At 40.0% G+C, this 115,900-nt stretch overlaps 7 protein-coding genes, 1 long non-coding RNA gene and 1 pseudogene across 10 annotated transcripts; 7 read left to right on the top strand and 2 right to left on the bottom strand.

Annotated features, from left to right (window-relative positions):
- Positions 1-2,665: 2,665 nt before the first annotated feature.
- On the top strand, positions 2,666-5,591 carry LOC119489350 (osteoclast stimulatory transmembrane protein). Its single transcript, XM_037771659.1, has 3 exons — positions 2,666-2,703; positions 3,681-4,683; positions 4,771-5,591. Exons 1-3 carry the CDS (start codon positions 2,666-2,668, stop codon positions 5,122-5,124), a joined length of 1,395 nt encoding a protein of 464 aa, XP_037627587.1. The 3' UTR covers positions 5,125-5,591.
- A 5,003-nt stretch (positions 5,592-10,594) lies between these two features.
- Positions 10,595-12,732, top strand: LOC119489351 (thyrotropin-releasing hormone receptor). The gene is made up of 2 exons (XM_037771660.1): positions 10,595-11,399; positions 12,227-12,732. The coding sequence occupies exons 1-2, from the start codon at positions 10,623-10,625 to the stop codon at positions 12,620-12,622; spliced, it is 1,173 nt and encodes a 390-aa protein (XP_037627588.1). The 5' UTR covers positions 10,595-10,622; the 3' UTR covers positions 12,623-12,732.
- Positions 12,733-18,082: 5,350 nt separating this feature from the next.
- On the top strand, positions 18,083-19,309 carry LOC119490620 (annotated as a pseudogene).
- A 12,363-nt stretch (positions 19,310-31,672) lies between these two features.
- pip4k2ca (phosphatidylinositol-5-phosphate 4-kinase, type II, gamma a) lies at positions 31,673-48,153 on the top strand. Its single transcript, XM_037772608.1, has 10 exons — positions 31,673-32,395; positions 34,958-35,055; positions 35,913-36,009; positions 36,157-36,306; positions 41,766-41,912; positions 43,138-43,176; positions 43,282-43,395; positions 44,202-44,466; positions 45,099-45,202; positions 45,390-48,153. The coding sequence occupies exons 1-10, from the start codon at positions 32,237-32,239 to the stop codon at positions 45,468-45,470; spliced, it is 1,254 nt and encodes a 417-aa protein (XP_037628536.1). The 5' UTR covers positions 31,673-32,236; the 3' UTR covers positions 45,471-48,153.
- Positions 48,154-49,738: 1,585 nt separating this feature from the next.
- Positions 49,739-54,149, top strand: gpr182 (G protein-coupled receptor 182). The gene is made up of 2 exons (XM_037774134.1): positions 49,739-51,811; positions 52,565-54,149. Exon 2 carries the CDS (start codon positions 52,568-52,570, stop codon positions 53,654-53,656), a length of 1,089 nt encoding a protein of 362 aa, XP_037630062.1. The 5' UTR covers positions 49,739-51,811; positions 52,565-52,567; the 3' UTR covers positions 53,657-54,149.
- Positions 54,150-56,464: 2,315 nt separating this feature from the next.
- On the bottom strand, positions 56,465-65,505 carry LOC119490519 (zinc finger and BTB domain-containing protein 39). 3 transcript variants are annotated; one of them, XM_037773968.1, is made up of 4 exons: positions 65,349-65,505; positions 59,971-61,221; positions 59,531-59,890; positions 56,465-58,484 (listed from the first exon to the last, which is right to left on the bottom strand). In XM_037773968.1, the coding sequence occupies exons 2-4, from the start codon at positions 61,186-61,188 to the stop codon at positions 57,516-57,518; spliced, it is 2,547 nt and encodes an 848-aa protein (XP_037629896.1). In that variant the 5' UTR covers positions 61,189-61,221; positions 65,349-65,505; the 3' UTR covers positions 56,465-57,515. The 3 variants fall into 3 exon arrangements, with proteins under 3 accessions (XP_037629896.1, XP_037629895.1, XP_037629897.1); XM_037773967.1 differs by lacking the exon at positions 65,349-65,505 and adding an exon at positions 62,989-63,242; XM_037773969.1 differs by lacking the exon at positions 65,349-65,505 and adding an exon at positions 61,434-61,739.
- Positions 65,506-69,340: 3,835 nt separating this feature from the next.
- Positions 69,341-94,173, bottom strand: agap2 (ArfGAP with GTPase domain, ankyrin repeat and PH domain 2). Its single transcript, XM_037773966.1, is given in 20 exon segments — positions 69,341-70,680; positions 72,562-72,841; positions 73,469-73,691; positions 74,070-74,160; positions 75,419-75,570; positions 75,878-75,937; positions 76,411-76,545; positions 76,670-76,795; positions 77,939-78,119; positions 79,238-79,342; positions 79,660-79,734; positions 79,880-80,032; positions 81,693-81,811; positions 81,952-82,086; positions 83,771-83,906; positions 84,001-84,086; positions 85,691-85,778; positions 87,662-87,720; positions 91,338-91,578; positions 91,580-94,173. Coding segments are annotated over 20 exon segments (3,540 nt in total). The 5' UTR covers positions 92,468-94,173; the 3' UTR covers positions 69,341-70,473.
- On the top strand, positions 82,102-97,504 carry LOC119490523. The gene is made up of 3 exons (XR_005207425.1): positions 82,102-82,598; positions 83,737-83,945; positions 96,607-97,504. It is a non-coding gene; the product is annotated as an uncharacterized LOC119490523 (long non-coding RNA).
- A 5,799-nt stretch (positions 97,505-103,303) lies between these two features.
- tspan31 (tetraspanin 31) lies at positions 103,304-110,112 on the top strand. Its single transcript, XM_037773972.1, has 6 exons — positions 103,304-103,532; positions 105,736-105,903; positions 106,067-106,147; positions 106,253-106,393; positions 106,803-106,913; positions 108,285-110,112. Exons 1-6 carry the CDS (start codon positions 103,470-103,472, stop codon positions 108,357-108,359), a joined length of 639 nt encoding a protein of 212 aa, XP_037629900.1. The 5' UTR covers positions 103,304-103,469; the 3' UTR covers positions 108,360-110,112.
- The last annotated feature ends 5,788 nt before the right edge of the window (positions 110,113-115,900 follow it).

The following is a 115,900-nucleotide window of genomic DNA, read 5'->3' as shown; positions in this document are numbered from 1 at the left end:
AGACTGCAGCTGTTTGCATTGATGCTAGGCTGACCTCTGCTGGAAGAATGAGAGAGACATCTGTGAATGATTCTTTGAAAAAATATATATATATATTTGGTTAAAATCACTGAGAGATCATGTTACCTGTTTATGTATTATATCACGCATGTTAAAAGCCATAGCACATAAACAATATATCAAATCTTTTCTACGTTAGAGTATGAATCTGACTAATGAATGTGTAAATTTTGTTACAATGTGATTTGCATATATAGCTGCTGTTACAAATAAATTCTTTGAGTTTGTATTATGATCATTTAGTTGCAAGTGGTCTCTGTATTTTCCTGTTATGAGCAGGTTTATTGGTAAGAGAAGGACTTTGTTATCAGAATATTTGCAACAGCTAAATTGTATTTTAGTTTAAATACAAAATGTAACCCTCAGGTTTTGATTAGCTGTGGCTGCAGGTTTAACACATATTTTTACACATTTTCACCTCTGCGCACTCAAAGAGAGCCAGAGAGAGCACACAATTGTAAACTCCCCACATTGTTTGGTTGGTGTAGTAAACTGTCTGAAATCACGAGGCCCGACAACAATGGTTAACTTGTGCGAGGCTGTGGTGGTTACTGAGTGTTAGCAGGGTCAGAGCAAAAGGTCCCGTGGTGTTTGAATGCAAAACTATAAAATACTCAACCAAAAGCCACAGACCAGGACAGAATGTACCCAACTGTCTGCACAACCTTTGATTTGAACCAATGCTGATTTCTATCCAAAGACAGATTAGAAATATCTTGATATTCAGTTACTCCTAATCAATGTGTTCTTATTTCAAACATATCCTGATACATTTTCACCTCTGTACATGACTAAGATCTATGTGTGTTTGTGTGTGTTGTGGAGAGAGTGTATAGTGACCTGGGAGGCTCATTTTTCTGCCCTCACTATGAGTATCGGTGCATGGCTAACTGTGAAATTAGAATCATTGTCCCTCATGCCAGGAAGAAATAAGTAGGCCGAACACCAGTATATAATTTCCTGTCGTATAGGACAGCATCGACCTCAGGGGGTTAAGTTCAATGCCTAACCTTAACCATGAGGTCAATGCCTAACCTTAACCATTCAAAGTCAATGCCTAACCTTAACCATTGGAGGTCAATGCCTTACCTTAACCATGAGGTCAACGCCTAACCTTAACCATGAGGTCAATGCCTAACCTTAACCATAAGGTCAACGCCTAACCTTAACCATGAGGTCAATGCCTAACCTTACCTATTTAAGGTCAGTATCTAACCTTAACTATTCCAGGTCAATGCCTAACCTTAACTATTCCAGGTCAATGCCTAACCTTAACTATTCCAGGTCAATGCCTAACCTTAACTATTCCAGGTCAATGCCTAACCTTAACCATGAGGTCAACGCCTAACCTTAACTATGAGGTCAACGCCTAACCTTAACCATGAGGTCAATGCCTAACCTTAACCATGAGGTCAACGCCTAACCTTAACCATGAGGTCAACGCCTAACCTTAACCATGAGGTCAATGCCTAACCTTAACTATTCCAGGTCAATGCCTAACCTTAACTATTCCAGGTCAATGCCTAACCTTAACCATGAGGTCAACGCCTAACCTTAACCATGAGGTCAACGCCTAACCTTAACCATGAGGTCAATGCCTAACCTTAACCATGAGGTCAACGCCTAACCTTAACCATGAGGTCAACGCCTAACCTTAACCATGAGGTCAATGCCTAACCTTAACCATGAGGTCAACGCCTAACCTTAACCATGAGGTCAACGCCTAACCTTAACCATGAGGTCAATGCCTAATCTTAACCATTTGAGGTCAATGCCTAATCTTAACTATTCAAGGTCAATGCTTAACCTTAACCATCTCACGAGAGTTTCGCAATTTGCGTGTTACCTTCTAGCCACAGCCCTGTATATGGTTGCTACTAGGTTGATCTGCCATAGAACTCTGCCTGGTTGCTACTTGCAACAGAACACCCAACAGAAACCAACTGCTGGTGGCAGAACAAACGTTAATTCATTAATTCAATTGTTTTATTGATTTCAATCCTGATACAACCACAACCTAATACAACCACAAAAAACCTGAGGCAACAGCTCTTTTCTCAGTTAGTTAATTAGGTGGAAAATGTACATCACTCTACAGTTTTATACTCATGTGACAAACTGGAGGAAAGGGTATAGGCCCACAACATGCAACAGGAAACAGTCCAGTAATGTGATTGCATTCAGCCAAACAGCTTTACCTTCCACCTTTCAGCAGATGAGTGTAAAAAAAGCCATTTTTGAGTCGATTATAATTTATGATCACGTCAACATAACACAGTGTCTGCGTTGACTGAAACAAACACTACAAATTGCAATACATTTCCAAATGATGTCACTCTGAGAGTGTGACCTGTGTCACATTGTGTGTGTGTGTGTGTGCGTGTGTGTGTGTGTGATTACATCATGCCTCTCCATATGATCTTGTATGGTCATGTATGGTTTACATGGAGAGCAGTTGTCACTTCATTTCCCGCGAGGGAACTTGTAAGCGACCCACAAATATCAACATGACAGTGACTGTTCAGAGAAGTTCCTCTTTTAACCCTCACAGTCCTCCAGCACTTCCCAATCCTGTTTTCCTTAAACTCGTATTGTCACAGTGAGAATGAAGATCATCACAGAGAATATTGTCATGCCTGTCAGGTAAGAACTGTTATCTATTTTAAATTGAACCTTTTCTTTAATTGAGATGTAATACAATAAAATGATCTATCTATCTATCTATCTATCTATCTATCTATCTATCTATCTATCTATTTATCTCTCTATCTATCTATCTATCTATCTATCTATTTATCTCTCTATCTATCTATCTATCTATCTATCTATCTATCTATTTATCTCTCTATCTATCTATCTATCTATCTATCTATCTATCTATTTATCTATCTATCTATCTATTTATCTATCTATCTATCTATCTATCTATCTATCTATCTATTCCTATAATGGCATAAGGCCTTGACGTTTCTTTATTCTTAAATGTATCCATTATACCATTATAGGCCTACATCATTCATAATTGCAGTATTTTTTCTGTAAAATTAAAAACTGTAATTTAAAAAAATATTCAGGTAAATTTCTCATAGTTTCACATTATTGTTGTGGTTTACAGTGATCAGATGCGTGTGGAAGATGATCTATTGCAGAGTTGATCTGCCTCTGAAATGTTTTCATTTTGTGAAGTTGAGGTTGACGGGGTCTGAGGACACAGAGGGTGTCATATTCTGCACAGATTCAGGCAAATTTGGGATTTGTGAAATTGGGCTATATAAATAAAATTGAGTTGACATTTTGGGAAATCATTTTATTTGCTTTCTTGATGAGAATAACATGAGAAAAAAGTCCATTTGTTGTTTTACAGGGAAGAAACTGCATTGAAATGCTGGGCAGATGGACTGTTGTTTGTCAATAAATAGGCCTAGTTAGCCTACAACACATAACTGAACTTTCTAGTAATTCATACGGTAAACAAATTGAAAAAATTACAAGTTATAGATTTATGGAGGGTTATGAGTCAGACTATTTATTGGCCACTCTCGGCAAGAGAGCAAATACTGTATTTCCCAAAATGTCAAACTTTTCCTCAACTTTGTTCAGGTTGGGTTTTCTCTCCTCAGGAACAGAGCTGGATCTGTCAGACAGACTTTAAAATCTGTCCTGCCTTACCTGTGGGACGTTTACTCTGCACCCGCACCCACCGCCGGCAGAGACGTCCTGTCTCTACTGTCTCTCTGTTTCACGCTCGCCATCGTCACTGGCGGCCTGCTTCACCACTGGCTGTCAAAGACTCTCAAGTACAACCATGAAGCATCCATTCCGACCGCCTGCATCTACAGCGTGGCCGTGTTTTTGGTCTCGTTCCTGTGTCACCCTCTGCGCTGCGTGCTGACCATGACTCTGCCCACCGTCTGCACCAAACAGGGACGCAAACTCCTCATCACCGCTTCTGTCATGATCCTAGTTTTGAACGTCATCCCTAATATTACAGTGAACGTGGGGGCGGTCGCTCGCATCCTGAAGTGCACCGCTGAGGGTTTCACAAAGACTTTGTTAAACATATCCGAACCTCTGAACGAAGCAAAGCGAGACCTTGTTGAGGAAGCCATCAAAGTGAAGAGGGAAGATTTGAGCATTGTCACCAACTTGAGAAAGTTAGATCATTTCACACATGTTGATGTGTCAGAAGTCAAAAGCAGGTTTACTAAGATGATAGGGCAGATAGAGGTCAACTTCTCACAAGCCAGGAACCTGCTAAAAGAATTCAAGCTGATGTCAAACCGGATCCTCGCTGCTATTTTTGTCGCTTTGCTAATCTTTGAATCTGCTCGCTACTTGAAATCTTATCTGGCATCAGTTCAGTTTGATAACGGCTACATCTCCAAAGAGATCCTGCAAAAAGGGGCTCAAGCTGCTAAAAATAAAACTCATCCCACAAGCTGCAAAATAACAAGTCAGGAATGTACTTCCTGTTTCATATCACTGGTTGTGGTAACGTTATATTTCATTGCCATGGCTTTAATTGTAGCTCTGGATCATGTTGTGTATCATATAGTTCAGGCAATTTTGCCTTGGATACTGGATTTTCCACCAACAACTGCCAGCATAAGTGTCAATTACAAGGTAAGACGTTACTGCAGCTCCTATTATTGCATTGCAGTATTTACTTTGTCACTTTTTTATTAACTTCTTTTTAAAATCTCCTGATAGGTTAAGTGGTTCCCCCCTGCCTTTTGTATCATCCCACGATCCTGTTACACACGGGAGCTCACAAACTTCCACAGGGATTACAAGTGGACTTTCAACCCCGAGCCGTCGCTCTGTGATGTGACAACTTCAGCCCCGAACCTGGGAGTCACACTCCTGCTGGGATGTCTCTGGCTGTTGAGCTACTCGCTGGTGTTCCTCGAGGTTTACGCCAGACGGCTGCGCAGGAAAATCTCTGCATCCTTTTTCAGAGAGCAGGAAGAGAGGAGGATGTCTTACTTGATGAAGAAAGTAGAGCTGAAGCAGAATAGAAAAGAGCAAGAAGAGACTCTTGATGTTGAGGTTGTCCGTGGGTGAATGTTCACTGGACAATGCAGTGCTTGTCTAATTTTTCTGATGACGTTTTTAGCCATGATGGCAGCGTGAATGTATGGATAGTGATGTCGGCCTGTCGGTCAATCCTTTTGGTCCAGACTGAAATATTTCAATAACTATTAGATGGATTGTACGGAAGCCCTAAACGAACACGATTCAAACATTTTTTTAATATCATTATCTAAAGATCACGAGTTAATTATGTCGTTAACTTGAGAAAACAAGCTTTGTTATCTCGAGATAACAACATAATTAACTCGTTATCACCAGAAAACAAAAGGTCATTTTCTTTTATGACTTATAATGTTTGGGTCAAACCAGCCAACGGCAAATGCATTCAGACAGCCCAGATCGAGCTGAAAGCATGGATGTATACATCCTGACAGTGATGGACTTGATGGTGAAGTTAGTTGAAAATGTATCTTGTGATCTTGAGACAAAAAAAAAAAGTTTTAATGTCCATTCAGGGCTTCCATAGGATTGCGATGAAATTTTCTAAAGACATATTTTAGTCCCCAGAGGATGAAGCCTATTGACTTTGGCATAAACTGTATAAATAGATGGATGATGCATTTCCACTTCCTCCCACTGTACAAAAGTGAAGCCAAAATATCGGTCACCCCCTTTTTATAGTATCAAATAACTAATTAAAACCAAAGTTATCAGATAAATGAACACATGAACATAGGGCAGCGTGATAAGAACTACCTAAAATGACAGAAACCATCTTCGGGAAAAATGTATTTGACGTGTACTTTGACTTGAACCTAAGTACAGCCTCACAGAGTGTGGCTGTTAACTCTGAGTCTTCTTACCTACAGTACAGTTTTTCCTTCAGGTTTGTAGAACAAAGATAGAGCATCCTGTGTTACGACACCTTTTCCTGTGCAGGCGTTTCACCACTCTGCAGGCGCTCACACTCAAACGTAATGTGGTTTTTATAGATGTACCACCACACCATCTCAATTTGCATCCAGCGTGTTTGTTTAACACCTTGTTTTTTTCACACAAATGCCACAGAGCTCATGTTTTACTGTATATTATACTGTACTGTATGTGCAGTGTTGTTTTTCATCTTGTGTGGTTCAGTATATAACAGTGTTATTCCTTTCCTTTTTTTTTACCCCTCAGCCCCACTAGATGCCACTATGGTACTTTAGACAGACGAGGACAGAGACTAATCCAGTACCTTCTGTCAGGAAATGAGCAGCAATAGATTGGATCTTACAATTTTTTCAATATTTTATTGGCCCGGATGACTTTAACAGATTAAATGAATCTGTTTCATGTCCACATCCAATAATTCGCTGGCCTATTTTAATCAGTGTGCCCTTACTAAAAAAAAAAAAAAATCACTTCCTTTCCTCTGAAAGCGTCTTTGCATTTTATCAGTACACTCGTGCTTAAAACTCCCATGAGCCTTCCGCAGTTTATTTTAAGACACCCTCCTAGAATAATAATAGAATACCTCTTTATCATCTATTTTTAATTCTGACTTTTCGTCCACTTCATGATTATCTCAAAACCCAGTAGCTTGTGTAAAGACGATGCACAGAAATGATAAATAATTTATTTATTTTCTGTTATCATGAATTCTCGCGTCAGTGTGTTGCTTATTAGGCTACAGTATGCGTGTGACACCTCCGGGCTTCTTATTGTTGTTGGAACTGCAGTGAACTGAAAGATGGAGATGAATTATTGTTAAATCTGCAATCCCAACCGACTCTACTGTCTTTCAGACACTGTAGCAGGTTCAGTTTAAGAGCTAGCTGTGAAGCTACAGATATCATATGAAACTAGTAAAAAACTAAGGAATCTATTGGTAACAACCATGTCATGTTAACTCCAAAATTGACCTCTGACCTCAAGATATGTGAATGAAAATGGGTTCTATGGGTACCCACAAGTCTCCCCTTTACAGACATGCCCACTTTATGATAATCACATGCAGTTTGGGGCAAAAACCATGCAGTTTATTGCGTGCAGTATAAAAGTGTTGTTTTTCCTGTTATTTCTGCATGCTAGGGTCCCTTAACAGGCTTTGAATTACATAAATTGGGTATCACGTTAAAGCTGAGACTCTTGTGGATCCAATGAGACCAATTTTATTCATGATGTTGACATGTGATGGCGTTAGTCCCCAAGTAACCATTTCATTGTAGTGAGACCATTTTTTTTTTAATTGACCTCACTTAATAAAATTACCTGTTGTGACCTCTAGCATAATCACAGCCTCATGAAACTTTACAGTCACAAACTATAGACCTAGAGCATTTAGAGGAGGTATGGCTTTCCTAGGTAGATCGACAATAAGGGGTTTTCTGAATAATTTCCGGAACAGAAGAGCTCGCCATCTTATCGCAGAAAAATTAAATTCGTGCATTAACCTAAAAATGTCAAATGTTTTTGTAACCAAATCCCAGCATGGCTTTTTCTATGGTGTTCCTCAAGGTCTTGGTGTCTTAATGTGGTATTTTTAGAGGGATTATTGATCATTTTTATCAATTCACGAATGGTAAAATATCATTAAATTTAGCACCAAATCTCTGTAACAAATGGTATCAACCCAAAAATTGCTGCAAGAAGAGACATAATAGAGCATGCGAATGGCCATCATATACTTCGATCATCATGTCTTTCATAATTTATTTTAAATAATTAATAAATTAATTAATTCATGTTTATTTCTGATTTATGACTAGAACAACTTGACACACAGCGCTGAGCTGCATCTCCAATTAATCTTGAGGTTCCTGCAGCTTTCAGATGATGTACATCACTTTTATGAGACAACTACTGCTGACCTGCTATCTCCCCCTAAAAAAAGACAAAAAACTGGTCTATTGTGTGTCTCAGAGGGTTAAAATGTGAATAAAATGTAGCTCTTATCATCCAATCTTCACGTTTTCTTTCTCTTTTAGTAGATTTAAGGTTGGACAAAATCAACTTTTATACTGTTTGACCAATATCACACTGTATATACTTGGTATCAGCTTGTTCCAGCTCTTCATTGAAGCTACAGTATATAATGTTTACACTGAGTGTAATATTAAAACTATTCTAGATATCTTTCACTTCATATACATTACCCTAAAACTCAGCCTAGTATGTTTGGTACCTCTGGAAACATTGGGATCTCAACTGGAACTTAAAATAAAAAAATGTTTCGATTCACAGCATGGAGACGAGCACACTAGTCATACCATTTATTCAGACACAGTATAGGACTTATGGATGGACTTCTTAGCATGCAGCGGTTCAATCAAACAATTACCTGGACAGAAACTCACGGCAGGATTTTTTTCTCGTCTTCTGTGAAGCTGTTATCTATTCATTAGAGGAAGTCTGGCGGACTGAGCGCTCTGCTCACTGAAAACTCTTTGAAATAATGAAAATGCAAGCATCTGCCATGCATTAGCATTCATACTTTCAGTCCTGTCCACAGTAAGAGCTTTAAAGAGCTTTCCGAGCTCAGAGTGGTTTGTTGGAATCTATTTTCATAGCTCTGAGAAAGATTTTTGTGGATGATCGGTTTTGATGTTACTTAATGTTTTCAGCTAGGAGCAGGTTTTAACAGTATCAGTATCTACCACACAAGCAGAGTGCCAGAGGCTGTGGAAGCATCACAGGAATAACAAAACTCTTAATCTTATGGTGCGTGTTCCTGATACTTTTTGAATTCTACACTCCTGAACCAGAGATTCCAAAAGTGTAAATTTGCCTTTTCAAGGATAATGAAGTGTTAACTAAATTATATCTGCTAGCGGCTAAAAAAAGGTCTACTTAGTAATTAGTGCCATTTCTATTCAATGGCCAATCACTGGGCTGAATTGCAGGCTAGCTCCTCTGCTCTTTCAATAATTACAGGGTTTATGGTCACAGCCTTGGTCATTGACATGATGTGGGGAGGTGGAATTGATTTTTAAGTTGGTGGCTGTACATGGCAGTGTGTTGCAGTGTGGATGTAATGGTGTGTGATGTGAAAGAGAGGGAGGGGTGCACTGGGAAGCATAGGGAGGAAGAGCAGGAGAGAGAGAAAGAGGGAGACGTATGTGGACGAGCGACTCTGGAGAAAGAATACTCATTCATTGTTTCTTGGTTGATGCACCTGAGTGCTGAGTGAGAGCTGTCTTCTGCAAATGATGGTAAGCTGCCAACTTCTCTTAAAAAGATTTGCTATTTATGTATTTACTATCCCAAATTTTTATTTTCCTAGCAACTGTGAATGTTTTAGCAATTTATTTCTGCTTTGTTTCCTTGGTTAAGGGGATGTAAAGGAGGATGGATATGTATTTGATTATTTTTGCTGTAGGGAGGGTAGTCTGACTTTTCTGTAGGGTAATGGGGAACTGTATTTATTTTTTATTCTTTTCTTCTTTTTTTTATGATCAAATAGTCGCACATTATGGCTTTAGTGTGCACAATGGGTCATTAAGGTGCACTTTATCATCCACAGAGGACACCAAGGGCTTAACATTTCCCTTCACAGTCAATCAGCTATAGGAATAATATGTCAGTTATAAAAAAAACAGAATACACATCTTTATAGATGTTAGTGATTAAATGCTATCCCCACCACCACCTTCTCTTTATTCTGCATCATAACAGAAGGTTAAATATAATGATGACCTTTATTAAGATTCCAGTTTGACCTTTTTATTTAGTAGCTCTTTGTTCTGGATTAAAGAGTAGTTGGAATATTCATAATTTTGTTATATTTGCCACAAGGTTGGAAATTGCGGATTCCTGTAATTTCATTAATATATTAAACCTGCAATAACAGATTTTTTTTTGCCACTTGGGGACAGCGGAAACAAGCTGTGAACACAAAAATTATAAACTTTTGAGTTGATCTGGTGAATTTGTTAGCAAACAGTTGCTTATTTACACATTAAGCTGTTACGGAACAACATTGTCATTCATTTGCGCCAAATTCACACCAACAAGCTGCTATGCAATGTCTATGAAAAGCTGCGGCGACCGCTCTTGAGCTCAGCGAGCTGCGGCCAAAATAAAAGTGCGGCCAAAATAAAAGTTGGGAAAAGTTTCATTTTTAACGGCGAAGTGCGTCCACAGACAATCTGCATCCAATCAATAAACAGATCCTGTGACTCCTGTAACATGTTGACCTATTGTTACAAAGAATTTCTTCTTGCTTGAAACCCATGAACACCTCCTGGCCGCAGAAAAATGCAGACTGGTGTGAATTTGACATTAAAGTCGTGTTTCTGTCCACCTGATGAATTAAGTCCAATATTCACTGTCTCTTAGCTCTGTTTTTGGTCTCTACCATCTCTGGAGGGAATATCTGTCTCTTTAGCTGCTAAATGCTCCACTAAGCTATATGTTTACCAGCTAGTTGCTGGTAGTGTAGCCTAAAATATGTTTTTAGAGTTTTTTTTGCTGTCCCTATTTACTGTTTCTCCCTGTGTCTGTCTTAAGGATTCTTGTTTTGTGCCTCTGGAGATCAACTGAAGACAATGGAGAACAACACAACCATCTTTCAGGATGTCACTCAGGTTATGAATCTGACAGAAATACCTCTGAACCCTGTTGAAGAGCAGGTCATAACAATATTTTTGACAATGCTCATCTGTGTAGTTGGGATTGCTGGGAACATCATGGTAGTGCTGGTGGTACTGCGTACCAAGCACATGGTGACCCCGACTAACTGCTACCTCGTCAGTCTGGCTGTCGCAGACCTCATCGTTCTCCTGGCTGCAGGGCTGCCTAATATCTCTGACGTTATATCCTTCTGGATATACGGATACACGGGATGCTTGTGTATAACCTATCTTCAGTACCTGGGCATCAACGTTTCATCCTGCTCCATCACAGCCTTCACCATCGAGCGATACATCGCTATTTGTCACTCCATAAAGGCACAATTCATATGCACCGTTTCCAGGGCCAAGAGGATCATAGCTGCCGTCTGGATCTTCACCTCGCTCTACTGCATTATGTGGTTCTTCTTAGTGGACACAGATGAAACCGTCTACACCAATGGAGTGGTCGTCACTTGTGGCTACCGCGTCTCCAGGAGCTTCTACATGCCGATCTATTTCCTGGACTTCACTTTGTTCTATGTGATACCCCTCATCGTGGCCACTGTGCTGTACGGGCTCATCGCCAGGATTTTGTTCATGAGCCCTCTACCCTCGCATCTGAACGATAGAGCCGGAGGAGGGTCGGTTCACCAGGGTCGCTCCAGCAGCACCAACAAGCCAAACAAGGGTGCAGTCTTCGCAAGGAAACAGGTGAAACAGAATTTAGAGAACCTTTATAAGAAAGTATTGAAATCTTATCAATAATTTCTGATTAAGTCTCTGTTTTAGCCAGACATCAATGTAAATGTGGTAGATGTGAAAAATATCATTTGGGTCAGGATTTCCCAAATCTTGATTGTTTTCTCAAGTGTATAAATTTTCATCATGGTCAAAATTGAACAACTATTGGATGGTCTGTACAGACATTCATGGTTCTCAGAGGATGAATCCCACTGACTTTGGTGATCCCTTGACATTTCCTCTAGCGCCACCATGAGGTCGACATTTGTGGTTTTGAGTGAAATGTCTCGACAATTATTAGATGGATTACCATGAAATTTGGTTCAGACATTCATGGCCAGGATGAACTGTAATAACTTTGGTGATCCTCTGACTTTTCATCTAGCACCATCATGACGTCCAATACTTTGGTTTACAACCAAATACCTGCAAAACTAAAGATATTCTCATCAGGTGCATCCGTATTTTAGGTTCAGTGCTAACTAGCAAAAAAAACCGCTAAACTAAGACGGTGAACATGGTAAACATTATACCTCACCACAGTCACTCCTGGCACACTTTCTCGGTGCGTTTACTGTTGCCGCTGATGGGTTTAAATTGTAGTAAATGGAACGCCCTGTGTGTTTCATACTGACACTCAAGGGTGCCTTGTGCGTCGGTAGCATACACTGACTGCCGCGACAAAGCCCTCGGTATTTGGCGCCCTGGGAATGAACTCTTCTTAATTATTGCCACATATTTACATCTGTCTTGTTCCTTGTTTCCTTGCTCCTCTGCCTCTTTCTCTGCATCAACAGATAACAAAGATGTTGGCTGTGGTGGTCGTCCTGTTCGCCTTGCTCTGGATGCCCTACCGAACACTGGTGGTGGTCAACTCCTTCATCGACCCGCCTTACCACAACACCTGGTTCCTGCTCTTCTGCCGTATGTGCATCTACACCAACAGTGCCATCAACCCCATCATTTACAACCTCATGTCTCAGAAGTTTCGCGTAGCGTTCAAAAAGCTCTGCAAGTGCAACTGGCGGCACAAGGAGAAGGCGGCAGAGTACAATGTGCCGATGTATTACAGCGTGATGAAGGATTCGTCCCATGAGAGCAACGAGTTGGTCACGGAGCAGGAGGAAGTGAGTCAAGCCAACAAGAGGGGCACTGAAACGGATGATGAAGCAAGCACTTTCAGCATTTCTTAATGATGAGTTTGCTGGCTTCATTAGGATTAGGAAATGATTTGTGAAAATATTACATTTTAATGTTGAGATTGCTGTTATTTCCACCTGTTATAAAAGAAATATTTATTGCTTCTGAGGTCTGTAGATATTGTTCTTGTTTGCAGTGACACGTGTAATTTTTGTTGTAGTAGTTGTGGTACTTTTGCACTAGTATTGTGTTGTAAACACAGTATGTGAGACCAGGCTTTAGTGAACTTCACACTGCTTAGTGGGACATAATGTGCGTCATCATGTGCGTGACCATTACACAAAAAATGTGGTTCTTTGAAACGTTTTGGAAATATTGTACTCACCATTTTAGTGCACATAAAAAAAAGGTTTTAAAAAAAATAATGGGTAAAGATGGACATTTTATGTGACATGGGACACGAATGCTGTGGGCGCATGATTTGAATTTTGCCTTGAGACAATGTCAGTTATGTTAACTAGTTTTGACTAGTAGCGGTACACATTATGTGCAACACTGAACTAATCAAATTATCAGCATAATGTGTCTCTTGATAACAGCACTTGTGCTTTTCGTGGTTACACTCTAAGGCTGGAGTGTACTCAGATACCACACTCTTCAACAGCACTGATGAATACTCAGTATAGATTTTTCTTTTTCATATTTATACATTTAACCTATTTCAACACGACAAAATTAACAGAACAGACAACAACAACAACAGAGAGAGAGAGTTTTAACTGTGCTGTATGTTTCTGACTGTGACCATTTGTGCATCATATCACATACCTACATCTACCAAATTATTTTTGTAGGTTATTTAATCAAAAAAGTTTAATTGATGAACGTCATTAAGGCAGAGCTGAAGAACCATATTTCTATGAATAAATAATTAAAATATTAATCAGAATATAAATGGCCATAATATTTTTTAACCACGCTAGCAGCACAACTTGAAATACTGGAAATACTTCACTAACTGTTGGATTGTAGGACTGATATTCATGGTTCCCAGATGATTAATCCTGATTTTGGTATCCTGGTAATCTGACTTTTCCTGTAGCGCCACCATGAGGTTGACATTTGTGTTTTTTGAGTGAAATGTAATGAAGGTAAAAATGAAATGTCTCAACAACTATTGGCTGGATTGCCATCAAATTTGGTTCAGACATTCATGTTCCTCTCTTGATGAATTGGAATCACTGTCCCACCGTCTTGCTGAAGGAAACGTGTAATTATGAGAGTTTATTGTGAGTTTATTTTCTGCAATAATCCAAAACCCAATGGGAAAATCCCATTGGCTTTTTGACGAAGGAACCAGTGCGATGCTAACTTCCTGGTTGGCCTACAAAAATACGTCATCACTGGAGCAGTCTATTGAGAGCTTTAGGATGATATGGTTTTAATTTGGATGTATGGCCATGCTCCACCTGGACATGTGTTTTCACATGTAACCTGATAAGATGTGCTCTCAGTCCTGTGTGGGCGTGTACAGACTGAGCTTGATTGGCATGTCCTTCACTCTTCCGTTTGCTACATGTGTTATGATAGGAATGAGGACGTTGTTTGGCGATATTGTGTAATAGACCCAATTTATACAGCAGATATTTTGACTTGCGAAAGCAGGAAAAGCACAGGTGGAATTAATAACATTAATGACGGCTGCATGCCATTTAGGTGAGCCAGCTCTGGTAATGTGCATGCTCACAAACTGACATAGCTTGCTCGGACACTGCATGGACATGCATTGTTAATGTGATTATTTACACCTGTAGGCTACTTTTCCTGCCTTTGACAAGCCAAAATGTCTGCTGTGAAAATGGTCTATTCCCAGAATAGCTCCATCTAATTTCACTGGAGGTGTAATTAGCCAGAGTAATTGAGAACACCTGTATGGGTATGCAGTGCTTTTAGTGTTAATGGTGCCTTCAATGGGGTCGTGTTTGCTGTGGTAGTGTTTACTTAGACTCTTGTCGTATTCACTCCCTCGTAAGTGGAAAGTTTCTGAAAGTGTTCACGAGTTGTAACGTGTTTGTTGATGTCAGAAATGGCGGAGGCCATGGAAGTTATTTTTTCCGGTGCATTATAAGTGAATTTTATAATAGGTCTGAGGAAAACGTTGATATTCCCAACGGCCTCATCTTTTTCCTCTGTCATTACTTTGCATTTCCTGCATTATGTTACCCACTAACTTGCTAAATTGTTAGTCTCTGTGGCTTCTAGACGCCGACAGTAACATTAATATTGCCGTTGCTTAGCAGCAGTGTTCATCAAGAGTTTCATTTCAAGGCACCAAAAGTCTTTAAGTCTCAGTAGCAAGAATTTTTTTCTTCATATACTAACTAAACTCCTATTTTAGTCATTGAAATTGAAAAACGAAATAAAGACAATCCCTCGGCCCATCCACTGAGATTATTTCTGATTCCAGAGGAACTGTGCATTTTTTTGGAAAAGTTTGTATCATTAGATTTCCAGTCTGCCTTTCTGGGAGACAGGAGGTAGCCTAGTAACCATGGATGGCTCTGATTAACAAATCAGTTCCAATTAAACACATCGGCCAAGTCCGAGAATGAAAATGAAGCTGTCTTTAAAGTTGTCTTTTTGACGTGGAACAAATCTGACAGCGAGTGCATTATGGGAAAAATGTTGTGATGTTAATTGTTGCCAACAAGTTAGCTGTCTCTGTCGTTGTATTGCTGTCGTTTTCATCATCGCTGCATGTCTCTGCATCTCAACACAGCCAACTCTCCAGACCCATGTATAAATCCCTTTCACCCTCTCTTTAATATATGTATCTATTCTGTATATTGTTTGGTCTTGTGTTTTTAACATGTTTTGTAAAGAGCCTTTGTAGTTTCATGTGGATTAACGAATCCTTTTACAACCCTAATAAATGTATACATTCTCTTTATTCATGAGCGTTGTGTGTGCCGAATTAAAATCAATATTGACGGTATCCATGCAGTATTTCCTTTAGAAAATGTAGATTTACATAAACTGAATTGGAACTAGCTCTAGCACTCCTGAATCGAGGATAACAGATGGATTTCAAGGACACACTTGTACTTCTCTTTTGTTTTGATTTGCATTTATTAGGGTGTTTGAACACATCACACCTTTGTTTGCTTGTTTGTCCATTTTCCTGTTGCAGCTCTAAACTATAAAAAGTATACTCATTAAGACCTTTTGGCACCTGTAGAGTGAGGTTACCGTGTTTTCTAACACGGGAGCCATGTTTTCTGTCACGTTGAGAGTATTCTATGAAGCATTTAAGTCCCTCTGGATATTGTGCAGGCTGTATTGTGCTGATAAATTCCATATAAGGAGTTTTTTATGATGAAAGAGAGGCCACAAAGGTTTGGAGGAAGAAAGACTATAGGGAAGGCAGAAATACACAGAGACCTACAGCAAAAATGTTGCTTTGAGTGGCTCCAGCAGCCACTTATGCATTTTTTCTTTTCAGCTCTTAGATGTGACAACATACTGTAGATTAATAATATATTGTGTTTTTGGGGTCTTGTTTTGTTTGGTTGTATGTCAGATAGAAGAACCAAAGGCCTGTTTGTGCTTGCTGACTATTATTCTTTACTGATTTCTATGTCAGTCCTACATTTTGTCCAAAATTCAATATCTTTTCTGCAGACTTACATCAGAAAACTTCCTGGAAACTTAACTTTTTCCAGGCATTTAAAGTCACACCTTCCTTTGCTTGGTGCATCAGTTTTGGCAGAAACCCAAACTCAAATGTCCAGACGGACACTAAAGATGTGATAATGCCGGCCACTTTTCTGCAGAGATACGACTTCTTTTAAAGCAACAACTTTGACAGATAGTGAAAGGTTGTCCCATTTAGTCATGTTGTTTGACAGGCAGCTCTGCTTGGTAATGGCACTTCTAAACAGGGACTTGTCAGATCGTAGATTTATTCCGTCTCCTGCAGAAAATAACCAGCAAGGTGATGTCTGACGGTGTTCCCCTTCATGCCACAATAATAATTCAACGATTCATAAACAGTTCAGAGTGACAATCAAAGATTTTTTGGGGGGTTATTTTCCCCAAAGCTTGCAGTGAAAAGACTTTCCAGCACAAACAGCAGGGAATCAGATATCTGAAATCATGTTTTTTTTTCTAATTACTGCTGAACGTGTATCACAGATGAATCTTAAAAAGCAGCTATTTCACACTGAGCTTTATTTAAAGATCATGAATAAATCATACGATGAGTAACAGCTAATGTATTTTAATCCTGTTTTGTTAATAGAGAACAAAAAGAGCAGTTCTTCTGTGAGAATGAATCATTTATCCGCTGCATCTGCGAGAGCTCCTGTCTTATTAGTATCAACACAATCAAAGGGAAGCCAGAGTCTTTGAGTTGTTTCAGGAAGCCCATTACGCAGCATGCAGAGACTTTATTGTTTCTTGTCCATTAATCCTCACGTGTTTGAATGAATCGGTCTAATCTAAAGGCTCCTTCACTGAAACTACGTAATGCAGGGAGCACGACTTTGTTAAAATGAAGGGAAGCAGTTGATTTTTTTTTAGCATATCTAATATCTTTCCTGTACTCTCAAAGCAAAAGTTAATGTAGAAGTAGGTGTTAATCTGTTGAATATGCGTAATTAGTGTAATTAACATTTTTTATTATTTATTGGGTTTTTTTGTTTTTTTTTACTGAATATTCCTTTAAAATGTGAAAAGCCGGAGTGAGCTTGGTCTCATTCTTTGTCTGATAGTTACAAAAATATCATATATGACCCCCCCAAAACACGTATAAACATTTGACAACTAATGACAATTTACATTTTATTAATACAATTCAATACTGGGATATAAAAAAAAACTAAATCACGACAAGAAAGAGTGTTTACCAGGGCTTCAGCGTAATATGTTAGCAGTTAATGGTCAGTTGTGGTGTAGATGTTGTTTACAGCAGTGGTTCTCACCCTGCGGGTCAGGAACCCTCCGGAGATCTAAAGATAAATCTGAGAGGTCACGAAAGCACACAACATATATTTCTGCTATGTGATGAGGGATTGCAAGTATACAAGCCACAATCGTTGGGAACCACTAGCTTGAATCTGTGTATATATACACTGTTAGCCTTTGCTGTAATATTTACAGTTAAATATAACAAAATGACCAATAAACCTACCATACAACATCTTTACAGTTAGCTACTGTAATTTGCATATTTGCATTATGGGTATAGTGCAAATGTTATATGTCATTTACAGTAACTTACTGTATTTTCTGAAATTGCGTTACACATTAGCGGTAGCGTTACTGTATTTATGACCAAAATGTGGTGGCCATATAAGGATTTGATTTGATTTGAATAGTTCATCATGGGCTGTTTATGTAGGCCTATTTCTTATGTGTATTTGTTTTCTCCAGTTCAGTGGTTTTAATAATTAATTACATTTTAAATATCTTTGACAAATGACAAATCTGAATTTACTTTAAAATAGTAAGTGATGAAGTGAAGAGTCATGAAACAATTTGATCATTATTAGGTGAAAAAATCGTTTTCCTTTTCCAATATGGCAATAAAATGCAGACATATTTAGTCTGCCAGTGCTCTTTGTTCCCAATAATTTTCATCTTTTAGACAAATATGACCATTTGAAAATTGATAACAAATACACAAGGGAACCTGGTGACCTTTTGACCTTTGTGCAGGATTTCGGGGACCTTGACATGTAGCCAGGTCCACCAAATTTGGTTTCTGGGTGTGGGTGTGCTCTGCGGGCTGATGACCGCATGCCAGTGTCCACGCTGGTATTCCCCTCAGCGGCCTGCAGATGGGGAGTCTCTCTCGTCATCCAGGTGGTCATTGGACAGTTTCACAGCCTTATCCAGTGTGGGTGCCTCTCAGTGCTGTACTGGCTGCCAGCATCTTTACTGCTCTCTTCACACTTCAGTGGCAGAAACTGTTCATCCACACGTCTGTGTCTGGAGCCACAACTGTGATGCTGTGTGTGGATTACCTGGTGGAGACGTTTACGCTGCCAGATCAGGTGTATGATATGTTTTGTGAAGTCGCCCCGCGTCCACTCTGCTGGCTTAACTGGGCGATCATGGTCTGTCTGATAGGTGTGTTGGTGCAATGGAGGTTTACTGCCAAAGGAGTGGGCTATCACACACGTAAAGGGGAGTTAAATTCAACCTGCACTTACTGATCCATTCAAGCTCAGGCTGTTTTTGTGTTAAATAAGTTCAAAACCTCCTACTGTGATGTCAAATACTCATGATTTCCTTTATTTTTTACTACCCTTTAGATGCTTTCCAGTCAAGGAGAAGACCTCAGCCACACTGTCAACGCAGGCCTTCACTGCTGAAACGCTACGCTGGTGACATCCTGGCGCTGGTCAGTGGCTGAGACTAAAATGAATCATTCAGCTTTCACTTCTTCAGAGGCCAAGCCCAGCCCTGACAATTAATGTTCTCAATTCCTCATCATGTAAAATGACAGTAGATGGTCAGTACAATAACAATGTGTCTTTCTCCTGTCTGCATTTCAGAGTTATCTCCAGCACCTCCAGGAACGCCAGACGGGAACCAGCAGCATCAGCACCATTACACTTACTCTAATTGACTCTGAGACGGCCTCCATGGTGCCTCTGACTGCCACCTCCCCTCATTCTTTACAGTCTGAAGGAACACGGGATCAAATAGCTGTAACCTGCATATACTGTATGTGAGGAATCCATTACCCTGTGCTGATAATTAAACATTCCTTTGAAATGTTTACTTGAGCGGAAACACAACCTCTTCGACTGCCTGGATCCACTTAATCAGATCAATGTGCACTGATTTGAGATGCTCAGAGATCATCGCCTGATGACAACACAACATACACAGTCATCAGACTCGTGATCATCACTTCCTTTGAACAGTTTATCTCACAGGCACTTTGTGTTTCACAGTTGAGTTGTTTTCTTTCATAGGATGACATGATAATTCTTTAGTCTCCAAATACTATGAACCATGTGTCTAGATTAGATTGGGTTCTAATTCTTTGGAAGTTGAAATTCAAAGGTTATAAACAATGATATCATACCAAAATATGCAATTAAATTGAAGATATACATCAGAAAAATGGGGAATGTTGGACAATAAATAAAAAGAACACTGTTTTGACAGGAATAGGACAGCTTGATTTTAGCCTAGTCTGTTTCTGGAATGTCTTGACAACCTGCAGTAGGCAGTATATTTTTGGCATCATTCGGCAAAAATTCCTCAATAACATTTCAGCATATTGTTATTCAAGTGTTCTGAGAGAAAACTAGACTTCTGCACCTCCACATGGCTCTGTTTTCAGGCTTTAAAAAATCTTTGCGAGTGATTGACAGTGTGCTCTCATAAACAGCAGATGGACAGCAGATCCCAGATCAGCTCTGACTGCTTGTTTTCCTCCAGTCTGTGAAATCTTGCAGATGCCGTTAGGAGCGCTGGAGGACACCGGCGGACACAGAGGCACATGATTTTTTTCAGGTTACCTGTTTCATGTACTACTATCGGGATATAGCGACCTTTTTATAAAAATAACTTTTTTTAATCATATTTGCTCCAATCTCGCCTAGTGCTGCTTTAAATAAATGTCTGTTAAAGCAAAACTAGCAATAGCCTAATTAAAGGCTCTCTATGTGATATTCAGAGCATTAATAAAGCAGCAAACCACAATTTTGCTATGTAAAGATATGTAAAGATATAGAGGAGTAATGTCTACCTGAGCAGAGAATGAAGTCACTCTCCCTCTGTGTGTGCTGTAATAGGAGCTTCTCTGTGCTTTGTTATCATAGCCGGGTCAGCCGCGTATGTTTTTAGTGCAAGTTCGTGCATGTGAGTGTGCCCCACTGCCGCCACTCTGCACTGCTCTCATACAGCGGTTACAGCTAATAACACCGTCTCGACCGAAGGCGCCGTTGCGGAAGGGTAGCACCCAACACTCTTACCTCTTTCAGCACTGTTGCTGTTGTTTTCATTGTTAGCGCTGTTAGCACCGTTAGCTGCGAGCCGCCGGCTCAGCTGTCACCATGTTAAGGACCGTGCAGACACAACAGAAATGCTCTCAATCTCGCATTGAGCACCTTTAAATGGCAATTATAGGATAATGGTAAATGCTAAAAAGAAAAAAACATTGTGCAAAAGTAGAGACGAGTCAGTTACTCTGCTATAGCCATCTATAGTTTGCTAACAATGGCTAGCATCAGCCGTCACTGGTCATGCCAGACCAAGTACAGCAGTAGTAGCAAAACCATTGAGTGTACTGAGCTGATCAATGGTGCATTTTGTTGTTTGTGAATTAATCTTTTCATTTTCTAAGATTGAGAAAGGGTTATTTCATCTTTTACAAAATCTTGCTTTAAGCTACAAGCATTATTTAAAGGCCCTGCACACCCACACGTGTTTTCACTTATTCTGGCTCAGGTTTAATGGTCGAGAATATAACTAGTATCCACATATTCACGCTTGATTATATCGTCTTCTTCTTCAAATGCCAATGATACAATCTCCTATGGTACCTCTAATAGTCTGACTGATTATTCTCTGCATAAGTAATGTTGTTAAATATGTAAATTCTGAAAACGACAATGATTAACATATTTTAAGAATTTATGTTAATTTTAGATCTGACAGCTGTGAAAGCTTTAGGAGGATATTTTAGGACAACCATTCACGCTCACATTCACACCTACGGGACATTTAGAGTCAACAGTTAACCTGCATGTCTTTGGACTGTGGGAGTAAACCGGAGAACCAGGAGAAAACCCACGCCAACATGGAGAGAACATGCAAACTCCACACAGAAGGGCCCCAAGATTGAATCTGCAGCCCTCTTGCTGTGAGGCGACAGTGCTAACCACCGTGCCACCCATAGAATACTATATCTTATGAATTACATACTGTAGATGCCTTATTAGTTTTGTTAATAGCTACTTTTTAAATAATAATATAAACAAGAACAAATCATCACATCACGCAAACATTAATTCCGTTCTTGATTTCATGCAGACTTTGTCTCCAAAAAAATAATAATAATTCTTTAAATTCCTCACACAAGTGATGCAGGCTTCACATAAATGAGCTGTTCTTATATTGACTCTTTGTGCAGGATCAGTTTTGTGTTGAATCCCCGGTGGCCTCTGGTGGCTCAGTCGTCACACTGCATCCAGTGTGTGGCGGTTCTCAACTGCTCGCTGGTGCTGGTTTACAATGACATAATGTTACACCATAAGCTACTTGGTCATATCAGACCATGTAAAGTTGTAGTGGCATTAGGTCTGATGATCATACTGATCTGGACAAGGATGCTTTTCATTGATTATAGATCAAACTTCTTTGTTGCATAAAGACCACTGGGATATTTCTTTGTTCAGAAGTCTCATTTAAACACCCAAGAATGAGATGCACTTGGTATTTTACAGTAGCCTGTAAAGCAGATAAGCTAAACTCTTATTCATACAGACACTTGGCTGGTATAAAACTGTAAGTCTCCTTCTATAAAGCTTATGAGCAGAGCCATACATGTGTTTTCAGCAGAGCTTGAAAGACCTCACATCCAGTCAAGGGTTGAATTATGGCACAAACACAACAGCAAATGTCAAGGGGGGAAGGAGCAGATTAATGATGACAGCAGAGATCGTCATAACTGCAGGGACACCGAGCCGCACTAAGGCTGACAGAGCCGCTGAAATGGAGCTGTCTGGAAGAATTACGTTCTTCTTGTGAGAAGCGTAATAAAGACACCACCAGCTTGTATCCCTTTCATCAGTCACATACATCTATTGTCTGCTTCAGTGGATCAAAGGCGAGTCGTGCGTTTTAAAAGTTGAGATTCAGTAAAAACTGACAAAAGTACTTTGTGAGAAATGGTGGAGGAGTTATTTGATTTATTTTTAGACACGCTAGCAGCTCTATATGGAAATGTTGGTCAGTCGGTCCACCGCTTTGGTTCAGACTGAAATATTTCATCAACTGTTACATTGATTACTATTACCATTTTGTACAGATATTTATGCCCCCCGGACAATGAATTCTGCTGACTTTGGTGAACATCTGGCCTTTCCTCTGGCGCCACCATGAGGTTGACATTTGTGATTTTGAGTGAAATGAAATTTGGTTATTTGGCTAAACTTTCCATGTAGCACCTTCATCAGATAAAAATGTTTAATTTGTCCAATACTTCAGTTTATGACCAAATACCTGTAAAGCTAATGACATTCCCATCAGCCTCAGCTGTTCTTTGTGTTTATTGATAATTAGCAAATATTACCTTGGCAACACGCTATTCTAGGATGGGGAACATGTTAAACATTATACCTGCTAAACAGCATATTAGCATTGTCATGTGAGGATGTTAGCATGCTGATGTGAACGTTTAGCTTACAGCTGTGCCACACAGAGCGGCTAGTGTGGCTGTAGACTCTTGTTTGCAAATCACAATGATAACTATTAGGGCTGTCAATTGATTAAAATTTTTAATCTCGATTAACTCATGATTGTCCAATGTTAATCATGATTAATCCCAAATTAATTGCACATTAATCATTTTTAAAGTTCAAATGTACCTTAAAGGGAGATTTGTCAAGTATTTAATATTCTTATCAACATGGGAGTGAGCAATTATGCTGATTTATGCAAATGTATGTTTATATTTATTAATCAATTAACAACACAAAACAATGACAAATATTGTCCAGAAACCCTCACAGGTACTGCATTTAGCATAAAAAATATGCTCAAATCATAACATGGTAAACTGAAGCCCAACAGGCAACAACAGCTGTCAGTGTGTCAGTGTGCTGACTTGACTATGACTTGCCCCAAACTGCATGTGATTATCATAAAGTGGGCATGTCTGTAGAGGGGAGACTCGTCGGTACCCACTGAACCCATTTTCGTTCACATATCTTGAGGTCAGAGGTCAAGGGACCCCTTTGAAAATGGCCATGCCAGTTATTCCTCGCCAAAATTTTGTGTAAGTTTGGAGTGTTATTTTGGCTCGCTAGTACCTAAAAATCATAAGTTGCGTCAATGCATTAAAGAAATTAATGGCGTTAAAACAAATTTGTGTTAACGAGTTGTCGCATAAATAAAATAGCTTATCTTATCACATTTCTCTATTTATCAGAAACAAAAACAAAACCATTTAGGGGCTGAGAGTGTAGTAGAGAAAAACCCTCCCCTGCAGGGACACATAAAGGCATTTACAACACAGTATCGATGCTCCCTGCTATATGAAAACGTATGGTTGATCGATTCATGAAACGTCTCTGTGTGCGATTCTTTATGACATTTTTGATTGCAGAGCAGAAAGTATTGATCACAACTGACCATTTCAGGTCTGTACATTAAATGTGCTTTTCACTTGAGTGGCTTAAAGAACCATTAAAGCAGGGAGGTTTTATTGTTCCGGTCAGAGAGAATAAATAAAAGTTGGATGATTTACATGTCGCAGCCCAAATTCCTGGCATCTAACTGCATGTGCTGAGATGACACACATGCAATGTGTTATAGAAAGTAAATAAGTCAATCAGCTGCCTGTTTATGGCCTCATTTTGATAAAGCTTCATACCCATCAAATGCACAACAACATCATTTTAAACAGTGATGAAGATGTTTTTTCAATTCCAAATTCTAAATAATGTTTCGCATTCATCAGGCAACAACAATACAGTAACTTTGACCCACTTTTGACATTTGTATGAAATTAAATAATTATGTGTGTGAAGTGTTGTTGTTGCGTCAGGCTTGTGTAAATCCTGAAAATCAAGGGGACAAGTTCAAATGTTATGGACATTTTTACTCATTATAATCCAGCACTCTAAATGCTCCTAAATGTCAGGTTTAATTAAAATACATTTATGTCATATGAAGTGATCCCAAAAGTTCCCACTTTTAATAGAAAATACAATATAGATGTTCAATAAGTGATCTTTGCAAGAGCACATGATTCTTTAGACATTTTAGATCAAACTTAAGACAGACACACTACATAATTACATACACAGCTTTTAGACAGTGGTGACCCTATCAGTTAGACATATGGAGAGGCAGGTTTCTACGTAACACAAAGGAAGTATGCATGAACACTCTGCTGCAGATTATAAATCTATCGTTCACAGAAATGATTATCCAAGGAGCACTCCCATATTCCTCTGTTTCACATTATGCAGCAGTGACATATACGACACTCATACATACAATCTGAAATGCAATTAGATATAATTGTAGAAACGTATGCAGAATACACACCTCACTTTTCTCCCTGTTTTAATCAATAAAGTTATTTTTCATGTTTAGTTTGTACGTCACACAGTTTGCGTTTTCTGCACTCTTCCTATTTTTAATGACAATAATATCGACTGAAAACCAAACAAGCAACGAGGCGTCGGGAAAGTTCAAAGTACACTGAAAACCAATAATCAATGTGAAAATGTTTGCCATGATGAAAGCATTGCACATGTACTGAAGCATTCATTCACGTGTTTTATGATGACCCACGTTTTTATGCTACATCCACATTTAGAAATGAATATAAATCTTCTTTAAAGCATCACATGCCTGGATTACAGCATATGTTTGTATTTAATGTATGAATTGGCAACAAGCATTCAGCTCAGAGCAGTGATGAAAGATATACTCCGATTGTTTATCGTCGACGTCATCACCCTAAAAAATATTACAAATCCTCAAACAAAATCCTCAATTTGAATAAAGTGATCCAGTGTATTAAAAAGTCTTTTTTTTATTAAGTCAAATTTCTTTAATGAATATAACTCATCAGTTTTATCAACAAACAGAGTGATGACATCTTGATGGATTTGCTAAGCGGATACGCAGATACATAATTTTATCTTTTTTTGGTAACAACTACTACAATAGTGTTAGAGTCAAAATAGTTTTTTGTTATTGTGGTGTTAAATAAATGTATCTTAATATACTGTAGGTACGGGCCTCCCTTTGTATGCATCAAGCGGGAGAGCAAATAAGTTTCTGACTGCAGTGAAAATGTTGTTTTTGAAAGGCTAAATGCCAACAAATATGGATTGAAGCAGAATATTAGGTTGATTTTGCTAAAAAAAAAGTAGCAAAAAATATATCTTTTTCAGTAGTTTTATATACAGACTTTTGTATAAATTATCTAGTAAGCGTGTTATGTGCATATGTGACATTGTATAAAACCTTTTGAGGCTCCAGAGGGAGCTGTGAAAAATCTGACTTGAGTCAGTGTCGGTTGAAGCTGAAGACAACAAGTTTTAAAATGAAAAACATATGTTGGCATGGAGTTAGAAAGAAGTGAGTTTATCAGACCGCTGTAGCCCGCTCCTCATCTCTGCTTGAAGCTAGCGGCTCGAGGCTACATTAGCTGCTACTCACTACAACACACCTGAATCTCCAACTGAACTGTCAGTAGTTAGAGTTGCATTGTGGGTAATGTAGGCACCTGGTTCTGACAAAGAAGAAGAATGAATGGAATAAAAAAGATGGAATCTTTGGTTCTGAGGCATTGATTTGTCTTTTACATGTCTATTGTGAATCTGTTGTTAGTTTTACCAACAATCTACCTATTGCAAAATGTTTTGACAGAAGCAGCTTTAATGTTCCAGTTCAAATTATTATTCAGGCGATGGCATAATGTCTCAGTGGTTCCTGTGAACTCATGTAGGTCATTCTAAACAGCTTTTATCCAAAATAAATTAATGCAATCACCCTCACGAATGAGCTGAGATGTTCTGTGAATGTCAGTGAACAAACTCCAAGGGGGTTTGCACAAACAAACATATACAACGACTAATTCAACTCATGTACATACACATACACATGCACATATCTTCTCCACCATCACTTTAATCTACAGCACAGGATAAAAGCTCAAGCCGTCTCATGGCAACCTCTCCTAAAACTCCAGCTAATAACCCTCGGATTAATGACTGTATATAAAAGGTTCCGCAGGGAAAAACTCAGACAAATGCTATATATTTTCTCAGTGTAAATTTTCACACAGTACGACAGTTGTACTGTGTGTGGTGTTGAGATGAGGACACTCCCTTTAGGATTTAAGCCTGGACGGGTGGTTGTTTGATAAAGAGCATTAGCTCATAAGTCATAAATACAGCACGTCAAGGGTTTTATGACGCTTACCATCAATAAATTCAGAGTAATACATGGAGGATTTGCCATTCTAACACTTGTTGGTGAATAATAATCGCACGGACACAGTGGTTGTGTCACACTTCACTAAGTGTGCGGTGTGTTCATACTGACAAAGAGATGAAAAAGTCTTAAATATTCATGCTAAAGTGAGTGTGGTGTTGATGCGCAGTATTGTCCCACAATTCAACAAGAAAGAAATATTCTTGCTCCAATAGGAATTCATGTTGTCAGTGTAGATGTGAATGTATTGCAGTTGGACTTTGACTGTTCAGTTATTCAAATATTGAATATGTTTGGTATCATTTTATAGAAACATGTTGTGTTTAGATAAGTTATTGAAGAAAGCACAATTTTACTAGCAGGTATTCAAATCTTTGATGCTTAGTTTCTCAGAACTGCATTTAATTCAGAAAATTCAGCTCATAATCTGTACCTAGAGTACTATCATGAATCCCATTCATTCAATCATTCATCCTGCATGGTTTTCCATATTACATAATGTAATGCAGTAATGCAGTGGTGGAATGAAACTAAGTAGGCTACATTTAAAGGAATACTTGTACTTTACTTAAGTATTTCCATTTTATGGTACTTTATACTTCAATTCCAGTACATTTTGGAAGCCAATATTATACTTTCTACTCCACTACATTTATTTTACAGCTTTAGTTACTTTGCAGATTTAGATTATTAATATCTTAATATCTAAAATGGGTTATATATTCATTGGATTGTCATTTTGATTTAAAATGTTTTGACTATAGAGATGATCTTGCTCACTTTAGTCACTTGGGGGCAGTGGTGTTCAACAGATGTTCTTCAACATATCTGGCAATGACAAACTAATTTTACTGATGTTTTCAGTATACTAATTGTAGATCTCAAATTTACTAATTTAAGGTCTGATTTTGTGTTTTGCATGAGAAGAACTGAGGCCTAACCCCAGTCGGGGTCATGCTGGTGTTTAAAAATACTTAGTTCTGTTGATACAGACTGGATAGTGAATGTCCCTGTATGAAAATCAGGGTATAATCTAGATATTTGGTGAAGCAACATAATCTGGGAAAAAGAGGTGAACAAATTCACCAGTGTTAGTTTCAGTTTTGTAATTTTGACCAGGTTTGGCTAAAAATGCAAACCTCTAAAACTAAGATAAGATACAGACGTAGGCAAAGTTGTTGGTAACGTTCCGTTAAAGAGAGAAAAACCCACAATGGTCACTGAAATAACTTGAAACTGACAAAAGTAATAATAAATAAAAATTCACTGAAAATTAACTAATGAAAATCAGATATTGTTTTTGAATTATGGTTCAGCAGAATCATTTAAAAAAACAAACTAATGAAACTGGCCTAGACAAAAATGATGGTAACATTAACTTAATATTTTGTTGCACAACCTTTTGAGGCAATCACTGCAATCAAGTGATTTCTGTAACTCTCAATGAGACTTCTGCACCCGTCGACAGGTATGTTGGCCCACTCCTCGTGAGCAAACTGCTCCAGCTGTCTCAGGTTTGAAGGGTGCCTTCTCCAGACAGCATGTTTCAGCTCCTTCCACAGATGTTCAATAGGATTTAGATCCGGGCTCATAGAAGGCCACTTCAGAATAGTCCAATGTTTAGTTCTTAGCCATTCTTGGGTGTTTTTAGCTGTGTTTTGGGTCATTATCCTGTTTGAGGACCCATGACCTGCAACTGAGACCAAGCTTTCTGACACTGGGCAGCACATTTCGCTCCAGAATGCCTTGATAGTCTTGAGATTTCATTGCACCCTGCACAGATTCAAGACACCCTGTGCCAGATGCAACAAAGCAGCCCCATAACATAACCGAGCCTCCTCCATGTTTCACATTAGGTACAGTGTTCTTTTCTTTGGATGCTTCATCTCTTCGTCTGTGAACATAGAGCTGATGTGACTTGCCAAAAAGCTCCAGTTTTGTCTCATCTGTCCAAAGGACATTCTCCCAGAAGCTTTGTGGCTTGTCAATATGCATTTTGGAAAATTCCAGTCTCGCTTTTTTATGATTTGGTGTCCTCCTCGGTTGTCTTCCATTAAGTCCACTTTGGCTCAAACAGTGACGGATGGTGCGATCTGACACTGATGTACCTTGACCTTGGAGTTCACCTCTAATCTCTTTGGAAGTTGTTCTGGGCTCTTTGGTTACCATTCGTATTATCCGTCTCTTCAATATGTCATCAATTTTCCTCTTGCGGCCATGTCCAGGGAGGTTGGCTACAGTCCCATGGACCTTAAACTTCTGAATAATATGTGCAGCTGTAGTCACAGGAACATCAAGCTGCTTGGAGATGGTCTTATAGCCTTTACCTTTAACATGAAGGTCTATAATGTTCTTTCTGATCTCCTGAGACAACTCTCTCCTTAGCTTTCTGTGGTCCATGTTCAGTGTGGTACACACCATGATGCCAAACAGCACAGTGACTACTTTTCACCCTTTAAATAGGCAGACTGACTGATTACAAGTTTGAAGACACCTGTGATGCTAATTACAGGACACACCTTAGTTTAACATGTCCCTATGGTCAAATTATTTTCAATCTTTTCTAGGGCTACCATAATTTTTGTCTAGGCCAGTTTCATCAGTTTGTTTTTTAAAATGATTCTGTTGAACCACAATTCAAAAGCAACAGCTGATTTTCATTAGTTAATTTTCAGTAAATTTTTATTTATTATTACTTTTGTCAGTTTCAAGTTATTTCAGTGACCATTGTGGGTTTTTCTCTCTTTAACGGAACGTTACCAACAACTTTTCCTACGTCTGTAAGATAAGATAAGATGAACCTTTATTAATCCCCGGAGGGAAATTCAGGTGTCAAAGCAGCAACATCAGCAAACAGAGTGAATCACAGGAGAGGTAAAGGTATACAAAAATTATAAAGACAATAATAGAGATATAAAAGATACAGAGTGAATGGGTGAACAGTGTGTACAGTCCGTCAATAAATAAATGTAGAATGTACAATAAATAAATAAATAAATAAATGTAATATGTACATATGTGCAGTCAGCAATAAAGTGGTATATAGGATGTATAGTGTAAAGTAAGTGTAAAGTGCGCCAGATAGTGCATGTTTAAATTTCTTAAAAGTCCTAATAGTTGTCATATGGGGGTCAGCCTTGGTTGTGGAGCCTGATGGCTACCAGCATGAAGGACTGACCCAGGCGCTTTGTGTTGTGCTTTGTGATGAGTCTGTGGCTGAAGGTGCTCCTCATCTTGACTAGCTCATCATGGAGGGGGTGGAAGGGGTTTTCCAGGATAGCGTCCTAGATGCTTTTGAGTGCAGGCCGGCAGCAAAACGTATTTTAGCCACTATATTTAGAATATTTTTGCCGGTTCACCTTGAGACACAGTCTATGTTCTGACGGGGAACTGAAGCTGTTATCTATGCACTTAAACTTATTACCTTACTTTTTATTATCATCATATACATACATGAAATTTGACCTCTGCATTCAACCCATCCTAAGCATTTCAGGAGCGCCTGGGGACTTGGGGTTCAATGGCCACATCGACAGACGGAGCTGGGGATCGAACTACCAGATTTCAAAATACTCATGCTGGTTTACAAAGCACTAAATGGTTTAGGGCCAAAATACATTTCTGATCTTCTGCTATGTTATGAACCATCCAGACCTCTCAGGTTATCTGAATCAGGTCTGCTTAGTGTCCCCAGAGTCACAACTAAACATGCAGAAGCAGCGTTCAGTTTTTATGCACCAAATATCTGGAACAAGCTCCCAGAAACCTGCAGGACCAACTCCAACTCTGAGTTCTTTTAAATCAAAGCTTAAAACTTTCCTGTTTGTTGCTGCCTTTTATTAAACCAGATAATGATCTTATACTGCACTAGAGCTTTTACTCTTGTGTGTTATACTCTATTTTAGCTTCTATCCTAGCTTTTATTTTTAGCTTGTTTTTATTTTCTAATATTTAACGTTTTATGTTTTTATAACTGTTTTAATTATGTCCTTTTGCACTTTGTCTTGAATGTTTGTGTAAAGCACTTTGAATTGCCCTGTTGCTGAAATGTGCTATAAAGCTGCCTTGCCTTGCCTTGCCTTACCAACCTTCTGGTTAAAGGATGACCTGCTTTACCCACTGAGCTACAGTCTTTAATGCGCCCATGCAACCAGAATCATATTTTCCCACTGTGGTAGTACTAATTGTACATAATTAACATTAAAAAAATCTGAGTACCACTAGAGCAGGGGTCAGCAACCTTTACTATTAAAAGAGCCATTTTAGGCTCAAAACAAAAACAAAACATTTGATCATTGTGATGAAGGTAACGCAGTTTATAGTCTAAGTATATAGTATATAAGTCTAATGCAGTGAGGGCCAAAGAGCAAATGTACTACAAAGTATTAGGGCCACATTGAGGGAAAAAACATCTGAGATTTACAGAATTAAGTCATAATATTACGAGAAAAAAGTCGCAACGTTACGAGAATAAAATCATAACTTTACGAGAAAGAAAGTATCAATATTATGACAATAAAGTCATAATTTTACCAGAAAAAAAGTCATAATATTATGAGAATAAAGTCATAACTTTATGAGAAAAAAAGAAAATAACACGTAAAATTACAACTTTATAATATTATGACTTTATTCTCATAATACTAAGACTTTTTTCTTGTAAATTTAGGACTTTACTCTCGAAATCTCAGATTTACTTTTTTTCCTCAATGTGGCCCTAATACTCCATCATACTATAGACCTACAACAATGATAAATACAATTGAAAATGTAAACAAAAAACACTTATTCATTTCCACTAGCTTGTATTATAAATCCACAGGGAATCACTGGAGAGAGGAGCTAAAGAGCTACATGTGACTCCAGAGCTGCAGGTTGCAGACCCCTGCACACGAGTAACGTAGCCTACGAAGTTACTGAGGTCAAAGAGTTATAGAGCTGATAACTCCGACCGTCGACCTTAACTTGAACGCACCATGTAACTTCTCTGTACCCGCCCATCTGAGGGTCACCTGACGTGCTGGCAGTGATTTTATTGGTCCCTGCTACCTGTCAATCATAAACTCAACCACGTGGTCGATAATAACATGGGTGGGCTCGAGGGGGCGGTGGTGGACTGTCAGCGATGATTTGGAAAATAATGTAGTCAGTCACGCATTAATGAAGTTAAGTAATGATTCATCACGCAGGTTTACACGTTAAATTGTACGTTAGAAGAACAGCGTCGGTGTGACAGAACCAGAGCTCGACAGGTGACCTGTTGGTTTTCGTTAGAGACGGTAACTAGAGAGACGTTAGCTAGTTGAACGTTAGCTTGGTAACGGTAGCTTGGTAACGGTAGCTTGGTAACTTTAGCTAGTTGAACGTTAGCTTGGTAACAGTTACCACCAGGAAGAAGAAGTGTCACTGCCTGCCTGCCTGTCTGCCTGCAGCACCCAGGGGAGACGAGGAGAGACCTGTCTGTGGTCATGGCTGCCCTCGGTAACTCCGGGGCCACTTCCAGTCCCATGGTGGTCCTGGCTCCGAAGACTAAAACGAAAAAGAAACACTTCGTGCAGCAGAAGGTGAAGGTGTTCCGAGCCAGCGACCCGGTCCTGAGCGTCTTCATGTGGGGCGTCAATCACTCGGTGAGTCGGCTGGTAGCTAAATGCTAATCTATCTGTGTGTCATGTGTGTGTGTGTGTGTGTGCTAGCTTCGTTAGCAGCTAGCTAGTGAGCCAGCTGCTGGTGTTGCACTGAAATCTGTGACCCGTCAAACTCTGACACTAGAGGATCATCTGTAGACAGAAACACTGATGCTTTCACTAAATAGTGACAGGTGTTGTGCTCCAGATCTACAGACAGACTTATACACACACCTGACACATGTTTCTGTTACACAGCAGTTGTTGTAAGCAGCTATTGAAATGCTAATAAAAACTATGGACTTTGGTCCAGCTTTCAAAATACAGTGAGGGACAATGGTAAAAGAAATACAGGAATATGATAGCATTTCATTGAAACTGATGGGATAATAAGATAAGATAAGATGAACCTTTATTAATCCCCAGAGGGAAATGCAGGTGTCAAAGCAGCAACATCAGCAAACATCAGCAAACAGAGTGAAACACAGGAGAGGTACAGGCATACAACAATTATAAAAACAATAAATAGAGATATTAAAGTTACACAGTGAATGGGTGAACATAGTGTGTGCAGTCCGTCAATACATAAATGTAGTATGTACAATAAATACATGTAATATGTGCATATGTGCAGTGTATAAAGTGGTATATAGGATGTAGTGTAAAGTAAGTGTAAAGTGCGCCAGTGGATAGAGTCCAAGATGGAATGCAGTATAAAAAGTGCAGTGGTGAAATGTAACTAACTACATTTACTAGGGCTGGGACAATTCACCATTCATCTCCCTGATTCTATATTGTCACGATACTTGGGTGCCGATTCGATATGTATTGCGATCAGGGAATGAAATTAGCACCTGCCACCTGCCAAATACAGGGTAAAAAATAATATTTCTTAATATAAGGAAAACCTGTCTGCCATGGTGGCAGGTGACCTGAAATTTGTACCTGCCACAGCCAACATTTACCATGTATTTGGCAGGTGGCAGGTAAAAATTTCAGGTCGCCTGCCACCATGGCAAACAGGTTTTCCTTATATTAAGAAATATTATTTTTAAAAAGCAACTCTAAAGCCTAAATTAAATATAGTCATGGATTAAGGTTACATGATATATTCTATAATTCTACGGTCTGGTACCACTGACTCAGTGTTTACAATTTTAAAGCGTTCTACCTAAATTTCAGAAGTGGCAGACAAAAAAATGGCCGGTAGAAATGTTCAGTGACCTGCCACAGTGGCAGGTGAGGAAAACGGTTAATTTCAGACCCTGATTGCGATTTTTAAGTATTGCGATTCGATATTGCAATTTTTTTTACTAACTTTTTTAACACTAGACCATGGGAAAAAAAGTTGAATCGTACACTTCTAGGGACTTTTACTTTGGAAAATATCTAAATTAATACAAATGTTTGAATTTCAGCATGTATGTAGTCAGAGATGTCCTAAAGTTAAATACTGTATATCAGTCATTGTCAGGCTTTATTTAAAAAAAATTCCAGCATCCCCAAAGAATAAAGACTTTTCCCTCACAAATTAGTGGTATTTTCTCTTAATTTATAAGGGACATGTAATGGTTTATACTTCTGGTGAATATAATCAATCAATCTTATTTCTATATGTGTATTTTGTATGTAAAGTTCCTTTGTTAACACCTTATTTTGAAAACCGGACGTAGTCACACGTGTATACTTCCGCTAACTTCGCCAAATCCGTCGCTAGCTCACCCCGTCATTTCTGTTCTCTGTATACATCCATGGTCAGCTCCATTGGGGCCGTTTGAATGCATTTAACATTAATGTCAGTATATGGCTGCTCTACAGTTAGAGCGTCAATTTGACCAGAGATATGAAAGTGACGGCTGGCGGTAACTTCCTTCTACCTTTGTATAGACTCAAATGGAGCAAAAATATTGATTCTGGCATTAAAAAAATGGTTTCAAAATCGTTAAGAAAAAATATGTAGTGTTACATTCTCAGGTATATGAAAGGCTTTGGTTTTGTAGCCTCCACTTGAACATCCGTGAAGAAGCCCAGTCAGTATTGTAATATTATAAATCATGGTTTCAAATAGCCTATAGAAATGCAAAATTGTTAGTTTTATGCTAGATCTGCGGTTGATTGACAGGAAATTACTCTGCATCAATTAATCAAGGAATTAATTGTCAGATTAGCGCTGCAACTAACGATTATTTTAATGATTAATTGATGAATTGTTTAGTCTATATTATACAGCGAAAAACACATGTCACAAGGACCCAGAGCCCAATGGGACATCTTCTTATTGCTCTATTTGTTCCGTCTACAGTTCAAACCCCCCAAATATTCAATTTACAATGATGTAAAATTTAGAAAGGAGAATATCTGAGAGACTGGAGAAAAAAGGAACCAGAGAATAGATGTGTTTGCTTGCAAAAAAATGACCTAAATGATTATTCAATTATCAAATTACTATCATTTCAGCTCAGATTAATTGATAATGACAATAAATGTTTGTTGAAGCCCTATTTTAGACACTAATGTGGGCTCTGATATGATTGTTTTTTTTAGCATTTACCTCCTCTCTTTCAGATCAATGATCTCAACCAGGTGCCTGTTCCTGTCATGCTGCTTCCTGATGACTTTAAAGCCAACACTAAGATCAAAGTCAACAACCACCTCTTTAACAAGTAAGACACAGAAAGGATTGGTTGAAATTAGGGCTGTCAATCGATTAAAATATTGAATCACGAGTTAATTCTGATTAATCGCAAATTAATCCCACATTTTTATCTGTTCAAATTGTACCTTAAAGGGAGATCTCTCGAGTATTTAATACTTTCATCAACATGGGAGTGGGCAAATATGCTTTATGCAAATGTATATATATATATATTTATTACTGGAATTCAATTAACAACACAAAACAATGACATATATTGTCCAGAAACCCTCACAGGTACTGCATTTAGCATACAAAATATGCTCAAATCATAACATGGCGAACTGCAGCCCAACAGGCAACAACAGCTGTCAGTGTGTCAGTGTGCTGACTTGATTATGACTTGACCAAAACTGCATGTGGTTATCATAAAGTGGGCATGTCTGTAAAGGGGAGACTCGTGGGTACCCATAGAACCCATTTTCATTCACATATCTCGAGGTCAGAGTCCAAGGGACCCCTTTGAAGATGGTTTTCCAGTTTTTCCTCGCCAAAATTTAGCGAAAGTTTTTAGCGTTATTAAACCTCCTCCGCGACAAGCTAGTATGACATTGTTGGTACCAATGGATTCCTCAGGTACTGTAGCTAGTTACCTAGTTAGCTAGCTTACCGTAGCTAGTTGAATTGTAAATAAATTAGAATGTACCAGACATTGTCTTGTCTCTCATTATGCTTATTAACTTGACACATGACAAAGTCTGAAGTCTGTGTTGGACTGTAGAGTTTGACAAATTCTTAAAACATCTGTCAAAGAACATGTGAAAGATGTGTTTGTGTGTGTTCAGCCAGCTTCTTCTCACTCTCCTACGTCTTCTCCTTTTGCAGAGAAAATCTTCCAGGACATTTCAAGTTCAAAGAATACTGTCCTCAGGTCTTCCGAAATCTAAGGGAACGGTTTGGTATTGAGGATCTGGACTATCAGGTGTGTGATGTACTGATGTACTCTTCAGTATGCATCTGATGGCAATTTGTTGGCTGACAATTGTAAATACAAAGACGTGTATCTAGAAAATCACATTATTTAAACTAGATGATCTTTACATGTACCTGTGTGCTTCATGTTCTCCAGGTCTCGTTGACCCGCAGCCCCCCAATGAGGAGTGTAGATGACCAGGGAGAGGGACTGCTCCTCAACTCCTACGACCGAACGCTGGTCATCAAGCAAATCTCCAGCGAAGATGTTGCAGACATGCACAGCATCCTGTCTGAGTATCACCAGGTAAGGTCTGGATGGTTAAAGGAGAAGTCTGGTGTTTTGTTCTATATTTTACTTATTGTCAACAAACCTCATGAAAAGACCAAAAACCAACAGTGTGTAATAGCGCCTCTCAATACTTTCTGACTTTCCTGCCCTGTCTGTGGCACTCCGACATGTACTGTAAATCTTTAAAAACTTGTCACAAATATATAGTTTCATTTAGGGCTCGGGCAATACATTTAATTAATTAAACCTATTTTAAACCTGCCGTAGTTTACGGGACTGTCGTGATTCCAGATGGCTAGCTGACTGGCTATCTCGTATGCGACTTCAACAGTTGCATCTACAAGAGGGACAGACTGAAAGTGCTGATTTGCACTCCCGGTTTATGTTTCCCATTTTTGGGGCTTTGAAGCTTCGGTGAGAAATATTCAAAGGTATTCAAAGCTTTGCAGTGCAGCACAGCAGGCTTACATGTCCTTCTGTCTCCCCTGTTTCAGTGCCCGCGACAGCAACGCTGCCACTCTACTGTACACACACGCACCTCTACACACAACAAACAGCGATATCCATCTGAGAATAACTAATAATAATGAATGTTGAATATGAATAATGAATAGTGTTATGGGATTATTCCTTATTTTAAGGGCTATTTTGGGAGTTATACATTATTATTAGATACTTATATATGTATATTTAAAAAAAAAAAAAACTTGTTTAAAAACCTTAAGAAAAAAAAATCTGATTCGGAGGTTCAAAGCTTTCAGGTCAGCTCTAGAGTCGACTGAAAAGTCTCTATTTAATTGAAGCATTTGGTATATGGAGTGACCTACTGTATATGTTTTGAATATGCATAATAATCACCGCCGTGCAGGTGGTTCAGGTCTTGTAATAAAGTGCTAAAAAATAATATATTTCAATCATTTCTTTTTCTTCCTGCATTTTGCAGGGGGAAAAATCTGTTAAACTTATGAATCATCCTTAAGCTTATATTTTTAGGCCACATCGGCCAGCCCTAGTTCCTGAAACAGCTGGGTGTTGCAGTTTTTAGCACATGCTACTCAAACAGGAGGAAATAAAGCATTTGTCGGGGACTATTTTCAGCGGTTGATTGATCCACATTTGGAGCTCTACTGAGTATTTGTGGCAGCAGGACAGTGTATGTGGGACTGAGTCAAAATAAACTAGTGTGTTCATGGTAATGACGGAACATGTCACCCAGAGGTGTTGTTTGGACAACAATGGAGCTCTATGACACAGAGGAATAAGAAATATCAGGTTTTGGTTACACTGACAGAACTTGTTAGTAGATATATTCAGTTTTGGTCTTTTCATGGGTTCTGTTCTGTTTTTTTCAAATGGAAACGCCCTCTCAGTCGTTTGCAAAAATCAGTGACGTAGGTTACCAAAGTAAGCTAGGCGAGGTTAAGCGGCTGTGGATGGAAGCAGCAGAAAAATGCATTTTAGCCACTTAAAAAAAGAGTTTACATTTAGAATATTTTCATTGCTTTACCTTTGCCGTCAGATAGCCCTTTCTGACGAGGAACTGAAGCCATTATATCGCAGTCTTAAAAGCCACCAGACCAGACTCCATTCACAATTTTACCTTGAGGAACACGGCAGTTGCTGGTCTACCACTCCATCGATCAGTTAGTTAGTTTGTGTTATTGTGTGACTTTTGAATCCAAACTAACATGGCATCCACACAGCATTACATTGCTTAGCCTCTGTGCTAGAACCCTGTCTCCTTCTCCAAAGTGGGAGTGTGCTGACCGCCATCTAAGTTATTGTATGTAATGATACACAGACTATGAAGATGTATATTATACTGTATGTAGCAGCGCCATCATGCGGAAATCTACGTCAGATCATGTGGGAAAACAGTTTTTAGAAGGGCTTGGGAAAATAGTATTTTAATGGTAAAACATACATACTTTGACCAAAATTGAATGTTCGGATTTGAATACATAAAGAACACCACTGGGAAGCTACAGAATGATATAAAAAAAAAAAATATATATATATATATATATATATATATATTGGACCCGCCCTTTAATGACAATAACAAAAATGTAGAATATCACCAGAGGTGTACTGCGAGATTATGTGTTATCATTATTAATAGAATTTTAATCTGGACCCAGATCTGGCAAACAGCTGGGTTACATGAAATTTGGAGTAAGTCACAGTTGTTGCAGCAGTGAAACACAGACTATAATTGAGCTGCCCCATGAGCATCTTGAATCTGAATCCTTTCTCCCCAACTGCCTTCTGTTCATTCATTCATCATTCATTCATCTGCTCAGTACAAAATCTAATGGATTGTTCATTGTGCCACACCCCAACCCTCCAAAAGATTTCATTCAAATACATCGCAGCATTTTAGAGTTACCCTCCCCTCAGCACAATTAATAGAAATTTTATCGAAATCTCAATATGGTCTAATGCAATTTTCAAATAGCGGGAGGCGCAATATTTGTTAAAAGGTGAAATGTGTGTCAAAGTTTCTGTACCAAACAAATATGTTGTCGTGCTGGAGTTATGTCCTCGCTTACACATCATATTCTGCAGACTTAAGAAAACATCTTTGTTTGGTATAGATCCCTGCAAACATCACATCATAATCATTTTAATGTTTTTAAGTGAAAATTAGAATAATATGTAAAAAATTGATAATTTCCTTTAATATTACAAATCAAAGTATCAGTCAAAAGTAATCACAATTAGAGTTTTTTTTCAAAATGGTTTAAAGGTTTGCCTGTCAGTCTCCAGACATGGTAACACCACACACAAAGAGCCTGAACGTTCACCTCCCGTCTGCTTTACTGAACTGTGTATAAAGCTTCACCTCGACGGCGCTGTGTGTGTCCTACTTACAGAATATTCTCTTTAACCTTTGTTTGGCCCCTTTGTAGCTAAAAACCTAAAATAAAACGAGTTCCTAAAATGAGCACTTCCTGGGGGATTTTTTTTTATTTTTCTGCCTCATAGGTGAGGGAAGTCGACCCAAATATCACTATTTTTACATTTATACGTCTTGCCGGGAGCAGCAGAGTGGTGCAGAGAGTAGGAAGACGGCTACATATTCAACCTGAGGACGGCAAACATCTGTCTTGCTGAAGTGCCCCTTGAGCAAGATCCTAAATTTGGCTTTAAGGTGCCTCATTCAGACTGAACCTGACTGCTGCTGACCTCCGTGTGGGGAAACTAAATGAGAATATATATCTACAACACTGCAGTGCGTCGGGAACAAACACTCCGTTATGTGTTGTTGGTTCATTACAGATATGCAAATGTTCATATCAACACATCTATGTTTATGTAAATAGTAGGGTACATTTGTAAGAGAGATACGAGCGAGGTGACATACTTTCACCTCTATTTTGTTTGTTTCCATGAGGTTGTATTTCACATTTGCTGCCAGGCCTGGTATCAGCAATCATGCTCGCTCGGCCGGGTCGCGTGGATACTTCAAAACTAGGTCTCACTTCAGGCTAAACATATCACTGAGGAAACTTTTGCCTGCTTTGAGCTCTTATTGGAATGTGTAGCCTGTGGTTACGCAGCCCACATAGAACTGGGAGGGAGATGAGGAAAAATGGCAGCTCTGTTTCGGGGTGTTTTTTTAATTCACTTGGCCCTGAATGAACTCATTGTTATCAGAGCTCCTGCGTTGACATTGCACAGTTTCTCTCATTCATCATGACAGTTTGCAGGTTGCAGTTTATTGCATCAGTTTTCTTGTCAACATTTAGTGTTTGGGATGCACGTTTGGCATGCTGAACAACTGTTTTGTATTAAATGAAATACTGAATTATTTTGTAGTTTATCAGTTGCAAAAGAACTCAATATTTAGATGCTGTATTAAAACATTTGGGTCACGCATGTTGGCTTTGCTGCAGTAGGCTTTATCGTTGTTGTACTTTTGGCTTTTAGATATTATTTGGATGAATCAGGTTTTGTGTGTTTTGGCAGGCGTAGGGATTTGGTCTTGAGATCAGCTTTCAAACAAACATTTGCTGTATTGTTTTTGCACCTCATAATTGTATGACAGCCTCTGAAGGCCTCATCAGTAATTCAGCTGCCTTTGTATAAATGATTTGGCAAAACATTTACCTTTTTAGACAAATATCATCTCACAGTGAAGTATATATTTTGTCATATCGCCAATGCTGGCTTGAGGGCACCATTTGTTCTGTTGGTTTATGCACTTGTCATTCTCTTTGGTGTAGAGCTGCAACAATTAATCGAGTAGTCATTCGACAGCAAAATTATTGGTCAGCTACTTTAATAATCAGTTAATCATACAAGTTATTTTCACGCTAAATATTTCTAGCTTCTTAGTTGTGATTATTTGCTGCTTTTCTCTGTTTTATGTGATCATGAACTGAATATGTGGGACAGCATTTTTAAGAGGTCATCTGAGGTTCTGGGAACTGCGATGAGCATTTTATTTTTGTGCCTCCACGCGGGCGACAGCCCTGGCCGGAGGCATAAAAATAAGACCCGAATGCTTCAATTAGTTTTTGTTTTTTATTATTTAAGTATGTAAATCCCAAGATAGCCCGTGAAATAAGGAATAATTCCACAACATTATTCATTATTTATATTCAACATTAATTATTATTAGTTATTCTCAGATGGATATCGCTGTTTGTTGTGTGTAGAGGTGCGTGTGTGCACAGTACTGTAGCAGTGGCGCTCTCTCGGGCACTGAAACGGGGGAGATGGAGACAGACAGAAGAACATGTCAGCCTGCTGCGCTGCGCCACGAAGCTTCCAATACCTTCGAATATTTCTCACCGAAGCTTCGAAGCCCAAAAAATGGTATTTGGAGCAGCCCTAGAGTTTGGGAGCAATGTACCCATGTAGTCACCAACCGCTTCTTGTCACCTGCCAGATGAGCGCCTCACCAGCAGGGTGTCACACACAAACTTATTCATGTGCCAAATCCAACAAGTAGGAGTTGCTGGTGTAGTGATAAAAGTGTTTTCACTGGGGCTCCTGGCTAATCCTGAGACACTGTAGCTGGGGTTTGAACATGGCTCGCTGTGGTGCTGGGTGACTGTTTTTCTTCTGGTACAGGTGCCCGGGAGTGAGACATTTTAAAAAATCAATGCACAAAACAAAGCAGTATTCGGTCGAGTGACACCTTTTAACATCCTGCCCAGTGTGTTTCATGGGACACTGAATGAGGTCAGTCTGAAGCGAGTGTCTATTTTAATTGACTGAGCACGGCTCAAAGTGTAACATGGATTCACTCAGTAATTGCTTCTCATTCAAAGTGACCTTTAAAGAATGCCAAATGTAATGCATTTTAACACTGTTCATGTCTGAATCTTTCATCTGTGAATCTGCCTTTTACTATATTTAACTATTTGTATGTTTTAATATTGAGACTGCCCATTGACATCAGTATTCTGCACTAAAACTTTCTGCACCTGCCATGCAAATTCACAGTTGTTTCCTGTCTGCAGCACATAGTGAAGTGTCACGGCAGCACCCTGCTGCCACAGTTCCTGGGTATGTACCGGGTGAGCGTGGACAGCGAGGAGACTTACCTGATCGTCATGAGAAACATGTTCAGCCACAGACTGATTGTACACAGGAAGTACGACCTGAAGGTGAGGAGGAACTTCACGGCCTTTAATCACACATCCCACTTCTCATCACTGGTTCACAAAGCAATGAGGAAGTTATATAGAAACGAGTTTGCTCTAACATGACCCTACGATGCACAGGTAGTAAAGCAATTTTATACATTTTGCTTTCAGAACAGAAGCGGCTTCATACTCATACTCTGTTTCTGTATCACAATATTTATAATAATGATAATAACCTTTATTTGTATAGCTCCTTTCATACAAGAAAATGCAGCACAAAGTACTTTACAATTAATTAAAATAGATAGAATGAACATAAAAACAGAGATAGAATGTCATAATTATTGGAAAATAAAATACTCTTGATAAAATAAGATAACTAGAATGGCACTCGGAGAGCACAGACCTCCGCCCCCCTCTCCGTTCAGCTTGCACCATCATCCACGGGTATTTTTGTTTATGTTGAGATCAGCTGCACGTGGGCGAGCATCGTAAAACACTCCATTCAAACTGGACAGAAACAAAATAAAACTCACCTAAACCGTCGTCGTTACTCTTTCCAACAATCACCAAGTGTGCTTTGGTCGAACTCAACCGTAATTTCACTGAGTTTAATGTGAAAAAACGCTACAGTTGTTCCTCCCACCACCCATCCCCTGCTCTCTCTCTGTTTCTCTCTCTGAAGGAAGAAGGTGGGGTCATGCGTCATCAACGCGTCATCAGTTACACTGCATCTGTTATACCCTGTGGTCTTAATGTTCTTGCTGATCATAATGCTTAAAAAAATTCCTGAATCCGAACCATGATACTGGTCGACACCAAAATCGAATGGATTGTTAATTTTGCCACACCCCACCCCACCAAAACATTTCATTCAAATCCATCGCGGACTTTAGGAGTAATCCTCCAAACGGACAAACCAACAAACCAATGCTGGAGAAAACACAACCTCCTTCCTAGGGCTTCGGCCTTGGCGGAGGTAAAAATAAGAGGAAATAGAATACATAAAATACACAACATAACATGGAAAATAAAACCCACTGAATTATAATAATATTTAAATCAGTAGCCATATTTGCAGCATGCACGTATACATCAATAAACACTGCAGCAGCTGCATCGAAGGACCTCCATTCTGTTCTACTCTGTTTTTTTCTTCTCTTCATCAGTGGTGGAGATTTATATTTTTAAGACGAAAACTCAAAAAGTATTTTGCCTCTTTGTTAATAACAGTTTGTTCTTGCAGGGCTCTCTGGTGGCTCGTGAAGCAAGTGACAAAGAACGGGTAAAAGAAACATCTTGCCTACTCTCCATTTATATCCTGATGTGTCCAGCTGTCTCCTCCTCATCCCATAATATGTCCTGCTAAAGATGTATTCTGTTCCTAAAGGGAAAAGAGCTTCCTACCTTCAAGGACATGGACTTCAGGAACAACTTGCAGAAGGTGTATGTGACCGATGAGCAGAAGGAGAAGTTCATGGAGAAACTCAACAGAGATGTGGAGGTAGGTGGCCTGTTAAATGTCTTTAAACGTGACACTGTTGTTGCACACATCTACCACACGGAGGCAGCATCGGCACATTAAGGACGCACCACTCATGTGATGCCATTTTGGCAGCAGAAGGAAGGATGTGAAATTAATTTACTAGTGGAAGAGGTAAATTTAGATATGAAAGGATTGGATTGAACATAAAATGATTAGTAGATTACTCTGTTGATAGAAGATTATTCAGCAGCTATTTTGATAATTGTGTCATTTTTTAAGAAAAATGCAAAAAAACAGAATTTCCAGCTTCTTAAATGTGAATATTTCAGAATAAGAATAACATACAAAACACAGAGAACTCTGCATCAGCCCTTCTGTGATAACAAATTGAATATCTTTGGGTTTTGGACTGTTTGACAGGCAAAACAAGGCATTTGAAGATCTCACCATGGGCTCGGGGAGCTTGTGAGGGGCATTTTTTGTTATTTACTGACATTACAAAGACCAGATGATTAATCATTGAGTCAAGAAGAAAATCTGCAGATTAATGGATAATGAAAATAATGGTTAGTTTCAGCCCCAACATAAACATGGCGTGTTCTCATCTGTGAGATAGTTTTAGGGCTGCAACTAATGTTTATTTTCATTCTCAGTTAATCTGCAATTTAGTCAGAAAATTGAAAAGAAAATGCCTCTCTCAATTTCGACTAACACTTCTAAGCTCAAAGATATGAAAGACATAAAAAAAAGTTTTTAAAAAAACCCATCAAATTCTCGAAGCGAATTCCGGTTCTTAACAAATACCCCGCTCCCATTTTCACCAGTTTCTGGTGAGGCTGAAGATCATGGACTACAGCCTGCTGCTCGGTATCCACGACGTGGGTCGAGCTGAACGGGATGAGGAGGAGGGCGAGGAGGTTTCCAACGAGGAAGAACCAGAGGCGGAGAACGGCCTGGCACTGGGGGCTACGGTGGGCTCTTACGGCACCTCTCCAGAGGGAATCGCTGGTTACATGTCCTGCTGCAAACCTCTGGGGCCCGGGGAGTTCGACCCCTATGTGGATGTGTACGCAGTCGGGAGCCTCCCAGGTGAATTCTATAAAATAAGATCATTCAAGACCAAAACTAAATTATGATGTTTGGAAAGAATACTTTCCCTCCAGATACCGATGTTAATACTTAAAATCAGGGTATCTCCTGATACCGATTGCCAGTCCGATACCAGTCCTTTTTCTTTTTCCCAAATTAAAAAACCTATACAGCACTTCCTCGCTGCATGAAACTTATTAGTATTCTTTTTATGTCCTTTTCACTGTTTTATGTAAATTGAGTAAATCTGAGTTTTGGCCTGTTGAGCAAAACAAGACATTTGAGGGCGTCACTTTCAGCTCTGGAAAACTGAGACTGTTTTTTTTATAGGCATAAATTGATCAATTAATCTAGAAAACAATTGGCAGATTAATCGTTAGTTGCAGCCCGTCCAAAGACGGAATCCTAAATCTTCTACATACTGTATGTTCGTCTGTTATGATATCAGCTCCACTATCATCATCTAGATCATCTGGGAAATAATAATTTATAGTTTTAGAGGCTTTGATATTATTTTCTTACCAGGGAGCTTTAATCTTGATGATTGTTGAGACCTGTCACAATAGAATACTGTCAATACCGGCCCAATAAAACAACGCTGATTGTGTCTGATTGTCTGCCTTTCATCTCAGGAGCTCCTCAGAGGGAGGTCTATTTCATGGGCCTGATTGACGTACTTACTCAGTACGACACCAAGAAGAAAGCCGCTCATGCAGCGAAAACTGTCAAACACGGGGTGAGTAGCAACGAGAGAGGAAGGAAAGAGGTGGAGGGCTGCTGTCAGGTCGTACCTGCACGGACGGCAAATGTTTGATGTTGGCTCTCATGTCATGAAATGTACGATGTATACAGATGATGTTGATGACCTTCCTTTTTTTTTTTTTTTTTTTGCTTTGTCTCCATCTCCTCTCTCTTTGTTGCAGGCCGGTGCTGAAATCTCCACAGTCCACCCCGAGCAGTATGCCAAACGATTCCGCGACTTCATCTTTAACATCTTTGCGTAACACTCGGCTATGAACGCTGCCAAAAGTCGATCCAACTGAGAGCTAAGCGTCTATTTTACCATTGACCAAAAATAGCATGCGCACACACATATCATTATTTAAATGTGGTGATCTGAGGCGAGACTACTTACGTTGTAGCAACATAATGTACTACTTCTGATGCATATATTTATTTTTAAGATTTAAGATGCATTTCTTCTATTAAGCACTCTTTAAAGGAATAACTCTGGCGCTTTAGGGTACATGGAAACAAACTGCTGTTGATCAGTGTTAGACCACATCAGTGTGAGATCAAATATTTCTGTTTTTTTCAGGCATGAACTAAACTTAAAGGAAGAGTTTGACATTTTGGGAAGTGCGATTATTTACTTTCTTGCTAAAATTTTAACAGATTCATATCACTCATATCATGTGTCTGTTAAAGGTTCCCTGTGGAGTTTTTTACCTCTAGTAGCGTTATAGAGTCATTTCTTTATGAGTGGGTCCCCGGTTTGTTTGTTTTGTGCACGAGGACGCATGTGCACACTATGCGCATTCCTGCAAATGGTGTCCCACTACTCCACTGATCTACAAGTGGCGGTAACACACCAAGATGTGCAACAATGGGCCAGCAAAGGCAGTGAAGAAGAAGACCGCTAGCAAGTGAACATGTATGTAAACAGTGCTGGATTTATAATACTTAAAAACTGTGGCTGTGTCCAAAATCACATACTATGTACAACATACCCAATATGTGTACTATCATTCAACATACGTTTGTGTGAACAAACAGTAATTGACAGCAGTAATTTACTTTGTCACTTCCTGAGAGCCTCCTTGCTGGTTGGAGACGTGTAACCATGGTAACCAGTGCCAACCTTGTGTGACCAAAACAGCAATTTTTTGAGAATCAAAGTCAAATTAATTTTATATATGTATATTACTTATACTAATACTTAAATTGAAGCATTATTGATGTTACAGAGCTGTCCCTCAACATCTGTTGTGAACGCTGTCTTTACCGCATTGAATTGTGGGATATTTATGTAGTGTCCAGCATTTGCATACTGTAATATTTCACCAGAAATAGTAAGCAATTTGCGTACTACTGGCTTCATACTAAGGTTTCGGACATACTAAAATATCTCACATACTGTGTTGGCGTACTAAATAGCATGTTAGTATGGAATTATGGACGCAACCTCAGCTTTGCAAATGTTTTATGAAGAAGGAAATGTATTCAACGTGTTTGTTAGACCTCAAAGATGCAGACAGTATGCTTTTCACTGAACGTAAACATAACTTTTTGTTTGTTTACGAGAAAACTCCACAGGGCACCTTTTTAAATGTAAAGCTGTAGGAGGACCAGGAGACGGTTAGCTTAGCTTAGCATAAAGACTGGAAACAGTGGGAAACAGCTAGCCTGGCTCTGTCCTGAGGTAACTAAATCATCTTGCCAGCGCCTCTAAAGATGACAATATGTGGTTTATGAGAGGTTATGTGCACAACTCGTTTTTACATCTGTTTTTGTACAGATTAAACAAATGAGATCTAACTTGTTGATTAGTGAGCTTTAGAGGAGCTGTTTGGCACATTTTGTTATCTTTGAACAGAGCCAGGCTAGCTGTTTCCCTCTGTTTCCAGGCTTTATGCTAAGCTAAGCTAACCGCCAGCTGGTTGTAGCCTTGTATGGTATAATATCGATCCTCTAATCTAACTGTCAGTAAGAAAAAGCAAATAAACGTAGTTCCCAAAACTTTAAACTATTCCTTAAATCCTAGAATAGTCTTTAATGGAGATGGGTATTAAACAATAATGTAAGTCTAGACTCTATACTTGATATTATGTATCTATTGAAGCAGGCCATTTGAATGTTTAGAGTGCCAAATGTGTGGGATCAAAGCTTTAGCCTAGCAGGATTTACACCTTGCATACAATTGGCTTTGTTGTGGACAATCTGAATGGATCAGATCTGATTTTCCACCAAAGTCTCTCCTAAATTTAAAAGAAAATGTACAGAACAGCCTTGTCAATGGAAATGGTAAATGTGTGATATTTAAATAGAGTGCATATCCAATAATTTAGCCTGTAAACATGTTCGGCGGCCCTGCATCTCTGAGCTACCAGAGCCTGTGAAGAGAATGTAGGGTAGCTGACCTTGGAGCTTTTTCCTTTACCCACAGAGCTGGGCCTGCATTAATGAAGTGACTCGTCCAAATTTTCGGATCAGTCCTGTCTTTTTAATGAAATACCTTCACGTGTCGATGTGTAATTCGACATCAAAACACTTCCTGAAAATGAGCCCATCCATCGTTATTCTGGACAGACTCCTTTTTGAACGTGACGTAGTGTTTTGTGCATTAAAATGGCAAAATGTGCGCTATGTGAATCATTGTGATAGGATTAAGATTTAGACAAATATAGCAATAGAACTAGGAACTATTTTCTGTGTATTGTAATGACCTTTGAGATTTAGCGATAACCAGGGTACTGTGTAAAACATTGTTGACAATAACACTACATTTGAGTAGCTTCTGCAGTTAGCCTTAACACAGTGACATGATACAGCATTCCTAAACACTGGCAAGGCAGCGTAGACACAGTTCACTCTGTATGATGCCTCATCTACTTGGTGATTGCACATGGTGTATTTTTGCAAATCAGCTTTTGGACCAAAATATATTTTACAAAGAATTTCTGAAAAGTGTTTGGCTTGTTATTATTTGTGTGATGATTCTACCCACCTAGAAACAGAAATGTCTTTTTCCTGCTGTTGCAGATCTTACTGTCGTCCACCATTTGGTTCAGACAGAAATATCTCACAAACTAACAGATTAATTGTCAGGATATTTTGCCTCTAGCGCCACCAGCAGGTTGATATTTGTGGTTTTATGTGAAATTTCTCAACAACTATTGGATGGATTGCCATGAAATTTGGTGCACATTTGCATGCTCCCCTCAGGTTGCATTGTATTCATTTTGGTGATCCCTTAAAGGGGAACACCACCTAAAATTAAGAATTCCAATATGTTATTTCCATAGCCTAGGAAAGTTCAATCAATATCTGTGAACATGAGCTACTCTCTCTCAAATCCAGACACCAGAGAAGTAAATCTCAAACTTGTGATGTCATCGGGTATAAAGTCTGGAGTTGCTCTATAGACAATGAATTGGAATGTTTGTTTTCTTTTTTTTTTTACCCAAATGAGCTTTATTCTATTGTAGTGTTGACAGTTGTGAAACAGAAAATGTTCCCATATACTCAGAGCATTCCCCTGGGTGCTCTCAGTGTCATCTAGAACATCTTTTAACTATTTGCATTGTTTATGGAGCAGCTCCAAACTTTACACCCTATGACATCACAAGTTTGTATTTTAGCACTCTAGTTTTTGGATTTGGGAGAGAGTTGTTCATGTTTACTAATATTTTTTGGACTGTCTTATACCATAGGAATAACATGTATGAATTTAGAAAATGGGCATGGTTCCCCTTTAACTTTTCATTTGCGCCATCATCAGGTCAAAATGTATTCGTCCAATACTTTTCAATACAATGCATTTTTTACTAAATACCATAGACTGTATATAAGAAGTGGACATAGTCACATAGTGACGTCACCCATTGATTTGGGGACTGCCATTTTGAAGCCTCAAGTTCGGCATTTTGTCCGTCGCCATCTTGTTTTTTTTGCAACCAGAAGTGACACGAGAGGGTGGAGCTAAGTACAACTGAACACTGACGTTTTTAGGCGAACAAAAAGATTATAATTTGTCATGACCTGAAAACACACTGTGAAAGGGTTAAAATTCTAAGACGAAAACACGGACAACTCCCAGACCGGACAACGCCGTGGTAGCAACCTGTCAATCACAAGGTAGCCACGCCCTAAAGCATCCCCTGCTTTATGGTCTATTTGACTCTAAATGGGACCATAATTTACTAAATGAACATCATGCTGTACTGAAGAAGACTTGAAACTAGTGATTAAGACCATAAACTCATGTTTACAATGTTTACTGAGGTAATAAATCAAGTGAGAAGAAGGGTCATTTTCTCATAGACTTCTATACAGTCAGACTTCTTTTTGCAACCAGAGGAGTCGCCCCCTGCTGGCTATTAGAAAGAATGCAAGTTTAAGGCACTTCAACATTGGCTTCACTTTTCAGAACCGGAGTTTGCCTACTGCTAAATACCTGCAAAACGAATGACATTTCCCATCAGCCTCAGCTGTACTTTGTGTTTTAGTAATGACAAGTGTTAAACTAAGATGGTGAACATTGTTAGCATTATAACTGGGAAACATCAGTATCGTGAGCTTTTTAGCATGCTGACGTTTAGCTCAAAGCTTCACAGTGATGCTTGCATGGCTGTAGACTCTTGTACCTACAGTAAATGGTATTCTCAGAGCAGTAGTGTACTTGTCCCTAAGTGGTATTTTGCAAGTCAGAATATCAGATGAACTGTAGGTGTTTGTCATTACAGTTGATTTAATCAAGTCTTGAATAACATTGTCAAGGATGCTGGTTTTTGTCTCACTCTTTCCTGAAGATATGTTTTTGCTGACTGGTTCCTTCCTGTTTCATCAGAGGAGACAATTTGCTGACTGGTTCCTACTTGTTTTACCAGAAACTTAATGGATTTAGACAATAGGATTCAGGCAGGATGAGCAGCGAGGCAGAAGGAGGGCGTCGTTGGAGAGGTCAGCAGAGCTACAAAGTGCTGACGATCCGGAGAGGCAGTAGGAACGCCACGTCCAGCAGAGCAGACCCCATTAATCAGCATGAGTCACAGCCAACACAAACGTTCCTGCGTTTTCTCCGTATGACGCTGACCTCAGTTGTGCCCTTAGCGAGGACACATCTGGGCTCTCACTCTCCGGTTTGCTCAATGGCATCATTTCATCAGAGGAGGTGACAAAGTCGCACTTACGCAATTTCATATGAACACGTATAGAAACTGTTCACCATCAAGTTCAACCCAAAACTGTCTCAACTAATCAAGCCAGATCTGCTCTGTCATCACCTGCACAGGCTGATAAGAAGCCAAACTGCAACACACTTTTAAAGAGTGCTGAAATAATGGGATAATAATGAGGATGTGTGTGTGTGAGTCTAGGTTAAAGAGCCCCCTTCCTCAGTGATGTGCCCCCGGCTTCCCACCTCCTCTATACTCTGGCCGTCACTCACCGTTCCCCCACAGCTTCCTGGCATTGTTCTCTGCTATGTGTTGTCTGTTTTTACCGTTTCTGCACCATTCCTACCAGCCGTGTACATACACACACCATCATGCAAGGTAAAACACACCGTCATAAAGTTAAAGCAAACTAAAACCTGATGATAAAATGAATTAAGATCTGTAGAAACCAATTCACAGACCTGAAGAGATTGTTGTTGGAAAAATCTGTTTGTTTTTTTTTGTTTGTTTTTTATAACGTGTAAGCAGACCAAACTAACTGGGATCCAGTACTCATGCAGCTGGACGGAAATGTGGATCAGTACAGGCGGACCATGCCCACATACTGTATTTTGGTATAACCTATGGTGTGGTGGAAGAAGTAGAAGTAAAAGATGACTTTAACCCACCCATGTGCGGAAAGACGAGTGCAAAAAATACTGAACACTTTGGTCCAGATTGAAATATCTCAACAACTACTGGATGGATTGCCATGCAATTTTGTAAAGATATTCTTGACCCCCAGAAGATGAATCCTTGTGTCTTTGGTGACCCTCTGACTTTTCCTTTAGCACCACCAGCAGTCCAAATTTTTCTCTTCTCCTGGGAAATAGCTCAACTTTTACTGGATCGATTGGCACAAAATTCGATACGGACATTCATGTCCCCCAGAGGATGAATGTGTCTCAGCGATTATTGGAAGAATTGCAATGAAATTTCACATTCATGCCCCCAAATTAATAATAATCGCTTTGATGATCCCTTAACTTTGTAACTAGTGGTTGTTTTTTTGTGTCTTATTCTGTTCGTACAAGTTTCTCCCATCAATACTGAATAGACATTTTGGGAAACACCTTCTATGTCTGAACTGAACAAATTTCTTTTTTTTTCAACTGAATATATCACATTTACTTTAGCTGTGTGGGCGTCCCTGGACCTCTACACCACTTCCCACTGCTGACTGAGCATGTCCTGTTGGATCTGTGTGTGTGTGTGGTTGTGTGTGTGTTAATGAGAAGCGGGAGGGTTTAGACTCCTGGCTGCTTGATTGCTCAGATAGCCGTCAACATCAGAGCTGGAAGGAGTCATCTGGTGTCTGCAGGCTTCACACGGAAAACTCTCCAGAAGACAGCAAGGTCTCAGGAGGGACCTGCCCTCTTCATCTCCACTACACTCCTCATCACAACAAGGTATGGTAGAGTTCAATTCTATATTTTCTACCTGTTTCCACCTTAACTTTCTATATGAAAGAGGAACTCACATCAAAGTATGTTTACTGCATATGTGAAAAAGTGTTTTGTGGCTCCAGAGAAAAATTGCCTCAAGTGATGTCACTTGAGTCAGCATCAGTTGGGTCTTAAGTTTGACAATGAAAAAAAAAAGGCTTCTGTGTTTATGAAGTTAGAAAGCGGTGAGCTTACCAGACCTCCGTAGCCCATTCCTTATCTCTTATTGAGGCTACATTGGCTGCTACTAGCATAGTCTCCGACCAAACTGTCGGCGGTTGAGTTGCATTGTGGGTAATGTGGGTGCCATGTTTTGACAAGGAAGAAGAATGCATGCAATAAAAGAAAATATACTTTTTAAAAACTGTCCATAGGAATGTTATAGGAATGCTAAATCGGCAGAGTAGCTACTCTTTAAATGAGCAAGTATGCTTTAAATGAACAAGTATAACTTTGATTCTAAACAAAGCCAAATGTGCACTCACAGCATGATGCTGGTTGTGAAATCACTTTCTAATAAGCTGTTGTTGTTTTAGTAGCCACTTCTCAAAACCATTTGAGTAACATTTCACCGCAGCCCCCCCCCACCCTCTCCTCCTCCTCCTCCTCCTCCTGTGCTTCTGTTATGTAACGTCTGAAAACATAATCAGATTAACCACAAAGTAAATCTGAACTCTGTCCAGATATGAAACAGTTTTCCTCTGCTTTTCACTCCAGACCATGAGCGCTCACGAGCACAACATATCGTCGGACCACTTAAATGGCACGCCGTGGTATATCTTTGAATGCACCCTCCAGCTGGACGTCGCCGGAGACTACCGGCGCATCGCCCTCTTCCTGATCTACCTTTTCATCTTCATGGTGGGCCTGCTGGAGAACGGGCTGGTCATCTGGGTCAACTGGCGCCGACGCCACTCGGCCAACGGGGTTCTCTTCTGCATCATCAACGTGAGCCTGTCGGACCTGATGGTGATCGTCATCCTGCCTTTCTTCATGATGGAGGTGACCATGGACAAAGTCTGGCTGTGGGGACGCTTCCTCTGCAAGGTCACCAACCTCATCTACGTGGTCAACTTCTACAGCAGCTCCTTCTTCCTGGCCTTCATGACCCTGGAGCGCTATCTGTCCCTGACCAGACCCTCGTTTCCCGCCTTCTTTCCCGTGGTGGGCCGGCGCCGCTGGCTGCTCTGCGGAGGTCTTTGGGTGTTCTCGTTGTTCCTGGCCCTGATGGAGAACGTCCACGTGGATATCCTGGAGTGGGACGAGCCGGGCTGCTACATGCTGCCCGAGCACAACTTCACCGAATGGTTCGTCTCTGTGGCTTTCCTTTGCCTGATCTTCCAGTTCCTGGGCCCCGCTGCCGTCATCATCACCTGCAACGTGCTGATTGCTCGTGCAGTTCAAACGGCGCCGGACGTGCAGGGCCGGCGGGACGTGTGGCTGGTGCACGTGTACTCCCTGGTGTTCGTCGTATGCTGGCTGCCCTACCACCTGGTCATGTTCCTGATGATCATAGACGACCTCGACCCCATGCTCTTCAGCTGCAACGCGGTAGATATCCTCTACTTCTCGTTCAGCGTGGTGCAGGGCCTGTCTCTGTTCCACTGCGTCGCCAACCCCATCCTCTACAACTTCCTCAGCAAGAGCTTCCGCAACAACCTGATCAACACTGTGGTGAACTACATACCCAGAGAGGACCAGCTGGTAGCAGGGATCCAGCCCAACGCTGCCAACGGAGGCGGGGGAGACCCGGAGAAGCAACGCAAGCTAAGTAACGCCAGCACCAGCCAGTCTGATATTGGATCATAAAAAAAGAAGGTGAGATAAGAAACGTAAGAGCTTCAGGAGCGAGACGTTTTCTAAGTGAAGAAAGATTTGACAGAACTGAAACCAGTCTTGGTGCTTCAGAATACAGAGGCAAAGATTGAATGTATCATCTCACTCTGATCATAGACTTATTGTGGTGTTTGTTACGCAACTGATGGGCTCACAGACACCTACTCTCATAATCCACTTCCTTTCTTTTTTTTTTTTATTATCATGTATCTGATCACAGTTTTAAACCGAGGAAGGCAGGAAATGTCTGACCTGTTTTTTTCCCCCTAAAAGCTACTCAACTCCCACAGGAACTCATGGCAACCTCTCAAATCTCACGGCACAGGAGAAGAATAGTGCCACACCAGGAATGTGTGTAAACAAATCTGCTGTCAGATAAGAGCACATAAACATCTCTTGCCAATGTGAAAATGTAACGGTTTTATTTCATTACAAATCAAACAGATAAATCATAATTCAAAACACACTATGCGTATTTATCTGTTCTTGAATGCCGCTGTAGTCTGCATGTGCTGTAATGTGGTTAAAATGCAATAAAACTCCACCAAATACGTTTTTTATCCATTTAAGCTGCAGAACCAGAGTTTGTACTTGATCATAAAAGCAGAGTAGAGCGATGAACACACTTGGGGACATGTGTTTATTCTACTGAGACGCTTTGCTGTTCTTGCACTTCGCTATCTCCCTCCTCGCAGCCTTTATTACTTTATTTACTTCCGTTTTTCTGTCTCCATCTGGAATGTGTCACGTTCAACAGTTTCAATGATAAGAAGGCAGAAAAAGGAAAAGGGGTTGTCTGTCCACAGATGGCACAATAGCAGGAAGAGACCGGGCTTTACAAAAGGGCAAAGGTCACAAGCCCCCTGGAAGCAGGAGGTTCACAAAACTACGCAGATTTCTGCAAATTCATCACTGAAATTCTGATGATGGATGGATTTTGTTGTCCAGGACACTTTAGACCAGTTATAGAGCTGAGATTAACCACTTCCACAACTGGTGTACAGATAACACATTGATTTTAAAGGAAACTAAAGAAATGATCATTCTAATTATGAACAACATAATCATTTAAAGGTTTAATCTGCAAGAATTAACTAAAAAACAATCTATAGACTGACATAAAAATAATCCCTCTCAATCATCACTTATGCCCCACAAGAAGTGTGTGGTGGTGTCTGTTTCTGCAGAGAACGTTAAAAAATAGATGTATAAAAAATGAGATAGACAGACAGGCAGGTGTTGGCTACTTGACTACCATTCAAACTATGATAGGCCTGGCATGTCATCGTTGTAGTACACTCAGAAAAAACAATCAATTATCAAGATGGGGCGGGAAAATGATTTTCCCAAGGTGCTAAATGCGAGATTGGGAGCATTTCTAAAGCCTCCGACGGCTCTCAACATGGCGACAGCTGAACCGGTGGCTCGTGGCTAACGTTGCTAACAGTGCAAACAATGGCAAAACTGCTGACAGAGCTAACAGTGTTTATCTGTTGCTTCCGCAACAGCGCTGTCGGTTGGGACGGCGTTATCAGCTGTGACCGCCGACATTACTCCTCTATATCTTTACATAGCAAATAGATGCATTATTAATGCCCTGGATATTGTATAGAGCACCTTTAAAGTGGGTGTTACCTACAGTACATGACAGACCAGTAGCACCATTAGCAAGATCAGAGCAGATCCACTGCACCTTCTAAAGCCTGAATATGCACTTCTATCTTCAGGATGCAGGTATAGCAGGCCCAGTACTTGGACTAAAAGAGACATTGCATCTTTTGTCCCACGCAACATTCAGCTGCTTAACAAGCTCTGATCACTTCCTCTGAATTTGGAACGCACTTAAATTTGCACCCGATGTCCGTTATCGATTTCCCAAATTCTGCTTTTTATAATGTTTTTATGATGGACAATATATCAGTATCGTGACATGAGACTTAATATCGTCTTAGATTTTGGATGTCATAATATGGCATGTGTTCCTGGTTTTAAAGGCTGCATTACAGTAAAGTGGTGTAATTTTCCCATACCATACCTCTACCATCATTTGCATTTACCCACTCAGTCATTATGATGATGATTATTTATCAAAATTCTTATTTGTGTAAATATTTTTGTAAAAGCACCAATAGTCAACCCTACAATATCGATATTTGATTTTCTCCATATCGCCCAGCCCTAAAGTCATGTATGGTTGTTGATGTTCTTTTGATATTCTTTTATGCTCTTTGTACAAAGCAAATTCCCCTAGGGGCAATAAAAGTTTCATTCATTCATTTCATTTAAAGAACAGTGTGTAACATTTTGGGGGATCAATTGACGGAAATTGAATATAATATTAATATGTATGTTTTCTTTAGTGTATAATAACCTGATAAGAATCGTTGTGTTTTCGTTACCTTAGAATATCTATATATAGTTCCTCTTCACAGAGTCCACCATGTTGCACCGCCATGTTTCTACAGTATCCAGAACGGACAAACCAAACTGTTAACTTTTCCTGCTTGGGCCGTAGTAGATAACGTTACTCGCTCCCGTTGCCACCGCTCTCTCTCTTGCTTCACCACTCATTTCCCACACACACACAGTCTAGGCACTGGGTCTGCTCCAAATGGCTCTAGAGAGGGCTAATCGCGTTTTCACGTCTGCCACCGTAGCTCTCCAACATGCTTGGCACACGAGAGAGGCTTCAGTTGGTTGCAATCTCCTCACCGCTAGATACCGCCAGATCCCACACAACACTCCTATTAAAAAGGTCTTCAAAAACAGATTGATACATAATTTCGAGGTGATAACAGTCTTCCGAGAGGCATTATTTTTATTCATTTCAAAAACAATATTAAAAAAAGCAAACATTCATGAATAGATTTAGAAACAGATAACGTATAAAGGCATAAAAACAATAAATAGTTACACTGCCATCATAAATATGAGGTAAGACACAGATATCACACAGGAACCGTGATGGGCACTTAAACATTTCTACTGCACGACATGCTCCACACGCTCTAAAAACAAGTGAATACAGCATGTGAGAAAGCATTCAGAAAGACGCCTCTTCAACATCAAAAAACAGGTTTTTATGTTTCAATGACGAATTAAATCTCTGTTACGCGACTGGTCATGTATCTGGAGTGAAAAATTCAACTTTGAAACACATAAAAAAGTGTGAAAATAGTGACTGCAATTATAGGAAAATAATTTCTATGCTACAATGAAGTGCTACTTTAAGAACAGTGTTAATTATCAACCACTGACATGAAAACCTATCCTCATATTTAAGTTATAAAGATACAGACTTGTTCGGAGGAGATTAATACGAGCGGAGCACTGTGCGGCGGTCGACGAGCCACAAGCTTCCTTTCTTTCACTGACATAGAACAGGATACACTGCCACCACGTGGCTTCTTTTTAATCTTAGTTCAAAGAGACCCAACAGGTCGACTCTATGAACAGCATCTGACAGATAATAATATGTCATCTACATTCTAAAAGTCTAAGTCTATTATAAAGCTGAGGTGATTGACAGAAAAGTAATCTGTTGTTTAAGTCATTTATCAAACAAAAATGCCAAGATTCTCGAGGATTCTCTGAGGATTTGCTGTTTTATATCACTATAAACTGACTTATCTTTGGGTTTTAAACCGTTGGGACAAAACAATCAATTTGAAGATGTCACAATATTCTTTTAAAAACAACTGATTTATAAAAAAAGGAATCAATAATAAAAGTATTCATTAGTTTCAGCCCTATTCTATTGTATGCAGTATGTGGTCCACGACAACCGGACACAGGAGGAATCAGACGGAGGGAAGAGGGACGAGGAGACACATCAGGTGTCCACGTTGGGCAGCGGTTCTTTAGAGTGATCGTTGTACATGAAGGTCTGCTCGATGTTAAAGTCCGGGGGCAGGTGCTCCGTGTGGAGCTCCATGTGCGACGACACCAGCTTCAGCGTGGAGAAGAAAAGGCCGCAGACGGTGCAGCGGTACATGAGGGCGCCGGCGTGCGTCTTCAGGTGGCAGATCATGGTCGAGCGGCCTCTGAAGAAGCGCAGGCAGACTTTGCACTGGTAGGGTTTCTCCCCGGTGTGGATGCGGAGGTGGTAGGTGAACTCCCCCGAGTGGGCGAAGCATTTGCCGCAGTAGCGACACCGGTACCATTTCCCGCGGACGGCTGTTGCCCCGACTCCCCCGACTCCCCCGTCCTGCCCTGAACTCCCATTGGTCAGGACCCCGGAGGGCACGCTGTGTAGCGCCCCTTGAAGAAACTTGTCCGATAGGCTGAAGCTCATCCCCAGCCCCAAACCCATGTTGCTCATTTTAATGAGGCCGCCGACCTCCCGTTGAGAGGAGGAAGACGGAAGGCACTCCAGAGCCTGGTCAGCTTTACGTTTGCCGAACCAGCCCTGACCCCTGACCCCCCCGCCTCCCCCCAGGGACTCGGTGGTGTGCAGGCTGAGGTGGTACTGGAAGGCAGAGGCGGAGCGGAAAGTCTGCGGGCACAGGAAGCAATGCAGCTCGTCCACTCCCGCCATACCGCCTCCACCGACCCTGTACGCCCTCAGCGCCAACTGCTCCCTCTCCTTAGCCGCCGCCTCCTCGGCGTGCGTGGTCATGTGTCTGTCCAGCATGGAGCGCTCTACGAAGCAGCGGGCACAGTGTGGGCAGGTGAAGACGGGCAGAGAGAGGTGGGCGAGGGCGTGCCACAGCAGGGAGCACAAGGAGAGCTGGGGGAGGTGACACACACCGCAGCTCAGGCTCTGGGGACACACGTGGCTCAGCAGGTGGTCTTTGACCGTCTGGGAAGGAGGTAAGAAACACAAAATACATGTGAGATCTCATCAGAGTGTAGCAGGCGGTTAAAGAGAAATTCCATATTCTTATTTTCTCTCCATGTTACTGTCAGATGTCTCTTTGAGAAATCTGTTCTCTGATAGTACTTATACAAACAACAGACTCCTCTACATACTGTATGTTCCATTTTAGCTACTGTAGCTTTGCACTTTATTTGCTGGTTCTTATATTATTCTAAGAGGAAAGAAACACCTGAATGCAACAAACACACATTTTCTTGAAAGGGCCATACTGTATATACAATATATACACCATACTAGGGCTGCAACTAACAATTATTTTCATCATCGATTAATCTGCCGATAATTGCTTTGATTAATTAATAATTAATTTGGTGTATAGAATGCCGGAATATAGTGAAAATGCCTGTTACAATTTAAGATATTCAATTAGCTGCACATCTAACACCTCAGATAAATGTTTTTTTTCCAGCTTCAAAAAATGACATTAATCTGATTAATCTATAATCAAAATAGTTGCAGATTAATTTTCTGACAATTGACTAATTGAAAATTTGTCTCAGCTCTACACCATATACTTTAAATTACTGTAGACAATTTTCACAAAGCGTTGATGTTGACAATATTTTGACAGATCACCGAGCCAGCCATTAGTCTTAGTTGATTTCTTTCTTGTGGAGAATTAAAACCTGTCTGAGACTGACAATAAATCCCAATAAATTCAATAAATAAAAATTAAATTAAAAATTCATTAATTTACACACCAACATGTTTATTTATTTTCTTCTTTCTTTCTTTCTTTTTTTTAAATCTTATTTCATTATTTTTATATTAATTTGATTTTTTTAATTGTTGGGTATTTTATTTCTGTTTCATTCTCTATACATTTAGTGGCCTGATTTTATTACATTTGTATTGCTTTGAATTGTTTAATCTTTATTTTCCCATGTAGAGCACTTCATTTTTATTTTTTTTGCAGCTAGAACCCGGCCTACCCTCCACCAGAGAACACATGTTAAATGTCCACTAACCTGGAAGTCCTTGCTGAGGGTCTTGGCGCACACGGCGCACTGCAGCTCTGGGTCGAGGCTCTGGCTGCTGCTGGTCAGCGCCCCCTGTGGTATCGTGTAACTGCAGGCTGTCTGGCGGTGGTGGCGCAGCAGTTTGTTCTGGCTGCAGAACTGCATGTGGCACATGTCGCAGGTGAAGAGCTGCACCCCGACGTGGGACAGAGAGTGGGTGACGCCGGCGTCGTGGTCCTGGAACGAGGCCCCACACACTCTGCAGAGCCCCAGCTCCGTCAGGTGGGTCTCGGCGTGTCTTCTGATGGCATCCGGGTCTGCTGGGAGAGGCACTGCGCAGGCTTTACATGGCAGCATGTTCCCCGTCACCTGGAGTAAAAAGCATTATTTCTGTTGTGTGGACTCACGTTTATCTGAAATATTTTTGTGCAGACTAATACAAACATTACCTGGCTGCTTGAGTGCTCTCCATTCTCCACGTACACAAGCTCGTCTTCATCCTCCTCCTCGTCTCCCTCCTCCATGAAGTTCTCATCGTCGCTCAGCTCGATGATCTCGCCTGCCAGCTGTCTCCACTGCTCCTCCTCTGTTCCCTCCATTGATCCATTCCCTTTCAGAGCCTCCCTCTCCTCATTCTCTTCCTCCTCCACCTTTTCAAACATCGGCCTGCCGCCCTCCACCGATACCACCTGCAGGTCGCCGTGAGGCTCTCCTGAGGAAGACGTCGGGGTGCAGGCCTCGGCTCCGAGCTGAGCCGAGGAGTCGGGGAAGGAGCAGGAATCGGACGGTGCGGCATCAGCAGAACTTCCTGCGCTCTCAGAAACCATTTGTCCACCTGTGTTTCTGTCCTCGCAGCCGCCTGCTGCCTCCTCTTCCTCCAGCCCCGGCTCAATCTTCAGCTGGAGAGAAGACACCGGGGGCAGCACGGCGTCGCACTGACTGGAATGGCGGCTGGTTAATAGACTGTGTCCTCCTGGTAGTGGTTGATCTGCGGCCATCTGCCCGTAGCCGATATGAGACTCTACGTCTTCTACCTTCAGGCCCAGAGGCAAAGTCCCAGTGTGAGCATCGTGGCTGACCCCGGCTGCCCTGGTTTGGAAGAGAGGCGAGGGGGCGGCAGCAGGGGTCGGGGCAGCAGACGAAGACAGAGAGGAGCAGGAGGCGGCAGAGGAACACACAGACGACGCAGAAACCGCACTAACGGCAGCCGCTGTGGACGCAGCAGCCGCGACCATGCTGGAGTCCAGCGGGAGGTCTCCAGGACTACCTGGTTTACAGTTTGCAGACACAGAAGCCTGCAGGTCCGGGAAGGTAGCGTGACAGGCCCTCACCAGTTCACTAACGCCCAGCCTCTCAGCCAGCTCATACAGCACCCCGACATCTATGAGATCAATCAAGATCTCCCCCGTGTAGACGAACGTCAGCAGCTTCTCGAAGTTGGCCGGGGAGATGAACTCCAGAGAGAAGGCGGGGGTGGACGAGGCTGCAGCCCGGGTGAACAGGTTGCGGAAGTACGTCCCGGCGCAGGCCAGCACTGCACGGTGCGCTGCGAACGTGCGGTTGCCGACTTGCAGGACAACGTCACAGTAGCGGCGTGATTGGCGGCAGCTGTTGAGCTCAGCGAGAAGGCTGGCAGCGTGGCCGGGACCCTGCAGCTGGATCCTCATCCCTGCTGCAGCTCCTGGTGCGCTATAATCCAACTGCAGGAGCAGAGAAGACGGTCAGTCAGAGCAGAAGTTGAATAATATACTGTAACATTTTCTTTCTTTCAGAATGATACGTAAGGGATAATGTACAGCAAGCCGGTCATTGTTGTGAAAGAATCCCCAGACTCTCATCGCCCTGAAGGGGATTCTTTCACAACAATGACCCGCTAGCTCTACATTATCCCGCTTATTACATGGCTACTTACTTAAGAAATCAATATTTTGACACAAAAACGGTCCGCCAGAGTCCGACATCAGAGCTGCGCCCATAGCAACGGTCTGTTATAGAGAAATTACAGACCGCAGAACGCCGTGATTGACCAATCAGAATCGAGTATTCAACACAGCCGTGTAATAAACTTCCGTAGAGTTGAATGTGCAGTCAAGGCCAAAGAATTTATGTTCAGTTAACTGTCACTAGGGCTGCTACTACTGTTTTTTTTTTATTGTCTATAAACTGTCAGCAGGGTATCTGCACATTTTTAAAGTACAGATTTAATGACTTTTAAGACTTTTTGAATACTTCTAAAAGGAAAAAATATTACCATTAATGCAGCAAAATAAACCAACAAACTAAACTACAGTATACAGAGTTATTGAGTTTTATTGAATTTGCACATTAGCTAATTCACTCATTCATTGACAAAAATAAAACTGTATGGCGGTAGAACCAGTCCAAAGGAGCACAATGTCCCCCAGTATTTACCATCAAATAAACATAAGAGGGCACTGTAGAGACACCTTAACAACCCAAATAGTCACTACAACCTTTTGACCTCTAATCACAGAAATCTGTACATTAGACGATCTCAATTTGTTCTTGTTGCAGAGAACATTTAAAGTATGCCTCGGTAAAACACACTACTTTATTAACTTACTTATATTATCACTTATATATTTCCTTTTATTTTATGCTACATGTGGTGTCCTCTTTAAGTGAGCAAAGTAAACACTTCCTTGTATGAAAATTACTTGGTAATAAATAGCATTCTTATTCCAAGCTAATAACAATGGGTCCAGGTTTAACATAACTGTAGCAGAGTGCATGGAAAGGAGTTTTTAAAAAAGGAAGTCTGAACAAGTCAGACCAGATATCAGGTATTAAAAATACTCCACTACAAGAAAAAGTCTATTTCGAAAAGTTTGCAAGTATTAGCATCAAAATATATTCAAAAGTATAAAAAGAAAAAGTAGTACTCACTGTGCAGTGTGTTTTAGTATTAAATATGATGTTTTTGGATTATTATTATTATTATTGCTGCACGAATGTGTATGTTGCATTTTACTGCTGTAGATGTTTAAAGTTGTGCTTATTTTTAACCCCTTTATATATACTGTTGGGTAGTTTAATCTACAGCAACGCATCATATTCTATAAAATCACCATATGTTTGTAGTATAAAGTCAACTTTTCATGGTGTCAGAAAAAATAGCCCTGTTTCCAGCTTTGTGATGATGCATTTTCCAGATAATCCAAGAGGCTTTTTTAAATAGTTTATTTATCTTAAGAAGTAGGAGATGGCTTTGCCAGAGTGGGTAAAGCATCTCTAGTATGTAACGTTAAAGTCCACAGACTTTAGGACGCGTGTTCTTTGCAGATTCCTTTGGAGTATCCAGTTTTTTTACGACCCATTGTCCCAAGTTTGGATGTTTTACGCATAGCTTTTACGCGTAAAAGCTCATACGAATCGCTGGATAGTTCCAGCCAACCACCATGTATGTTGTCCTCCAACCTCTTCTCACTTGATTCACATTTAATTACCCGTGCCCGCGCCTGCATTGCTCTACTTGCTCTCGCGGCGTCGTGCGTGTTCTCGGATTGTTCAGGTTTGTTCCTTATTGCCGCCGCAGCCCTCAAATGGGAAGCTGAGTAAACACGCTCTTCTTCTGGGTTAAAGTACAGATCACAGTCACACAGGACGTCACGTCACTACCGCCACCTAACGTGCAGGATAACAGGTACTGGTTCCACATTCACAAGTGTAAATTTACCAAATAAAAAGCCTAATTTCTTTGTATTTATGAAAGAAATGGACTTATATCTGCCAACAATTCCTTGCTCACAAAAAAAGCAATGAAAACAATGAAAGTATGTAATATCTTTAAAGTTTTTAAGTGAAATTATTGTCATACTCTTGCGTGTTCTTTTTTTATTATTATTTATGTATTTTTTTTTATTTATTTTTTTTATGTTGGTTTTGTTTCATTTCTGTTGTCCTTTTATGTTTGGCACAGCTCTTTGTTAGTGTTTTCGCTGTGCTTCTTTTGTATGTAAATGTTTTAATATTTTCTGCTGTTACTATGAATACTGTCATTTTGAAATAAAAAAAAAAAAAAAACAGGTATTGGACGTTGCGTAAATGGTCATTGTTGTGGGATATAAAATACTGGTAAAACATCAAATTGACCCGCTCATTCATTCTGCCCCAGATTTAATTTAATGCCTCCAATCCTACACTTCCATACATTCTCCCCAGCCAGGTGAATACAGTAAACATTAACTATAGATACCAACATGGAACTCCCCCAGTTGATTACTTACATTAAAGGTCCCATATTATAAAAAAGTGAGATTTTCATGTTTTTTTTTTATTATAAAGCAGGCATAAGTCCTATATAAATACTGTGAAAGTATCGAAACACTCAATCCACAGGGAAATACACAAAGCTCGTATTTAGAAACTCTGCATTTGAAACAAGACGTCAGGATTTCTGCCCATTAGTGATGTCACGAATCTACAATATTTAGACCATTTACGCAGATTTAAACGTAAACATTCTAAATGTGTTCTTGTTTATTTCCTGGTTGCAGTCAAGACCCATTGAAGGAGGCTGGGACACGCGTCATATCTTCGGGGATATGACACATGCGCAGTAAAATCTGGTCTGCTCTCGCTGAAATTGAGCCAATCGCAGCGCACGAACGCAGCTTCAGTTACACTGCGCATGTGTCATACCCCATACCCCAAGACCCAAATCCGCCCGTGACCTAGCCTCCTTTCCATAGGCCTTGGTTGCAGTGTATGTGAATGACATCAGCTGACAGGAAGTACACATGGACCCAAGCTGTTGCCGAGCAACGCAATTCTGTTGCAATTCCGTCAAAATGCGCTAAAACGGAGCGTTTCAGACCGAGGGTAAATACAGGTATATTCAGGCCGACAGTGTGAGGAAAATAAAGTTGTTTTTTTTTAACATTACAGCATTTAAACATGTTCTAGTAGAAACACCAAATACAAGTATGAACCTGAAAATGAGCACGATATGGGACCTTTAAGAAATTTTTTTTTTTTTTTACAAGTTTTCTGATAGAGGAAAACACCCATCATAATTTCCCAAAGCTCAATGTGAAGTTTTAAAAATTGCTTGTTTTGTCCGAACAACAATCCAAAACCCAGAGAAATCAAGTTTACAATGACATAAAACAAATTACAATACGTTACGTCACAATGTCAGCAGGTGACTCAAAGGTCAAAACAGAGTTTGTTCCTGGAACCAAAGAAGAACTATTAAAAGTCAATAAATACCACAAAACAAGTCAGAAATCTTGGTGTAGTCACCTACATTTCAACATCCACTTTAAGGCAAATACAAAATCAGCCAGCTATCATCTAAAAACAGATATGAAAAGCACTCTTTAACACTTTAAAGTCCTCACCAAGAAGACCAAGAGAAAGTGAATCACATCACTCCAGCTCTCTGATGTTGACTCTTCATTACACATCATAAAACACGTCCACTGTAAACAAAACAGTAACAACTGACACCATTTAAAGCCTGAATCTACCCTGATAGATGGATAATTAACAGAGAATCCCTTATACACCAAATTATACTTATTAATATTAAATCATTACTTATTAAATAAATGAAGCTGTCTCATTATATATAACACACATGCATGTTTCCAGTGAACCGGTGCGTCACATCAGCGTTTTGTTGACATGTTTTATACTCTTGACTTCACATGACAAGAAGCTAACGGAGCTTAGCCACGTTTACCCAGAAAACACGTTATAACAACTCTGTTCACTGCATCAGACAGGTTTCACACACTCATTCATAACAACTAAACCCTGCTTCTACTGTCGCCGCTTCGTTAGTATCATTATTATGACTTACCCATTTAGAAGACGACGAATACTCCTCTCTTTTATTATGTTTTCAGAGGGAGTCTGGTGGACGTCGGAGTCGCATCTTGATGATGTATGTCAACAAAAGTACACGTCAGGCGCCTCCTACAGTCTGGATGAGGCACTGCACTGAGGAGAGGCTCAGACAGATGTGGACAGATGCTGTGAAACAACTATAGCAGGGGTCAGCAACCTTTACTATCAAAAGAGACATTTTAGGCAAAAAAATTAAATAAATTCTGTCTGGAGCCGCAAAACATTTGAGCATTGTGACGAAGGTAACACAGTTTATAGTCTAGTAGTTTATATGCAGTTAGGGCCAAAGTGCAGATGTACTACGGAGTATGAGGGCCACATTGAGGGGAAAAACATCTGAGATTTACAGAATAAAGTCATAATATTACGAGAAAAAAAGTTGTAATATTACGAGAATAAAGTCATAACTTTATGAGGAAAAAAGTCGTAATATTACGAGAATAAAGTCATAACTTTACGAGAAAAAAAGAAAATAACACATCAAATTAATACTTTATAATATTCTGACATCATTCTCATACTATTACGACTTTATTTCATAATATTACAACTTTTTTCTCGTAAACCTAGGACTTTACGCTTGTAATATTATGACTTTATTCTCGTAATATTATAACTTTATTCTCGAAATCTGATCCCTAATACTCCGTCGTACCATAGACCCACAACAATGATAAATAAAAATGAAAATGTAAACATAGAACAGTTATTCATTTCCATTTTTAAAAATCCACAGGAGAGGAGCTAAAGACCTGTGGCTCCGGAGCCGCAGGTTGCTGACCCCTTAACTGTGCAGTGGTGGAAAGTAACTACCGGTAAGTGCTTTTTTCAAATTCTGTGATGAATTACAATTTTGACATATTTGTACTTTACTTGAGTATTTCCATTTAATGCAACTTTATACTTATACCCAACTAAATTTAAACCTGCAGTAGGCAGAATATTTTTGGCATCATTGGGCAAAAATTCCATAATTACCTTTCAGCATATTGTAATTCAAGTGTTCTGAGAGAAAACTAGACTTCTGCACCTCCTCATGGCTCTGTTTTCAGGCTTTTTAAAACTCTAGCCTGTGATGGGAGACTTTGACCAATCACAGGTCATTTCAGAGAGAGAGCGTTCCTAATGGCTGTGCTCTGGCTGGTGGGCGGTGCTTGGTATTTCCTCAACAGATCTCAACATAACAGAACACTACAAGAAGTTTTTGAAAGCATTTGAGGCGAGAAATAGGCATTACAGTAACAGAATATCGATTCATATTTGATCAGCATTGCCTAGTTTGACCGTTTGATCGGAGTTCGTGAGTGATTGACAGCTGCTCAGAGACAGCAGGCTCCAGCTCGGCTCTAATTGGTTGTTTTTTTCTGGTCTGTGAAATCTTGCAGATGCAATCGAGCACCAGAAGACACAGAGGCACATGATTTTTTTCAGATTATTTTCAGATTACGTGTCTCATGCACTACTGTCAGGATATAGTGACCGTTTTATAAAATTAACTTTTTTAAATCATATTTTCTCCATTTCTACCCACTGCAGCTTTAACTATTTGAAATCAATGCCTAACCTTAAAGGGACTGTTTGTAAGAATCAGAAATGCTTGTTAACAGCGACACCTGTGGCCTTTAAGTCAACGAAAGTCAGCGTTGGGTTCGCGCTTGTACTCGTTCTAAATATGAACGAGCATCGCTCAAAACAGTGAGGCGACACACGTCAGCTAAAACCACAATATCACTCTATATTTCACCTGCTTGGCAGTAATGTTAGCTGACCAGACGAAGGTCTCTCCATGAATCACTGCTGATTGTAGTGTTGACTTTTCCTGCCTCAGCCTCCCGACCGCGGCCGGAGGGCCGAGCACGCAGGCAGAGGAGCAGAGGAGCAGAGTACAGCAGACACTCCGGCCCCGGAGACCAAAGCTACGGTCTCCCCGCATCCTCCGACTGCAGCCAACACTGTGTGGCAAGACGGGCTTCACTAGATATAACTTTGCGGTTTTGGTGCTTCCGTGTAGTTTGTGTTGGAGTCTGAGTCTGAACAGTGTAGCCACACAGGAGCGCGCATGGGGCACCGACTCGGATTGACTTATACGTGTAAGAGGTTACAAACAGTCCCTTTAACCATCTCGCAAGTTTTCCCAACTCGTGGGCTGCCTTCTAGACACAACCTTGTCTATTAAAAACCTATACTTCATCTGAACAGCAGGTAAATACTTAAATACATCTGTGCACAAGCTGACAGTAGCCTATTTTCCTGTGTTCCTCTCTTCATTGCTCAACAGGTATGCAATTATGTCCAATACTATCAGCTGTAGTCTGGTGAAATGTTGGAGAGATCACTTCCATAAATGTGATAGAGATACACAGCTGTGATATTCGTGTTCTGTAAAGCAACGTTCCAGTGAGTTACTGGTGTTCAATTGTGTTTTCATTGTTAAGAACATCAAGTTTAATGTACGTTTTCAGTGTCCATGTAACGTTAATGTTGGCTTTTCATTTTAAAGGTTCAGTCTTTGTAATTTCACTTGTGTCACAGAATTACAGTGTGACGCTGAAGTACAACAGTTTAATTTCTTCTGAGGAATGACTTTATTTTGATCATTTTGTGTAAAGGGAAACCTAAGATGCACTTTATCACATATAGTGGCTAAAGGGGGAGTATAAAAGATATTCAGATTAGAATACTGTGTGGTAGATGTGTGTTTGATATCTGTCAGTTAATGTGTAAAATACAAGAGGGAAATGTTGATTAGGAATGTTTATTGGCAAAAATAGATATTTTGTATGATTTTGTAACACATCACAATATTTTCCTGTGTTCCTCTCTCAGTGTTTTCACTGCTGGCCCAAGTTCCCCTAGGCCTGACGCTACATGTCCACCAGATCCGGCGAGAACGCTTGGAGACTCTCTGCTCCACTCAACCAGCCGCTTGATGAAAAAGTGTCTGCTTCCCACCGGTAACGTACCCTATTGTGGAAGGCACCTGATTGGTTCCTGGTTCTCCGCTCGCAGGAAACTACATGACGGGCTGCTCATAGATTTTCTGTTATTCTGTCTAAACATTCCACCGAAATCTACTTCTGAAAATATTTGAGTTGGGAAATAGGCTATGCCACTGCTGAATCTTGTTTCATTTAAGAACTACATTGCCTAGTTTGATAGCTTAGTCCAAGTTTTGTGAGCCAGGAGCGTCAAGCTGGACGGGCTCATTTGCATAAAGTTGAGATTTTTTACAAGTCAAAGTCCTGAATTAAAAAACGTACTTAAGTAAAAGTACATAAGTATTATCAGCAAAATGTACTAGTATTAAAAGTGAAAGTCATTGTTCCGCAGTAAATTACTCATATAATATAATATAATATAATATATTATAATAATATTAATAATATATTATATTATTTATATTATTATAATATTAATACTGATACATCAATAAACACTATTGTAGTTCATCGAGGTGGAGGTCTTTTATTTACTTTACATACAGTTAGGGCGTTTAGTCCAGTGGTTCCCAATCTAGAGGTCAGGCCCTCATCCAAAGGGTCACAATATAAATCTGAGGGGTCGTGAGATGATTAATAGCAGAGCAAAGCAGAAAGAAATCTGACTATACTACACAAATTTGTTTGATTTTTTTTTTTTGCATTTTTTTTTTTAGTAGTTTATTTATATTTTGTATTAATAATCAAAATCTGAAAATTAACTAATAACTAATGTTGTGGAGTAAAAAGTACAATGTTGGCTTACAAAATGTAGTGGAGTAGAAGTATAATTAAAGTATCAGAAAATGGAAATATTCAACTAAGTACCTCAAATTTGTAGTTGAATACAGTACTTGAGTAAATGTAATTAATTACATTCCCCCACTGCTAGCATGGCTAAAAACACGCTATAAACAACATTGTCATGCAGCAGACACACAAAGACAAAATAAAACATAACAAATGATCATGATAATGCTAATTAAAAAAAGTTTATTTTATTTCAGTAACCATTTCTTTTAGCTCATCACAGATTCACACGACCCACAAAGTGTCAGAAATAACAATGACACCTGCAACTCTTCATACTTCACTGTAAACTCATGGGATAGACCTACACAACAGTAATGTGAACGTGAATAATGTCTTTCTGTAGTCGTTTGGCCATCACAAAGAAAACTTTTAACAAATAGCCACATGTTCACGTTATGTAAAAGCATTTTGTTTACTGGTTTATGCTTTTATGACATGTAGGAGAATAAGAAATTATAAGAGACAATGAAAAAACAAACTTGACATATTTTCAAAACTACCAGTAGAAATCATTTACAAAATTGAGTCTTTGATTTTTCAGTTGTGTCTTTGTTACAGAGTTTAACATTAAGTATGTAGTATAGGTACATTTACAGTATATTAAAACGCAATATCTTTGACCTGTGAGAGTAACACTGATATATTTCATATTCCAAACCATTCATTTTTCTAGTCTAAGCAGAATTATTTCAGCTGATTCGTCACTGAAAAACAGTTTATATTGGCCGAACTGGCCTTTATACTGCTGCGACAGGCACACATAACTAACAACATGACATATTGTAGGTTTTATTTGTAAAGCCAAAGAAAATTATAGCTGTTTTGGTCCAGTCACAACAAATTTGAATAAAAGCAGCACCCTCTCAATGCATTGACCGTACAGTCATCCGACACAGCTCGCTCTAAAACTTGTTGCTTTTCATCATCAGAGTTGGATTATTGCACTTCTTCTGGAAGAAGTGAAACAAGAAGCAGATCGCCTGCTCTAAAATTACAGAAGACGGCTACAAAGTTCTACTTGAGTCATTTTGAAATGAGGTCAACAACAACACAGTATTCAGCAACATATGTCATCAACAAATTGAATGAATATTGCTTTTAAGTTGTTTGATATGTTGTTCAGTCTTCAGGAACTATTTTTTAAATCCTTAGTACTACGATATAGTCCGGTCATTTTTCTTATGGTACGCCGCTCTCCAAAGTATCCAATGTTTTCAAAAGGTTTCTAAATAATAAGCATTCTCCAGTCGTCAGCAGCCCCTCCATGTGGTGGCATCTACAGTTCCGCTACGACACCCGTTTCCTGGAGCTGGTTCGGCCCAGGCTGGCAGTGCTGGACCGGCGGGAGAGGACGGGCGTGGCAGTGGTGGGGGACGTCTCGTTGGGACAGCCGTGTTGGAGCAAAATATCAATGCAGCCTTTGCTCCCTGTTTTTCTGGCAAACCTCATGGCTGTCTGGCCTAGGTTATCTTTCGCTTTCACATCGATTCCATACTGTGGGGGGAGAGAGATGATATTAACTCATTTAAAAGATTATTTAAAGAGTAAATATCGATTAGAGGTAGAACAGTGTGTTCAGTGAAAGGCAGTTTTTTGCTATTCAAATGTGTTGCTGAAAACCATCAGAATTAAAGCAGGGGTAGGCAGTATGTTTTTGGCATCATTGGGCAAAAATTCCATAATAACCTTTCAGCATATTGTAACTCAAGCGTTTCGAGAGAAAACTAGACTTCTACACCTCCTCACGGCTCTGTTTTCAGGCTTTAAAAAATCTAGGCCGCAACGGGAGACTTTGGTCAATCACAGGTCATTTCAGAGAGAGAGCAGTCCTACTCGCTGTTCTACAATTACAGATACGCATGCACGACCCTTCGGTGAAAGCCCGATTCAACGGCGAAACATCCTGCAGGAAAAGTTGCTATTCCAGCATTGGCAACAAGTGCCTACACTGCAAAGCAACGGCTAGCACGGTGAGCTAGCCTCACAGCTACGTTAGCTACGGTATTAGCTCGGGAAAAGCATAAATTTCTCTCCATCTCCGAAACACTTTGCCGATATTGTAGCTCACTAGAGCCTCGAATCACAGTATGTCATCTCAAAGGGCTTTACAGGCCCACAAGGACGGTAATGCTCATGGAATTGCCGCTATATAACGGTATCAGGATCACAATCATGATCAGGATGATGTTTGAAATAAATGACTGGTACTCCTACAAGTTACTGTAAGAAGTGTGTGCACATGCCCCCGCTCGTCTAATGGGAGGGGTTTAGGACTGAGAGAGGAGAGAGGAGAGCTGCAGGAGCAGGGCTGTATTTCCAAATTCTGGCATTGTTCTGCCTACCCTGGGCTATCACTTGAATCACAATATGCTGAAAGATAATTATGGAATTTTTGCCAAATAACACCGAAGATAAACTGCCTCCCCCAGCTTTGAGAGCATTTCTTATTAACTACATGTTAAGTATGGCAGCACCCATGAGACAAAGCAGACAAGCACCTTTGTCTGCAAAACCCAAGACCAGAATACTAAATGGGAAAAGCAGGTAACTCTGGAGCCCCAAGAGTCCCACGTTCACTGCATATAATTTTTTTTGGGGAAATTAAAATACAATACAATATGGACTAAGGCAGGCTCTGCATTATTAGCTAATTGTCTGTGGGCCCTGTGTCCAAAATCTAATTTTAAACCTTTATTATTTGAGTTTATTTTGCTCAGATGGGGCATATTACTCCATCTTTAAGTTGTGTGTAAACAGAGTCCTGGTTGACGTCTGAGTCTCTGGACATATGAAGCTGCCATAGAGACATTTTTGACCAAAATGTTCCAGTAACTAAACGAAGAACTGAAAGTCTCTTTTGCACATTCCTGTTTGACCACATATGAAGAGATGTTAAGATAACGCAAATTAGACCAATGATGCGTTCATAAAAAGAGGAAACAACAACACAGAGTCGTGCTGTTCTTCTATGTATTTACTGTTGCATGACTCTGGTGATATTTTAAACCTGGAACTAAATTAACTCTGTGGTTCCTCCAGTCGAAACAAGTTCCTGAGTTCCTCAAAAGGTTCTTGGTCCCCAGGGGAAGCTGCAGGGGCGGAAACACCTTTATCGTCTTCTATGTGCATTGAACTTAATGGGAACTTGAAGGTGACAGTGTACAGAGGACGGTAGGCGACGGTAGGCAACCAACAGGAAATTTCTGTCTTGTTGCCTCCAAACTAGTTTATCCGGCCACAGCAAGACCATCTCAATGTGATCTACGTGAAACGTTATTATGGAAAGGTTTTGCTCTACTTTCTTTGTGTTTCCTTGGACTATGAAGAATCAAAAAAGGACATTAAAAGAAATGTGAACAGAAAGGAGAAACCCACCCAGACGAGCAGCTGGGTCATCACTACGTCTCCCAGCTGACAAGCAGCGTGCAGGGCCGAGCGAGGCGGCGAAGACGGCCCGGTCGGTTGAGCGTTGATCTGTTCCTTGGTGCTGTGGGCCAGAAGGAGCAGCAGTCTGGGCAGATCCCTCTCAGTCACCGACGACAGCAGCCACACCGGCATACCGTCGTCCGGAGGCGTGGGCCCCGGGGCCGGCTGAAGAGGTGGCACAAACGCCCGTTGTTCGTACTTTGCGCGAATCCACGACTCTCTTTCCTCACTTGAAAAACAAACACACACGAGATCCAGTCATGCATAAGATGTGCACTTATTTGAATCCATGAAATCCCTAAAAAGTTTGATGCCTTTCATGTCTCAGGATTACGGAGCTTACCACAAGCACTTGAATGCACCAACAGGAAGACGTTTTGCCCCTATTTAGCACTTATAAGCAGCATATAACCAAATAAGGTTATAGTTCGGGAGTTTTGAAGGGGGGTTATACAGTATGAGGTACTTATCCATAGTAGTAGGATATATATATATATATATATATAATAGGGGCAAAAAGTCTTCCTGTTGGTGCATTGCATGATTTGTACATGAACAGTTGATAAATGTTTTGTAACACACTTATTCATTATAATATTAAATAATTACAGCTATTAAGATATGAATTAATTAATTAACTGTTAACACCAGTTATGGATGAATCACAGAAGAAGTTTGCGACAAATACATTAATAAACACCTCACAACTACATTATAGTGTGTTATTACCGACCAGGCAAGTGTCTACAAGTTGATTTAAATACTGTACTAGCATGAATCAAAACTAGTTGCTGTGTAAAAACGCATTCATCAATCTAAAAAGCTGTGTTCCTTTAAAGAAGGCGGTGATACCCACCGTGTTGCAGTAGGTGTGGGTTTGATTCGTCCCTGGGTGCAGCTCTCCCAGATGCTGCTGGCCATGTGATTTCCGATGGCAGCCAAGACTTGTGTGAGCTCTCCGGGCCAGTCGTCAAGGTCCAGCGAGCGGACGCGAGACAGGTGAGTCCCCAGGTTTCGATGGATCCCCGAGCACTCGATGCAGATCAGCGAGCCCAGGTTGAGACTGGCCCAGGTGGGATCTGCAGGGCAAAGAGAAGAGGGAAACCGGTTACATGATGCCCAAGATGAACTAACACAGATTATTGAATGGCAGTGGTGGAAAGTACATTAACTCAAGTACTGTACTTAAGTACAATTTTGAGGTACTTTACTTGAGTATTTCCATTTTCAGCTACTTTATACTTCTACTCTACTATTCAGGTTAAGAATACAAAACTCAACAAATAAATACTAGTACTTCTTCCACCTCTGTAGAGTAGAAACAAGAGTAGTACACGAGTATAAACAGTGTGAAATCCGTGACACCACCTCAGGCTGTGGATGGGGCATGAAAGCAGATTTATCCTCCAGAGTAAATCCACAGCTGGAGAGCTAGACGCCGACATTTAAGAACTCACTTGGTGCTTCACAGTCAACACACAGACTGTTGCCCTTGGCGTTACGGATGGCCTGCAGCGCTACCGCCTCACTCTGGCTGCTCCTCCGAGCCTGCACAATTACACACAAACAAACAAACAAACATATTTGAATCCTTTATTTGTCTACATGATTACTTATTTATATTTAAATCCACTTTGGCTTCTCTATGGATGTTTAGATGATGGCACACAGGAGAGTTACATACATGTATCCATTAGCACATGTGACACTGACTGCATCATGTGTCCACAGTATTTATACCAGCCAGTCTCCTCCTGCTCTTTGCCAGATGGTCAATGTTGCTTTGTGCTTTGCTTTCCAGCCACCTGAACCTGAACAAGAAACCTTATCTGTGCCTGCCCCATTCCTGTCCACCCATGGATTCTGTTACTCCCATTCGGACTTGCCACCCATGACAGTAAGTTTACGTATCACTGAACTCTTCATGTGTCTGCCAGACAGATACATGGCATGTAAGTTTACCAAAGGGATGCAAAACAAGCTTTCTCTACAGATATATCATTTATCACTAAGCTCCTGAAAACTTCTCATATTTTAAGTACTCTATACGATTACATATTCCTGACTAAATAGGCAACAATTAAAGTTAAAATGCAGGAAAACAAAACCATCCTTAGTTATCATTTATGAATAGTTTGAAGGCCTGGTCACTGGTGTAATTCATCCATGCATCTTCACAAAATATTTGGTTGTAGACTACTATGCTAACTGCTAATAAGCTATAGCCAGCCAGGACATGTTACAGGATATTAAGGTTTGTTCAAATGACGCATTTGTACCATCAACTCTTATCTCATAGTCTTTAAACCAATCTTCTTCTGTGGTTTATACTATGACAGAGGAGGATAAGTAAAACTAGATGGTGCAACATTGCTGATAAGCTTCGACAGCTCTGTTCCCTTAAAGATAAGCTCTGTTAAGACGGCTCACTATTTGGTTAACAGTGCAAATTCACAGGTCAAAGGTCACCAAAGTTGGACTCTATGTGAAAAATGTGCACAGATTTACTTAAAACACTAATGAAAAAACAATTTCATTGGAATTTATTTTGCAGCTAAAATGAGCAGGGTTTAAATGCTGCTGTGTCATCGCTTTATCTCTCAAAAACTAATCTGGTGTGAGGACTGTGTGAGTGTGTTTTTATCAGATGTGATTGACAGTGTTGGCAGCAACCACACAGCTGTCAGCAGATTGTGATTCAGATGTCACTAAACTAAAGTTGTTGCAGAACAGCAAAGAAAATTTGTGCTCATGTAGTCACTCATAGTAAGAAGCTAATAGAGATGATTGTTTTTAGGGACTTTACCTTGTTTCTGCCGCTCTCACAGGACTGCAGGCTGGCCAGGATCTGGCTCTCTATAGCCGACACCCAGGAGTCTCGGTCCTCCAGGCTCTGAGCCTCAAAGTGCCACGTCTGCCCGGTGAACGACACTATGATGAAGTCTGCGTTCTCTTCATCTGCGAGTAAAAGGGAAGCAGAACAAACTCAAGTAAGATTTCCCTGTGCTCAGAGAGAGGCATTATGAATCCAGTCCACAGTTGGTGAAGGACGTATACAAAACAAACAAATGCAAAACAACACAACACAGCAGTTTGATGGAAGGTGAGAACAGAAAAATGTTGAGGTTATTACAATGAAAACAAGTCAAATGAACAACTCAAACGTGGGATGTCAGACACACTGAAGAGGAAAACATACAGAGGAAAGATATTGTCTGTAAATCGGAGCACAAGCTGATTCAGCTCCATCACCCTCACGTGTTACCTGTCTTATTAATGTTTCTCAAGCTACCAAAGCTCTTTAATTTCCACATTTTGCGTTTGGCTGCAGAGCGAGAGATAAGCACAGGGAAAGGAAAAGGAAGAGAAACAGAGAAGTACACGTGTTAAGAAAAAGCTGTTAAGAAATATTCAGAGAAAGACAAACACTAATCTGTATCCTCACCAAAGAGGCAGAGGTAGAAGATAGAGGCTTAAGAAAAAGGAAAACTGCATAGGAATATGTAAATAATGTAAATATGTAAACGTCATATTTGATAGTTTTGAGTTGTTTATAATAATTGCAGGAATCAAATGCAGCTTTTCCTCAAAACGCTGCGAAAACATACTTCAGTGTTTTATTAATGCATTCACTTTCTAGTTATGTGTTTAAAAAAACTCTGTGGATGATTCTTACCACTCACTATAATATCTGCATGTTTGCATATTTATACAGTCAACATAAAAGTCTCTTTTTTATGACACTACTTGCAGTAGCAGTTGTATTTCATGCAAAGACTAGTTCCTGTGTTGAGTTACCTTCAGCCTGCCCCACGGCTGCGTCTCCTTTCTGATTCATGCTCTTCTTCCTCCTGTTCTTCTTCCTGTCGCTCATGGGAGATGATTGGCTGGGTTCTTTTCCAGCGAAAGGACCGGTTGCTCCTTCAAGGCCATCTGACATTTGTTGCAAAAATAATTAATCATATATTATGTATATGTGACAGCAGTCTTAGTGTCGCTAAAGTGTTTTTGAACTGGTGGCAATGACTGAAAGCTTTTTATTTCCTGCGGTACATACCAACACTTTGTGCCTTGGTGGACAACGAGGAGGGGCAGCGTTGAAGTCCTTTGTCTCCTCCTTGAGGCGACAGACCACCAGACCGATCATCAACCACAGACAGAGTGGCTGGACACAACTGGGGAACTTACAGCGAGAGAGGAAGTAAATAGTTTAGACGCAGTATGTCAAATTTATATGATGTGCAAGAAATTCTCTGTTTGTTATTTATTACTACGCAATGTAATGCAACATGTCATACTGGAACAAATATTTTGATTATTTACTGAAGTTATACCTCATTACAAGTAAAAGTCTGGCATTCAAATTTTTACTTAAGTACCAAAGTTTTAGCAACAGATTGAAAGCCAAAAGTGAAAGTGACTTGTTATGCAGAATATTTCCTGTTAGTGCTACATTATTATATTATTCGATCAGTATTATTAATGCATTAACATGTCAGCAATACTTTAATGTTGTACCTGGTCGAGGTGGAGCTAATATTAACTGCTTGGGTAGTTTCATATATAACAACGCATCATGTTTTATAAGATAATCATATGTAAAATCGTAATCTGAAAAGTAATTATTAGGGCTATCAATCGATTAAAATATTTAATTGCAATTAATCGCATGATTGTCCCTAGTTAATCGTGATTAATCGCATTGTGATTTTTTATCTGTTCAAAATGTACCTTAAAGGGAGATTTGTCAAGTATTTAACACTCTTATCAACATGGGAGTGGACAAATATGCTTGCTTTATGCAAATGTGTGTATATATTTATTATTGGAAATCAATTAACAACACAAAACAATTAAAAATATTGTCCAGAAACCCTCAGGTACTGCAGTTAGTGTAAAGAATATGCTCAAATCATAACATGGCAAACTGCAGCCCAGCAGGCAACAACAGCTGTCAGTGTGTCAGTGTGTTGACTTGACTATGACTTGCCCCAAACTGCATGTGATTATCATAAAGTGGGCATGTCTGTAAAGGGGAGACTCGTGGGTACCCATAGAACCCATTTTCATTCACATATCTTGAGGTCAGAGGTCAAGGAACCCCTTTGAAAATGGCCATGCCAGTTATTCCTCATGCATGATTTAGCCTCCTTCCCGACAAGCTTGTATGACATGGTTGGTACCAATGGATTCCCTGGATTCCAATGGATTTTTTTGATAAAAAGAAAAGTATAGAATAATGCCAGCCTTATCCTTTAAATGAAAATCCCCGACCCTCAGACCCTCAGTGACAAAGCTCTGTATACAAGTACATAAGAAGAAGTACCTGTACTGGTGCTATCAGCGGCGGTGGGCTCCTTACTCAGCCCGTTGACTCCAGGTGCGACGCCGGGGGGGACAGGTGAGGGCCCCGCAGGAGCGACGGCTCTCGGAGGACGTTTCCCGGGAACTTTAACTGTGACACGCAGCAGGTCGATTTCCTTTCCATGAGTGTTCTGCGTGTAGTCCTGAAACCGACAATATATCACACATATGAGACATTTTCACCAGGAATACAGATTAACAAGACCGTGTCAATTTGGAAAGAAGAAGTAATTATTCCTCCTACAAATTATAAATTCAGAAGTAAGTAAACACAACTTTAGATAGACACTGCTGTGTTACTGACACATTCTGTGGTGGAAAGCAACAAAATACATTAACTCAATTACTGTACTTAAGTACAATTTGAGGTACTTTTACTTTACTTGAGTATTTAAATGTTATGCTACTTTATACTTCTACTCCACTACAATTCAGAGGGAAATATTCTACTTTTTATTCCACTACATTTATCCTAGTAGGAGTTACTTTGCAGATTAAAATTTTACAACAAAACATATGATCAGTTTATAAATATGATCCCTCCACCATTAAAATGCTACTTATGTGTTAAAGCATCAGTAATAATGTTCCAACAATACGATATGTATAATAATATAACTCACTCAAAGGGACCATTCTGCCCAACAAGTACTTTTACTTTAATACTTTAAGTATATTTTGTTGTTAATACTTTTGTACTTTAAGTGAAATGTGGAAAGTATTGTTTTTACAGAGCAGTATTCCTACTTTTACTTAAGTAAAAGATATTTACTTACTTACTTATTTACTTAGAGTACTTCTTCCACCACTGGATATATTACTGATTATTATTATTACTCATAATTTTAGTAACTAAAGTTAGTAAGTAAATGTGGGAAAAGTACAATAGTTGTCTCTGAGTTGTAGTGGACTATAAAGTAGCATAAAATGGAAATACTCAAGTAAAGTACAAGTACCTCAAAATTGTTTACTCAAGTACACTACTTAAGTAAATGTACTTTCCACCAGTGGTGGTGCAGGAAACTCAATGACAAATACAATGTTAAATATCTCTGAATGTTTTCTGGAAAAAAAAAGAAAATAAATCAATAGTAAGAAAAAGTTTCAAAGCAATAGTCGTGTACTGAAAACCATTGAAGTTCAGACTGCAGTTAAATCTAAAAAGCTGAATATGATTTATTATCTTCTCCAGAGTGGAAACTGTGAATCTTTCACTGTGTGTTTTACTGCTGCATCGACCCATCCTGTGGTGTTCTCTTACACTGGAGCTGGAGTGGTAGGACAGCGTGCCATTGTTGGACAGGGTGAGGTATTTCTTCTTCCACTCCTTATTCAGAGAGCTGCCGCTTCTCTTCCACAGGATGCTCTGTCAAAAACAACAACCGAGGTCAGTGCACCCGCAACAAACGGCGCCCTGGATCTGCCTAAATTTAGAGTCACACTATTCTTTCAAAGTGTAAAGTGGTTCAACAACAATAGCTGAAAGCACAATATTAATAGAACACCCTCGAGAAAGGTTGAAACTGATTTTCTTTCTTGCTGCTTATGTAAGATGAAATAAATAGTTTGCTCCCACCTTGTTGCTGAAGAGGGAATTGGTACATATTATTGTGCTGCAAGCAAACTGAAGCATCACTGAAAAGTCCGTTTATTTAGTGTTCTGTTTTGTAATGTTAACCAAACCTGTTTGATGGGAACACCTCGGGCGTTGCTCTGGTCTCCTTTAGGATCACCGGACTTCTTATCAGTGTCCCGGTTCTGAAATGAAAACAACAGCAGCGGGGTGTTTAAAAAAGAGCAGGAGATTTCAGCAGGGAGAGGCAGAGTGAATGGAATGAAATGATGAATGATGTTGACCGGAGACTAAAAGGTGTGAGACAACCGGCAGTTGGCAACAACTGACCTTGAAGAGGGAGGGCCGTCTGGGGATGCCCTTCTGCGAACGTGAGTTCACACTGCCTGCCCCCTCTCCCTGTATAACCCGCAGATCTCTGTGAGCGATCACAGGGGTGGAGGGGAGGGAGTAGGCGTAGCCAATACTCGGGCCATTACTGGCCTGTGAGCAGGAGCGAGGGTGAGGGGAGGACAGCGGGGTCAGGAGGTCAGGAGGTAAGGGGGGGGGGGGGATGGAGGCGTGAGGGAAGAGATGTAGAGAGTGAGAATGGGATGAAAGATGAAAAACAGGTGAGATAGATGTACAAACAAAAGTGGGTGATGATCGACGGTATGAATTTTTCAGTCATCGTTCGTCGTAAACGATGGGAACGTGATACTGATGGAGCTGAGATGGATGTGGAGCGAGTGATGGACGGTCTTGGAGATGGTGTTGAAAATTAGATTTCAGTTTGATAGATGATTTTAACTTTATAATGCATGTAACTCTTAAACCGCTCAGAGAGAGCTTCACACTATCTGAAAATCCTACCTGAGTCATGTTTTCAAAAAAATGTATGTATTCTTTTCCATGGAATACCTTTTTCTTGGCATAACGTTGTCTCTTTTACTCAATACTGAAATATGCTGCTAAACCACCAAAACATGCCCCTGAAGCTTTATGAAGGTGAGCAGAACAATAACAAATGCTCAGTCAAAGTGAGAAAGTACTTTAATTTTGAAGAAAGCACCAGCATGGCAACAGCACAACACTTTGATCCGTGGCCTATTTTTATCAGGTCTTATGTAATATCTGTCTAGACTGGAAATAATATTGCTTGTTTACCCAAACAAAAGAACAATAACAAGTTTCACACCTGAATGTGTTGGTATTCAGCGCTATAATGTCAACATTTTTTCCGTCCTTCTGTCGGGGCTTTAGGAATATTTCTATGTGTGAATCTGTGCCGTTAGATATTTATCTATGTCTCTGTTCTATGTCTGTCAGCTCATTGTTTTCTGTCATTGTTGATATTTGTCTGTTTATATATATATGTGTCCATGTCCACTCTTTCCACTCTCGTTTTTAGTCGTTGTTGTTGTCTGATTATTTCTTTATAAATTGATGTCATCAAGGTGGCCAGCTTATTCTTCGCCAGTGCTCTTTTGTTGTTGTTTTGTTTTCTTAAGTAATATTGTTTTGCTAGGATCATTATTAGTATTATTGCTTTTATTTTCATTCATTGGCTATTCATTTGAAAAAGAAGAAGGAAGTAAATCTAGTCCTCCTACGTACATTTAGGACAGTACAATATAAATATGGTAAGGAGAACTATGTTGTATATTATTTATTGATTTAAGAAGCAAAGATAGTTATGTGCCCAGTTGAGATCAATGTTAAAGCTGTACAGTTTTTCAGTGACTCTGTTCAATGTAATATCTCAGTGATGAAGAAATTTAGTTTTCTATTCTATTTAGTTTTTCTTTTTCAGTGGAAATCATACAATACTTTGTTTAGTGGGATAAAAACAGTGTAGCATTATTTTGGAATAGAATAGAATTTCAGAATAAAATATATCAAATCGCTGGATTTATAATTAGTGATGCATTAATGTGTCCATCACTTGAATGTTGCAGCTGGTAAAGGTGGAGCTAATTTTAACTACTTCATATACTTGTAATTATATGTAATAATTGATTAGTTGATTTATATTTTGTATTACTAATCTGAATTCGAAAGGTAGCTTTAAAATAAATATAGTGGAGTAAAAAGTACAATATTTGCCTTCAAAATGTAGTATAAAGTGTTAAATGTAAATACTGAAATAAAGGCTGTTAGGTACCTGTCCAGGAAACGATGCTGAGCCGGGGGTGGAGCCTCCAGAGTGACTGGGAGAGTTGGGAAGAGACTTGCAGGCCAGCAGCGCAGCCTGCTTCTTCTGAGTAACAATCTTCTGGGCAGCTGGAAAACACACAGCAGATGTTTTTTTCTCATCAGACATATAATGTGTCATAAATAGTAGTTTTTTTTCCTTGTGGTGAATCAGGCCACTCGCCCTGTGTTTTTTATTTCAAGCACAGATAAAATGTCAGTCAACTCACCCTCTGAAAACACTCGATCAACGTTGAACCCATAGGTGGCACAGGTCTCATAAAACAGGGAGTGACGCACATCAATACACAACTGTCTGGCTCTCTGATCCTCTATCACACGAGGGTTGGTGCTACTGATTTTATCTGGGGGAAAAAACATCAGTGAATAAAACTGTAAATTAGGATTTAAAAACGACAGCAAAGAGTCTGTAGGCTACAAATAAAAAAAGCAATATAATAATAATAATAATAATAAATTGGATTTATATAGCGCCTTTCAATAAACCCAACGACGCTTTACAAAGAGGGCACACAAAATCATACTGACATATAAAAAACAAAGGAAAGATAAGGATATTAAAACAAGTGATGTGTAGGAAGAGTTAGAGGTCATAGGCCTCGATGAACAGGTGGTGCTTGAGGTGTTTTTTGAAAGTGTCCAGGGATGAAGCATTTCTAATCTCAGGAGGGAGTGTAGGTCTGTAACCATGCACTGTATCCAGCAGAGCACTCTTCCATCACATGTACTACAGATCATCTGCCAGCAGGGGAATTCAGTAAAATGACATCCCTCTGCATGCACAGTGCATCCTCCCATCACATGTGCAGCCACACTACTGCACTGCCAGACCCAAAGGACTAACACATGCTTTCCTGTAAGTTTTGATTAAATTACTGGAGTGAATGTATTTAACATTTTTTGTGATACGTCAGTTAACCACCATGCAGCAGATAGTAGCCTTAAGCAAAGTGCACCATTAACTTGTTAACTGCTAGTTTTTGTGATATCTAGCTGTGTGGGATGTAGCTTGATTGAGCATGCTAATTGAGGAGTTTTAATTCATTCATTTCCATTCATTCTTAATTGTAAAACGTTAATTTTATAAATTAGCTGTTCACTTTAAACTATAATCTGAACATTTCACCCTCTATGTATTTGACGAATTAATGGATTATGTGTATTATGTCTGCCTATGATATGGTAAAATTTCTATTTTATTCCCATTATTTTCCATTAATTCCCATTTAAAGTTTCCACCTTGACTGTTCTCAGAAATTTTGCAACCCTATATATAATACAGGCTTGTAGTTTGCTTCTAGGACTTTTATTCTAGGCCGATTATTTTCTTGATTAATTGATTAATTGCCTACATAATGTTAAAAAAAAAAGAAAGAAATAGCCCAAGGTGATGTCCTCAAATTGCTTGATTTATCCAACCAACAGTCCAAAACCCCCCAAAATTTAGTTTACTATCATATATGACAAACATGACTTCATAAGTCTTTAGACTTGAAATGATGAATGAATAAATAAAATGTATTTTTCTAAAGCTCAGCGTTATCAGCAGACTTCTCAGCATGCATTGTTTGAGAGCTAAAACTCTCCAGAGATCTTTCTGAAGAAAACACATCATGGTGGAAACTTGCTGTTTGTCTTCAATACATAAGTTAATATATGTCACAGTTGTTTCCTCTTATAATAAAGAAAACAATGTCAACCATCAGGAAGAACGTTCACTTCACTCCCTTGTACACTTACAATCTAACAAAGTCAATAAGAGATGTCGTCTTTATACTGACTCTGGTGCAAAGCGGCTCCGCGGCTGTCAGAAGAAGAACTGATTCTTCAAGATGTGAAAACGTAAATGGAAATCAAATCTAACGTGCTCCTAAGCAGTTTTTGATTGAACTTCGTCGGTTTTACATTTTCACAACTCGTTTAAAGACATTGAACGAGCTTAAAATGTTTTACAGTGTACTGTATTTGACATGTCCCCCATGGTTTATTTCCAGACTAAATCTACGTGGTGGTGATTCATGTGCTGACCTTGGGTGCCGACCACTATGACTGGGATGTCCGAGCGGTGTGCACTCAGCTGGCTGTAGAGCTGGTAGAGCTCTTGGAAGCTGCCCTCGTGCTCCAGACTGAAGACCAGGATCACTGCGTCAACCCAGCTGCTGAACTGAAGGAGGAAGAGGAGGACGGATGATGAAGACTGCAGGTATTACAGTTTTGCACACTAACACTCTGTGTCTCTCTCTCACGCTCACACACACCTGTGCATCAGGTGGTCCGGCTTCCTCCCGGATCAGCAATAAATGACTCTGTCCGTCCACCAGTACTTCCTTTTTATACCTGCCACCTGACGAGAACAATGACAGACAAGTTATTTGGCAGCGTGACTGACAGAGGATGAAGCCTTATCAGGCTGCACGAAAAACATCTCTCTCAACAAAAATAATTAAATGTGACACTCAGCAAGCAAGAAGCCAAAAATATATTTCATATGAATTGTTATTTATAAACCAAAAAACATTTTTGACTAACATTGAACTCAACTACTTAATGGACCTGTGGTGGAGAAGGTATTCACATCATTTACTTAAGTAAAAGTACTAATACCACAGAGTTAACATACTCTCAAGTCCTGCAATGGAAATGTTACATAAGTAAAACTATGTAAGGATAATCAGGAAAATGTACTTACATTTTTAAAAGTACTTAATGCAGAAAAATGTCCCCTGTGACTGATAAACTATTATATATTATATCATTAGATTATTATTACTCATGCATTAATGTAAAAGCTAGGGCTGTCAAAGTTAACTCGACAATGACGCGTTAACGAATTTTTAACACATTAATTCAACAGTTTCATATGAAACTACAAACCTAAGGAGTCAATCAATCAATCAATCAAAATGGGTTCTATGGGTACCCACGAGTCTCCCCTTTACAGACATGCCCACTTTATGATAATCATATGCAGTTTGGGGCAAGTCATAATAAAGTCAGCACACTGACACACTGACAGCTGTTGTTGCCTGTTGGGCTTGAGTTTGCCATGTTAGGATTTGAGCATATATTTTATGCTAAATGCAGTACCTGTGAGGGTTTCTGGACAATATTTGTCATTGTTTTGTGTTGTTTATTATATCTAATAATAAATATATACATACATTTGCATAAAGCAGCATATTTGCCCCATCCCATGTTTATAAGAGTATTAAATACTTGAAAAATCTCCCTTTAAGGTACATTTTGAACAGATAAAAAATGTGCAATTAAATATTTTAATCAGCCCTAGTAAAAGCAGAACTGTAGTTGAGGTGGAGCTCATTTTGAACTATTAACTAATGATTATTTTCATAATGGATTATTAAACTCCAATAATCGATTGATTGTTTGGTTTGTAAAAATTCTACAAATAGTGAGGAATGCCGTCACAATGACCCAGAACCCAAAGTGACACCTTCACAATGTTTGTTTTGTCCAACCAACAGTACAAACCTAAAATGTATTACAAATAAATTAAAATGATTGGTATAATTAAATAGAAAAGCAGCTAATCTTCACATTTGTGAAGCTGGAAGGATGAATTGTTTTTGCATGAAAAATGACTAACAATTATCAAAATTGTTGCCAATTAATTTTCTCTCAATTGATTATTCAACTAATTGTTTCAGCTCTACATTTTCATATGTTTTGTGTGCAAAAATCTTAATTTGTCAAGTAACCAAAGCTGTCAGATAATTGTAGTGAGTAAAAAGTACAATATTTCCCACATTTTATGTAATATAGTTGATAGAAGTGGTGTGAAGTGGCATGAGATGAAAATAGTCATGTAAAGTACCTCAAATTTGTACATAAGTACAGTACATGATTAAAAAGTAAAGCACTTAGTTGCAGTCCATTCCACCTTTGTAAAGGGCACACAATATAGAAGGTGTGTTTAATGTTTCTCACCATCAGGCCTCTCAAGCGCGACATAACTGCCTGTGATGTATTTGTTCACCAACGCTGACTTGCCACTTTTTAGACTTCCCAGAATGCCCTGAGAGAAGAGGGAAGGAAATACAACACCGTTCATTCAGGGTCAGCGTGCACGCTCGATCACAGTGTAATGTTTCAAATATAACTCTCAGACTGAATTAAAACATAGAGTTCCTCCATCGAATATGTTTTTGTTCCTTTTTTAGTCAGTGATGGAAGAAGTATTAAGACACTTTATTTTAGCAAAAGTAGAAATATCACATTACAAAAATACTTTGTCAAAATTAAGTGAAAGTCCTGCATTTAAGTAAAAATATTATAAGCAAAATGTCCCAAAATATTGATAAGTAACAGTACCTATAATGAAAAATGACCACTTAACAAAATCTTATATTATTATACATTCAGTGGCCACTTTATTAGGTACACCGGCACAATCTGCCTGCCATAACATCTATCAATATGACGCTCATACTGTTCAGTTTGTGTTGACATGTTCTTTAATGTGTAAACTAATTTACATGTTTATTACTGAGGTCGTAGTTATAGGTGTTGTTGTACTAGACAACATTATATTGAGAGATGTTTCTAATGTTTTGTCCTTATCATGAACACTTTTATGACAAAACTGAATATTATAGGCAAAAAGTAGACTTTATGGTAGAACCGTTGTATTGGACTGTATTAGACCAGTGGTTCCCAACCTGGGGTCCGTGACTCCCTTAGGAGGGCGCCAAAGATCACAGGCCAGGATTAGTTTGTTCTGAGGTTATCAAAATTAGATTTGCTCATGTATAACTAAAATCATAATAACACACTTACCGGAAAATGTATACAAAAGTCTGTATACAAAACTACTTAAAAAGATATATATTTTTGCTTAGTAGCAAAATCTAACAAAATATTCTGCTTCAATCCATATTTGTTGGCATTTAGCCTTTCAAAAACTACATTTTCACTGCATTCATTCAAAAACCTTTTTGCTCTCCCGCTTGACGGACACAAATGGAGGCCCACACCTGTATTAGCAGCAATCTAACAACACCATAAATTACATTTATTTAACCACCAAAAAAGATCACATTGTGTATTCTGCATTCGCTTGGCGACTCTGTCAAGACGTCATCACTTTATTCATGCTGACGAAACTTGTTAATTTTGTATTAATAAAGTTGATTTAATAAAAAAAGACTAAGTCATTTAATACAATGAATAACTTTATTCAAATTGAGGATTTTGTTGAGGATTTGTAATTTTTTTAGGGTGATGATGATAAAAGTAGGGGGGGGTTTCAAGGAAAATAGGTTGGGAACCACTGTATTAGACTGTACAGGTGTACCAAATAAAGTAGCCACTGGGTGTAAAATCACATAAGATTTAGTTTAGTAGCCATTCTTCTTACTTTTATAGAATATATTATTAAAGTAGATTATTATGGCATGTAAGCATAATTTTAATGGTGTATTTGGTCGTAATATAGAGCCAATTGTATAACAACGTTATACACTAATGGGTAGTTTAATCTATAGCAATTACAAGTCGATCATATATAAACTTAATCTGCAAATAAAGTAAAGAAAATAAATGTAGTAGATTAAAAACTACACTATTTTGCTCTGAAATGTAGTGTACTACATGTTTAAAGTGGCAGAAAATGGTAATACTCAAGTAAAGCATAAGTAACTCAAAATATAATTGTGTAAATGTATGTTACTTTAAATCATTACATATAGTCTTCATTTCATACTCTTAATTAATATTTTTGGCATCAAGAAATAATTTGACCTAAACATAATCAAGGCTAACATAAAATTAGAGAACTACTGGCATAGACCTTTCTAATGAAATGACAAAATTATGAATAACAGGAATCAATCCTTCCTGTTTCTGGTGCAGGTGTGAACTGTCTGAGTGTTACAGTAACTGGTTCATGTTTTGCCTCACCAGTCTGAGCTCTGGGATGGATCTGCTCAGGGTCCACTCCTGGCTGTTGGCAATATTTACTAGGGAGAGACAGACAGAGACAAACAGTCAGTGAGGCAGAGATTCATCATTTTGATCATGTACAGTAAAAAGGGCAGCCATAATAACGGCCTCTGGGAGAGCAATACATCACACAGCTGCTGCGTGACTGGTCGCCATAAGCACATGCGTGGCCTCGCAGGTCGTCTTAATGAATTCAACCTTTCAGTCACGACGGGGGGATCCAACGAGATCCAGCCACACCACTCGTTATCCACTTTGCCCCCCCGTGTGTCGTAAATGACGGGCGACTGTGTGACGAGTTACTGTGGCCTTTACTGGATGCTTCAGTTCAGCTGCCACTCAGACATTCAAAGACTCGTCTGTGGATTTGAACGGCATCTCTCCTCTGAACTAGAGCTGCAACTAACGATTCTTTTTTCGATTCTTGGATTAACCTTTTGACTATGAAATGTCATAAAATTGCAGGGGAAAAAATCCCATCACCATTTCAGATCAAGAAATACAAATCCACATCTGTACAAATATCTTATTTTGTGCGACCAATGGTCCAAAACCCAAAGATATTCAGTTTACAATGATATAAAACCACAAATCTCCACATTGAAGAAGCTGGAACCAGAGAATATTTGTAATGTTTGCTTTAAAAATGACTGAAACGATTAATCGATAATCAAAATTTATGACAATATGCAATTTTTCTGCCGGAAGACTAATCGATTAATTGACAAATCATTTCATCTCAAAATTGATACAAGTTTGAATTTTTTAACATAAAATGTTGAGTGTTATTTGGTGTGACATGAACCCTCACATGCACAGACATCATACAGTACAGTAGTGAGAGGGGTCGGGCTGCACACAGCTGTGCCAACATCCCTACTGGGTAAAAGAGAGGTGGTTTGCCCCTGATGTGATGTGACCCCCACACCCAAACACCCAGCTGCAGCTTCAGAGGGACGAGAATAAAGAGAAAGAGAGCCTGAGGAGACACTAAAACTGATTCAGAGACAGAAAAAAAACATTTGTCAGATTATTAGGTACACCTAGCTAAAATTAATGCAATAAATCCTCCCTTCATGAAGGTTACAATGATCAATTTGTGTTAAATCTGTTTTAAAGAGGTGTTGATTCAACTGTACGATCATTTTTGGAGGCTCTAGTTTGTGGCGCTGTTGAACTGCGTTGGGCTATACATGCTATATTTAACCTTATTCTTATTGTTATAATAAGGTGGACAAAATAATAGAAACACATGCCAGTATAACGCAATACAATTCAACAGCACCACAAACTGCAGCCTCAAAAATGATCACACAGTTGAATCAACACCATTTAAAAAAAAATTCCAACAAAAACTGAACATTATAATTTTCATGAAGGGAGGATTTATTACAGGAATGTTGTATTTGACTGCATTCGTTTTAGATAAGTGTACCTAATAAACGGACAACTGAGTGTATTTATTACTTTGTAGAGAAGACAAATCTACAGGTTTCAAAACGGCCGTCCACAAACCAATGAGTGACGTCACTGTGACTACGTCCACTTCTTATATAGTCTGCAGTCTATGGGTATAATATTCACTATCGTAGTTTAGCATGTTAGAATGCTAACATGTGCTATTGAGCAGTAAACACAAAGTACAGCTGTGGCTTATGGGAATGTCATTGCAGGAATTTAGTCATAAACCAGTATTGGACAAATTTTGAACTGATGATGGCGCTACTGCAGATAAAAAGTCATTAAGATTCAACATCTGGGAACCATGATGTTGAATCACAAAACACAATTTTAGGCCAATCCATCAATTAGATAGTTGACATATTTCACTGGATATGTGAAATTTTTGACCTGCTAGAAAAAAAGTCAGAGCATCATGCTGCTAAAGCTAATTCAGAGACAACAATAGTCCGAAAACACAAAAGAAGGACAGCAATAAAACAGAGAAAGACAACAGAGGAGACCAGGAGGTTTTGGCAGACTGTAGTGCCCGCCATCCTGGGTGTGAGTGTGTGAAGTGTCCTTCAAAGACAGATGATGATTAAACTCGAGCCTGCCTCTAAATCTATGGAGCGCCCAGGCCAACACTGCACAGATGCAGCCGGTGATGATGATGTGATTCAGATGAGGAAAAAGGGGAGGGGGGGGGGGCATTATACATTACGAGCTGCTGCTGCAGGCAGCTCTCTGGGAAACAGGGCAAGTCCTACCACACAAACAGAGAGTTTGTCTATCTTTGTCAGAGTCAAAGCTCTCTTTATGGCCTGCTGCTGTTGCCAACAGTGATCAGACAGTGTGATCCTTCTGCTGCTTCGACACACAGATTTATACAGAAAGCCAATTATCCACACTCTCTGCTCCAAACCAATCATGTGTGATCCACTCTGCAACCTCCCACATGTCGCCTGTAGCTCACGACCAAAACTGCCAATTTTCTAACTTATATATATAATTTTCCGAATCCTCTCAGCCTGTGTGTCAATGCACGGTCACACACACATACACACACATACACCGCCTCCTCCTCCTCCTCCTCCTCCACCCCTCTGTTTCATCAGACTCTGCCTCTGTAGCAGCAGCAGAAGCAGCAGTCCTGCCGGTTGCCATGGCAACACTTCCTCTTGCCCTCGGTGTGTGTGTGTGTGTGTATGTATGTGTGCAAATGTATGTGTGTGTGTGTTGGCAGGGCTAGTCTCACTACTTGCGTGTGTAACAGTGTGAATACACAATGAGTGAATGAATACATAAAACACACACACGCTCTTTCTTTGAGCAAACATGTTTGTGAAAGAGACGCACTGTTGTACGCCGCAGCCGTCGACACACAGCGAAGCGGGGGGGGAAGCAGCGACGGCAACTCAACGATCCTAAATCTTAAAATGCCACATGAATGCTTCTGACATGATGATGGAATTTAAATTGAATGCCTGACAGAGACAAAGACACGAATGAGAGGGAAGGCGAAAAAAAAATGAAGCCCCCATGTAGTGGCAGAACATGTAGTGGGTGGAATATCAAAAACGGGATTAGAAATGTTCTTGATTGGCTGTGGATGTACATTTCCCTTTTTTTGACGTGGGTGAACATATATCGCCTCATGTCTTTCCCTCTTTATGGAAATAAAGCAACAGAAAAAAACAATCGGAGCAGCGCAACCCATCCGTGATCATGCCACCAGCTCCTTTCCCCTTTGGCTTCATTATGAGATTTAAACCCATTCTGGGAACGCTGCTTAAGTGTGCATGTGCGAGTGCAGAGATTACCCCTCCAGCGGTGTGAAATCTGCCCGAGCTCTGAGGGGAATTAGATTAAGACTGTCCAAGACGATTCTATTGTCAGTTCTCAGATCAAAGAACTCCATCTGTCGTCAATTTGGCTCCGGGAAAATGTTTGGCACGTGATGATATTAAAGGCTGTAAATGTATTCTTTATGGGGTACTTCAAAAAATCAACCCCACCCAACCCCACCCCGACTCCAAATGGATGCCTGTGCACACATGAAGGAGCTATGTGTCTGATAATTGTTTGGCAAAGGATCTGAAGACAGGAGTGTGTCTGATGATGGTTTGTCGTCATGGATGTAGTCAACATGATTTAGAGATGAAGAGGTGAAGTTGTGTTCGTGACCTCCTACCTTCCTCCTCACTGGAGTCTCTCTGTATGTAGACAGGAGGCGCTGTCGATGATGACCCCGCCGCCCCCGAGCTGCTCTTTGTGAAAATGCCGCTGATGAACTTGAGCATCTTCCTGTCTTTAGCGGAGCCTCGGTGGCCCTGCTGGGCCTGCTGGGTCAGCCCCAGGTCTTCAGAGAGGTTGTTCAGGTCACTGTTATCCAGCGTGCGGCTTTTACCTTTGCGTGCCGGTTTGTTGCCTTGGTGAGGCGGGTGCAGGAAGGGAGGCCGAACCCGCCTTCAGTCTGTCCTTCCTGGGGATGTCTCTCATCACTGCAACCATGCCACCTCCGATCTCCAGAGGTATTCCAGCCTGAGTTTCGTCCCGCAGGTCCCTCCATCCTTCGGGCCTGCTCGCCTCAGCCCACGAGGCCCTACAGGGGCCTGGCGAGCGCGTCGGCATGCGGCAGTCCTTCCGGTCCAGGCTCTGTGCTGAGGTAGGGCTGCGTTCTCTACCGTCCCTGGACTCGCGGCCGCGGGTGGCAACGTTGCTGTGAGACTTCAGCAGACTCACGGGACGCTGTCCCACCGGACGGATAGGGAGGCAGGTCCTGGTCGGGGTGCGACTGGGCTCGACCACCTCTGTCGGAGGCGTTGTGGTCAATGATGGCGACCTGCATTGCTTTGCCTCTGGGGTGGAAGGCGTCTTCTCAACTTGTGTTAAGTCAATCTCTGCAGACTTTGTCTTCTGAACTCTCTCAGCAGGGAAAGGGATCGAGAGGTTGCACGGTGGCTTTTCACTCCCTTTGCTCGGGACATCACCAGTGGAGGGCAGTTTATCCGTCAGGGGGCTGAGGGCTTTTCTCTCTCCATCTCTGAGCTCATCAGTCAACTTGCCCCCTTTCACAATAGCAGCATGTTCAGCTCTTTGTGGTTGTCCAGCTCCATTCTCAGCCCGCTCAGGAGCTTCACCTTCAGCCACCACTCTGGCCCCGGCCTCTTCTCCTGCCCTTCCTCCGGGCCCGGCCTCCACCTCCTTCCCCTGGGCGCTGTTCTTGGCCTCCCCTCCATTCTCCTCTACAGCCTCTACCTTGACCAGGGTGAGGGAGATGAGGTAGGTGGTGCGTTGCTGCAGGGCGCCGCCTCCGCTCATGTGGTCAGGCTTCAGTGGACACACAGTAGATGAATGAAACCAGACAGAGCGACATGAACGACTGACAGTTTGCCAGCGTGTTGGGATGTGAGAGAATCTGATGGCGCAACCGAGACAAAAAACTTACATGGAGGGAGATTAAGTTTCTCCTTGGAAGATACAACAGTAGAGCGGCTGCTGGTTTTATCCATCCCCCAAATCCCGATTTCTTTGTTTCAGATTTTAATTTCAGTCACGGATTTCTTCTCTTTTCATATCTCTTGGACACAGGAAAGAAATCCACTCTTCCTGACAACATTCAACACACTGTCAGTGCAATCCAAGCAGCTCTTTTGTTCCTAGAAAACACCCAATTACAATCTATCCACTGCATATGTATGCAGCTACAGAGGCAAATAAATCTTCATTATGGTGCCTCATTCCTGATGGTAATTATTTACTTGACCTTATTTTTTATGTGCAGCACCCGCATCTCATATGTTCCATCCTCTTCACTCAGAGCGGAAAAAAAAATTCAATTCAGAATAACAACTGCTCCGCATCATCACGTCATCAAGAATGTGATCAACAGCAGCCGTAAAGGTAAAGTCTTTAAAAATTCATCAGTGTCACCCTAAAGCAGCATGGCACAGTACACCCAGAGCTGTATGCAGTCCAGTCCAGATCATGGGCTCTCGCTGCAAGCCACACATGTCTGTTGACAGCAGCATCCATTCAGAGAGCGCAGCGGCAGGAAGGCAGGCAGCCTCGCAGAGACGCACAGGAAGGACGTTGACGAGTGCTGAAGGGGATCAGGAGGAGAAGCCAACAGAAGCCCGGGCGGATATCTAAAGATGCATGACCGAGCCGGGGCGCGTCCGGCCATCACGCCCCTCTCGCTGTCTCCCGGGCGGCCCGTGTCCTCTGAGCGCATCAGGCGTTGAGCATGACAACACGACGCCGGCACAGTGGAGGCGCTGAGCCGAGTCACTGCTTCCCCGATAGAGACACAGGTTCAACGAGTCCAGTCACAAACACACATACACACACCCTCACACATGCACGGCTCACACTCTGCGTTTCTCTCTCCTGCTCTCACTGATAGGAATCTCCAATGTCCCTCCCTCTACATGCCCCTCCTTGTTCCAATAGGCGATCCATACAATGCAGAAGGATCCTGCTTCTCGTCTTTCCCTTTCCCTCCTTTATTTTCTCTCTCTCTCTCTGCTGCTCCTCTCAGACTGTGCAGAGTCCCTGCTCTTTATTGCTCATCCCTCCCATCCCCATCATCCCCTCCCCTCCATCTTTCTCCCTGCGTGCCGGGGAGAGGAGGGGGAAGGCAGCGGGTAACGGCTGGTGGTAAAGCAGCAGTGCACACACAAGCTGGACCCGCTAAATGAGGGGAGATCGCAGGAGAAAAAGATCAGTGGCAACCAGGGAGAGAAAAACAGGCAGGGTTAGTCAGGGAAAAAAAGATGGATGTGTGTTTGTGGAGGGAAAAAAGACACTAGGACAGGGTGTGTTTTCCAAGTGTCTGCTCCCTGTCTCATTTATACAGCTGCCAGAATAGTTCCATCAAGATCATCCATCTGTCTTCAGCTGTCTACTTGTGTTTGTGTGGTGCACAAGTGTGTGTATGTGTGTGTGTGTCTCTGTGTGGCTCCTCCTCAGTAGGAGGCTTGGCTTGTTTGTTGCTAAGGTGTTACAATCTTCCTGGCTCTGGTGGCACAATCATCTCCTCCATGTCCTTCCTTCCTTCCTCCTCCTCCTTCTCCCTCTCCTGTGGTACAATCCATATCGCAATCGCTCCCCGGATCTCAGTATCAAAATGGTGTTTCTCTGCGCGTGAGTCTTTCATTGTGTCGTACATGTGAGTGAAAGAGATTTCCTGTGAGTGTATTGATCTGTAGTCTATTGCCTACTACGGCATGTGTTCATTAGCAGAAGTGGGTAAGCTCTGGGCTCACAGCTTGAAGCAGAGCGTATTGGACATCAATAGTCGGATGACAGAATGCCAAAAATATTAAACACATCTACTGTTATTTATGTGTGAATAAAACAAACTCATTTAATTATAGCCTAGAAAATTAGGGCTGTCAATCGATTCAAATATTTAATTGCGATTAATCGCATGATTGTCCATAGTTAATCGCGATTAATCGCAAATGAATCGCACATTTTTGATCTGTTCAAAATGTACCTGAAGGGGAGATTTGTCAAGTATTAAATACTCTTATCAACATGGGAGTGGGCAAATATGCTTGCTTTATGCAAATGTATGTATATATTTATTATTGGAAATCAATTAACAACACAAAACAATGACAAATATTGTCCAGAAACCCTCACAGGTACTGCATTTAACTTAGAAATATATGCTCAAATCATAACATGACTACGAGTTACCCAAATCTGCATGTGATTATCATAAAGTGGGCATGTCTGTAAAGGGGAGACTCGTAACATATCTTGAGGTCAGAGGTCAAGGGAACCCTTTGAAAATAACCATGCCAGTTTTACCTCGCCAAAATTTAGTGCAAGTTTGGAGCGTTATATAGCCTCTTTTGGGACAACCTTGTATGACATGGTTGGTACCAATGGATTCCTTGTTTTTTTTTTGTTTCTTATGATACCAGTATCTTCATTCTAGCTTAAAAACTGAGCCCGCTACAAACTCCGAAAGATTGATTACGTTAATGCATTAAGAAATTAGTGATGTTAAAAAAATTTGCCTTAACGCGTTATTGCGTTAACTTTCACAGCCCTAATAGAAATATTTCTATATGATGAAGTAGGTGCTTTTAAAGATATACTTGAGATACAGTAACTCATCTATGATTAAAACCTGTTGTGCAAAATACATACGTTACTAATACAACTGCAATACAATACAACAATACAAGGCTACAACTAATGGTTATTTTCATTATCCATTAATCTGCCAATTATTTTCTCAATCGATTAATCACTTAGTCCGCAAAACATCCGAAAAAAAATATCCATAACAATTTCCTAGAGGCCAAGTTGATGTCATTGAATGTCATGTAATTTAGTAACCAAATATATTCAGTTACTATAATGTAAGACAAAGAAAAACAGAAAATTCTCACCTTTGAAAGGCATAAAATATTTGGCTTTTTTTTTCTTAAAAATTGACTTAAAAATTAATCAATTATCAAAATAGTTTAAATGAATTCATTTTCTAATCAATTAATCGACTCATCGTTAACAAACAGAAAATAAAATACAGGAGAAAGTACATGATAAACTGCTGTAATGATGCTGCGTGCAACAACAGCAACACTGCAGCAAACATGATTACACATCCATCACGAGAATTATTACCGGGTGTAATTTCATGTTAATTACTCTCTGATTAAAAAAGAAATCCTTGATGTGAAATCAGAGGATGCCTTTCCCCACAGTGCACCAGTCTCAGCCTCCCACCATCATCCCATAATACACGATCTGACTGTCCACCTGCTCAGCCCGCTTCCCCCCTCCTCCCCTTCAACAGTCGGTGAGAGGGCAATAACTACTCTCACTGAATACAAAAGACCTCTGACAACCAACTGCCTTTGGCTCAAGGGGAAAAACACAGAACCTGAGAGCCTTTGACACAGAAGAATAGTCATGAAGAAAACCTCATAAAGGAAGCTGCTCTTTTAAAAAAACACATCCAAACACAGTTTCAGGGTGAGTGACGTTACACGTGTGTACAAATTCATTTTTAACAAGAAGCATGAGGACATGCAGCTCGCAGCGCTGCACGGTGAATCTAATTATTTTGAAATAGACACCCACATATAACGCAGAAAATCCGGTTGTCTTCAGGCAGACACTTTTTAGAAACACTCTCTATGTGAAGAGACTTGCATGCATGCACACAGACAAAGCACACGCACACACACACATTGACACCTATGGGCGGCTGCTGTCAGATGGACAGTGGCCAAGGGCAGTGGTCATGCTGGGTGATTTTTCATTTCTCCTTCACTGCGAGCTGTCCTTTCTATCTCTCCCTCCCCCCCCCCCCCCCCCCCCCCCCGCTCTGCTGCCATGCTGCAGTGAACACTACCAGTCAGATTCACATTTAAATGTCTTCATTTAGCTCCACCTCACCCCTTTTCTCCATCTCTTTCTTTTTTTTTTCCTCCCAGCCTTTCCTTGGCACGCAGTCAGTCGACCACATCCCACTCGCTTATTAAGTCCAAAAAAGAGAGGTGGCTCTCATTTTAGCATTAGTGAACTCCACACTCACAGATCCAGGCCCCTCGGAGGATACACTGACTTTGATCCTCTCTGAAGCAGCCTAATTATACCAACAACAAAAAAAATTCAGCTGAATGTTTTAACACATTGGGGATGTGCTTCTCAGAGTGTGTCAAGATCTGCCAGATCCTAAAAAGACCTCAAAGCTCCCCAAAATCCATCAGGGGGCTGACTGACCTTCATTTCACACACAAACAGTGGAATGAGTATAACAGCTAATGAATAAACGGATGAAATCAAAAGGTGAGCTGGTTATTTCATCAGGTTATTCCACTCGATCTGACCTCGCCAGTGGTGGAAAGTACATTCACTCAAGAACAAATTTGAGTGTACTTCACATGAGTATTTCCAATTTATGCTGTTTTATACTTCTACTCTGTTACATTCCAGAGGGAAATATTGTACTTTTTACTTAACTACATTTATCTAACCGTGGTTGATTTTCCTGTACAAACATATGATTAACTTACTTAATATGATGCATTAAAATAGATTAAAGGCCCCTCATACCAACCATTATGTGCTGATTAGACCTGCTCAGGCTTGAGTTGCGATTTTTGCCCTGGTGGATGAAGTACTGAGATCTTTTAATTAAGTAAAAATAGCAATACCACACTATATACTGTATATATAAAATATTTCACTGTGAGTAAAAGTCTTGAATTCTTAATTTTGCTTAAAGGTACAGTGTGTAGGATTTGGCGCCATCTAGCGGTGTGTTTGCACGTTACAACCAACTGAGTACCCCTCCGCTCACTCCTCCCTTTCCAAGACTGCATTAACGTGAGCCGCCGAGTGCAAAACCGTAGTAAAGCCTGGCTGAGAGGCCATCACCATAATAACACTACTTTAGGAGCAATGGAAGTCAGACGGCGGCTGGCAGTACCACGGTTTCGCACTCTGCGGCTCATGTTACCGCGGTTTCACAAGCGTGTCAGAGAACTACGGTGGCCTTCAGGTAACGTAAAAACGTGAAAGGTTCTCTCTAGAGCCGGTGTTTGGTTTGTCCGTTCTGGGCTACTGTAGAAAGGTTCAGGTGATTATACACTGATGAAAACATAGTTATGAATATTATATTCCATTTCTGCTAATAGATCCTCTGAAATGTTACACACTGTTCCTTTAAGTAATGGTACAAAAGTATCAACAGTAAAAGGACAGAATCACCCCTCTCAGAGTGGAAACACTGATTTGTGTATTTGTTGTATTTTATAATCTTATTGTGTTTTAATGTGAAATCTGAATATGAAAGTAACTCCAACTGTCAGATGTATATAGTGAAGTAAAAATATAATATTTCCCTCTGAAATGTTGTGGAGTAAAAGTATAAAGTAGATTGAAATGGAAATACTCAAGTACTTCAAAATTATACTTAAGTACAATACTTGAGTGTACTTGGTTACTCTCCATCACTGGTGGACAAATTATTATCTTGTGTGCTTTAACTCTCTGAAAGGGGACATTTTGCAAAGTGAGTACTTTTACTTTTGATACATTTTGCTAGTAATACTTGCATGTACTTTTGCTTAAGTAGTATTTTCAACGCAGGACTTTTACTTGTAACCGAGTATTCTTACATTATGGTACGTATCTGAATACTTCTTCTACGTCACCTGTGCGTTTTCTACAGAAAAAGGTTGCAGATGAGCAGGAAAAAACTCAGGGAGTTCACCAGTAATACATTGGGTCACATTAGCAAGAAATGGTGAGAAGTAGCGATAGAGGAAATGATGTAAAACAGATTGGCTTCACGTGTAAAGGCTCCGCTTGTCTGAAAGGAAGTGGCTTTGAGGGCAGTTGCAAATTGATAGACAGGAAATAGGCCGCACAGCAGGTTTCATCCTGCTGCCATGGCGATAGCTGCTGCTGAGAGATGATGCCGTTGGATGCCCGTGTCCAGAGGCTGACTGATAAATGCCACTACACTACGTACCAGACGCCGGGAGGTAAATCTTTTGCCCTCGGAGTGAAATGAGAATGAAAATGAACATCGACTTCCCCGAAAAAGACACACCGACTGACACAGGAAGCGCAGAGGAAAATATCAATCACCTACGCTATCATGTTTCCCCACACCCTGACACTGCTGTTGCTCATGAGAATCACTAAACTCACTGTGAACCAACGTCTGCTCAAGATTTTTCCCGTTTATCAGATTAAGAATCGCATTAAAGTGAGCAAACCTGAGAGTCTAACCATGCACCAAATTCTGATCACCTGTCGATAAGCATACAGGTGCTTTCTTCCCTAAAAACAACAAACAAACAAAGATGACCTTACCTTCAATGCTGCGGAGGTAAACTTTAAGACCCGAGCGCAGCTGTTGATCCGCAACTCTTTCAAACTGCTTGGAAAGTCTGTTGATTGCACTCTGGAGAGATGCATGCCTCTTGATCTCTGCTTTTATCGCAGTGGAGTTTGCTGATTTGCTGTTGCTGTTCATCCTGACACATGGATCTCTCTGTAAACTGAAGCCAAAGTGCCTCGCTTCAGCCCATTTGAACTCCTGGCTTGTTTGTTCCACAAGATGAACACAAACTTTTTAAGACACAGAAGCAGCAGAAAAAGAAGCGGCGGCGGCTCAGGGTGTCTCCCACTCGCTCTCTCACTCTGCACACCACAAAAGTCAGCTCACGACTATGTGTCTCTCGGTTTCCTCTGCAGGTTCGAACTGAACTGAATTCACTTCCTTATTTCAAACCATATTCTTCACAACACGACAGCCACTGACTTCTGTGGCGTCAGTGGCTGCCATTATTCTCACATAACAGGCTCTACTGCTACTAGTAAAGAAACAATCATTAATAAACATAACAATTATGACACTGTAATCACAGTTAAAGTGTTTTGGCTCTCGATCAGATGACACTCTGTTGTGACATATCCACTGCTGTCTGTCAGACATAGTGCCCATACAGAAGAGGATTACATATTTACAGTTATCAGTACGCATATTGAAATGTGGGTATCAGGCTCATAAATCTGCCGAGCCCTCTGACAGGCGACACAAGATGATTAAAGGGGAAAAAAATCCGTAAAGTGAAACAACCTGAGATTGGAAATCTTTGATTGAAAAGCTGTTATGTGAGGTCACAAGAAGCTTTTTCACTTTCACAGGCTGAAGAGGTTGAGAAGCACCGCTCTAGTCTGTGATATCTCACATCTGTTCAACTGAGAAACAGATTAGATGCAATATGAAAACACTGTGTGATTTTGTTTGTGAAATTTTCTGGTCTACCATGTCACTCAAACAGTCTCTTATTCAATATTAGCAGAGACGCTCGATGCTCCGCAACAACAGGATGTTACATATTACTCATGGCTTTCTTTGGTAGAGCGCTGTTGTGTGCAATTGGTTAAACATCTAATCTATAAGTGAATAAATGACTGCTAACGTCAAATATTTTTTCCTTTTTTCTTTGTCATGCTGTATTACAGATGTCGCCCTGATGTATTACCGAGCTTATTGTGTAATGCTTGTGTAACAAGTGTCCTGTCATCACCACAGAGAGCCTGCTGACAATACTCACTGAGTAGCTCACACAGACTGGGGATCCTGTTTTCAGTCCTTTATATCATTTTCGATGCTTTTATTGTTCATATTTATTGTTTTTAAAACATCTTTACTTACAAAATGGAAAATTGGAAATCACATCATTCCAGACACATTTATGCTCAAGGTATAGCAACAAAAAGAAAGTGATAAAGATAAATAAATAAATACAAAATTGAATTGCATTATAAATTAAACTTGCGTTGAGTATTTAATTTTCTGTGTAAAAAAATGATTATGGGCTTTGAGAATATTTGACTAAAGGTGAGTTATAGTTTAAACTTGTGTTGTGACAGAAGGAACAAAGATGGTCAAACATTTAAAGTCTTCCTCCACTCAAAAGTGTGTTTCATTTATTGTTTACTTGGTTGTTTAACCTTCACTGTGAAGAATGATGTGTGTGTGCACGAGTTTGTGATACCAGAAAGCTGTTTCACCTACTGATAGGGGGAAAGTTTCCCTGAGTTTATCTTATATGTGAGTTTAACACATGTATAGCAGGATTTTTTGACAAATAGTGTGAAAGCCAAGCATGGTCCAATATGCAATTTGCTGTTAAGCTGTAAAATGAGAAAGTGTGCTCCGGCTGGTGGGCGGTGCTTGGTATTTCCTCAACTGTTCTCAACATGGTGGCCTGGTCACAAATTTTCTCATTTTACAACTAAACAGTACACTACAAGATGTTTCTGAAAACAATTGAGGCGAGAAATGGGCATCATATTTGATCAGCGCTGCCTAGTTTGACCGGTTGATAAGAGTTTGCGAGGGATTGACAGCTGCCCAGAGACGGCAAGGCTCCAGCTCGGCTCTGATTGGTTGTTTTCCTCCGGTCTGTGAAATGTTACAGGTGCTATTAGGAGCACAGGAGGACACAGAGGCATGTGTTTGTTTGTTTTTTCCAGATTACCTGTCTCATGCACTACTGTCATAATATAGTGACTGTTTTATAAAAATAACTTTTTCAATTCTACCTACTGCTGCTTTAACCATGTACTCTTACACTTGTCTACTTCACATCTGAAACTGTGGGCTACATACAGTACATATCTATATGCAACCCAATGATCTCTATCATTATTCTGTTTATATATTGTATGATTCATACTGTTAACCTGATTTTGGCATTGTATATATTGTATATATTTAGGATTTGCACCTTATTTGCACCCTGTTGTTATTGTTATCTTATCACAAAGTGCTTTGCTGTATGGCATCAGTGCATGGTACAGTTGTCTCTCTGTTCTTCTGTGACAGCTACGGATCTGCTCAAAGATTGACAGCATCAGACGCAGCGTTTCCCTCGAGATAAGTAAATTACATGGAACAGGGTGACAGATTTATAATGAAATTTTCAACAACATGTTTATTTCAGCTGTCCTTGTTTTTTGATGTGGGAGTTATTTTGTATTTTTCTTAATTTGTAGTGATGGGATTTTGGATTTCAGGATTGCTTTTGTTTAGTTTTTATGTTGAAAGTCTTGTGCTCCTTTGTTTTTTCTTTGTCTTCTAACATCTTATCTATACCACTTTATAGACTGCACATATGTACATATTACATTTATTTATTGTACATACAACATTTATTTATTGATGGACTGCACACACTATGTTCACCCATTCACTCTGTATCTTTTATATCTCTATTATTGTTTTTATCATTTGTGTATACCTGTACCTCTCCTGTGTTTCACTCTGTTTGCTGATGTTGCTGCTTTGACACCTGAATTTCCCTCCGGGGATTAATAAAGGTTCATCTTATCTTATCTTATCTTAGGACCATGTTGGAAATAAGTGTTTTCATTGTAACATGTTATCCTTTGGAGTTTTCTTTCTGTATCTAATAGGTCATGAATAAAATCAATCAACACCTGTGCAGTATTTTCAGAGACTTCCTCACATCTTTTTTTGAAACCAAAGCTTTTCTGTTTAATATAAATGTTTTTTTGTTTGTTTTTTAATCTATAACAGTATACAAATTATTATTATTATATATAATAATAATAAATAAATACAGAAGATATTGGGATGACGGTCTGCAGGACAGATAATAATGCACTATACTAATTTTTAACAGTATATAGTCATGTATCACAGCTGTTATCCTGCACTATATTCAGTTTTAACAGTTTTCTTCATCTCCTTGTATTTTTATATCTGGTATATTGTTTTGTACTTTGTACTTTGCACTACTAACTTTTTTACTTCCTTTTTACTAACATGTTTTGCTCTATGGAATTGTGATGCTGGAAACTTGAATTTCCCTCGGGATCAATAAAGTTACTTACTATCTATCTATCTATCTATCTATATATATATATTTGTCTATCTATCTATCTATCTATCTATCTATATATATATTTGTCTATCTATATATCTATCCATCTATCTATCTATATATATATATATATATATTTGTCTATCTATATATCTATCCATCTATCTATCTATCTATCTATCTATCTATCTATCTATCTATCTATCTATCTATCTATATATATATATATATTTGTCTATCTATCTATCTATCTATCTATCTATATATATATTTGTCTATCTATATATCTATCCATCTATCTATCTATCTATCTATCTATATATATATTTGTCTATCTATCTATCTATCTATCTATCTATCTATCTATATATTTGTCTATCTATATATCTATCCATCTATCTATCTATATATATATATATATATATATTTGTCTATCTATATATCTATCCATCTATCTATCTATCTATCTATCTATCTATCTATCTATCTATCTATATATATATATATATTTGTCTATCTATCTATCTATCTATCTATCTATATATATATTTGTCTATCTATATATCTATCCATCTATCTATCTATCTATATATATATTTGTCTATCTATCTATCTATCTATCTATCTATCTATCTATCTATCTATCTATCTATATATATATTTGTCTATCTATCTATCTATCTATCTATCTATTGTTCCATATTTAGTTTTATGCTAAAGAAATGACGCATGGTTGACACCCTGACGTCACATGCGGCGCTGACGTCATCAGATCCGCCCTCTCCCCGGTTGAGCAGAAACAACAGTAGCTCGAGTCCAGAGACGGTCCAGACGGTCCAGACGGTCCCGCCGCTCCGGAGAGCCCGACAAAACACCGGTTTATCATCAAGTCTTACTCAGCTGCCCATAGAGGTTCTTCGAATATGGTCTGTGGCGGTTTCACCTGCTCCAAGAATGCGCTTTGTTCCCTGAATGTGGTTTACATGGTGAGTGAACAAAATGGATCATCATGCTAACTTTGAGCTAGCACCGTTAGCTTAGCATAACTAGCTACGTTAGCTTAGCATAACTAGCTACGTTAGCTTAGCCTAGCTAGCAATATGACTGATTTCACCTTTTGTTCCACATTCCTCTGTTCTTATTTTGCAGACGGCTAATGGTATGGATATTTCTGATCATCACATATTAAGAAGTTAGACTTGTGTAGTTGTGTGTTAGCTTACTAGACAGAAGTGTAGTAATGTAGCTAACCGTAGCTAGCCTCTTAGCATCGCCATTGAAGCTACCGTTAGCTGGGAGGCCAGCTGATACCAGAACATGTGAAATCGACATGGTTTATTATCTCCCTCATCCTCTCTCCTGATCAGTTACCCGAGCCTGTCGCAACAAGATGTAATCAGCTCATGTGTTTGTTTGTTTGTGGGTCAGTCATGTGAGTTGTGGTAGTCAACATGTTTTGGCTTCAGCTCAGCTAACATGAACTCAACTTGAACTGGTTCAGTCCAGAGTCCCAAAACAAAAGTAGTTTCTGAAACTACACACTGTGAAGAATGTCTAGACTTCATGGTGCATCTTAAGGCTGTAGTTTGTTAGGTATTGAATTGTATTATCTTGTAACCTTTGTAACCTTAATTCAATTCAACTCAATACATACATAGATAAAACATAGTGACACACAACAACAATATATGTAAACTAAAAAAAAAAAACAGGACCCAAAACGATTACTGATGTAAATGAGACTAACTAATAAATAAACAGACTGAAAAAGAACAACAGAAGGATCAGTCTAATAAAGGATAAAATGATTGTGATGGTAAAAGGATAAAAGTCCATAAGAAAATGTGAACGAGGTCGACAAAATATTAGAATCACCTTCTAACATAATGTACAAGTACAGCCTCAAAATAGACCTGAGGCAACATAGAAGTAGTATAGTAAAGTAGCATAGTTGTCTGTCAAACACTTATAAGTAAGGTTGTATTTATTGCAGGGCTGTTGTATTGAATCATATAGTACATCTATTGTTTTAGTCTCTTACTGTGTCACTGCTGCCTAGTATTACTGATGTGTTTACCCTAGTTGTTAACAATTAGTTGTTTTTGCAACCTTTGTTGGTTGTTGCCTGCCAGTGGGCAACATATATACTGCATTGTAGTTAAGTAATAACATTTTCTTAAGTTAATACTGACGTGAAGGGTCAGTGCCTTTGTGCGTCATATTTTCATTCCTAATAATTTTTAGAGACCATAATGTACCCACAGTTCATAACTAACATATCAAGTTTTTCATATCAAGCATTGAGTCAAAAACGTCTTGATTGTGTTTGTGTTACTCACCTAACCGGCTGTCTTAATTCTTTTCAAGTCTGCCTGAGACCTGTACAATGAAGCGGGATCAACATACCCAGGGTATCTTTTCTTTATCTCGCTTAACCCAGGGTTAAACCTGAAGTTACCTCGCTAACCCCAAACCCTGCTTCATAGTACAGGCCTCAGGTACGCACTTTGTGAAAGACATGGGAGTGAAAGTAGCATTGCATTGTTTACCTGCTGTTGTGACACACAGTCTGATTCACTGCTGAAAGAAACACTTGAGACACGCCCACCCAGTGAGAAAACTTTGGAACATGTCCACATGCCACCAATCAAGTTGACAGCTGAGTCACTCATAACTGTCACGAGTGTGACGCTGTAGTTGCTGTGTAGAATAATTAGGTGAAGGGGGACAAATGGTTCCTTCATGAGAAGATGAACCTCTCAGGTCAGACATGACAAATACAAATATGAATTCTGTAATGTTTTGTCAGCTCCCATCAAAGGTAAAGGAACAAGCCCATTATTTTAAGCCATTGGTATTACAGAAAATAAGCAGGACTATTAAGAGGTCTGTTAAAAGAAATCAATTAAAGAAACAAAACATAACAATGAACTCAGTGTTTTTAATTTGTTTCAGATAATTGAAAACAGTAAAAAAAATTGTCTGGAGGCCATCTGCCATGGCCATGTGAGGAATTGGCAAATTTATTTGGCAAACACTTAAATCATCATAGAGCTCCCAAAAAACGAACTAGTGTTAATATGATAGCTGGTGCTTGTGGTACTCAAAACTCTGTACCATGACCATGTGATAAGCTCAGTCCCATCAGATGCGCGCTGCCTCAGCTGACTCTGGTTAACTTCCTTTCAGCTGGTCGGGCTGCTGCTGATTGGAGTAGCAGCATGGGGGAAGGGGTTCGGCTTGGTGTCGAGCATCCACATCATCGGAGGGGTCATCGCAGTGGGCGTTTTCCTGCTGCTCATCGCTATTGTTGGACTCATCGGAGCAATACACCACCACCAAGTCATGCTTTTCTTTGTATCCTTTCCCCTCGTTGGCACTGACGCACAGATGATTATCGGGTCAGTTGCAGTGAAGTCACGGGTGATTTGAAAATGTGGTTTGTTGTTGTTGTGTGTTTCAGTTTTGCCATCTTCTCCATGTTTTTTGCACTGTTGTTTCTTTGACTTCCTGCTCCCAGTACATGGTCATTCTTTTTATCGTTTTCCTGTTCCAATTCGGAGTTTCCTGTTCCTGCTTGGCAATGAACCGCGGGCAGCAGGTGAGAAAACTCTATTTATGGTTGCATAAATAAATGTTTTCATCTTTGTGACTTTTTACAAGAAATTCGCTTCATTTTTTTTGTCCTTTTTATTTGCTTTTCTAGGAGGCACTTCTGAACTCTGCTTGGGGGATGTTGGAAAACAATACTAAGACAGACCTGGAGAGTCAGCTGAACTGCTGTGGACTGCTCAACGTCACCGCCAGCCGGGCACAGTTTGATCGGGACGTGCAGAGCTGCCATGCTGTGAGTCTTAAATATCACATTTTTCATCGCAACATCAAGAAAAACACTGTATTTCTTAATAGAAAACCTGCTTGTACAGTGCAATCACAGACTTGATTTGCTGCATAATGAAATCATATTGTGTTTCTATTTTATTCAGATTATATGTGGTGTTCTTTAAATACAATTTTCAACTCCATCATACAGTAAATAAATATTGCAGTTTCACAGTATATTTCCTGTTACACATCATGCCCCACTGAATAAAAGTCACATAAGCATCCCCCTTAACCAGGATAAGTTAAAAGTAGGCCATTTCTGTAGTTCTCAGAATAGATTTTGGTAGCTAATACTGGCTTAGCTGACAAACCGTTGACTCATACTGCTCAAGACTAAAGGCATTTTCTTCTTTTTTTGTCTTTCACTCCAGTTATGCAAAAAGAACACTGGCTGTTACACCTGCGGGGATATGATGCTGACTCATGCAACAGAGGCTCTGAAGATCCTCGGGGGCGTCGGGCTCTTCTTCAGCTTCACAGAGGTGAGTGTCCGGTCATCTGCAAACCATCCACTCATTAAAAAAGTCGAACAAGTCTTTGAAGGACAAGAGAAAGACGCTGAATTGAGTTTAACGTCGCACGCTAACTTGACTGATTGCTGCAGTAATCACAAGGTTGCCAGTTTGGTTTCTTGTTCCCCCTAAAGGCCCAATTACACCAGCATTTAAAATGGCAACATTTGTGGCGAAATTAATTTATTTTTATGGAATCTTCTCAATCAGTGGACTTGCTGGCAGTAATATTTTGGATCAACTTTGGTGAATTTTGACGCCCTGACATACCGTGTCAGCGTCCGTCGGCCTAGTTTTTACGGTGTGTCCTGCACTGTCTGCTCTAGTCTGCCCGTGTTGGAGTTTTTTCGGCCGATTCACCATGTTGAATCGGCGGCGGAGCCCGACAGTGAGAGAAATAACTGATTGGCGGCTCAGCTTAAATGAATCAGTGCACAAGAAGAGAAACAGAAGTGAGGAAAGCAAGCAAACAAGTGAAGTCTAGAGGAAAAACACAGACAGCTCTTCTCATTTTTCATCTTCATCTCATCTTATCATTCCAATACACGGATATATTTACAACGACATGGCCATCTGGAATGAAGTGAAGTGGTGAGTGAGAGTGGTGTGAAAATGGTCGGCAGACGCAGGTTATTTCATGTACTTATCATAACAACTGCTTGTATATCCGCCTTCCACCCCAACCTCCTCCCTAGGCGGCGTTTGCCGCTATTTATATTTCCTGGTTCACAAGTAGATTAATTACACACTAATTGATTTTGTGGGATATACACAAATTACAGTGTATTACTTTTCGTAGGTATAGCTACGAATAGTGTATGAGACCAGCCTGCTTGATGGCAGGGGCAAAGGAAATCCACGCAAATATTTTGGATCAAGTTCAACTGTGGTGAACTTTGTCTCTATTGTGCTGACTTCTGAGGGGACGGAGAGCCAGAGATTCAAAAATGGAGGAAGCTATCGTAGCATATTAACTGTGTTATAACATCCATTCTGTGGGAGTCTAAACTGCTTCACAGAAGAGGAATAGTTTGCAGACAAGAGTGGATGGCTGAATAAACTCACTCTGAATGGAATGATGTACAATACTGAGAGCAAAATGCCAGAAGGGAGTAAACGGCTCAGCGCAGAGAAGATAAGAAGAAGCTATCGTGACTGACTAGTGCACGGATGGTCCTGGCTGGGGAGTGTGTTAGCGGTTAGCTCACCAACTAGCCCTGCGAGTCGTCACTACGTCAATACACACCACATATCTCGTGATGACTTTCTGATGAATTTTGTTGTGCCATTTTCCGGTGTGACCAGTGCGTTTATCTTTTTGTCTGTCATGATCTTTAACAGATCCTGGGAGTGTGGCTCGCTGTGCGCTACAGGAACCAGAAGGATCCACGAGCAAACCCAAGTGCTTTCCTATAGTCTGCCCCACGTACGCAGCACCGCGCCGTAGATGCAGTTTCAGACACACTGGTACACATAGAATCATGCACATCTAGAGGCAGACACGCCGGCACACGATACAATACCACACCAACCACAACAACGACACAGAATGGACGAGCGCACGCGGCACCTGACAAACACTGAAAAACAAAACACACCTTCACCTGAGACTGAGAAACTACAACAACCTGTCCAGAAACGTTGCCAGAGCTCCAGCTGGAAGACCTGGATACTTGTGTATGAAAGGATAACTTGTAATACCAAGAAGTGTGACTTGTTGGTATGGCGACCCAGCCTTGATGTGAGTACCAGATTTCCTGCTAGTTTCCAACTATGTAACAAGGGATGAAACATCTCTGCATGTGTTCTACGCCTGCACAGACAAACAGCCTCTTTGTTGATTTCATTCCATCAACCAAATGACTGTGCCGTGTCCAACAAAATAACTTGTATGCACCTTGAATTTTATTCCCTCTTGTCTCTTATGTAGTGCCACCACATAACGACGAATAGTCAGTGCAGTCGGTGATGTGTAGAACTGTATACTCCAACATGTCCAGTGCGATGTTCTCAAAGTCAGCCGAGAGGCAAAAGAAGGCAAATACTGGACATGTGATGTAAAGTAGTTTTCGAATTGTATGTAAATGTTCTTTTTTCAGATGCCACAAATGCCGGGATTTAACAGGATTAGGAAGCAAGAATAGATGTTAGGTAATGTAGTTGCTAGTCATTCGGGTTCAAAAATATTTATGAACTGTAACTGAGCCAACTAACTTGTAACATTCGGAGTTATTAGGATGCCAATGGACTGCAGCCTTGATGTTGTACATACTCTTTTAGAAATCATGCTCGATGGGTTTGCCATGTAGTCGCCCCTCTAGTCGGGAGGTTTGCCTGCATAGTTGAGGTCTTTGAAGGCCACAATAATCCACCCTTTCTGTATTTAATATGTTCCTTTGTGTTGCACAGTGGTAGTATAGAATCTGGTAGTAGAGAGGTGGATCCAGGTACGTATCATGACCTCCTGTGTAACTGGAAGAAATCGAAACAATTTAAAAAACATAATAAGTGCTGTTTGATTTGAAATAATTGGGGAAATTTGGCCAAAACTGCTTATCGCAAACCCATTTTTGTTTTTAATAGTGTTAATTGTGAAAATGTGCTCTTGGTTGCAATTTCTTTTATTTTATTTTATGTTTTGAACCAATTATTCTTTTGTGGAATGATTTTGTTCTGAGTTGCCATCAGCTGTTTTTCGTTCATCAGTGTTAAATGCTTTGTAAAAAAATAAATAAAAACGTGTTCAATATTTTCAGGATCTATTTAAGTTAAGTTTGAGGACGCACATTAGGCTAAAGTTATGTCGTAGTTTTGATGATATGATTTTGCTGCCTAGCTCGATGTTTGACATTTCCTGTTGTTAAATCACTGCTCATTAATTCTTCTCTTTTTAAAAGTGTGTTTTCTCGTTTTTTAATTGCTTTTAACTTAAAGGACTAACACAAACTGTAATTACATGTCTTACTTGAACCTGTCAACTTGGCTGATATGGATTTCCTGCTGCTGATTTGGAGTCATCGCTGGTGTAAACAAACATTTTGACAGATCTTAAGCATTGTTATGCCATATATTAAACCTCACTTTGAAGTTGTGTGCACTTGTTATTCAAATGTATCTTGAACTTTTGAGACTTAATTTTCCAAATAATAAAACCTCAAATTGGAAAGTGTTTCACTTGAGTCGTTGCTTAAGATTATATCTCTTTGTGTCTTTTTAAATATGTTATTAATGTGTTTTCTTGCTTTGAAGTAGTTTGCTGGACCCGATACAACTGTTATCAAGCCACTAAATAGGCGTCATCAATCACTATAAGCACCATAGATATGGGTCATTAGGGGCCAACTATGCCTACTACATTGTAAAAGTGAAACTTAAAAGCAACACATTCTAAATATGTTAACAGAATGAAACGTCACGTTTTGAACACAAACAAAAAGGCTTCCTTAAGTTTAGGCAACAAAACCACAACTTCTTTAGGTTTAGGTTAAAAAAAAAACAGTCAAGTTTAGGGAAAACATGTTTTGGGTTACATTAACTACAAAGACAACTACACATTTTTGGTTTCACAAGGGATGCAAACTCCAGTCTCCTGTGTGAAACCCTGTGTTTTGTGTTACATCCACTGTCTCTGACCTCCACCTCATATGGAGTTTCACACTGTCTATACTACAGCGCCTGACTTCTGCTTCTGCTACTGTCAAAATTATACAGTCGCTAAAGGTCGCCGTCGTGTTCTTTTATACCTTCTTTCGGTGATCTACCATGTGGATAAATGATAAAACCTTCTAGTGGGTGTAGTAGGCCGGTATTGACCCACATCTATGGGGCTTATAGCGACTGATAACGCTTATTTAATAGCCTGACCATCTAATTGGTTGTTTCTTTAGGGGTCTATTTGAAGCTAAATCAAGTACTGTACTTGAGTACAATTTTTAGGTACTTGTACTTTACTTGAGTATTTCTATTTTATGCTACTTTATACTTCTACTCCACTACATTTCAGAGGCAAATATTGTACTTTATACTCCACTGCATTTGTCTGACCGCTTAAATTACTTTGCAGATTTAGATTATTAATACAAAATATAAATCAACTAATACATTATGTAGTATTACAGGTTAATAAAGCTACCCAGCAGTATATAAAGTATTAAAATGAGCTCCACCTTTACCAGCTGCAACATTAAAGTGATGAACACATTAATGCATCAATAATTATAATTCAATAATATATATACATCTGAAATGGGCCATTCTGCATAATGAGTACTTTTACTTTCGGTACTTTAATTCTATGTTGATGCTAATACCATGTACTTTTTTACAATTTTGAAGGCAGTACTTTTTCTTGTAGTATTGCTGCAGATCTGAGTACTTCTTCCAGCACTGTTGGCTACAAAATGTCTTGTGATATGATGTTGTTCAGAGAAGAGGACAGCATTTAGGTGATATGACGCCTTCCACCACTTGATGGCAGTATAGAGTCTCTGCAGCTGCCATTTCTTCTTGGTTAGCTGTTATTTCAGCTCTGCTCTGACATGGGTAAATACCTCCAGACAAGCAGGGAATCTATACACAGCGGTGGCCTTTTCTAGTGACTATTATCTTACAGATTGATTGCATCCAAGCTGAAGGTGGATAGCATCAACATGGCAGCTGTAAAATTAATTTACTCAAGCAGTAGGTTTTGATTCCCTGTGATATTCCTTCAGAAGGCCATTAATCCCTTCAGCTGGGCCGGGTCCAGTAATGTGGGGGTGGGTTGGGGGTGCAGAGCAGAAGGAGAGCTCAAGTACACTCTGATAGGGGAATAGAGACAGTACACACGAGGAGATTATCCAGATACCTTTCTACCAAGGTTGTCCTAAATGAGGATAAACTGCTACTCTGCCCTCATCCTAATGGCCCATGGCAGACTGTCCCCATCACCGGTGCCCCCCCTTCATGAAAAGGCGTGACCTAATCTCTGGCGTCGGTGCACCCCGCCAGGGAGCACCTGCAGGTTCACTTTCCTGAGACGCAGGAACATTTATGTAAGTGAAATGTGCCTGGTAAGGGCTTTGGGTCTTGAGTGCTGCCGGTGGCTGGGGACCAGCATTTTTGGGAAAACTGCAGCACATATCGCATCCCCTATCCTGTCAGCGTGCTCTCCTGAGGGCCCGGTGCCAGTCCCCACCCTGTGATGCATGTCCATATGCCGGGTGTATTAGCTCGGAGAAGCTGTGGAGAATTGCACCAACAGGGATGGCCATCTGTCCTCTTACAGATATAGCATGGGCTCTGCAAGCGCATGAAGGCAGGATCTTAAAACATTTGGTCCATGGTGAATGGGTTTTACAAGGGCCTGTCCTATAGGCAGAACTAATTATGTATAGCTTTTCAGCATGGGGCAAGATAAGCCAGCCTTCAGATCAGTAGGGACCTATACATTGTTTCTTATTATAGTCCTGTTTCCAGTGCCAAGGGAAGTATTCAGATCTTTCACTTGAGTAGCTTACAAGTACCAATACTGTAAAAATACTTAGCTGTAAGTAAAAACAACACCTCACTCAGGTAGACAAAAATGGAAAAGGAAAGATAAAAATAAACTGAAAAAACATACATAAATCATAAATAATAGTACAACAACTGGGTTGTGTTTAGTGGGACCACAGGGAGGTGATTCAGAGGAGTATCTTTGAATAAAAGGTTCCCATATCCTGTTATTTTCTGTAGCGGTATCACATTCTTTTGTGTATCTCAAAGCTAAAATTTTAATTCTAATTTGGTTCAAAATGTGTAAAATTCGGCTTGAGGCCTAAAATCTTGTAATAAACTGATAAAAATCAACAAATACATCACCATATATTATTGAGTCCCACAAATAAACTTCCATATTATTCCATATTTAGGAATGTTATGTGGATGATTACTGCCTTTTTATATTTTATATCTGGAGATTTTAACACTCAATCTCATAATTTTGTCTTCAAGCAGTCATCTGTATGCAGAGAAACTAGGAGTTCAGAGAAATTGTGCAGTGGTGGAAGAAGTATTCAGAGCCTTTACTTAAGTAAAAGTACAAATATTAATGTAAAAATTCTCCATTACAAGTAAATTCTGCAAATCCTACTTAAAGGTGCTAAATGCAAGATTGGGAGCATTTCTATTGCCTCCATACAGCTCTCAACATGGCGACGGCTGAGCCAGCAGCTCGCAGCTAACGGTGCTAACAGAGCTAACAGTGAAAACAACGGAAACAGTGGTGACAGAGCTAAAAGTGTTTACCTGAGGAGGAACCGGAAGGTTGCCGCTATGCTTCTGCAATGGCGCCGTCGGTTGCAACAGTGTTATCAGCTGTAACTGCCGTATGAGCGCAGTGCAGAGCAACGGCTATGAGCTAGCCTGTGGGGCACGCTCACATGCAAGACTATGCACTAAAAGTATGTGTGGCCGGCCCGGCTTTGTCAACAAAGCACAGAGGAGCACCTTTAAGTAAAAGCACAGAAGTATTATCAGCAAAATGTACATAAAATAAAAGTACTCATTGTGCAAAAATATCACTGTGACTGATATAATAGTATTACATTATTAATATTGATGCAACAATGCATTAATAGCATTTTACTGTTATAGCTGGATGACGTGGAGCTACCTTTAACTGCTTTATATTCAGTCAGGTAGTTCGGTTCAGTGGTTCCCAATCTAGGGGTCGGGCCCCTCCAAGGGGTCACCAGATAAATCTGAGGGGTCATGAGATGATTAATAATCTGATAAGAAATAAGAAAAAACATAGTTGTGCAAATTTTACTTTTTAGGTTTTAATAACATTCTATATCAACTGTGTGAGTTTCCTCCGACACTGGGAACAGAGGATAAACACCAATGTGTTTTTAATGGGTTAGTATCTGGATCCACATTCTTCTCACAGCTCTGCGAGGACAAACAGGAAGGCAAATCATTCTCATCAGTGAGGGGAGACAAACGGGTCAATATAGCCTATCAATAATGAAACAGAGCAGGGAAGCGTGTTGTTAGTCCTCAGATGGAAGGGCACTACAGGTGATGTCGGGAGTCAGTCAGAGCGTTCAAGTCTTAAAGTGCTATTTCACTTCAAAATGGCACTTCGTTTTTTCATTCCGCTATGTCCACAGTTGAAATGGAAAGGTTCACATGTTTTCAAGTCTGTCTTAAAACAATAGTCAAGTATGATTTTGCTTGCTGTCGTCATTTCTCCTGTTCATACTGGTCATTAACACATCCCTTCCTTACATGCTTTCAGAAGAAGAGATCTGGGTCAAAATCCACAGTCTTTGTGCCGTGCATAATGTATTCAAAAGTTCATCTGAAGTTAATATGAGGCTTAAACCATCTGAGTTCATCAAATTAAGCGGATATATTCCAGAGTTACTGTCTTTTTAGTACAGAATTTATCTCAGTCTGTCTCTGTCCCTCCTCTCCAGCCACATTTCCTATTTTCAAGGTCCCTTCATTGCCATTTTAGATGGCCATGAACTTAGCCTCTTTTTCCCATCACCTTACTGCCCCACCCACCTACTCCTCACCTGTTCCCACTTCCCTCATCTGTTGAAATAGAAAACTAAAAGTATCAGCTAAAAGGTTGAATTTTCCAGCCTCTGCCACACAATTAAAGGAACACTGTCATATTTTGGGGATCTTTTAGCAGGAATGGAAGTCTTCTTCAATACAGCATGATGTTCATTTAGTAAATTATGGTCCCATTTAGAGTCAAATAGACCATAAAGCAGGGGATGTTTTAGGGCGTGGCTACCTTGTGATTGACAGGTTGCTACCACGGTGTTGTCCGGTCTGTGTTCTTGTCTTACAACTTTAACCCTTTCCCAGTGTTTTGTGTGCATGAAAGTTAATTATAACATTTTGGTCGCTTAAAAATGTCTTATTCGCGTTCGGTTGTACTTAGCTCCACCCTCTCGTGTCACTGCTGGTTGCAAAAAACAACATGGCGACGGCCAAATACCAAGATGGCGACGGCCAAAATGCCAAACTCAAGGCTTCAAAACGGCAATCCATAAACCAAAACCACTTCTTATATACAGTCTTTACCTGAAACTAAGAATCGTTGTGTTTTAGTTAGCTTAGAATGAGCTCTTCACATCTACATAGGGAGCAGGTCCTCTTCACGGAGTCCGCCATATTTCTACAGTAGCCCAGAACGGACAAACCAAACACTGGCTCTAGAGAGAGTCTTACATGTTTTCACGTTACCCTAAGGCCACCGTAGTTCTCCGACACACTTGTGAAACTGCGTTAACGTGAGCCACAGAGTGTAAAACCGTGGTACCCCCAGTCGCTGTCTGACTTCCGGTGTGCCTAAAATTGCATTATTATTGTAAGGATGGCCCCTGAGCGAGGCGAACGGCGTTACCACCGTTGGTTCTTTTGCCCACTTTTGCACTGGGCAACTCACGTTACAGCAGTCAAAGGGAGGAGTGAGTGGACGGGTTCTCAGTTGGTTGCAATCTGCAACCACACCACTAGATGCCACAAAATACTACACACTGCACCTTTAAATCAATTCAACAGAACTTATTAAGAAGACGTCGGCTAGTGGCGATATGGTTATTTGAGCTCATCTGATATCATTTTGTGGGGGTACGTTACACAAAAAGGGAACCAGAGCTGATGAGGAAAATAGAAGAAAATACTTTTAAAATTAGAAGAAATGGAGGAAGAAAAAGGGACAGGATGAGGTGAGGAATTCAGGTTTACATTACGGTGACTTCCTGATGAGCAGGCATGAAATCTTCATCTTATAAATTCTTGGATGTTCAGTCCTAAGGATACAGACAGCATTACATACAGACTTTTTTTTTTTTATAAATGATCACCTCATTAGCATTTACCACCAACCCTCCCCCCCACAGAACCGTCATAAAATAACCCTCCCACACAATGTACCATCATGTAATTCATACATTACATACACACTGCAGAAC

The sequence above is a fragment of the Sebastes umbrosus genome, chromosome 6, assembly GCF_015220745.1.
Source record: "Sebastes umbrosus isolate fSebUmb1 chromosome 6, fSebUmb1.pri, whole genome shotgun sequence".
NCBI lineage: Eukaryota > Metazoa > Chordata > Actinopteri > Perciformes > Sebastidae > Sebastes > Sebastes umbrosus.
Note: the sequence above shows the minus strand (reverse complement) of the source record. Positions and strands in the feature narration are given on the sequence as shown.

Bases quoted from the DNA above. Each gene is read 5' to 3' on its own strand.
- tspan31 (XM_037773972.1), top strand. From the start codon at position 103,470: ATGGTCTGTGGCGGTTTCACCTGCTCCAAGAATGCGCTTTGTTCCCTG. The intron at 106,394-106,802 runs GTGAGTCTTAAA...CTTTCACTCCAG, and splicing joins ACGTGCAGAGCTGCCATGCT to TTATGCAAAAAGAACACTGG. The intron at 106,914-108,284 runs GTGAGTGTCCGG...GATCTTTAACAG, and splicing joins TCTTCTTCAGCTTCACAGAG to ATCCTGGGAGTGTGGCTCGC.
- LOC119489351 (XM_037771660.1), top strand. From the start codon at position 10,623: ATGGAGAACAACACAACCATCTTTCAGGATGTCACTCAGGTTATGAAT. The intron at 11,400-12,226 runs GTGAAACAGAAT...CTGCATCAACAG, and splicing joins CAGTCTTCGCAAGGAAACAG to ATAACAAAGATGTTGGCTGT.
- pip4k2ca (XM_037772608.1), top strand. From the start codon at position 32,237: ATGGCTGCCCTCGGTAACTCCGGGGCCACTTCCAGTCCCATGGTGGTC. The intron at 35,056-35,912 runs GTAAGACACAGA...CTCCTTTTGCAG, and splicing joins AACAACCACCTCTTTAACAA to AGAAAATCTTCCAGGACATT. The intron at 43,396-44,201 runs GTAGGTGGCCTG...CATTTTCACCAG, and splicing joins AACTCAACAGAGATGTGGAG to TTTCTGGTGAGGCTGAAGAT.
- LOC119489350 (XM_037771659.1), top strand. From the start codon at position 2,666: ATGAAGATCATCACAGAGAATATTGTCATGCCTGTCAG. The intron at 2,704-3,680 runs GTAAGAACTGTT...TTCTCTCCTCAG, and splicing joins AATATTGTCATGCCTGTCAG to GAACAGAGCTGGATCTGTCA. The intron at 4,684-4,770 runs GTAAGACGTTAC...ATCTCCTGATAG, and splicing joins GCATAAGTGTCAATTACAAG to GTTAAGTGGTTCCCCCCTGC.
- LOC119490519 (XM_037773967.1), bottom strand. The intron at 59,891-59,970 runs GTAATGTTTGTA...TTTTTACTCCAG, and splicing joins GAGAGCACTCAAGCAGCCAG to GTGACGGGGAACATGCTGCC. The intron at 58,485-59,530 runs GTTAGTGGACAT...CCTCCTTCCCAG, and splicing joins CCCTCAGCAAGGACTTCCAG to ACGGTCAAAGACCACCTGCT.
- gpr182 (XM_037774134.1), top strand. From the start codon at position 52,568: ATGAGCGCTCACGAGCACAACATATCGTCGGACCACTTAAATGGCACG.